Source organism: Oxyura jamaicensis, chromosome 7 (assembly GCF_011077185.1).
Source record: "Oxyura jamaicensis isolate SHBP4307 breed ruddy duck chromosome 7, BPBGC_Ojam_1.0, whole genome shotgun sequence".
Lineage (NCBI taxonomy): Eukaryota > Metazoa > Chordata > Aves > Anseriformes > Anatidae > Oxyura > Oxyura jamaicensis.
In genome coordinates, this window is record NC_048899.1 from 17,109,897 (window position 1) to 17,249,589 (window position 139,693).

Here is a 139,693-nt window from a genome sequence, read left to right on the forward strand (position 1 = left end):
CTCGTGGCAATACATCACCTTGCAGACAAATTGCTCCCTGGAGGAGGGGAGCTGCAGAGCCACCCGGGCCCCAAACCGCCTCGAAGCCAGCACTGCCTTCACCCACTTTACCACCAGCGGCCAGCATCAACTCCCCCATGCCCCGGCGGGGGGCACGCAGCATCCCCCCCCCCACAGCACGGCCAGGAGGCTGCGGCTCCTCCGCCCGACCTCCTGGGAAGCCTCAAATCATGATCACGTTCCTGGCATTCCTGCCCCAGCACCAGCAGCTGAGGGGCTCCAGCAGTCAGCAGCGCTCATGACTCCCCCCAGGATAGCGTCTTGGTGATGGGGGTATCATTTCTCACCCAGCACTGCTCCCAGGCACCTGTTTACCTGGAAATACAGAGCAGGGAGACCTCTGCAGAGGGGAGAGAAGGGCAGGGGCTTGCGAGCTGACTCGGTGCCATTGCAGCGGGCTCGTTTGCAGAAAGCAAAGCTGAGACGCCGAGGAAGAGCCACACAGGTGGGAGCTGCACGTCCGCGTGTGCCCCAGAGCTCAAAGTCTTCCAGCATCACACAGACGTGAAGGAAATGAAGCCTGAGATGTCAGGACATGGCTCCCGGGAATGCATCCCCATGCACCCACAAGGGCACCCCGGTCACCTCTCCGATGTCGCAGAGCAGCGCCAAAGGGTGCCCGACGAAAGCCACAAGCTCCCCGTCCCCAGCTGTTTTCAGGACTTCGGTGTAGAGGAGAACAGCGGCACAGCCAAGACCCCTCCGCATTGCACACAAGCGGGTTTGACACGCAAAAACCAGGAGAGCTGCCAAACGACGCCGTGCCCAGAGCTACGACAGCGGTACAGCATGGGGCATCCTCCTTCCTCCGACAAGCCGGGTGCCAGCGGGACCACACTGCTGCAAGAAATAACTGCTGCAGCTGGAGGGATATGCAGCTGCACGGAGAGGAGAACCTGCCCGAGAGCTAACTAACCACGCTTCCCAGGGCTGGCTTCACGCTCGTCCCGCAGGAAGGAAACCCAAGCTGGCCAGCCCGTCACGCAGGCAGCAAGCCTCCCCTTCCCGCTGATGGGCCAGGTGGTGAGAAGTGCTGCTTTGCTAAGCACTGGGAGGAAAAAGAAGGGCTGGGGAGGGCTTTTCTGCACCTCAGCAACCATCTTCCAATTGCCCGGCTGCCCTCTTGTATCTGCGCTGACCCCCTGCAGCGCCGGGGCTTTGTTTGTCTTGGAGCCTCCCGAAGCCCAGGACAAGAACAAGGCTCCCCGTCTGCTCTGCGGTCCTTCCACCTCTCCGCGCTCCTCAGACAATACCCGGTCTGTGCTGCTGACTTTGGCATCTTTTTCCTGATCTTTCAAAAGTTTCCGCTGCGTGAGCCGGCCGAGCTCTGACGTCGCGCCTTGGCGGCGTGTCCCCGTCCCATCCAGGGCTGCCTGCCGAGCGAGGTCACCGTGCTTCACGCCAGACCTTGGCACGGCCTCGGCACCGGCCCCGCTGGCGAGCTGGGATTCAGGCAGCTACAAGGGGTCCGATGCGGGGAGCAGCCTTGGCAGCAGCCCCTGTGAGGGGACGGGGAAAGCATCACCCGGCCCTTGAACCTGCCCCGCTGCCTACGTACATCTCAGGGCTGGACGCCTTGGAATTAATTTGTCCAGTGACAAATTGATGCCAGCCAAAGCTGAACCCCCGAACAGGGACAGAAGGGGTCCCCAGGCTGCTTGGTTTTGCTGGTGGCCGCTTCGCTGCTCCAGCTTGGCCGTGGAGGAGGGACTGGGGCAGAGGCAGAGCCTTCCTGCAGCCTACTGGCGGTCACTGCGAGGGACAGCAAGGGTTAAAACAAAACCAAAAAAAAACCCACAGCACAAACCAGCAGGCATGCCTGAAGAGGAGGATTAGAGAGAATAGGGCCATTTCTCAGCGCAGACTATGGCAACGTAAATAGAAAAGTAACATTACGCTGGAGACGGGGCCCTTTCGCCCGCTCCTGCCCCACAATGCCACCATTGTCCGGCTGACAACTGGCAATTATCCCCCTGCGGGCTCTGCATACCGCGGGTTCTCGGGGACCGCCTCCTGCTCAGCCCCCCGGGACCCCCCGGTTTGGGCTGGGGTGCCCCAGGAGGGCCGGAGGTGCCGCGGGGAGCAGCGTGGTCCCGCTCCGCAGCACGCTCCCCGAGTAGGGTCTGGGGGAGTTGCCCCCTCGTGCCCCGTGCCAGCCCACCGGGGCCAGCCCTCGGGACGGGACCTGCCCCTTCCCACCCAGCTCAGGTAAGGTGCTAAAAACCGCTGGGAAGTGCCTCAGAACCGGCATTAACATTGCCCCGGTTGAAAAATTGATTTTTTTTTTTTGGTTTGGTTGGTTTTGGAGGGAGTGGCGCGAGCCAGAGAGAGCAGGAAAAGGGCAAGAGGAGGAGGGATCACGGCGCTTCTCCCCACCGTGAGCTCCGGGCACCACGGCCAAGCACGGAGCAAGCAGAGGACAAGCACGGGAGGCGGCTACAAGCCCTGAGCACCACGAGCAGCTGCTGTGGGATTTTTCCTCCTGCATTTTAATTATACAACCACTCAAGTTTCTTCCTAACGGGAATGCTGAAAACCAGTTTTTCCTGCAGCAAGGCCAATTCCACAAATGCTAGCAGTGACCTGTGAAAAAAAAAGCCATAAATCAGCACAGCAACATTTTTTCCCCCTTGCAGCGTCACCGTGATAATTCACTGGTTTTTCCTCATTTCAACGTTTTTTCCTATCGTTTTTTTGCCTTAAAAAAAAAAATCAAACAGGTGTCCACAGCCAGAGCGAATAGATAAAACACTCTGAAACCCCACCAAAACCACCCTCAGCACGGCAGCATCCCTCAGAGCCACGGCCACATGGCTGCTGCTGGTGGGCAGGATGAGGCCCTGGTGCTGCAGCTCGGGGGCTTGGGGCCATGCCCTGCACAGCCCAGACCTCCCCTCCGGGCTGCTGCCGGGGGGCAGACGGTGGGCACCGAGGTCTGCACGGCGGGGCCGGGTGGATCAGCATCCCCCGGCGGGAGCGCGATGCTGCCAGAGCTGGAAAGGAAAAGCAGGGGGGAAAAATAAGGAGGAAAAAAATTAAAGAGGGAGGGACGGCAGGAGAAAGCCCGGAAGGGGCCACAGGAAAGGAAAGGGAGGATGTAGCAGATTACAGGGGGACAATGTCAGAGCTCCCCACTGGGGACAGCTGAGGGGCCCTGCGGATCCCATTGCCCCCCAACGAGCAGCAGGGGCTGAGCCCCGAGCACGGCACGGGGTGCGTGGGGGTCTGCAGAGCACGGCCAGAGGCTCATCGGTACAACACGACCACCGAGACACATCCAGAGCCTGTCCACTGCCCTGCGATGGAGCGGGACCCAGCCGCCGTCCTTCCTCCACGGCTGCACTAATCCTGTTGCCAGGACACCCGCGGGCGACGAAATACCGCACCGAAGGGATTAGCGTCTAGACCGGCGGCTGACCTTCCCCTCCGCTCCCCGGGTAGCACCGGGGCAAGAACTGGGGCCCCGGCGCCGCCCCGGGGGAAGGAGGCTCGTGGCTGGAGGCAGGCTGGACGGGCAGGGCAGGAGGGATGGATGGTGCTGTGCCCAGCGCGCCGGGAGCTACCTGCGGCAGGGTCGGACGCAGCCCCGCAGCCTGCTGCCAAGCCCGGGGTTTGCCCAGCAACGCGCCGACAAAAGAGCCTTTCATGAGAGGGGACATGTCCGCGCCACAATTAGCAGGGGAAGAGGGAAAAAGAGCTGAAAGAAGATTATTACCTCCAGCGGTGCCTTTGGGGGCCCCTCTCAAACGCCTGCATTAACTCTTTCGGCTGAGCTCCCAGAGGGGACAGAGCCGTGAACATCAGCCGTGTGTCCATGCCAAAAGAAGCCCCCAGCCAAGCCTGAAGATCCAGTGCCGGATCCCAGGTGGCATCACCGACTCAGAGGATGCCACCAACAGACCCCGTCCCCTTGGGCACTCGAGCAGCGAGCGGTGACACTGTCCCCAAGCCCCAGCGCTGGCCCAGACCCAGCGAGCAACAGCAAGCCAGCAGGAAGCGGGACCACCACCCTCCTGTGAGACCAGATGCTAGCTGGGCATCGGACAGGGAAAACACAGAGCTTTGGGGCAGCTTCTCGGCTCGCTGACCGGGGGGCACGGGGCTGCCCCACAGCGGGTGGTGCCGGGCACGGCAGAAACGTGGCACTCGGTGCTTATTCCAACAGACCGGGAGCGCTTCGGCTGGCAAATCCCCCCGCGGGAAGGACACCTACCATGCTGCCAACTTGGCTGGAGCCAGCTTGGAAGCAGCTGGCGATGCTGGGGACTTTCCTCCCTTGCCACCGAGCTCCCGGGGCTCCCAGCTTAACAGCTACGGCCTCTCGCCGAGCAGAGCAGGTACAGAGCCCCGAACACGGCACCGTCGGCCGTACCTCGCCTGCTTATCTGGGGTTATCGAAAAGGTGCCGTTTATCCCAAAGTCAACAAGCCCCGACTCAATTAACTTGCAGCCTAACGAGGATGGTGGGAATAAAATCTGTTTAACTACGGTGTTTACCGGAGGGGAGGCATGTGGCTTACTTGTGAGTTATAAAATCAGAGATGGCTTCAAGGGCGTTCAGGCTCACAGAGCGAGCAATACTTGGGGATTTATGCCAGCAGCAGTGCAAAGACTGCGCTCCCAGGTGCCCTGGCTGCTGTTCCCACCCCGGCCTGCTCCTGCGTGTGAGCAGCCTCCCACAGCCTGGAGACGGGGTCAGGGGAACAGCCACATCCTTCAGTCCCCTGGGCCTGGGAGGAAGAAACCAGCCGGCCGAGCTTGGGAATAAAACAGAAATACAATAAAACTCGCTAATGACAAATTTCCGCCTAAAGAGGGCCGGGATGCAATGCCAAAAAAAGCAATAAAAATTCCACAAGAGCAACCTTTTCAGCTGAAGACCGGCAGACGCGGGATGTTGCGGACCAGATGTTGCTCGCTGAGGCAGCCCCGGCGCTGGGGATGCTGCTGCCAAGTGGCCGCGCCGCTCGGGGCCGGGAGCACCGCGAGTCCCTCGGGACAGCCCCCGTGTCCCTGCTGCCCCCCTGTCCCTGGAAGCTCTGGAAGCCCCCGGTAACTGCACAGACGCCCAAACCAGTTTCTAATCCTGCTCAGCTCCTTGCTTCAATTACATCTTTGGCAACGGACTCTCTGGGTCAATCAAGCCCTATGCTGAAAGCCAAAAACACACGCGCGCTGCTACCACACACCTTCCTCCATCCACCACGCCAGGAGCTGGGATTTTCCCCTGTGCCCCGATATCCAGGGACCGTGCCAGCTTTTCTCCGTGCCACCCTCCAGCCTGCAGTGCCTCCCTGGAGCACCGGCTCTCGGTACGACCATGTGCATCTTCCCTGCGCGCAGTGCACGGGGGTGCCCGAGGGGACAAGGCAACGTGGGGAGGGCACCCCACAGGCCCAACAGATCTGCAGGGTGAAACTGGGCTGAAACCCAGCCTGGCACCCGCTGCAGAAGGTGCTGCCTCCAGGCAGACCCCAGGCTGTGCGAGCAGCCAAGAGATGCATGGGATGCTCTTGGAATCGGTTCGTTCCCAGTGCTTCCTCAAATGTCATCAGATACGGTAGAAGATCATTAAAATGCTTTATTAATCCCATACCTCTGGGCTGCTGATACACATCCGATACTTAATCCCAGATGTCTCCTTCAGCGCTTTGAACTCTGCACTGAAATGCCAGAATTAATTCTTTTCTTGGTAAACTATGGAGCTTTTGGACGAGACGCAGCACACTCGCTAGGATTGCTATGTCAGGGCTCAGACCGTCCTCCCAAACAGCGCAGAGCAGCGCGGGAGAGGAGCCTGCACCACGGGAGCCTTTGCCACCAGCCCCGTGCTGTGCAGCAAGGAAGCGCCCTGCACGGCTCCTTGCCTCCCTGGCTGTCCTGAACCGGGCTGGCTGACAAACATCATCGCATCCTCCCAGGGCTCTGCGCTCATGGATCACGCAGCTTTGGATCCCTCCTCCTCCACGCCTGTCTTCTCTAAGTGCTCGGACTCACTGTTTAAACAACGCCCAAACTGTATCGAAATAAACAGTGTAAGAAGAGGTTATTGCAGCTGAGACCAAAATAAATAATAAGCGATGCCAAAGAGGCTGCTATCCGGGGCACAAACACCACTTCTCCAGGGCTTGGAGGGCACGTGCAGAGCCTTCCAGGAGCCGTGGGGCACGTCAGCCCAGCTCTCCGTCCCACCAGGGATGCGCACCCATGGCCCTACGGGGCCACGAGGGCTCAGCTCCTTTCCCCCCTGCAGAAACCTGAAAGCCAGCTGGAGCACTGCGCAAAGGATGCTGCGGGTGGACCGAGTCCAGACACGGAGCTGCAAAACCACAGAGAAAGTTAGGATCAGGGCTTGAAAAGGTCACTTGCATCAACGGAAGCAAAGAAAACTGCTCGGGAGCGCAGCCACTCTATGGAAATGCTCATCTCTTTTTAAACAGTTTCCAGCCCCAACAAACTGAACCGCGACACTGGGGCCATCCAGTCTGGCAGCCGCTCTCTGCAGCCCTGCCAGCAGCCTGGGCAGAGAGGGATGAGAAATCGGGTGGTGACAGCACGGGGACACCAGGTCGCTGTCCTTGGGCTAACCAGGAGCCACCCCTTGGCTGGGCGAGCAGGACACCGAGGCATCGCTGACCGCGAGCGCCCGTCTGCGCGCTCACATCACCCCAGAAGAGACAGCGAGCGGGCGCGATGGTGGTCCCAGCACCACGTGCAGGATGCCAGCACCGTCCCTCGTCCCCAGCTCCTGGCACTGCCCACGGCCACCCCACCCGGCCGCCAGGGACTCGCCACGGTGCCTGACCTCCAGACGGAGGCAGGAGGCAGCTATTCTTAGCCTCGGCGTCACGCCGCTCCGTCTCTCAGGACGGAGGCAGGAGGAGGCTCCGTCCAGCGGCTGGACAGACACACCGCCCGCAGGAGAGACGTCCCCAGGCTTGGCTGCTGCCCGGGGCCCGGAGGCTCTCTCCCTCCCCACCAGCTCCCACGGCGGAGAGATAAGGTTTCGCAAACAGAAACCCTGCCAGCTGATACAGAGAGAAGAGCCCGCAGCATCCCCCGAGCACAGCAGCATCCTCCCCCGCTGATCAACCCCATCCCAGTGGCCTTGGTGCCGCCGAGGCTGAGAGGTGCTGCTCACACGTGGCACCGGCAGGTCCAAGATCCCCAGCCCTCCCCGTCAGCTCCAAGGGAGGCAGCCCCGCTTCCTGCAGCCTCAGGTGCTCAACAAGAAGTTCTCTCCAAGGTAAATCGGCGCCTGCGGGCGCTGCCCGTGGCACGTTCCCCCGGGGGAAGGAATTTTTAAAATAATGTTTGCGAAAGCTCAGATCCACCTGTCAGAAATCCCCAGGAGCTGATGCCAAAGCAGTTGTGTCACAGGCCATAAATCTCTTTGCGCAGCACCTGCTTTATCTTTGAAGGCTCGTGCTTGCAAGGCATCCGAGTCGTGGAGACCAACAAAGCACTGAAGAATGGAAATAAAACCAAGACCGAGCCTGGCAGCGCAGCTCCGACACCTGCTGCGTTGACAGCAGAGGCAGCTCAGCCTCCCAGGTGCTGTCTGCGGTCACCTGTCGCAGCGAGGGCTTCTCCCTGCCACCGACCCCAAGACCTGGATGTCCTGGCTCATCCCAGCTGCAGAACTGAGGCAGAGAAACCCAACGTGAGAGAATCCCCGGTGACCTGTCCCAGCATCTGACCCAGTGCCAGCCCTCACCACGTGCAGCCCCCTGCAGCTGCCCTGACCCCGCCACATTCCCAGGACTGGACCCGTGGTGGCATCCCCACGCCAGCCCCCTGCACGGCTACGTGCCACGCTGGGGGATGCTGTAGATCTGGTGATAAAAGCCAAGCCAAGCTCCAGGCAGCTAAGCCCCCAAATTTGCAAGGAAGGCAGATAAACAGAAAGGTTATCTCCGTGCCAGGACGGCCTTCGGAGCAAACATTCCCAAGGAGCCCATCACAAAGGAGGGCTGGCAGAACAGGCCCTGCAGTCCTTGGACATTGAACCAAAGGGAACAAAAAAAGGAAAAAAAAAAAAAAAAAAAAAAAAAAAAACAAGCTGCTTTCGAATTCTTTAAAACCCGATCCGCAGCCTCTCTGGGAGGTGGCCAAGTCAGCTGGGTGAAACGGGCACTTCCCGGCCAGTGCCGTGACCCAGGCCTGGGAGCGCCCAACCCCGCCGTGCACCCGCCGAGCCTCAGCAGCAGCGGGGGGACCTGGGGCGGGGGACGCGGCCTCGGTTCGCTTGCAGCCCCGGCCAGCCCTGCGCCAGAAGCCAGGGCGCCGGCGAGGGGTGGGCAGGGCATAAATAGCCATTTCTGCTCTGAATAACCACTGTTAAAACAGTCCTGGGCCCTCCGGCTCAGCTCGGCCGCACTGGACGTTCTCCAGGGACTTAAAATAGTTGATTTCACGACGGAATAATTTTGCCTCTCTGGAGACCTCCAAGAGGAGCTTTTTGTTCCCATGGTCCCCAGGGAGCCTATGGCAGGCACCCACGCCCCAGAAAGCGGCACCAGAAATCCAGCCCAGGGCACTCTGAGAACATCTCCAAGTGATCCCAGACAGGCTCCAGGAGCACCGGGCATCCCCGCTGCCTGCCAGGCTCCCCGGCTCTCCCCACGCTCCTGCAGCACGACCTGAGCAGGGCAGAGCACGCCGCAGCTGAAAGCAGAGGCGGCCGTTCCTAGATGGCACACGGCCGTGCTCCAGCAAATAATCCACCGATTTCACAGCCCAGCGCCTGTCTGACTTCCAGCTTGCGTGTACCTGGGCAGCCTCCTACCTACGTGGCTTGCCCAGCCTGGCGGGGAGATGAAAGAGAAGGGCATCAGCAATGCCTGCTGGAGGGGTGGTAATGCTCAACATGGGGCACAAACCTTCCCAAAGAGCCACCTTTGCCCAGTTTTGGATCACTGCTCACAGCCGTTCAGCGGCTTCTGCAAACAGCGTGCAGGCAAGCCCAGTGCCCCCGGCTGCCTTTTACCAGCTCCAGGAGCCCAGCTGAGCACCAACAAACCAGGAAACACCCCAGCTGCCTCTCTTCACCTGGATGAGCCAGCTTTGCCCCCAGCACAAAGCCCTGCGGGGAGGCAAAACCTCACAGCAGCCCTGGGTCGGGATGCTCGCACGTCCCCAGCAGCAGGGAGTTCTGGGGGGCCACCCAGGCCACCTGCACCACATCAGGGAGGTCCCTGGGCCACAGGCAGGGTCAGGGGCTCCCTTTGCCAGCCGTGGCTCTCTCCACCCGCCGCACATTCGGCATGCGTCTGGAGACCGGCTGCAACGGCAGGAGTTGGCAGCCAGGAGGGAAGCTTCCCCGCTGGGGAAGGAAAGTTCACCGTGACCACCACGGGCTGCTGGGGCAGCCCGGAACCGGCTGGTGCCCCGTGGGGAAAGCGGGGCTGGGAAGCTGACTCAGCGCCCGATTCCCTTCTCCATCTCCGAAGGCGTGAGCAGCCCGAGAGCCTCCGAGCCCCGCAGGCAGGGGAAAGCCCGCAACGCCCGGGGGGAAGGTGCAGCATCTCGGCGGCTTCCTCCGGCTCGCAACGCTTCCAAGGAGGACGCCCGTGGAAGGGGCAGGGACCACGGCCGGCACCCTGCCGACTTTCCCACGTCCCCGGCCCGGCGCGCTTCGGGCGCGCAGCCCCGCGGGATGCGCGGCCCCGCGTGCCCCCCACGGACTCCCCCCGTGTGAGGGGGTCGGGGGGGGTGGGGGGCTGCTCCCCCTTTCCCCATCCCTCCGGGCGCCGCCGGGCACGGGCGAGCGCGTGGAGCGCGCCCCACGGGGAGGGCTCCGGGTCCCCCCCCAGCTCCCCCCCTCGCCGCGCCCCGCGCACGTTACCGGGCTCCTGGGAAGCGGCGGGGAGCAGCAGGACAAAGAGCCCGAGCAGCGGCAGCCGCCGCGGGGGACACCTGCGGGGGAAGCAGAGACCCAGCCGTTACCCACGGACCCTCCGCCGGCTCCCCCCCCGCGACCCCCTCCCGGTCCCGGAGCTCACCGTGGGCGCATGGTGCCCGCTGCCCGCCGCCTGTGCGCGGCTCGGTGCGGCTCGGCTCGGCTCGGCTCGGCCCGGGGGGCGGAGCGGGGCGGGGCTGGGGCCGCCGAGGGCTCAGCCCGCCCCCAGCCCCCGGTACCGGGCCCCGGTGGCCGCTCGTGGTCCGGAGCATTCCCGGGGGGCCGCGGCGGGCAGGGTAGGGAAGGGTCCCCGCAGCGCGACCCCGCGCATCCATCCCCCTCCTGGCGCCCCCCTGCCCTGCCCCAGCGGCCCCTCTGCTGCACTGGGGCATGGGGGGCTCGGGGGTCCCCACCGGCCTCCCCTGGCGCCCTGCCTTCGCCTGGCTGTCGGCAGCAGCAGCCCCTCACCAGGCCAGGCACCCCGCTGCCCGCCGCCTCGCGCCTCGCCTCGCAGGGCTGCCGCTGCCTCCTGCTTCGCCTCCTGCCCTCGGCCCAGCTTTCTTCTTCCTCCAGCCCCAGCCTGGCGAGGGCAGGGTAATCCCCACGAAATTTAAAAAAAAAAAAAAAAAAAAGCCCGCCACACCTTGCTTTGTCTTCCGCGGCATTTTGGTGCCCCGCGGCTGCAAGCTTCTGAAATCCAAGCCCTGGAAACTTCCAGGGGATCTAGAAGTGATTCACTGATGGCAGAGGCAGTGTTTAGTCTGAACCAGGGTTTGGATCCCGCAGGACAAAGCGCGGCCTCCAGCTGCACAGCTCTTTGCACCCAGAGGTGCACGCTGCTGCTGTGCCTCTTCACACAGCCAGCATGACCCCAGTCTGGGGGCGATGAGCAGGCACCGAGGCTGCCTTTTGTTTTGGTGCAGGATGATTTCACGCAGCCGGGGCTGTTAAATTTACACTTTCCTGCTGGGATGCTGAGTGATTTACTGCTCCTTTCTCCTCCTGCAGCTGGATGCCTTTCTTCCAGGTAGACGCTGCTCTGCGCTGCCTCAGCACCTGAGCCGCACAAAAGGCGACACGTGGCAGCCCTGAGCCACGGGGCTGCCATCTCCCGCGGGGTGCTCGGGGGGGCGGGTGGGCTGCAGGAGGAGTCGCCATGCTGCTGGGCCCGGAGGACATGCAGCACGCGGGGGGAGAGTCCTGGGGCAAGGTGCTCAGAGAATCTCGTTTAAAGCAGAAAATGATCCTCCCGATAGCAGCGGCGCCTTCAAAGCAAGACGGATTTTCACGGGCTTGCTGCAGAGGGGGAGAGGCTGCGGGCAGCTCGGGGGCTGCTGCTCCAGGTGCTGCTCCGGCTCCACGGGGAGAGGCAGCGCTGGCCCTGCTGTCCTTATCAGCGCAGAGAGGGCCAGGAGCGAGCCTCGGCAGGGCTGCCCTGACCTGCGCCCGTCCCACCCCACGTGTAACGCAGCCCGAGCAGAGATGTTATCGCCCCGCGCTGCCAGTGCCTGGATGCTGGCGGTCTGCAGCCCTGAGCTCCTCCTTGCCGAACCCCTGGGCTCTGGCTGAGCATGTGCTCGTTCTCTGGGGCGGCACACAGCCGGGTTTAAGCGCACCACCTTTCACCTGTCCTCCTCTCCTTGCTGTGCCTGACGGCAGGTCCCCAGGTCCCCGCTCTCCACCACCACAGGGACATCTCCCCCGGGCAGACCTCCGTGCAACGCACCCCGCTCCAGCCGGCCTGACACCCCAGCAGTTTCCCATCATAAAATGTCCTCCTGCTGTGCTTTAAAGTTTGAAAGCCACAGAGGACAGCTAATGAGGCTCATCTTTTCCCAGGCAAACAAACCCTGCCTGCCGAGGGGGGGCGGCTGCCAGGGAGGCAGCTCTTTCGAAAGGCGACCAAATGGAAACCAGCAGTGCTCCCACGGTGCTGTGGCTGCTTGCAGCCGTGGCTTCCCAAGCCCCAGCTGCAAGGCTGTCCTGCCCTGCAGGCTTCGAGCTCTAGCAATGCTTTGGTATTTTATTTTATTTCTCTCTGTCCCGCTGTGCCTCCCTCACGGCCGCATCCCACAGCTGGTGGCCCAGTGCCGCTGGGTGGCCCTGTCCTGGGGCACCCCGGTGCTGCCGTCCAGCGCGGGGCTGGAGGAGCTGCCCCAGCTCCCAGCACGCAGCCCTCGCCAGCTCCATGTCTGGGACAGCGCGGCGGCCAAAAATTGTCACCTTGGCAACCCTGCAGGATGACTGGGCTGTTTCCCCCCCCTTTTGGTGGAGAAAGGGGGGTTTGGAAATGCCGGAGTCTCCGGCAGCCACTCCGCGCCTGCCTCCGCCTCCCCCTCCCGCTGCCTCCGCCGGCCCCACGCAGCAGCTGCCATTCGTGGCCTGTCCCCGGCCATTCGCAGCGTGTCCCCGGCCGCCCGGTGTCCCCAGCAGCCGTCACCCCGAGAACCACGGCCATTGGCACTGCCTGGAAGCGGGTGCTTGTGCGGGGCTGGGGAGGCAGCGGGAGCTGTAGGGTTGGGGCCAGGGGGTGGTGAGGGGCGAGAAGGCAAAGGGCACTGTTTGGCAAGAGGCCGTGCAGAAAAACAGAGGCTGCAGCAAGCGCAGGGAGCAGAAAGCCACCGACCAGCAGGATAGTCCTGCCTGTAATGATCTCCGAGCCTTTCCCTCGGTGCCGGGGCTGCCTTGATGTGCCATTGGTTGGGGTGAAAGCCACCTTCCTGCAGCTGCAGCGTCGGGGACGAGTGGCTCAGGGCAGCCTCACAGCCCTGTTTGATCACCACCCACCACGGCAAACCCTGCTGGTGGCTTTGCACCCTTTTCTGAGGGACTGCAAAGCCCTCACACGAAGCAGCCGGGGCCCCAACCTCCTCACTGGGGCAAACTGGGGCCCTCGCCATGCCCACAGGGGATGCCAGATGGATTTCTGGGCTGTTCTCCATGGGGCAAACAGGCAGTGTGAGCAACAGGAGCCATCCCCTGGGAGCCTTCTGCAGCTAGCATCCTACAAGGGACAATGTAACAGCATTTTACCACTGTCTGCAAAAGGCATCCCCATTCCGGAGGTGAAGCATGCAGAGCCACGAAGGTGGGCGTTTGGGAAGGACCCAAGTTGCTCAGACAGGGAGTGGGAATAATTGGAAATCCAGATTTTCCTAAAGAGGAAACCTGGCAAGCATGAGCGCTTGGCTGAGTGGGGAGCGCATTACCCACCCATGTGTGCGGGGGTGAGCTCCCCCTGGCTGGGGGAGCACAGCAGAAGCATTTCAGGAGCTGGAGCCCACCAGCACCCTTCCCATCGATGCAGAGAGGACAGGATGGTGCCTACTGTTGCAGCTCGGTGGGCAGGTGAGCCAGGGCCAGGGGACCAGCGTGCCGTACTCCCACATGCTGCACCGCAGGACATGGGTCCCCAGCATGGGGCAGGTCCCCATGGTGCTCGCACAGAGCCCGAGGCAGCAGCATGGTGCCAGTAGGAAAGCACGTGAGCAGCCAGCCAGCCAATGCACTGCATAGTTCCCCACGTCGTGAGCTCCCCTGTGCTGCTTTGCAACACCTGGAGCCCCCCGAGCGGAGCGGGGCAGGCAGAGGTCCCCAGCCCTGGCCGCCTCTCAGGGCGGCTCCTCTTGCCCTCCTGCCCACGTGCTGCAGCAAGCTTTCGTCTGGCTGAGTCACGGCATGGTGGGGATGGCCTGGCCCGTTCCCAAGCTGGAAATCGGCAGCAAGAGCTGAGCAATGCATGAGAGAGAAGGGCAAGCACGAGCACTTGCTCCTGAGCAGCAGATACGCAGCCGCTCATTCAGCAGGGGCAGAGCTGAGAGCTCACCGCAGCGTGCACAGCAACCTCCTCCCCAGGGAAGGAGGGGAGCAACCCCCCCTTCCTATCCCAGGGCTGGGGATCCCCGTGCAGCATCAGCAGGGAGAGAGGTGGCCTCAAAGGCTGGGGCCCTGTGTTGCCCAGCTCCCTGCCTGCTCCCTGGGGCAATGCCCACTCCCTCCCACTTGGCCTCCGCCAGGCATGGGCACCCGGCTCGTCCTGGCGTCCCCCTCCCACCCCGCTCCTCTGTGACTCATCCACTCCAGGGGGAAATCAATACTTCTGCACATATCAGACGAAGCACGGAGAAAAGCTTTTCATGGGAATGGGGCCGAGGCGGATGCTTCTTGCATGCCTCATCCACGCGGCTCGCCCTTAGGTCTCTGCCTCTCAGCTGGGTGTGGGAAATGGCACTTGCTTCCCGTCCGGCTGAGTGGTGGTGACAGAGAGCAGGGGCAGTCCTGAGCTTGGGCCAGGCGAGACAAGGTCTGCAGGAGAGAGCCGGGTCTGGCACGGCAACAGGCTGAGCACAGGCTACAGTTCGGGGAGAGTCCCATGAACAACGCCACCGGCTTGCTGGGCACGGTGCTGTCGGGCTGGTATTAGCACAGTGCCTGTCTCCAGCTGAGGCATGGTGGTGGCTGGCGGGGGGACTGGCGGGGCGCTGGGCTCACACAGCCCCTCTGCTGGGGGCACACCCGCAGCTGTGTGCAGGTGACACCAAGAGCAAACAACGCCAGAGCCCAAGGGCCTGGCACGTGGCAGTGCTGCTTTCTTGGAGTCTTCCAGCAGCCCTGAGGCTGTCAGCTCCCCTCTCCCAGAATACGCTCGGCATCTCCCCTGGAAAGGAATGGTCAACTTTGACTCAGGCTCAGCTGAAAAAAAAAAAAAAGAAAATAATAATAATAAAAAAAATAAATTGAAGTCCTTTGCTCCAGCAAGACTCAAAATAGGAGCCGTTTCCTCCCTGGGAAGAGGAAATTCCTAGCTCCCCACGGAGGAGCTCGTGATGGCTGGCGCTGCGGGACCACGCCGCCCTGGCCACATGCCTGCTGTCCATCAGTTTGTCCCATCCCTTTCTGCTGCTGGCCACCTCTGAGCTCCTCTGGGACTGACCAACGTTTAGCTTGTCCCTTCTGGATAACCCTGCCATAAATTTATCTTCTGATTTATGAGCCCTTCCCACCTGCCTGGGACAGAACGCGTGGGGGGCGAGGTGGGGGTGGAACGCCCCCAGGAAAAAGGCTGGCGGTATCCAGCCTGTCCGCTGTGGCCATCCTGTCCCTGCACACTCTGCTCATCTCCCAGACCCTGCAGCTCCAGCCAGCTTCCTGCGCGGCGTAGATGTGCCAAGCTGCTTAACTGCTGGCTTGAGCACGTCTGGCGAGACACACCTCGAGCCTGCTCCTAGCCCTCTTGCTTTCCCCACAGCGTTTATTCAGCTGTCCTGCTTTCCTTCTGGCAAACTTTCTGCTCTCCAGTGTCAGCCTTTACCCTGAGCTCCCCGTTCTTTCCCATCTGCCGCATGAGGTCTGTATGGGACTGTCCTCTCTGCTCTTTGTTCTTCGGTATGTGTTCCACTGTGGCTCTGAATATGGCATTTTTCTTCAGCTCTCAGGCAGCTTGGAGGCCTCTGGCTTTCTGGACCACACTGCTGAGAAATTTGGGATTGGCCTGTTTTTTTTTTATTATTATTTATTTATTTATTTTTTGTGTTTTTGTTTGTTTTTGTTTTTGTTTTGTTTTTTATGTGTTTCTTCATTCTTACACAGTCCCTCACCTTGAAGTTGAATGGCCACATGCTGGATGTCTTCTGCTTTATGCCCAAATTAAAACCAACTAGCATCACAGCTGTCCTAAACTCTCCTGAGCTAATCCCCACGTGCTGCACAAGAGCAGGTCTGGAAGAGCATCCTCTGCTGACAATTCTCAGACTACTTCTTGGGGGATGGCACCATTTATTGCATTCAAAGATTTTATCCTTACATTTTGTCCCCTGGTGCTTTGATCCAATCCATAAGTGAAGTTACTTGAAGTGTCCTCTTACTACTGCTTGCCCTAAAATCTGTCCTTGGCTTTAGGTATCCAGAATTGGTGCAGGAGCACTTGTAGGTTTGTCCTTGCACCGCTGCCCAGACCTGCCCTGGCTGCTCTCCTGGCACTGAAGGTCATCTGATTTCCCTCCTCCTTTATTGCAGTTACACTCTATTTTCCTCCTGGCATTTTCAGAGGTGCATCAAACAGTAGCTGCATTCCTCATGTCAGACTCAGCAGGCTGAACCAGGGGGTCTCCCCCAGCTGCCCACTTCGGGTTTAAATGCTCCTCTTTGGCACAGCCCGGAGTGCGAGCAGCCTGCTTCTGTGATGAAGGAACCGCTTCTCTGTCCTGTGCATGTCCCTTGCATCCCAAAATGTGCCTCATGCCCTACCGCAGCTCAGTGCTCCCTCTCTGAACCATCTTCTCATCCCCACCCTGAGGGTCCAGATCTCTGTATGTGTCCTGGGTCTCACCTGTGGGGCTGGCAGGGTTTCAGCCCTACCACAGGCAGGTCCTGGGCACCGGCATCTGGCCAAGCAGCAGGACATAGCCTGCAAGTCACCATCAGATGCTCACCTACAGCCTGACCTGGTACCATTGGCTTCTGTGCCACGATCTGAGCATCTTCCTTTTGGCAGGCAAAGGCCGCGAGCATCAGGGCACCCTGGTGGAGTTGCTGATGGCATGCAAAACAACTGCCACCAGGCACCACCTTCCCCAAAGAGCCTGACCCGCTCCCTAACCCCAGTGATGAGGAGACAGGCCATTTTCTCCCAGCACTTGTGAGCCGCCTTTGGCTCGTCTTCACTTGCTCAGCAAACACCCCTGAACAGGTCAGCACTTTCTTCACAGCAAAGCTATGTAAGGAATTTCTCCTGAGGCAGCTGGACCCTTTCCAAAGAGGGTGAGCTGCCAAATCCTGCTTCCCCCCACTCCCTGCAGCCCCTCAGCTCCTCAGCAGAGAAACAAGGTGCAAACTTGGCCCCTGAAGGCTTGCTGTGCACTTCCACTTCTGTCCTTGTGTCCACTGGGGAGAGAAGAAGTGCTCGTCTCCTTCCCCTCCTGTGCCTGGGTTGACTTACCAAGGGAAAGGGCTGGTCTCCTCTCCGTAGCTATCACAGTATTCCCCAGATGCAGCTGGCAGACACAAACTTAGGTTTGAAGCTCCCTATGCTCCCGTCCTTTCTCAAGCAGTGCTTGGCACTGGTGGGTGGTGGGCAAGGGGAGTCTCCCTGATGTGCCGGCTGACTGGGGCTGGGGAGCCCTGGGAACTCACAGGTATTGCTGCCTCATCATTGCTTTTATCTTGAGTTGCTGGAGTTGGGGGAGGCTTCTCAAAGCTCTGGCTCCTAGGTTCACATGCTCAGGTAAGACATTAAGCTTTGCAATAAAACCCATCCCTAGCACTTCCAGCATGGAGAGTCACTTGTACACGTGTCCTCACAGGCACACTTCTCTGTGATGGGTTCTCCAGACCTTTAGGATGTAGGGCATGGAGCCCTTCAGAATGTGGTGAGCACCAAACCATGGCCATGCTCTGCAGGGTACCTCCCTCCACCTGCAATGAGCCATCCACCCTGGACCTGTGCTGAACAGACAAGCTTGGCAAGCTGGATGAGGAGCATGCCCTCCAGGCATGGATACCAAACCACCCCCTGCATGGCAAAACCAGCTGGAGCTGAAGCTGCTTTTTCCAGTACCTGAAACTTGCTCGCCTGTAGGAGCATTGCTGCTGGCTGCAGGGGGAAGGCTGCTTATCTGCGTTGTGATGTGGGATCATGACTGCCCTGTCCCACTGACTCACAGCCACCCCTGCCCGGGCCCTGAGCCCCACAGCTGGCTTTTTGGCACATCACCCCAGCAGCACAGCTGGACGCTCGTCTGCTTCATTTCTCTGGTGGTGATTCATGGGTAGGAAAGTTGGCTTTTCTCTTCTGCCCGTCTGCTGTGAAGGCAAAAGAGCATCCCATGGGGATGTGGCCCACTTGCACATTCATTGCAAGGGCCCTTGAAAACCAAATGCTTGTGAGAAGTGATCAGGTCAGCCTTGGCCTCCCTGGTGAGCAGGTCATTTTGTGGCCTCCGAAGGCTTGGCAATTCAAATGCACCTAGGATTTTACTGAAGCCAAGGTACCAAGTGTTGGCACCTTCTCAGGGTTCTAATAGAGTAGCTCTGGAAACATGGTACCTGCTCTTTCCTCATTCCCTGAATGTGCAGATCAACACTGGGAAACAACCACAAGCCCCTGAAATCTCTCTCCCCTCTGCCCACACCCCTCCTCTCCCGTACAAGCACAGAAGTTGGGCACAGAGGGACCCCGGGGCTCTGGCTCACCGAGGAACCTGACAGCCTCCAGTCGCAAGGGCTGCTGCGGGCTCTGCAGGTAGGGCAGGCTCTGGCGCAGGTACTCGTCCACTCTGGAGGTCCAGAGAGCTCGATCAGGGGGGTCTTGGCCACAGCACCAAGGCCTGGGCAACCATGGAGGGGCCCAGGCTAGCCACCAGTCCTGCCTCTGCCCCCTGCCCCTCACAGGCAGCACCCGGCTGGCCCTGCCCTGCAGACCCCATGCAGCCGAGGTGCGGTCTGCTGTGGGGCAGGGAGGTCGCGTGGCGGCAGGCTCTGGGGCTGATGTTCCAGGGCTGGGAAATGGGGTGAGGGAGGGCTCAGCCCCTGCAGAGCATCCTGAAAGCTGCCATCTGTCTGGCAGCTGGCGCTGGATGGGCTTGAAAGGCTGGCGGGACCCATACCTGTTGCACAATGGGGAGCAGCGCAGCAGGGTCACCACCACATCATGGGGGTGCTCCTCGGCCAGTGACAGAAGGCTCTGGTCCAGACGGTGCTGGGCAGACTCTTCTGTGTTGGACACGAGCCACCAGTAGATGCTCTTCAAGATGTTCAGAGCCTAGAGGAGGAGAAATGTCTGAGAGTGGGGCTGCTGCCAGAGCAATCCTTTTCCTGTGGTCCACTGACAAGTGCTTCTCTTCCCACCACTCAGTGCTGGCCAAAAAGGGTGTCACATGCCCAGCAGATGGAGCTTCAAGGTGGGCACATGATCCCCTCCAGGGCATGAGTCCCACCAGCTGGGTACTTACATGTTTTGGAAGGATGACCCTGCCTACTACATGCTTATCCAGCCTGACTGCAATGGCCTCCTGCTCCTGCTTCTTGACTCTGTCCTACTCCTGCTGCTGCTGCTGCTCCTCTTCTGTCTGGTCCCAGCCTGGATTTGGTGAAGACCAAGCACAGGCAGAGCTGAGGGTCTGTGGGAGAGGCTGGAGGACACAGCCAAGACCACACTGCCCTGGCAGGGTGATCCCCGAGCCAGGAACTAGCAGGGGCACTGAGCCCAGTCTCTCTTGTGCATGCATTGGAGCCAGGTGTTCCCCAGCAGATGGGGCATGTTAAGGGGGGAGAGCCCTGCACCCCACAAGGTGCTTGCTGCCATTGGGCAGGAGAGGTCTGTACCCACAGGATGGCTGCCCATGCCCATGCCCTGCTTCGTCCTGCCTCTCCCTGCTCATCCCATGGAGTTGGACGTTTCCCCTTGCCCCTTGCCCCTGGGGATGCCACATGGGACAGCAGCTCCTGTGAGGATGGGAAGGGGCAGAGGCAGCTCGCAGCTGCCAGCCCTTCAGCCCAGCTCGGCCACTCACCTGCCTGCAGCACCTGCACCTCGGCCAACTCATCGGGCTGCTGCGCTGGGGTGGCATTACCCTTCTCCTCCTCCTCCATCCAGGCCTGCTTGGGCATGCTGCTGAGGTCTGGCCTCAAGGGCTCCCACCACAAGGATGGGAAACGCTTCCAGGAAGCACCAAAGACATGGGCAGCAGGAATGGGGTGGCTCTGCAGGGACTCCTTGCAGCTCCACTCCTTCCCATCCTGTCCTGTCTCATCCTCCAGGCAATGTGGGGAAACCATGCTGCCAGCAGCATTTATAGCAAAGAGGTCACAAAGGGCCCCGTGACCTGCTGCCACCTGCCTCGCCGCTTAGACCCCCCTGCCACCCCATCCCCTCCGGTCCTCCCACCAGCCACCCCCTCATGGCTTCCCAGTGCCCCAGCTCTTTGAACCGCCCATCAGCAGCCCCTTGTCACAGGGCCACCAAGCGGTGGGTGGGAAGGGACCTGCAAGGCTGGGTCACCAAACTTGTGGTGATAACGTCTGAGGGCCCAGACTCGTACACCTCTGTGTCTGTATTTCCAGGGCATAAGGAACTGGATGGATGGTCAACAGCAACTGTGATGCCCAGGTGGAGACCAGTGACGAGCGGTGTCCCCGAGGGGTCTGTACTGGGACCGCTATGATTTAACATCTGTCAGTGACATGGGCAGGGGGATTGAGCGCACCCTCAGCAAGAGGGCAGACAACACCAAGCTGAGTGGTGTGGTCGGCATGCCGGAGGGAAGGGATGCCATCCAGAGGGCCCTGGGCAGGCCTGAGAGGTGGGCCTGTGTGAACATCATGGAGTGCACCAAGGCCAAGCGCCAGGTCCCACACATGGGCCAGGGCAAACCCAAACATGAATCCAGGCTGAATCCACTGTTCCTGGGGTGTTTAAGGACAGGTTGGACGTAGTGGTTAAGGGCATGGTTTCATGGGTGATAGTGCTGGTAGGGGGGTGGTTGGACCAGGTGATCTTGGAGGTCTTTTCCAGCCTTAATGATTTTATGAATCTATCATTCTATAGCTACTGATTTCAGTACACCTGAGACAAAGGATACCAGATGACTAGTTGGTTGCTTGTCCATTCCATTCCTTATCTGCATTGCAAATTATGCGCTTAAGATTACCAAGCCACATCTTCCTTAAGAAGACCATGCCAGCTTCTGTGGAAGGTCCCATGCCCTCAGCATTGGGGCTGCTCAGGAAGCCATGGTGTTCCTCCTGCTGAATCAAGCAAGTGCAAGAGAAGCCTGTAAGTGAGATCAGTGTTTACTTATTTTCCAAGTTGTTACTGGGGATCATTTCCATCTGTCTCAGTTTTGAGAAGAGACCCTTCTGCCAGACACAAAGCAGCCAGTGAATTGCAGCTGTGTCTCAGCTGTAGCTGGAGGGGATGGGCTGGGGCAGATGGAAGCAAACATTTTGCCAATACTTGGTTCCTGAGACAGTGTTTAGAGCTCTCTGCTGTCACATCAAATCAGAGGAAGATGTCATGAGCTGCTCATGGAAATTCTCTTATTTCCAAGGGGGCTACATGCTATCTTCTCTCATGTTCAGTTCTTGAGGTCCTCCTCAGCTGTGTCTGTAAGAGGGGTACTGGAGCTGGAGAAAGGCCACCTACTCTTTAAAGTCACCCTAAACAGAAGAGAGAAGGGCTGTGTGTACCTTGTGCAGCTTTTGTTTTCCCTGTTAAATTGTTATCTTGATTCATGAGTTTTCCAACCTTCCTTATCCCACAACAGAGGGGAGTGAACAAGAGAAGCTGTGTGGGTGTTCAGCTGCTGGCTGGGGTCAACCTGCCACTCACGTTCTCCACTTGGTTTAGTGGAGCTTCCCCGTCTCCCAAGGAGGAAACGTGTTATTCTCCCTAGAAATGCCATATCTGCTGCTAAGCCCGTTTGTTACACAGGAGTGAAATTCATCAGTTTGAGAGATGCATTGTGTGCACTGAGTAACTCACCTTGCTAGCGACCACAGCATTACCAGTATAAACCATGAAATAAAAGGGCTTTCTAACACCCTGTGTTACTGAGTCTGAGAGCCAGGGGTGCTGCTTTAGCTTTTATGAGCTACTCAGAGGATTCAGTTCCTGGGATTCAAGTTGGCAATCTGCCTGAAGAGGCCCAGCCTACAAGGGGTGTGTGGGCAACACAGGATTTGCTCTTGATTTTATCCAGGTGTTAGTCCCCCTTCTAAAGGGAGGACTAACCTGGGTGCAAAGGGCTCTTTTAGTCAGACCTTGGTCTGCTATGTGTACCAGGATTGTTGTGGTCAGCAATTTCATGTTTTTCAACCATCTTCCAACCATAATATGTCCCCTCAAAACACCTCTGCTAAGTGAGCCAAAAAAAGCCTTCAGGAGAGAGAAACTTACTGAAACCACTGTCAGCGTGTGCAGCAGGGAGCAGTGTTATGCATGGCACATTGCTGTCAGTGCCCAGGAAGCTTAGAAAAGGAGGTGTGTTTGCCATGCAGGAAAACTTTTCATACAGCTGCCTTCTCCACAAATTGCCGATTCTCAGTGATGATACCTTAAACCTGAGGATGAACTGAAGAAGAGGAAGTAGCCCTCATCTTTGCATTGGTGGAGGTGGGAGACAGAAACAGGGTTTTTAAAAAGTAGAAGATTTTCCCTTTCAGAGAGAACTCAGGGCACCCCTGTGTCTGCTTAGCAGTGTGATACCCAAAGCATTCCTCTAATTAATCCTGTCTTGCTATGTGTGGTTAAAAGCAGCAATCTACAGACTTCAGCTCAGTCCCAAAATATAAAGAGCACAGCAGCTTGAGCCTTTTTGCTGTGTACGTATAGTGGTTATCACTTAACGAGGCACAGCACTTAATGAATTACGACATGGACAAGTTCCTTTTATCTAAACTAAACCCTGAGCAAACAGCTTTCCAGAGGCAATTACAAACTCTGTTTTTGTTTGTTTGTTTGTTTCTGAATAACCTTGTTAGCAGGCTTGTTGTTCTACTGTTTTGGGGTTTGTTGCAGTCTGTCCTGACACACAGAGATGCTGATGGCAGCTATGACAGATATTGCTCTCCAAAGAAGGATACCTTGGAAAGGGAACCCCAAGCCTGCTGTCAGGCCAGTGCAGGATGCCTACAGCCATCATGCTCCTGCCTGGCCAGGGACGTAGGAATGCCATGGGGAGTCTCCTCTTTGTGTCCCATATTGCTCCATCCTTGTACCTCTCTGTGCAATGCCTCTGGCTCAGGTCTGCTCAAGAACCACAACGAAGAAGATGGGCTGTCCAACAGCAATGAGCTACCCCATTACCAGCTCCTCTGTGGTCTTAGACCCCCTCAGGGAGCGTGGTGAGGTGGGTCAAAATTGCAAAGTCAGAATTAGATTCAGCCTGCTGAAGGTAGAGCCCAGTCTTGCAGACTATGAAGGAGAGGGAGAAAAAGCCACACGGAGGGGAAAACAGAGACGAAGCTGTAGCAGGAGGGAGCTGCAGCCCATCGGTAAAATGCACAGAGCAAGTACTTGTCTACTCACCTGAAACAGATTGTTTCACTGCAAAACATGTAGCTGAAATATGGTCCTAGGCAACCCTTTCTGGGTGGCCCTGCTTAAGCAGGGGGTTTGGACCAGATGACCTCTGGAGCTCCCTTCCAACCTCAACCATTCTGTGATTCAGTGTAAAAGAAGGCAAATGCACCCAGAGCCTACCCAAATGGACTGGGCCTTGTGGAAATTTTGCAGTGCCCTTGGTGGGGCTCTGATTTCTATTGAACACCTCTTTATTTGTATTGCCCTCCCATTGTCTAATCCCTGGGGAAACAGTAGAGCACACTGAGTGGAATGCCCATTTCTCTCAGAGAATTAGGCCTGCGTTGCTTCCTTGCTAACCTTCACTTTCCTCCAGGGAGCACATAGGTAAGTTAAACTCAGCAGCTCTCCAGACACAACTGTTTGTATGATGGAGGTATAAACACAATTGATGCTTTTTTCCTAAAGCCCACCTCACTTGAAGCTCCTGGGCAGCAGGACATATGCTGACAAGCCAGCTATCTTCTCAGACACCAGCCATATCCAGTACACACACGAAATCCAGGGTGAGCTGCTTGCATTTTTTACACTGAAGGTGTGCATGCAGGATCTGCCTTCAGGAACATCCCTAGCAATTTCAGGTGGACCTCAAAGGTCAATTCAGATGTTAACTGCCATGAGGAGCAAGGCTCCTCAAGCTCATCCATGGAATGGAGTGCCTTGCCTCAGGGCTCTTTCAGGGCATGAACCAGACATCTCCCTGGGATTGCGGTCAAATCTCCAGGGTTAGATGCCAGAAATTTGGCTTGGGTGAAAATCTCACTGAATGTCTCTCCCCCTCTCTGCCCATCTGTTTGAAAGTAGCCACATTCTCCCTGAGGTTGTTCTGGAAGATCCTTGAATACTTTGGCAAACTCATGAATAAAACAAAGCGCTCCCTGAAGCATAGGAGCTATTAGTCAAAGGCCTCATATGGGAAATAGGCTGCATGTGCCTCTGCTGGACCCCAGCCAGAAAGGGTACCTTTAAGCACCGCCAGCCAGGGCTGAACCACAGCATCTGGGCAAGCAAAGCAAACAGGGGAACTCAATTCCTACTTCTGATCGGCAGCCACTCAGTGCGATGGTTACTTGGGAAGACAAATGCTATAACCACTGATGTCCTCCCTTCCTTCTCCTTCCCTGGTCTTTTATTGCTGAATACAGTGTTGTACAGCGTGGGTTATTCCTTTGGCCAGTTTGGGTCAGCTGTCTGTGACTGAGCAGCAGTGTTCATGTTGTCCGTACGTGAATTGCTCCAAGGCCATTCTGTGTTGCACACCACCTACAGGACTGCAAAATGTTTTTCCATCTATACTCATCATCTGTTTAGGTTAGAGCACTCAGCTGGATGCGTTGCGTCCTGAAATTCAGAAGGATGCAGTCAGGAGAGATGTAAACAGGGAACGCTCCATAGGCATACTAATGAAGTTGTTATTTCATGTCGATCCCATTTATTTCATGCAGGGAGACAGCAGAACAGCACACACACACACACTGATTTTTAAGCAGCTGGACAGAAGGACCATCATCTTGCTTTTTTCTAGCTGATTACAGATAGGACCTGAAAAAAAAAAAAATCAGGAGGATTTCAGATATTCATTTTCTATTCAAAAATTAGTTTTTGTATCAAATAGGATTTTGTAGTTCTGAGAACTTTTTCTTTCTCCCATTCCTTTTTCCTTCTCCATAGATTAATAGGGTTTGTTCTCCCACTGTTTGCATGCAGGCAATGGTATGCCCAATGCTCACACAACGGCGAGCCCCTTCCTCCGAACAGGCAAGTCTCCACATGCATCCTGGGATGTCACAAACCACAGGTGCTTGAGATCATGAAGCCTAATACCTTGACTCTGTCTCAGCAGAGGAGAAGGACAGCCTGGGAGCCAGACAGGATGTGGGCGCCTTCTCTGTGCGTTGCCCTTTTGCAAACTGAGCTGCTCTGTGCCCTCTGCTCTGCTTAATTGATCCGCTGCCCATCTCCAGGAAAAACAACAACAACAACAAAACAAAATCAGACAACCACAAAAAACATTCTCCTGTCTCATTCATAATATACTTCAAATAAAATGTGCTTCTGCCTGAGCGAACGCCCTTCGGGGGTACTTTAATCTGTCACAGTGCATAAGGCTTTTCCTGAAATCTGCATTTTTGCAGTGCTGAGTCTTCACAATGGCCCCTGGAGCCACACTTAATGTATTTCAAGGGATGTAAAGACTTATCTTGCTTAAACAACTTGGCTAGAAAAGCTAAGGTTGCTTTAATCCAATTTCTTTCCATCCCTTCTCCCACAAAACAAAACACAACAAAATAAAACAGCTGAGTGTTGCTTTTTTTTTCATACTGAAAACAAAGAAGAAAGCCAAACTCCAAAAAGAACTTCTTGATCCAGCTCTGAGAACCCACCAAACCAAAGCATGACCCAGGTGAAACAGGGCAAGAGGTGTAAGGTATTAGGTCTATGTGGGATTTGAGGACCCGCAGCCCTCCCAGTTGTTTCAACCTGGTCTTGGTGCTTGAGGAACATTGCTGAGAAATCAGTGAGATTGATGTCGCTGCCAAACCATGCTTCAAGCAAGTGCCCAGGGTGCCCAGGGGATACATTCTGCAACACTGAAGTCCAGCTACAGGCTTGTAATTAACTCCAGACCTAATGACAGAACAGAAATACTGCTGAAGGAGCAGCCATTGCTGCTGATGAATGTGGAAGATCTCAGCTTCAAGCACCTTTCCCATGTATTTCCAGGACACAGGCCAAAAGCAAGGAAAGGGGCTCAAATGCTCTCCATCTGCATTACTTTAGTGATACCAGACCCCTCTGAACAGTGTGGGGGTGGAGAAACTCAGTGCAACACAGACACAAGCAGACTAAATTTTGCTCATGTTCTCAGATTTAAAAAGTGAACCAGCAATGATATACTAGCTCTGATTCATGACAGTGGAGTCAAAACCTCGGATTTTACTGCAGTGATGCTATCTCTGATGGTTTTACCAGCCTGGGGTCTGCTTCATGACCTTTCTTGGTCATTTGCAGGCAATCATTGCCTAGACCAAATTAATACTGGGACTTGAGACAGCAAAAATCTGGATGCCACCACACTGTACACGCAGAGAGATACATGTCCTGACAGCCAGGCTGATGTGGTGGTTTCACACCAGTAGGTAGCTCGGCACCACCACGCAGCCTCCTCCAGGCCACATCCACCTGCTCCACCGGGGGCTCCTCCACGGGCTGCAGCGTGGAGATCTGCTCCATGTGGGATGCAGACCTCAGAGGTCTGAGATGGACAGCGAGGCACAGACACTCACCCGGCGGCACGGAGCAGCACCTCGATTGATGCTGGCAGCTTCTCACCACGTGGTCTGCCTTGCTCAGAGCCAGCAGGAGCAGATTTGGAGCACAGGCTTGACGGGGTATTGCAAAAGCTGGGATCAGAGCTGCTTCCCAGCTGGAGTCTAAAATAACTACTAGATTACCTCCACAAGGGCACAGCCAGCACATATAATATTTGGCCGGTTCCTTTCACAGCTTGCCGCGGTCTTGCCTGGCTTCCATTCCACCTTTCTTCAAAGCCTCCTTCACTGCAGGAGCTTCATTCCTGCCGAGGGGAAAGTGAGGGCTGAGCTCCCCCTGCACCCCGTTGCCTTCCTCCTGCTCTCCCATGGGTGCTGGGTGCCACTGGTGGTGCTCTGCAGGCAGCTGCTGGAGAGCCCCATCCCTGTGCACCACCTGAACCCCACCGGGCTCCTGGGAATGCTCCTTTTCTGGAGCATTTGCTCTGGGTTGAAAAAATGTTTCAGTGAGCGCTAAACACAGTGTTGTTTTGACAGTAGCTTTCTAAAACCCATCAAGAAAAAAAAGTTTCAGTACGTAATAATTAAACAGGGGATCTGAAAACATTTCCTGTAGAAAGACTTCTTATTAGCTTCCAGGTTATATTTTGTGACACACACGTTTGTTATAAACAACACAAAAACTCTCAGCCAATCCAAATCTGACTTTCCTATTTCCAGAAAATAATAATACATAATGAGGTTGATAATGATAACATAAAAAATAATAATAATCCCATTATTAAAAAGTACCTCCTAGCTGTGAGCCGGCGATTCTTTCCAGGACGATGAGACTGATACGCTTCTTTACGTCACTGGCCAAGCTTGGTAAGTCTTTGGGCCTATCAAAAGAATACACAAATATATGTCCTTGGGGAGATGACTGGCATCTGACACATTGTACATGCAGATTGTAGGCGTAGAAGGTTGTGTAGAAAACTGACTGCTCGACTCTCTGTTGGGTGCAAAGCACAGTAAATCCCCAGTGTTCTGAGGTGCCTGCATATTAGACAAGATTTAAAACTTCCCCTAAGCTGGTGTTTTTTAGTTAGAAAGCGGGAAGCAAGGAGGACTGGAGCCAGGCATGGACGAGCGGTGCCTTCCCACTCCTGGCTTTGTCTCTAATGCACGGACCATCAGAAAGCTTTCTGCTCTACTGCCCACGGCTCCAGCCCCCATGGATAATGGATGATGCACGTAGATGGTGTGGGCAAACACCAAGCTGAGCATTTATAGAAATATTTACCTTGTTCTCCGCTGCCTTGGGACCCTGGGAGACACCTGCTCCTGGCCTCCGTGATGCCTCCTGGGGACCGATGCTTCCAGCTGCACAGCCACGTGTGGCAGCGGGCATCACCACTCGCAGGTGGCTCGAGCCACGGAGCTCCTTTTGCTGCATTCACTGCAGCTTGGGAAAACAGTGGGCACGAGGGGAAAAGATAAAGATGCAGAGGCGTGCAGGTAGTTAGAAGTGCTAAACTGGCCCCTTCCCTGGTTCAGGATGGCCCTGCTGGCGCCTCCAGAGCTCCTCTGCTGCAGCTGCCTGCAGATCGGGGTGAGCCAAGGGCACATCCTGCGCCCAAGGTCCCTCTGCTGGTGGCTGCCACACAGCCGCAAGCTGAGAGCTAAAACCAGCCTCCCTCCCATCTTGGGGCTCTTCCTGAGGATGCTCAGCTTGAAACCCTCTGTCTTCTCAATCTATAGGGAGTGGGGGCAACAGAAAGAGCAGACAAAAAAGCCCTGGGTGGGAAGCAAGCAGGCAGGAGGGGCAGGCTGGCAGCTCTGCCTGTGGCTCTGGAGAGAGCAAAGTGCCCTTTCCCTGTCCCTGCCTGCTGAAAGCCTGCAGCAGCACTAACAGGGAGTGGGCTGGATGCTGGGCCCATGGCCTGCCCCCTGCTCACCAAGAAGCAGTGACCCCGCAGGACAAGACAGTCTAGACGCTCTCGCCAAGAGAGCACCGCAGCTCGTCTTCCCCAGACAGAGCCAAGCCCACAGCTGTGTCAGTGTCCCTGAATCCGTGTTCTCTTTTCTCACACCTTCCTCGGGCTCTTCCAGCTCTTCAGGGATGAAAGCATCCCACCAAGCACAGCTCACTCGAGGTGTGAGAACAAGAGAGCAACAGCACAGCCTCCTCCTGTGCAGCTCAGGGCAGCCACAGATGCCCAGATGCCAGATAGTGGCTGCTTCTTTGCTGCAGCTCAGGAGGGAGATTTCACTCCAGCTGGGGTCTCAGGGCTTGCAAATAGGTGTCGTGAGGCTGAGGAGATGAGGAGCAGCAGCTGGCATGGGGCTGGGGATGAATTATGGATGTGCTGGCCTCCTTGGAGAGCTTGTGGTGGGCTGCAGGGCACCTCCCGCTGCAGAGATGATGGCTTTTGCTCAGCAGACCTCGCAGAAACACAGCATGGGATGACTTTGGGTAGCAGACACCTTGGTGATGTCCCTCTGTCCCATCAGGGCACCTGGTGTAGTCCACAGCCTGATCATTGGGATGAAAGAGAGAAAAAGCAGGGCGGAGCAATACACTGTAAAAATACTAATTTTCCCAGCACGTTTCCATCAAACTCAAGGAATCTTACTGTACTGCCTCATTTCGTTATGGAAAAGCAGGTGCTGGGGGAGAGTGGAAATGCTCTAAAATCTAATATACAGAAAACCAAAAACACCACTGTCTTCTAATTTGCAGATTGAAAAGATAACACAAGGAAATATGTATGTATAGAAACACATACATATCCATACACACACATAGGGCTGCATGACCGATCTCGTAGAAAACAGTATTTTCACTCAAATTTTGAGAAAAGCTCACATTTCAGACTCCTGTCTATAACAGAGATGTCCCAGCCTGGAGGAAGCTCCTGGCCTGCACATTGCCTGGTCTGGGCATTCTTCTTAAGTCAGAATATCACGCAGGAGGATAAAACAGAACAAGACTTTTGCAGAAATCTGTCATAACCACACACTTAACACTTCTCAGTCAAATTTCTAAGTTCATTTCAAAACTGTGATTTATTTTTTTTTTAATGGAAAAAAACACACAACTTATTTTGTATTAATACTACACAATAGTAGGAGCAACCACTTCACTTCACAGTGACCGACAGCCCTTCTAAAGAATTTGCTGCAGGCTATGCAAGCCTGCCTGACCCACCGGCCTCCAGTTATCCCACCTACTTCTTCTGAATTTGGGCAGAATATTTGCTTTTTCCCCAATCCTTTAAATCATCAGACACTCAGACCATCAGCTCACAGGCCCAGGTGATTAATTTTGTACTACTGGGTACCATCTCTCCAAACCTCCTGAGATTTGAATATTCAGGTCGCCAGCTGCTTTTGGCCTCCTGGCTCGTTTCCTAGAGAGCCCCACTCCCTGGCAAGGCTCATCATCCCACCCCGTTGCCTCTCTCCGTGTGCCTGCAGATTCCCAAAGGACAGAAGGGGTCATCGCCTAACAGCACTTCATTTTGAGACTCCTCCTCGGGCACACTCATGGAAGCTCAGCAACCCTTCTCTGGCCCGGTAAACCTCAGCTCTTCACCAAAGGCAGTGGGCCAAGGTCCCAGCCCGCGCCACAGGCTGGGGTCTGTCCTCTGCATGACCTGGGCATGCTTCCATGCAGAAGAAAATCCATCTCTGGACAGCAGCTGTTAGAGTACAGGAGGGATCCAGGAACAACAAAAAGCAAGTGCAAGCTGGGAAAGCTCCTTTGTAGGAGCCTTTGAGAACCTCTGTCTTCTTCTTGTGGGGGAAATATACAAGAGGCAGGGCTTTTTAACCACCTCAGCTGCACCCACTGCAACCTCATCATTTGCACCATGGTGAGCTCTGTCTTCTTCCCTCACTTGTAGCCCCAGCCCTGCGTTGTCTGTTGCAGGACCCTGACACTCTCAAAATGGAGACAGACATGCAACCAGCAAGGGAGATGCCGAAGGCTGAGGTCCAAAACCATTTATTGAAAGAAAAGGGATTGGAAGTTAACACGAAACCAAAGCTGGACACACAGGAGGGGAGGAGGGATGATGCTTTGTCAGATTTCTTAGAGTCGCAGTGTTTCTGATCTTTTGAACAGTCTATTTGTCCCATCCCACAAGATGCTACTTCAATGCTCTGGGAAGCTGGAAGCTAAGAGACTTTTTTTTTTTTCTCCACTGGAATGACATAAAAATATATCTGTCAACTCATGCTATGTACGTACATACGGGCTGCATTTCTTCTCTGTGGGAAAATATCACTATATCAGTTCTTAAAATCAAGTATCATTACACTTATTTTCTTTATTTTATTGAAAACTTTTTTTTTGTACAGTAAATCTGAAATCTTTTCCTTAGGTGACTCAGCTCCACTACTTACCTGAGATCTTTTTAGGCACAAATACAAGGGATGGCTTATATGCCAGCCGGCTCCTGGTGCTTGAGAATGAACAGGCAGAGGGTCAGACCCAGTCAGCCAGAAGAAAAACTGGTTATCAGCCAACCTGGGCATGTCACACACAATACAGCAAAAGCGTCATCCAGGGCATTCTGTACAGGACTTCTAATCTACACCCTAACACGGGAATGCCTGGCACACACAGAAATCTGGCAACGGGGAAGGACCGGTGCCACACAAAAACACAAGTCAGGCTTCAGCTTCCTTTATGAAACAGGCAATATCCATACAGCGCGGCTGCTGCCACAGGTGCCTGGCTGGGATGGCAGGAAATTTAATAGCACGGGTGAAAGCCTTTCCCATTTTTTTTTAATTTTTTTTTTTTCCCTACACACAACTCTTGCATCGTTGTTGAATGACGCATGTAACTGCAAAGCTTTGGTGAAGCTCAAGGACGACAGCCTTGCCTGGCCATCAGCATGGAGCAGGAACCCACCCGTCCTCAGAGGTGAGGGCTGCTTGCACAGACAGGGACTACTGAACCGTGACAGCCACGGAAGCAGCCTGGATTTCCAAAAGCCCAGAAAAATACACCAGAAATGCAACCTCCAGTGCACCAGCCTGGCTGCTGTTTGAAAGCAATTATTTCTCTTTATAGAGCAACAGCTAGTCTGAATGCCATTTAAAAACAACAGCAACCATAGAAGGCGAAAACATTTCAAATGTGACTCTCGGTAAGGTGTGTGGACAACACGGGCTCACCCTGCTGCAGAAACAGGAGCAGGGGGTGGGACACAAGCAAACAACCAACGTGCCTCAAAATTTGAGATCCTCCAGCTGACCAGGACTGACACTACTCTCGGATGATGCAAGATAAAGACGATGCCCCGCACGCCAGCTGACCCGCCTCACCGTGCCCTGCAGGTAACTGCCCTCCTGGCCCGCTGCCCGCCACAGCAGCCACCTCCCTTCCCAAAGCCCTGGATGCCCCCAGGGGACCAGCACCAGCACGTGGAGCCTCTGCAGGGGCAGCATGGTGGGAAGTTGATAAAACACAGGAAACAGCCAAGCCAAAGCATCAAGAGCCAGGACAGGACACACGTGGTAGGGGGAAGGTTTGCTGTCCACAGCTGGAAGGCAGCTCCATCCCCAGTGAATAACCCCACTTTGCTGGGTCTGGTCTTGCTGTCCTAGAGATAGAAGTCACTGCTGGAGGCGTGGGGGTGATCCGGCAGCACTTCTGCACGAGGGTGCAGCTTGCAGGAGGGAGCAGGGCTGCCCTTGGGCACGTCTCCGGGGAGCCCCATCCGAGCACCAGGCAAAATGCAGCTGCTGTCAGGCTACGAGAAGAGGGAGGAAAGAGAGTGCTGAGGCACTTGGCAGGGTTTTGCTGGCAGAGCTGTAAAGAAGCTACCTAAAGAATTTAGCGTAGTCTTGGTGGATCTTGTCTGGGGGCATTTAAGGCACCTGAAATCCCCTGACAGACCTCATCTCTGTGCCTGTAAAATGGGACAGCAGATCGTCATCTGACACGCACCACCCATCAAAGCTTACCAGTGCATGGCTGGAATTATGCCCTACACAGAAAGGGCAACAAAACAAATCACATGGAAACCAGACCCACAACCAGATACCTTCTAAAGGGAAGAACCCATGTCCTGATCTCTTGCTCTGCAACTCCTGGTGCAAAGAAAAGCCTCTCAAATCTTTCTGGCCATGCACTGGCAGAGCAGGGTGATTCCTGTCTACCCAACAGCCAGCACGTGGCTTTCCTGTGCTAAGACCCCCCAGGAAATCCCAGCACAGAAAACACTGAGCTTAAGAGCAGAGAGGCCCTTACCTCACGCCTGGTGTCCTGGCTCAGCATGGAGGCGTACACCCCGCAGGAATTCACGGGCGCCTCCAGTGCACTGGTGATGCTGCCAAAGCACTCTGCAGGTGAGCTCAGGAAAGGGTACTGGGGCATGGAGGGGACGGGGCTCGGCTGCTTCTCAGGAATAAGCTGGTATGAGGAAGGGGGGAAAAACCCAGAGTATGGAACCATCTCCTCCTGGCATCCCCCACTGCCCAGGGTTTCCACGCTGCACAATCCGTTTAGGTTAAAGTCCACTGCTGGCGCACCAGGACCAGGTGGTGGACCCAAGCAGCCCTGGTGCTGGGAGAAGTCTTGGCTGATACCATAAAAATCAGGCTGAGCTGGGGCTGTCAGGAGCGGGGAGACATAGTCCTGCCACGGGCTATTGCTGCTAGTGGGAAGGAAGTGTGGAAAAGAGGGGGAATGGTGGCCACACAACCTGTTCATCAGCATGCGCTGGCCAGCCTTGTATTTTGGCTGCCTTGGCAGTGCACCGCGCCCCTGGCACTGGCTGGGCAAGGAGAAGGTCTGGAGAATGTCCCCTTGGGTGGGATGCACGGCCGGGAAGTCACCCTCCGGCTGCTGAACCTCCTGCAGCGGGTACGGGGCTCCCAGGGGCGAGCCGGCAGCTTTGGCCCACGGGGTGCCCTGCGTCAGGTGGAGGAAGCGGAGCAGGTCCTCCTCCCCACCGGGCCTCCACTGCAAGCCTCCAGACGGTTCCTTCCCTACCTCCGCCGGCCTCGGGGGCAGCGGGGACGGCTGCCCTGGTGCATCAAGGAGGGGCTGTTCCCACAGCAGAGCAGCGGCCTGCCCTGGGACAACGCCAGGCTGCTGTGTTTGCTGGGACGGGTACTGCGAGTCCTCGTCCTCTGCGTGGGCTGGGTACGCAGCCGGGCCTCCAGGTGGGCTCGAGGTGGCTCCTGGCAGGGGGCAGGCCCGGTGGTCTCCCTCGGACTTGTTCACCAGCGTGGCATGGATGTAGGAGAGGATCTCGTTGTTGGTGAGGAGGTCGCTCAGGGACGGGGTGTGGTCAGGGTCCATATTGACCATCACCATTTTCTCATCCAGCAGCAGGAGCTCCAGGTCTTTGGCGTTCAGCCCCAGACTCTCCAGCACACTGAAAAACTCGTTGTTGGAGCAGCTCTCGTCGCTGTTAATTGACAGAGAGTCCAGGGTGGCCAAGAGAGGGTCCTCCTGCTGCAAATCCACCAGCTCCTTTTTGAAGCTGTCTTCCCTTGAGGAAACTGGAGCAGTGTCCATGCTCCAGGCCTCTCCTTCTGCACCCAGCGAGGACATGTCCTCAAGGTGATCCAAGAAACTGCTGCTGAACGGGTGGCTAGGCGCAGGAGATGGGTGAGAGATGTACACAGCCTTGTCCTGCTGCAGCATGGCACCCAGCAGAGAACTGGGGGCAATGCTGTCCTTCTGGGAGTGCCCTCCATTGCTGTGGGAGGGCTTCTTGGACTTGCTGCTCCTCCCTTTGCTCTGGAAAGCATCAGAGAAGCCTGGGAGAGGGTAAGCGCTTTGGTATAAGAGTGCTTCTCCAGTAGCAAAGGTAAAGGGAAGATGCATGGACCGTTTTCGAAGGTGCTCTCCTCCTTCTTCATCTCTGCAGAGCAAGAAGAAGAGACTGCGGTCTGGATGTGCATGCACTCTGTGAACTGCTCTACAGTGCAGAGTTGTGAATCCTGAAACCCACGGCCCCTTTGCTACAACCAGCCCATGTGCACTGATGGGACATATGGTCCCACGTGTACACACACACACATTTATGTGCAAATGAATGCACACATGCACACAGACACATATATTTAAATATATACATGCATAAAAACAAACATCTGTAGCAAAAACAACAGATGCATAAAATGCAAAGGGTAGTAGAGACAGACAGCAGCCAAGCCTTTGCACTGCTCCTCTGTGCTGTGGACCCCAAGGACAGGGGTGTTGTGCTGCTGCCCTACTGCAGGCACATTGGAAGTCCCTGCAGATCCCGCTCTGTCCCCACAGCAGCTGGAGAGCAGCCACCAGGGTCAGCCCAGGCTGGTGCTCAGGACACCAGAGCAGGGATATGAGCATTGCTCAACACTCTCCCCTTCTTGTGGGGGCCTTGCAGAGGGACATGTGGCTGAAGGAGCATCAGAGCACTGCATCTTATGGCTGCCCCTTTAAAAGGCAGAAGAAGCACTGACAAATAGAGCATCCTGCCCTGCGTGGGCATCTCAGAGCTCACACTGATGGGCAAAGCCAGTCTGTCCCCACCCTCGCCTGGCCGGCACTCACACGAGGGGTCTCTGTGTGACAATGATGTACTCGGGCTTGCCGTTCTTGTAGACGAGCCGCGCGTTGGCCTGCACCCACTTCCAGCGCTTGTCCTTGGTCAGCAGGCGGAACACCGTCAGGCCGCTCTCCCCCGTTCTCATCACTGCCAGGAGGAAGCACGCATGCAGGGGCCCGTCAGCACGTCACCTGAGGCAGGGCTGCCTCCAGCAACGCTGCCGTTTCCCGCAGGGATAAGCAGGAGGGTGGCAGCTGAAGGATGTCCTGGCTGGCACACACAGGGGACACCACCCTGCCCTGGCTAGATAGACCTCACTACTCACCTCCCCAAGCTCCCTACAGAGTGACAAGAGCGTCACAGCAAGGCATAAAGCAAAGCATCCTATGGACAAAGAGCTGCCTGGCTTGATACAGTGCTAAAGGAGCTGCCCATAGTCCCAGCCTCAGAGGTGGGCACCAGGGGACCAGGGAAAAAGACTCTTACTTCTGACGTGGTTCTCGGCACAGTACAGCATGTCAGCAGCATGGACAAACTGGTAGCCTGTGCCACACATCCGCAGCTCTGCCTCGGTGTAGCCCAAAACCATCTTCCCCCTGCAGAAGAGGAAGAATGCACCCGGCTGAGAGGCAGAAATCACCAGGCACAACATGAACTAACGTGCAGTAAGCACACAGCATCACCCCTCGGCTCAGCTCTGCCACTTACTTGGCATCACACGCCAAGGGGGTGAAGTCCAGCTTGTGCTTTGTCCTGAAGATCATGTTCTTGGTTCTGATCTCCAGGATGGATGGGGGCTGCAAGGGGGTGGAGATGGCAAAAAGAGCAAGCTGGGGGGGGAATGCAGACCCATCTTCAGATCTTTTGTTCTGCCCATGAAGGAATTTCAGCCTGCCTTGAAGGTTTAAAGCCTAGAAAGAGAAGAAAAGGTCAGTGCCACACAGAACTGGGTGAACTCAGTTTGGGTGAACCTCCAGACTGAGGAGGTTCACGTGTTCTGCATGGGTCTCCCACAGCCCCAGTCAGGGTAACACCACAGGTCCCAACTGGTGCTCCTGGAGCATTGTCCCTCGCAACTCTCCCACTCCCAGGTGAGCACAGACAGCACTCCCTCTAAAACAAGACGGGGTTTTGAAGGGATGCTACACTCAGCTCCCCATTGCTTTCTCCCCCAGCAGCTCCCCGCTGCTGGCCCAGGGCTCAGCGGCACAGCAGCCTGCAGTTGATCAGCACATCATGTCATGCATAGGCTGCTCTTCATTTTAAGTGAGCCATGTCACAACCCCACTGAGCACCACTGCTTCTAAGAGATGGGCAACCAGGACTCTTTCTTCATGTTGAGTTTCCAAACTGAATTGGGATGAGAGAGGGAGAGAGAAAGAGGCTCATTACACCTGTGATTATGAAGCTAAGAACCCCATTCACTTGCAGCAGAGAGGAGAGATGATCAGCATCTATTTGATCTTAAGACATGCATTTAACACAAAACCCTGGCAATCTGTGTGGAGAAAAAGCAATTTTGTTTAAGACTCAGTGCCTCTGAGAGAAGAGGAACACGTCCCTCAGGACAGGTTGTACATACAGACAAAACATAAGAAAAAACACAGAAAAAATCTCTTTCTTGAGGTAGGCAGATACTGCACATGACAGAAAAGAGTACCAGGTCTTTCAAGGCCAACTTTTAAGCTCCAACAGCATCATGAAGCCCTTAGGGGGAGCCTGCTGCAGAGTTTTCAGTGCAGCCCTGTACTCACCAGGAAGCCAGAGGAATTATCCAGCAGGCAGCGAAACCGGCACACGAAGCTCCTTTCCAGAAAGGAAGAGTTTTCTGGGGGCAGCTGATCGGGCTTGTAGGCAGCAGCAGAAGAGCCCAGACTCTTCCTCCCTGCAGGAGATAGGAGCTGAGAGAGGAGCCAGAGGCTGGTGGTCCCAGTCCCCAGCAAGGGCTGGCACCAGCAGCACCAGGGACTGAGGCATCTGCAGAGCACAGCGACAGAAGTCTCGGCAGAGCCACGGCGTGTTGGATGAGCCACAAGGACACAAACCCCACAGGTCTGGTAGCTGGTTCCACAGCGTAGAGAGGGAACAGAGCAGTTTGTGCTGTCTGTGCCTGCCTCCCAGCCTGCGCCTACCTTCAGGAGAGGGCTCCCCCTCGGGAGCGTGGGGCGGGTTGAGAGCCCAGTGGAGGTTGCGCCTGAATTCCTGCTGGTCCTCGGTGTGGATCAGCTCGAAGACGCTCTGGTGCATGACATCTGTCTAGAGGAAAAAGCAATGTGTGAGCAACGTGGCCTGCCCCCAGGTGCTGATTTTCACCTTGAAAGAGCCTGTCAGTCCCAAATCCTGCTCTCTTGGCCATATCCCACCCAGTTTCCCCAGTACATCCCCTTCACATGGTTTCCTTCAAAATCCTGGTGCTGAGTTATGAAAGCAAAGCTGCCACATCTCTACACTGTTCCTAAGAGCTCCGGGACTTGCTCCCTCTGCCTGGGTGGAGGGTTCTCATCTACCCAGCATGGGCTGGGGAAAGCCAGCTGTGTGTGAGCAACACCACAGCTACAGTAACTAAAGGCTTGACGGGAAGCCCAATTTCTGAGTAAATTGGACCACGTTGCTTCCAGGTTATTTGGGTGCTCAGATAACCACAAAGCCTTACAGGATTTACTGCAGGTCACCCAGGTGAGCAGGTGTCCAAAGGCAAACTGGGCAGGGAGCCCCAGGCATCCCACACAGCATTACGCAGCAGAGCCATGAATGTCAGCCTGTCAGCGTGGCTGGTGGAAAGCATCTCTGGGCTAACAGAGTTGCTTTGACACCTCCCCATGACCACGTCTGACAACACGGGGTCCAAATTCACAAGACCACTGTGGAAATCCCCACTGTCACTCATGTAGAGACACGAATGCAGAGGGGATGCTACACTGAGCCAACAGAGTGTTTGGTGCCTTACGTGGCAAATGCTGCCTGCTGCACAAGGGTGGAGAGGAAGTAGGGGTGAGCAGTGGCCCTAGGGAGCCGTCCTTCCAAAGGATATTGTGATGCTTCTCATCTTCCCTGACCCTACAGCGCTGGGATGGTGAGAAAGGGGAATTTTCCCTTCCCAGCCACCAGGATGTATAACTCTCAGGCTGCTGGCTTTCTGCAGCCTACTCACACAACCCTGTGCGAATGCCCAGCAAGCAAACAAGTCAGTTCCCAGCCTTTCTGCCCTGGAGGAATTACAGCCCTGTCTGTAGCCTAGCCTCTGTGCACGCTCCCAGGAGCCTGCAGTCTCTTGGGCACTGGGAAACTTCACATTTATAGAAGATAAGAAACTCCCCATTCCACTGAGATGAGGTTTTTCTTCCAGATGAAGCTCTGCTAGTGTGCCTGCTCTGTCCCCAGGGCTGGGTTGGGGCATAAAAAACAGCAAAGACCCTCTTCAGACACTTAACTCTCTCATCTCTCAAGCTCAGTGAAGGGCACTTCACATCTTCAATTCCTAAGCCACTGAACTCAAAGGGAGGGTATAGGGCTTCATATATTGCAGGTCTCAGTCCTTGCTCCCCTCGGTGATGATTTTTGAGCCCCTAGAAAGAAGGAGTAGTCTGGGGTCACAGTAACGGGTCAGGCCACCCAGCAGCCACAGACAATATCTTGCCTTCTTCCCTGTACATGCAACCCTCCGAAGACCCTGCAATCCCCACAGGGCTCCCTCCCTGCAGGGAACTTCAGGCTATTCTCCACTGCCAAGGAAAAATCCACCCTGCAAACCCATCGCTGCCAGCCAGAGGTGTTCCACCAACCTGATGAAATCCCAGATAGTCCTGGATCGTGTGAGAGGAGTAAAATATCAGCCCTTCGGACGTTACCACCAGCACGAAGCCATTGAGTGCCTAGGAGAGAGAGGAGGTCAGCAGCTATGTGCCACGCTCACATCACCCTCTTCTAGCAGGACTGCACGTTTCATTCTGCTTGGACACTGGTCGCCCCAGTCCTGGCTGGTCCACTGCCCCACGAAGGGAGAGGTGCGTGCCAGAAGACAAAGCACAAGACAAAGCACAGAAGCCCTGGAAGAAGATGAAGCCCTTCCAACCACATCTCGCTGCTGGGCCCACCAGCAGCTGTGAACATCTCAAGGTCCTGCTCGGTAGCACAGCAGCCCTGGGCAGCGCCAGCTGATCCTCTACGTTTACTTTTCCCCCTTGCAGAAACACACAGTGAGGGCAACAAGGATGCAGGAGACTCCCAACCTCTGCTACTCTCGCCCACCTGGTGAGATCCTGCTTTACCTAGCAGAGGTCAAGCCCACAGCTTATTCTTAGATTTCCTCTGTTCTGCCTCGCTTAGTTAAATCCTGCCAGCTGAAGGCTGACTGGAGAGAAGTGGGATCAATGCCAGCGGAGCTGTGCTCACTGAGGAAGCAGACAGAACCTTCTGCTGGGTTTCTCTGAGGTCACGTAGCTCTCTTCCATGCAGCTGCCCGAGCGTACCCTAATCGGAACTGATGGAAAACTTTGCTTCCATCCTCACTCAGATTCAGATTTGGACATTTATCCTCATCCTAAGCGAAGAGTGAACGCAAATCTGAGAACCACTTGCAGAATGAATCCAGACACCACCGGGAGCTGGTCTGTTCTGGTACTCTGGCGGAAAGAAGCCTTTTTGACAATCGGGAATCAAAACAGCACTTCACATGGGCTGCATTGAAGGTTAACCTGCCTCTGCCTGGGTGCTCCCAGGTTTGCATCCCTGCTGTCCTCCCCAGGTGCTGAAAGAGCGTGTGCACATCCTCCGCCCAAGGAGGCTGCAGGTGCTCGCTGAATGCTGTGGTCTGCTCGTATAAAATAAATGCTCAGGCTCCTCTGCCCCTGCAGGCTTGAAGAACTAAGCCCTCCCCACGGAAAACAGCAAATGCAGCCACCAACCCTAAGTTTGTGATGCATTTTTAATGCTACACAGCTTGGTGTGGTTTTGTTTTTGTTTTGTTTTGTAACGCATTTTACAGTTCAGTGGCCCTTCTGTCCTCTCCTCGAGCTCCAGGACCACAAAGCCAACATCCAAGGGAGCACTGCACTCCCTGTCAGGAAGGGGTGAGCCGGCCGGAGCCTCTGTCCTCCCCCAGAAAGGCTCATTCCTACCAGCCTCACAAACCTGGGTGGCAATTTGGGTGTTGCCCTGGCAGGAAGGGACATGGTAGAAGGGACCAGGGACAGTGTCCTTGGCCCCTGGAGATCCGTGAGGACTACGAGGTGCATAGGAGTTGCCCCACCAGTCTGGGAGTTGTCCCAGTTGGTTGTAGCCTCCAGAAGCCACAGAGCTTCCACAGGGCTGGCAGCACCACCTGGCCACCCCTCCTAAGGACAAGAGGTCCCTCCAGGGACACTGCTGCCAGCCCCAAGCAGGAACCCACCAGAAGGCAGGGTCCTCTTCTTCTCCCAAACCTGTGGCTGTGCACAGCTAAAACCCACCCGTACCACTAACCTGGCTGCAGCTGGGGCAGCCAGCCCTGCCTTGCTTCCCTCGCTTCGTCATGTACAGACATCAGGATTAATTAGGGTCTAGCGTGTCGTCTCAGCCAAGTCCGGCTATTGTTGCTGCCAATTCCTGCTTCATTGTCCAGGTCCGCGTTTCTCCCCCCTCTCCTTCCCTTTATCCCAGGCACAAATGCTCTCTCTATTTACTGGGTTGATCTCAGTGTGTGGGAATCTGCTGCAGAGGTTAATTAGTGCTGCCAAATGCACTTTAACCCTTTGAGCAGCTCTGGAGGCACTGTCCCGCCGCGGTGGCAGTGAGCAAGGTCTTGCAGTGCCCCGTCCTTCCTTGTCACACCAACCAACAGGCAGACTGAGCCTGCTGAAGGCAGCCTTGGTGACAAGAACAGACCAAGAACATAACACTGGAAAACCTCAGGAGCAGAAGGGGAGGAACAGGGTGGACCACAAGAGAAAGGCATATCTAGCATCTAAGGTGGCAGACAGAGCAGATGTAGGTTCTTAAACTGGAGGAGTTTTTCCCCATGGAATGGAGGCAAGTCCTGACCATGTGCCACATCCAGCATCCCACAGGAGAGCTCCTGCGAGAGCCAAACCTAAAGCCAGAGCTTTTAGCCCCTCGCTTGGTGCCTCTGCAAGGGCGGCCCCAAGCTCTGGGAGGAGTATGATGAGCAGGGCATTAACCCCTGCCCAGCCCCGCTGAGCGCGGTTTAGCTATGTCCACAGCTCTGTGCTTTGACAGCAGAAACCCCTCGCGGTTTTGGTTATTAACCAGCATTTCACTAGGCACCGAGATCCTGGCCCCCCAGCAACCAGGCAAGACAGTAATTATAATTCCTGCTGAGTGAGCTTCTGGACAGGCGCCGGGGCTGCCCAGCTCACAGAGCGAGACCTTTGGGCTCAGAGGGAGTGGAGGAGCTCCATGGGGGGACAAACCCGTTCATCCCCCTGAGCCAGCTTGCAGACAGAGAAGCACAGACGTGAGGTGCCTCCAGCATCTCCAAAGGAGCCAGCCATGTGCTTCTCACAGAGCTCCCGGGATGCTACAGTGCACTCTGTATATACGGGCACACGTGTGAGAATACCCTGAGCATAGCGGTCATCTGCACCTGTTGATGTGCTCTGTGCTATGCCTCTGCCTGAAAAACAGAGAAAGCCTCCACAACATTTCCTTCCCTGGGAAGGAACTGGAAAGGGGACAGGAGCCGGAAAGGGGATGAGAGGAAAATGCCCTTGAAGGCATCTGCCAGGGAGAGGTGGCTGGAGAGGACCACTAACCTGCAGGAGCAGCTCGCCCTCCGGTACTGCTGCCACTGCTGCGCCTGGAGCAGGGTTGCCGTCATGGTCTCCATCCCCCTCTGCTCTGTTGGCACCGTGGTTCTTCAGAGCAACTGCAGCAAAGCAGAGGGAAGGGATGTCAGTGCTGCAGTAACGCTCCCAAGTCACTGCCACGAGAGCCCGAAACACAGCCCTGGCTGCAAAGCTGGGCACTGCTGCCCAGGGAAGCTGTGAAGTTCTGCCAGCCCTTTGCTTCGCCCCTCCAGAGATGACTTTAGCAGGACATTTCCCCCCACCCCTCCATAACCTCAAAATTCCTCTTCTATCCTTTTTTTAACCTGATTCCCAGACCTTTAACAACCCCCAGGTAAAGAGCAGTTAAAGCCAGAGATCACTGAAACAGACGTGCATCAGCAGGTAACTGCGAGGTCCTGCGTCTGCCAGCAACTGCCTGCACCCCCGTACTGCAAAAGGACACGTTTAGTGAGCTCACGGGCTGGGAAAAAAAATCTCTCATCATTTGTCTCGTTAAAGAGGGTTTATGCAATCAAATTAAGACAAGCCATAGCTCACAGCAGAACATGGCAAAACGCGCACACGTACAAGAACAGAAACCACCTCTCCCAGCAAGGCTGCGCCAGCGTCCTGGGCACCAGGGGCAGCACCTTCCAGCAGCCCCGGGAAGCAGAGCCACTCGCCCTTCTGACACAGGGATTATGAATTATTGAAGGTCTTCCTCCTCCCCTGCCAGCTCCCAGACGGCTGCGCTGGAGGTGCATGATAAAAATAAACCTGCTTGATAAAAGAGTGACTAAAGGGTTGAAGAGGTCTGGTTTAATGGTTTGATATTTGCCTTCAAAAGGAAAACTTGTGAGTAATGGACTTGGATCACAAGCACTGACTAAAAATAGACTTCACTATCAGCTACGGGGCCAGAGGAGACACCAGTTAAAATCAGAGGATGACACATCATCTCCGTGCCAACATCTGCCACCAAACCCAGCCACCAAACCGCATTCCCCGTGAGGGTTTCCCTGACCTTCACCAAACAGCACGTTTTCCACCAAGCCACCCACAGAGCCCCGCATAGACCTGCTCTTGGCCGTGGACATGGTGGGCAGGCCTCCCGCTCGGCGCCCCCAGGCCTTGTCTCCCCACAAATAGCCCCGTGGGTCAGCAATTCAGCAGGGCTGTCACGGCACATCAGGCTGACGGAGCGGAGAGCCACCCCCGCATCCTGCCCCGGCTCCCTCCCCGCTACCCAGGGCGAGCAGGGCAGGAGCGGGGAAAGCTCATCCCCAGGGGAGCGCCTGCCTTCACACCAGCTGCGTCCGGCGGGGAGACAGGACGCGAGCTTCGCCCTTGCTGCATGACCCCAGAAAGGCCTTTGCAGGAAAGAAAAAAGGGAGAGAAGCGGCTTTTTCTGAGGACATCGGCTGGCACGGTGCCACTCCGGCCACCGGCATCACCTTTACTGCTGGCAGCTGAAGGAGGAGGAAGGCGAGGAAAGGCTTGCACATTTTTTCCTGCTATTTCTCCAAAGAACAAATAGCTTCTGCCAGGACCTGCAGGCTATTTTGCCGCAAAAAGCCTTTTGTTGTAGCGGGAGAAAAATCCCCCTTCCCACGGCAGGCTGGGCATTGCATTTCAACCATTTCTGCTCACAGCAAGCGGGGCCCCACCGTGCTGCTCACAACCTGGCAGGCTACCTCCATCCCAAGGGTGCTTTGGTCACCCCACAGCCCTCGGGGCTCCAGAAGCATCCCGTGACGGCCCTGCCAGGAAGGACGGTGGTCCTCATGCAGAGCTGCCACTCAGCTCCCCAAGTCTCGTGTTGTCACCCCCAGGAGCAGTAGACTGGGAGCCGGGGGTCCCAGCCTTGGGAAGCTGCTTCACGTGAGGCTGAAGGCACACCTCGCCACCTACCAGGTTTGCCGGTGAACTCCTGAACCTGCAAGGGCTTTGCGGACCTAAGGAATCTCTGCGCCAACAAGCTGGTATTAACATTTTTGAGAGGATATCTCCCAGCCCCCTTCCCTTCCTTCCACACAGGCAAAACCTTGAAGTGGGAACAGGATTTTGCATCAGCCATGGCCTGAGGAGGAAAGCAAGAAGTCTCCGAAACATAACCCAGGGGTTGGTGCAGGAGAGGCAGAAGAGAACTCAACCACTTCAGAGCTCTTCAAGAGCAGTGACAGATTCTCTCTTCCCTCCACTGTTGGAATCATTTAAACAAGGCAAGAAAATACCGAACCCACCTGCCAGCGATGGCAGGGACACCTGCATGCCAGTTATTAGTTTCAGCAGATTTTGGGAGGAGAGATGTTCTTTTAAATAAAAATGCCTTCTAGCTGCCTCTTTCCTTCTTCCTTTTGCCAATCCCCAAATGCAGGATTTTTACTCATATAGGAGTAAAACCTCATCAGGACTTACTGTTTCCCAATCTTCCTTTTATACCCACCCCTCAAGAAGCTCACGGGCAGCACGACCCACAGCTCTACTCACACACTCATGCATTAAATAACACCTCAAAATTGTTTTCCTGCACCGGCTTGCAAAGAAGAAACAGAATATTGTAAGTTAAAAACAAGCAAGCAAGCAAACAAACAAAAAAACAGAGAAACAAAAGCTCTTGAGGTTCTGTGATTTTCCAGCAGAGATGGGAGTTATTATTACCAAGTGGTGAAAGCTGAAGTGCAGCTGTAGTGCCAGGCGGAGCACCGCTACCTGCCTCTCCAGCTTCTCTCTTCGCTACACTGCCAGCACGCCTAGTCTGATCAGTGCTCTCTGATTTAATGCACACATTTTACAACAAGCTTACATGTCTCCAGCTACTTTGAGAAGCAAAGAACAGGAACATGCACTCATTAAAGTGTATCCTGTTCTGGATTATTATTATTTTTTTTTTTTATGATTTGTTGTGAACTGAGCTCTCCCTAGCCAATGCAAATTCCTCAGGCAAGGATGCCAAGTGACTTAGCAGCAGTAGGGAGCAGCTCCCCCGATGTGGAGTGTTTGAAACGCACTAGAAGGAAAGAGCACCAAGGAAATGGCAAGAGAAGCAGGCAGAGATTTGCTGACCCTGGGCAGCAGAGCCATCTCCTCCCTGGCTTGCTGACACATCACTTCATTTCTCACCATTTTGCTGCATGGAGCCCATTTTATAGCAACTGGCAAATACTTCCCAAACTTCCCCTTTCTTATTCTTAATGTATACTACAGGTTTACTTACTGTTTCATAATACCTGCCACAGCTCCCCACTGGCACAAATTTCACTAAATGGATTAATTATTTATCCCTTGTCTGAATGGTACAGACACAGCCAGTTCTGTGACAGCGCGTGGTGAATAATGAATATCCTGTTAAAAGATCTAATTGCACTTTTAAAAGCAAGGAGGCCTCAGCTACATGTCCCTGTTGCATCACTGAAGGCACATGGGTCTCAAAGGGAGAGGCACAAGCGGAGGTTTAAACAAGGACAAAGAGGACAAAGCTGTGCCAGGTTTTCCCTTCTTTTTCCAGCACTTAGGAGGATTTGAAACCTCCTAATGCTGGCAGCCACATTCCTCCATGTGATGACAGTCCTTGATGATAACCCACAAACTGTGACAGGAGAAGGGGGAATGGCTTTAAACTCGAAAAGGGCAGGTTCATACAATATGTGAGGCAGAAATTTTTCACGATGAGGGTGGTGAGGCCCTGGAACAGGCTGCCCAGAGAAGCTATGGGTGCCCCACCACTAGAGTGTTCAAAACCAGTCTGGATGGGACTTTGGGCAATCTGGCCTGGTGAAAGATGTCCCTGCCCATGGCAGGACATCGGGTGAGATGATCTTTAAGGTCCCTTTGAGCCCAAACCATGCTATGATTCCCTCCAGCAAGTTCAGGAGCTGGATTCGAAGCTGGGCTTCCAGCTGTTTCCAGGAGCGCTGATGGCTCTGCAGAACCTCTCTGCACCCTGCTGTGGGCCCTCCACCACACGTCTCCTGTCCCAGGGACCACCATGGGCCCGCACCCCAGGGCCTGGCATTCCCCCCAGCTCTCAGGGGGAGCACCAGGCCCTGCCGCACCGCAGCCTCCTGCGAGACATTCTCATGGGGCCCACGGAAAAGGATTTGGCAAGGAAAGCACGCAGCGGGGAAACGGCCTACCTAAGGAAAGTCACAAGACTCTCTCAGCACACAGTGCCCCTGGAAGCCAGCTCGTTACCTAGCAGTCAAGGGAGCCGGGTGATCACAGGACTAGGCCTTATTTTTCTTACACCATCCCCTAGGTTTTCAGGCATCGGCTGTCTGCAGTAGGTGGCTGAACCGCACGGACAGTGGAGAGCCGATGAAGTGAATGAACAAGCACACGTGGGCTGCTCTGCTCCAAAGAGCACACTGTTGATAAGAGAGGTTTCAGAGGCACCGCTAATTACCCCCAGGGGGCAAATGAGTGCTTGGGTGTGGGGGGTGCCAGCTCTTGCACCCCTGGCCGGCCGGGCTTGCCAGGCAAGAAGCACGGTGTGGACGAGCCTCCCAGCACGCAGCAGAAGCATGCTGCAAGAGACCCCACTCCAAATGACACCCCAGCATATTTTGGGGTCTACCCACCACGCTTTCAAGCGGGCCAAGCAACACACGAGACCCCATGGCTGATCCTCCCGGGGCCAGGGAGGAAGAAGTGCCACCAGGCCCCCCAGGCCAGCGGCACGTGCTGGCCCTGCGGGGAGGGATTAGGGGGAGCCAGGCACCGCCGGGCCGAGCTGCCGGCATCGCGTGCGGACCGAGGCCGTCCTGGAGCGGTGCGGCCAGGAGGGCACTGCATGGCCACACGTGGTGCCAGCAGCCGACTGGGGCTCCTTTTGGCAATATCTCCCCAAACCAATGTTCAGAACACCACCGCTCAGGTAAAAGCACAGGTGCTTCTTGCACACGGTGTCTCTGACAGCTGAACAACAGGTTGCTTCCACAGCAAAGTCACACGATCCATCCTGACCAGTGCAATACAAATGCAGGTATGTTCTTCATGAGAGCCTATGAAACCTGCTCTGCATTTTGAACAATTTGTCACATGTCCAGAAGATGACTGGGAACCAGAAACAAAATGAGAGAAATCCCCCAAATTTTACCAGTGACCGTGATTGAGAATCCATCATCTAATCCCTTGAGGCCATATAAGCTTCCCCATACACCATATACACACAGATCAATATATTCAAATAAAATTTAAAAGTCACTGATTTTCAAATAGGATGGGAGAAACAACAGCCTGGAGGCGAGAGCATTTCTTGCTTGCAATGAATTATTTAAGAAGGGGGCTGAAGAAACGGCAGCTGGCATAAACCTGCTGGGTGAATTGATTGATTCACCTCTGGGACAGGCTGGCGGCTCTCCATAAACCAGAAGAGACCCCAAAACACTTGTGTTTCCTCATTTGATCTCACACCGGACTTGTCAGCACTCAGCAGCTAAAGCCCTTTCCTCGGGACCCCCCTTTGCATTCCCAAGGATGCGGCACGGCAGTCAGAGCACGCGAGCTCGCAGGGCTCAGCACCGAGCAGACACAGACAGACCCCGGCTGTGCCAGCCCCCTCTAACTCTTTTCCCTGCCAGACCAAGGGAAAAAAATGAAACATAAGGGAGACCAAAAAGAAAAAAAAAGAATAAAAAAGAAGAAGAAGAAGAAGAAAAAAAGTCAAGGAAAGAAAAAGCAGCATATTTTGAGTGCTGTAGAAGCCTTCCTAAGGTTTTATCTCAGCTCCAGCACAGCACCTCAGAGAGTAGCATCACTCCAGCATTCACACCAAAGTGGACTAAAGTCACTAAAAATCACTTGACATTGTGGGTGGGCTTGCCCAAAGCTGTTTTTAAAGATAAACTACTTAAATCAAAAGTCTTTCTTTTAAAAAAACAGACATTATTTAAGCAGCAGAAGAGACTTACCTCAAAGCCCAAGCTCCAGTTACATCAAAAAGGATGGGGCTTTACCCCCTCCCTCTCACACCTGAATCACTGTGACCTGACTTAAACCAGAGAAGCCCGTCCCATAGCTCCAGACACGCTCACAGCTCAGCAGCTGAAGTCAAACCAACTGAGCTGGGGACACAGGGATATCAGACCCCAGGGTGCATGGCCCTGGCCAGGGGTGACCCCTCACGGGGCAGGAGGACCGTCCTCTCCCAGGGTCACCCTGTGCTTTCCCCATCCCAGCACAGCTTCCCTAGGAAGGAGTACAACCCCAAAGCACCCCACAACTTCTGGCATGACGCTTTGCAATGAGACCGTCCATTTCAAAACCGCTGTTTTAAGGAAATGCTCTGCCACCCCTCCATTTTATAAATTCTTTAGGCTTTTAAATCATTCATGTTTCAGGAGACCGGCAAGGCCCACACTGCGCCATGGACCTCCACCCCGCAGCAGCCTGCGGGAACAAGCGTGCTTCTGCAGCCCCTGGGATCGCCAGCACTGCCCTGCTGCCTCGGCCCCTTCGGAGGCACCCTCGCAGGCAGGACGAGCTCCTGGGGGTCCGAGGTGCCCCAGCAGGCACCATGCAGAGGGGTCTGGGCAGCGCCTTCAGCCTTGCAGCACAGCTCCCTGCCAGGGCACAACCAGCGCGCAGAATGCAGGCGATACGGTCAAACAAACAAATCGACCCGGTGCTGCAAGGCAAACAACTGCTCTCCCAGGCCATTAATTTTTCATTTCGCCCGCCTGCCAATCCTACAAGCAATGTTTAAAAAGAGAATGGAAAAGGGGAACTAAAAAAAAAAAAAAGACATTCAATATATTCAGTGATTTGGAGTTAAAAAAAAATGTTTCTGAGGTCACATGTGGTGTTTAAGCCACTTGTGTTTCAACAGGAAAATCCAGTGCTGCCCAAATATACCCCTCCTGTGGGCTCCTACAAATTACAACGACAGCCCAGTGGAATGCAGGAATGTCTTTAACATGACATATTTTAAAGGGTTCCCAAATAAACTGTAACCACATCACAGGTAATTCTTCATCGTCAGCACAGTGAGCATTTCTCCAGTCTGTTGCAACAGGGGAAAATTGTCACTTGCGCTGAGAAACTTCCCAAATGTGCTGCCTAACGTGCCACTACCCTCGCAGCTGTGCCTGCCAGAGCCTGAGCCCGGGATCTCGCAGAAACCCTCCAGCCTAAACTTCAATTTTCTACTTCAGTGGAACCCACAAACAAAATCAGCGTAATCTTTAGAGATCCCTCTAATTCCAAACATGCACCGGCTCTGCTTTGTCGAAGCACGAGGTGCGCGCACATCTCCTGGAGCCTTGCAGCTGACATTCTTGCAATGTCAGAGCAAGAAAATACAGTTAGGGGAATAAATAAATAAATAAATAAATAAGAAAATAAAAACGGGGAGAACGGCGGGCATTGTGCAGCGCTGCCCCTCGGGGCTACCTGCAGGGCTGCTCACCTGCAGCCGGGGTGAAGTGACAAGAACCGGCACAGATGTCCAGGGACGGACAGCCCACGGACGGACAGACGCCCACGGGCCCCGGGGATGCTCCGGCCGGGAACTCACCGCTGAAGAAGCTCCTGGCTCGGAGGAAGCCGGCGCTGAGGCGCAGGACCGACAGCTTGTCCAGGCCGGCCACCACCTCGGCGGGGAAGGGCAGCAGCGCCGCCAGCCGCTCCAGCTCCCGGTTCAGCCGCTCCCGGTGCCGCTTGGACGGGTTGGACCTGCCGCCGTCGGCCGCCGCAGCCCGCGCCCTGCCGGCACAGCCGCCCGCCGGTGTCACCGCGGGCACCGCCACCGCTCCCGCTCCCGGCCCCGTTCCCGGCCCCGACCCCAGCCCCGCTCCCCGCCCGCACTCACGCTCGGGGCGCCGGCTTCCGCCGCTTGCGCCCCGCGTACATGGCCCGGCCCGGCCCGGCTCTGCCCGGCTCTGGCGGCCCCGGAGAGCAGCGGGACCCGAAGCGACCCCGGCGGGAGCGGCCCCGCCTCTGCCCGGGGAGGGGAAGGAAAAAGGGGGGCCTGGGGGTGGGGTAAGGGGGTGCTCGGGGTCCGGGCGATCCCAAACGTGAGTGATCGCGTCCTGGGCTGCGCCCCCACGAGCGCGGGCAAGGGAGGAGATTCTCCCCTTCTGCTCTGAGACCCCCCGTAGGGCCCCAGCACCAGCAGGATGTGGGGCTGTGGGAGTGGGGCCAGAGGAGGCCAGGAGGATGGGCAGAGGCTGGAGCACCTCTCCTACAGAGCCAGGCTGAGGGAGCTGGGGGGGTCAGCCTGGGCAGGAGAAGGCTCCGGGGAGACCTTGTAGCAGCCCTTAAATGCTTGGAGGGGATACAGGAGAGCCGGGGAGGGACCCTTTATTAAGGAAGGGGATGTGGTGGCTAAAGGGGGGAAACAGGGCAGGGAGCCCTCCCACCAACGCATGTGCTAGCACTTGTGTCAGCACAGTCAGGTTGGCATGTCAGGGTTAGGGACCATCTGTGTGACTGTGTGTGCACGGTGGTGTGAGGGTACATCCGTGCATCTATGCTGGAGCATACACAGGGTGTGGGGACCATCCCCCCCTTCAGCCAAAGCCCAGAGAAACGCGACTCGCGGCCAGGCCGGCAGCAGGCTTTTTCACGTTTGCTCAGTCAAGAGGGAAATGGAGAGACACTGTTCCAGGTCAAACAAACCATGACGCTGATACAAAGCAAATTGACTTTTAATACACAACAAAATGCAGCGGGTGAGTTTCAGAACATCTTTTCTCGTCCTCCCCCTGACATCATCCGTGGGCAAATGGCATACAAAGAGATCATAGAGTGGAAAATGAGACACCACCACGAAAACAGACCGTAGATGCACACATACAAAGAATTGAGACACAAGTAACAGAGCAGCAGGGGGTCTGCGTCAGCCCCCAGCAGCAAGGTTTTGGGGCCAGTTGATGCGTAAGGCTCCCTATGGCGGCAGCTCAGCTCCCTGCCCATCCCCGGGTGCTCCTCCAGGCTGCTGGGATGGGTGCAGATGGGTGCAGCATGTGCTGAGCACTGGTGTCAGAGGCTGAGGGACAGGCAGGGAGCTAAGGGTGATGGGTGCAAGGGCAGGATCTGGAGGTCCCCAGCCCTGCTGACCTCTGCAACCAGCCCAGCTGGCCCTGCCTGGTCTCAACCTCAGTGCTCTGGTTGAGCCTGTTCTTCTGGGGGCTTTGCCTGACAAACCCAGGAGAATTTGCCCTGCGGCAGGCAGGGGGAAAAGATTCCTGCCTTGGTCTTAAAACAAACAAACAACAACAACAAAAAACCACACACAGAAAAAAGGGAATTTAACGAAGTGGTCGTGCCAGTCTCCAGAACAACAGCTTTAAGGCCACAAAATTGGCCCACAGCAGAGAGCAGTCACTCCCCTCCTTGCTGCCTTCTCCTCACTGCTCTGGCAAAGCCACACCATCCTTACCAACCACAGCAGTGCTCCACTGTCCCTGCGTCTGATGGCACTGGAGGACGGTGACAAATCCAGGGTCAGCAACAGGAGCTATTTCCCAGGGAAAATCACAGCCTCTGCCAGAGGCCAAACCCACCTCCTAGAACCCTGCCCCAGTGATGAAGAGGTCCTTCTTTGGACCCCAAGAGCCTGACAAACCTCCCTGCTGTGACAGGACTGCATTTTCCTGAAAGCCTGCTGATGCAAAAGCCACCAAACTCTTCTTCTGTGCCTGCCTGAGAGCTCTGCGAGGGCACCTCATTTCAGGCACAGGAGGTCGGAGTGCTGGGCGGGCAGGAGGCACGCAGCACCGCTCGTGGATGTGCCTGGCTGCTGGTGGCTGCTCAAAAGAATGTCCCCAAACTGTGGCTCCTAACTCACCCTGAGGCTTCAAAATGGGCTTTTCCAATCCTGTTTTACAGAGCTGGCTGGGGTCAGGGCCAGGAAAACCTTAAACCAGAAAAAACATTTGCTGCTTGGAGCCACCCCTGTGGTTTGAAGCATTTCTAGGCAGCCAGGGGGCTCAGTTGCTGTGCGTGCTGCAGGGTGGGCAGACAGTTACAGCTGCCCCCAGACAAGGCTGTGCCTCACCCCATGGCCACCGAGATGTGCCCTGTGGTGCCCCTCAGGTCCCGCAGCCCTCGCACCGCACCTTCTGCTGGACAGGGCACACACAGTGCGGCCGCCTGCCTGCCGAGGAGGCTGGGGGGAAGCTGGTGCCCAGCTCGCAGGAGGCTGCTGTCGCACCCAGCTCCCCAGGAAGAGATGCTGAGCACCTCAAACCCGATGCTGCTGGTGCCCCAGGGTGGCAAGGCACAGGCTGGGACATGGATGTTTTAGTGGCATCCTTGAGAAAAACACGCTCGTGTCTGAAGACCCCTTCACTGTTTCCGTACCCGCAGTGATGCAGCACGGTGTGGTCCATCTGAGGGGTGCCAGGACCCGGGCTGGTCCCCAGGACAAGTCCCTGGTGCTGGGACCACGCATCCTCACCGAGCACCGCCTGCTCCCCACCCCAGCAAGCACCAAGCTGTGTGGGCAGCATCACCGGGGGCTGTTTGGGGAAGCCACCACCTGCCAGCAGCTGGCTGGCTCCTGGCGGTGCTGGGAACGTGGTGTCCTCATCCTGGAGGTGCTCACACACACCCTGTGCGGGGCAAGGAGCAGGGCGGGGGGGCAGCAACCACAACCCATCCCCTGGGGAGCTCTGGGTGCTACTCGCCATTGGAGCTTGTGATTCCAGGGGCGCTCCTGCCATTTCCAGCTGTTTCGGAGCTGCAGCCACCCAAGCGTCCGAGGGGCAGCCTCCTGGGGACATGCTCTGACCCAAAGAGAGGGCTGGGTTTGCCCAGACTGGGATGTCGTGCCACCGAGTCACCAATGCGCTTGAGTCCAAGGGAGGCGGGCAGCTCGAGGCCATCAGCGCACACCTGGACTGGCTCTGGCCTTTAGGAAGAACGCTGTCTGTGGGAACAGAGGTGTTAAATCCTGCCTGAAACACTTTTCCCGAGTTTGCCAGCTGAAGTGCACCTTGGCCTTGTGCACCAGCTGCCTGGGGCTGCGGAGGGTCTTGAAATGCCAGTGGAGCTGCCAAGTTCGTTGCCCAGCAGTGCTGGAAATGAGCCACAGAATTGCCTTGCTCGCTGCAGGATGATGCACTGCAGCGCGGGAAGTCTGTGCTCCCCCCAGCACCCTCCCTAGAGAGCATCTGCTCCACGTAGGAGCCCACCTCGCTGCCCACGCTCTCACTGACATCCTGGGACGGTGACTCCTCTGCACCCAGGCTTAGCAGAGTGTCCTCCCACTGCTGCAGCTCCACATTGTCCACGTTGAGGCTCTGGAGGGTTTGGCAGATGTTTCCATCCACCTTGCCCTTCTCAAAGAGGGTTTCAATAACAACCAGGAGGGAGTTGCTGTCCTCCTTGGCATCGCTGGCTTTCTCAGCCCGACTTGGTCCATCAGGCTCAGCGTCGAGATCTGGCAGGGAGAACTGAGGGACATCAGTGTGGGAGACATATACGGATGCATCCTGCTTCATCATAGCCCCGAGAATAGAGTTGGGATCTACAGCGTGCTGCTCCATGGGGGAGTCTGCCTTTGCTTGAAACTCCTCCTTAGCCTGGAGGGAGTCCAGGAAATCAGGAAGGTCATTCCCGTATAAGACTGCTTCCCCCGTGGCAAAGCTAAAAGGCAGCTGCAGGTTCCGCTTCCGCAGATGTTCCTCCCCTTCTTCATTTCTTCAGGGTGGAGGAAAGAGAGAAAAACAGCATGAGTACCTTCTCCAGGCCAGCATCCGAACAGCAAGACGTGAGCTCACAGACCTGCCCTGGGCTGGCCACATTGCTGCTGGCAGAGCACTGGGGCTCCAGAGAGCCCAGAGGCAGCTTTGGCACAGCTCAGGGAAGGGCTGCGTGCCCACAGCTCTCCCCTGGCAGACGGGAGGCTGTGACAGCCTCCCTGGAGCCGTTTGACTCCTGCCCCCTGCTGCAGCCCCATCACCTCCTGTGCCAAGGGCGGGCGAGGGCGGCTGGGAACCCAGCCATACTCACGAGAGGGCTCGCTGCCGGGCGATGATGAAGTCGGGCTGACCCCCTTTGTACACCAGCCGGGCATTGGCCTGGACCCACACCCAGATGCCCTTCTTGGTCAGCAGCCTGAAGACCGTCAGCCCGCTCTCCCCTGTCTTCATCACTGGAGCAGGGAGAAAACAGAGGTGGCACGGAGGCAGTCAGCTGGTCGCTCCGGGGGTGCAGGGATGTCACACGTGCTGCACCACGCAGAGCATTCCCTTGCACCCATGCTACAGAGGCAGAAGGCACAGGACACAGCCAGCATGTGATGCAGTGTGGCTGTGAGGTGTCCCTGTACGGGGGGACCAGCTGCCTGTGCAGGTGTCACCCAGGAAACCTTCACCACAGCCGCTCCAGACCCCAGACAAACGTCCCAACAGTAGCAGCTCGGCCACGGCTGCACCAGCATCACCCCCATGGACACGCCACAGCCCTGATGGCCTCCTCCAGTCTGCTCCCCTTGGCACTCACTTCTCACGTGGTTCTCCGCACAGTACATCATGTCAGCCGCGTGCACAAACTGGTACCCAGACCCCCTCCTACACAGCTCCGTCTCCGTGTACCCCAGGATGACCTTCCCCCTGCAGGCAGAGCACACGGCACAGGCACCCTGTGGCACCAGGGTTGCCTGGAGGCCAGGTTTTGCCACGGTGAAGGTGGGAGATGCCATACCGGGAATCGCAGGCCGTGGGAGTGAAGTCCAGCTTGTGCTTCGTCTGGAACATCAGCGTCTTGGTCCGGAGCTCCAGGATGGAGAGTGGCTGGAGGGGAGTCGCGATGGCAAAGAGGGCGAGTGGGGGAGGCACCAGGGATGCCCTCTTCTGCTGCCCCAGAAGGAGTTTTAAGCGTCCATGGAAATTCAAGGCCTTGCAGAGGATTAGAAAACAAGGCAAATGGTGAGGAAATGGGAACTGGCTGTGCCAGACCACTGCAGCTCACACCCGCATGGGCTGTGTGGCCGCCTGCATGCGCCAAACGCATTTGCTGGGCACAGGACCTGTCCCCGTGCTGCAGCACACGGAGCACGCTACCAACTGCTGTTGCAGGTGTGACATCAGTTATCAGGGATATCTGATAACCCAGATAACACGGAGATATCTCCAGGCTGAACATCCTGACCCCTGCTGGGTCCCACCATGCTGGTGTGAGTGGAGGAGCAGTGTACCAGGCAGGCTCCATCCCACCCCATCCCTCCCCAGGAGGCCAGGCTCAGAGCCACTTCCCCTGGAGGTGACACCAGGGCCGAGGGCTGTCCTGGCATTACCAGGAATCCCGAGGAGTTGTCCAGCAGGCAGCGGAGGCGGCAGGTGAAGCTTCTCTCCACAAAGCAGAGGCGCTCAGGGCGGCAGTGCTGGGGGCTGCCCGCAGTGCTGCATCCTTCTGGAATGGCTGAGAAAACACGGGGAAAACAAAGCTGCACGCCTTGCAGGCCTGTGGGGATGCTGCAGAGCTGGAGGAAGCCACGTGCCTGGTGGTCACCAGTGGCCTGATGTGGGATTTGTAGCTGGGGGCAGCCTCTGCGGGCTCCCTGGGGCAGGCAGGGCTGGGACCCTGCTTCCCAGCTCAGCACTCACCCTCGTGCAGCTGGCAGCGGAAGGCGGCTCTGTCGTCCGTGTGGATCAGCTCGAAGATGCTCTGGTAGATGAGATCCGACTGGAATGACATAACGTGGAGGAGAGCTTGGGGCACCTAGCAGGGACCAGCCCCTGCCCTGCCTAGCAGGGATATCTGGAGAAGGACACAGCAGAGGCTTTCCTTTGTGGGTAGTAAACATACAGTGATCGAGAATACAGAAACAGGAAGAAAAAAAAAGGGGGGTGTTTGAGTGTGAAACGGAGGGCAAGAGCAGAGGCTGTCTGCTTTTGGGAGGGTGGCTCAGGAAGGAGGAAAAGGTAGCAGAGTGGGTTTGGCAGCCTCACCACACTCCCGTTGACTTGGTCCTTTGAACTTCAGGGGAATTGGAGGTAATGGGGTGGATGTGGGTAGAGCCCTGCTTTCCTTTGGCATCCCACGTAACCCGCAGTACTGCAGGGCGCTGACACCGCTCAGCACCGTGATTCCCCCTCCCACCCCACCACTGAAGGCAGACGTGCCCAGCAGCCTGATTTATTGATTTAAACCACAGGGGGGAAAGCTCACACCCTGCTCACAAAGAGGAAGGGACAAAAAGCCTGCTATTGCCCAGCTTGCATCTGTTACCAGTAAAGTCACAAGCGTATTTGTTGGCTTTCACAGCCCCCAGAAGAACATGACTCACTTGGAAACATACATCAGAAGTGACCAGAGCGTGCTGGGAGAGCAAAGCCTGGGTGCTGGCAGTCAGCACCTCCTCCCCAGGCCTCTGCAGCACCCAGGAACAAACGGCACCCACCTGGTGGAAGCCCAGGTAGTTCTGCACGGTAGGGGAGACGTAGAAGATGTAGCCATCTCCAGTCACAGTGATGACAAATCCATTGAGTGCCTGAAAGCATAAATTGAGCCCAGAGTTATTCTCCCTAGCTTCATTCCAGTTGCTGGCTGGCTGGACCATCTTCAGGTGCTTCTGAAGCATCCAGGGATGGGAAGACACCTCCGTCTTCTGTAGAGAAGCCACTAAAAGGAAAGCACCTTGTGACAACGTGAGGCTTTTAACCTCAGTTAGTTGGTGCGGGGTTCCCACTGTTAGCATAAGCAGTGGTCAAAGGCAGCCTGGCTGTCTCCGTAGAGCCATCATTCATGTTGGCTTACGGGCAGGGAAGGACTGCACACAGTCCTGAGCCACGCAAGAGCCTGGTGACTCCAGGAGGAGCCCATCTGAAACTCACATTGCTGGGTGCTCAGCCCAGCCAGATGGCTCAGCCACCACCTTCACCTGCCCTGCGAGCTGTGCTCTGCATGGCAGCCCTCGCGGAGCTCTGAAAAACCACTGTAGGGCACATGGGAACATTTCAGGAGGTTAAGTTTTCATTCAATCTATTCACCCAGGCTACAAGGCAACGGGTGAGTACCTGGGCTTTCTGGCAGAACATCAGTGATGTGAGCTCTCCTCCTGATGCTTTGCAGTGGAGCATCTCAGGTGCACCCTCCACTCTCCAAATAACTTCCAAGGATCTGCTTTCATTTGGCAGTTGAACGACTAAAAGCTCAGGACCCTATTTCTTTTTTCAAAGCAGCACCAGCTTTATTTTCTCCTCTGACCCAGTTCCCCAGCCCAACTGTGCCAGCTCACGGACTGCCTTGTAACCTGGATTATTTTAAATGCCATTGGTTGGGGCACACTGCTTGATGCTGTGCGCATGCACCTTGCAGGGGGACCGGTCCCTTCCCTGTGTGCACTGCAGCCCACCGAGGGCCCCAAGTCAGAGCTTTCTGCTAAGTACAGTGTCTGATTAAAATGTTCTTGGGGAAAAATTTGGGCAGCTCAGCCGTAGGATTTCAGTCACATTAACACCCCAAATGCTCTCCAGATGCCTTCAAACACCCACAGCTGCCAACGCCATGGCTCATCCCCCTGGAGAGCACTTGGGAGAGGCTCCATTGTGGGACTGGGGCAATCGCTGGCTCCCTTCTGGCTATTGTGTTATTGCGCCAGTCCCTCTGACTATCACGCCTGCAGCCAGCTGAGTCTGTTCTTGGGAGCAGAGCCCACCCGGGAGACTTCATGCGACCCAAGTTTCATCACCGAAGTCCCACAGAGCTCCCAGGAGCCACCATCTCACCAAAAGCCCCCACGGGGGCTCCACTGGCAGGAGCTCCCCCATCAGCCTGTTTTGTTCGTGTAAGACAAAGGCAGGTCTTTAAGAAGAGCAAAGTATCTGCTGCTTTCCTCTGGAGGGGTGGAAGGGAGAAGAGGACTCGAGGCACAAAAAGCAGACACGTGGTGTCAGTAACAAAGCCATGCAAAAGATCAAAGCTCTCCCAAAGACTTGCCCTGCATCCACAAGGAGCAGCATGCTTTAAGCTAAAACACCTAGATACTTATTCAGCCACCAGCCTTTCCATGGAGCCTCTCTGTCTCGCTTCCTTCTGGCTTACACGCACAAATTGCAGCCCAGGCTAGCAGCATTCTGGCCAGGTGAATCAGCTCCTTGTTCTCTGATGTACAGCGAGAGCTATTTCAGTAGGCATACCCTGGCCTTCTCACAAAGCAAAGCTTGCGCTGCCCATTGATTTCATCCACAACAGTTTCCCAGACCCACTTTCCCTTCTTTTTCCCCCCAGCTTCCAAACCAAGCCTGGGCTTTTTCCATCCCAGAACTCATGCTGGGGAGCCCTGGGTAGGACAAGCAGTTCCTAGTGGATGTGTCACCACGCAGCTATCACCGCTCTCCTTCTAGCGTTTATTAGAGCACAAGGAAGGCACCGCCTTGGAGACTCATTGGGACCATCCCCTGCACCGCTGCACGATGCCCCTGCTCCCTCCCCATGAGGAGGGATGAGCCCATGATCTGTGGCAGGTCCCAAGGAAAAATGCCTGGTTTGAGCTCTGTGGCCACTAACACCTGCACGCCGGGGTGCAGGCAGCAGCCAGTGCCTTTGCCAGAAGGGCACAACTGAGCCCTGTCCCTTTATGGATGCAGCGCACACATCCCATAGCTGCTGGTGCTGTTCAGTGTGCAGGGATGAGCCATCGTGCCTAGCAGATAGCAGGAGCCAAGAGAAAACCCCAAAGAGCCAAACCAGGGCACCATACCTGGAGCAGCAGGTCCCCCTCTGGAAACAGCTCCCTGTTGACCTGCAGATGCGTCCATCTGTTCCCTCCTGGGGCTCGGGGCTGATCCCGCACGCCCGTACCTGCAGCTGCAAGCAAGACAGCAAGAAATCAGTGCGGAAGGGGCAAACCTGGAGCTTCTCCCTCCTCCTCCTCACCCCAATGCTGCTGATGCACAGCTGCACCAGGATACTTGGTGCATGTGCAGCCAGCTCAGAGGGAGGAGATGAGACTGGGGGGGCTGGAGCAGAGCCCATTTACAAAGCCATCCCCGCTCACCCAACACCTCCTCTAGGATATCCTCTTCCCTGCTCAGTCCCGTCCCTGGGAAGCCTCCCAGGTTTCCTTCTGCCCAGAAGGAGATGAGAGCATCCGTGGCTGCAGCTCTCCCAGCACAGCACCGGAGCAGCCCCGGGACTCGCTGCCGTGACCTCCCCGGGCTGATTCACGGGCTGCCTCACGCTTCCTCGCTCCGTGCCTTCGAGGCAACACCCGTGGGTGCAGCCGACGTGAAACCTCCTGCCCTGCTCACAGGCCTCACGTACCGCGGGACAGGCGGAGAACTGGTTGTTCCAGGAACAGCACGGGGGCCTGGGGACATCCCCAGCGCGGCACTTCCTCTGCTGGGGAGTTATCCCTGAAAAACCACTTGGCAGCACGAGCCTGGACTCCGCTTCCAACCACAGCATCAATTTGAAGGCAGCTTTTATTTTGCAGACTCAAACACAAGCACACAAGAAGACCTCCGAGCGGGCCCTGTGTAGGAACCTCCCATCACCACGAGCTCCTGCAGCGCCCAGGGTGAGCAGCACTGATGTGCCCTGCGAGCTGGGCACCGCGGTGTTTTAGCCAAGCAGAGCTGTGGAAGGGGAGCCCAAGGCTTGCCCCAGGTCTGCAGGATGTGGCTGTGCACAGCCACCCCACACACCGCCCCTCGGTGCGAGCGCGGGGTTCCTGCGGCACCGCACAGCCTTGGCTGGAAAAGGTCTTCTTAAACAGGAGCAGGAGGAAATGAGGAAAAATCCCAAGCCATCCCAAGTCTGACTGCACTCTGAGCCCACTCCACAGCACAAGAGGTTCTGCTTTTTATCAAACCATCAACACACAAGTGCTTTCCCTGACAGACTGACATTTTTGTACAAAAAAAAAAACAAAACAGTCTGAGGTCAAAGTATTGCCCAGATCTATGCGCACACGGAGCCTGAGTGACAGCCACAAGCCACCCACACAGGCTCTCGGAAACCAGGTTAAGGATAATTAGCTGAACGTCTTGCACAAGGTGACGCAGAGGAGCCGCACCGACTGTTGCGGTCACGTAGGCTTAGTTGAAGAGGGGAGAGGATGCTCTGAGGCCGTGAAGCAGAGTTAGCCTTGGTCTCCATCGCTGACACAGCCAGGCCACGGGGTGATGCTCGGAGGTGCTCAGGCAGCTCCTGCATCTTCTGCCATCCCCACCCTGAGCCCCCGGTCTCTTGAGGGGAGCCCAGCTCGTGGTTGCTCCCATAACAAGTGCCTTCCCGTCCCCAGCAGCTCCTCTGTGGGTCACTTTAGCCCGTGCCACAGATTTGCCTTTCCCTGTGCTCACGTTTTTGTTCCCGCAGGGGGCAGCTGTCCTGTGCAGGCGCTTCCCAAACTAGTGGGAGGTTGATCAGCCAGGCCAGGGGACGTGAGCCTTCTGGGAAGGGTTAGGGAAGACGAGGTTTGAAGCCAGGTGATGCTCTGCTTGCCCAAAGAAAGGCACATCCACTGGAGCTTCAAGAGGCAGGTGCAAGGCAGCAATGAAGCAGAAGCCCAGGCCAGGCTGTGGGGGACCACAACCCCATTTTGCAAAGGCTTTCAAAAATGAACACCCTTACAAATCAGGACGAAAATCAAACCAAGCAAAAAGCCTCCTCTCATGACTGCCAAGTGATCTACAAGGAAAAATATCCAAATCCCATCTGTATTATGGGTATGGCTCCAATTTGCACACGATGGAGCGGAATAGTTTCAGAGTGAAGCACAGAGTCTTTTTTTAAAACTCTTTTGAAGGGCTGACTCCTCTCTGAAGCATTGAGCTGGGGAAGGCTGGCAGGGAAATCCAAAAAGAAACCAAGCTCTTCCAAAACAAAGCTCCAAAAGGACAGCGAGCACCCTGAGAAGATGCACATGGTCCCCAGCTTTCTCCCTACATCTACCAGCGGTGTCAGCAGGGAGAGCAGCACAGCTGTGGGCTTGCAACATCCAACACCCGCTTGTGCATTTTGTTGTTTCCAGCAAAATTAGTTCACATTAGGGCACATTAGGATGGCATGGCTTGGGGAGGAGGCCTGGGAAGCCCAAAGAGATGGGGGAAAACCTAAAGAGATGACGTTTCCAACTCCCTTGCCACCAAGCATCACTGCACCGGGGTCACAAGGTGCTACCTGCAGGGCACAGATTGTGAGCAGAGCTTCTACGTATCCGTGGTGCAGCGCAGCTGGTGTTCGCACCCAGCCCAGTCCTCACCATCCACAGCCAAAGAGATGCTGAGGCCAGTCTGCAAAAGGCATGGGGCTCTGCCACCAAAGTAATCTATTACCATGTGACGTTGGCTCTCCTTATTTCCGTCAAGAAAAAAATTGAACATAAGGTAAGTTTTTAAAGGCTAAAAACTACCAGAAAAATCTCAGCAGCCTGTGAATTTCATAGGAAGTGTCTCCAGGAAAATCTTTGCTAATTAATGAAAGAAAAAAAAAAATAGCATGACACACAATTGATCTGCAGCTACTGGATAAAACCTTGCTGGAGCCATCTGTTGATCATCCATGTTTTCAAAGCTGTGGGACAGAGACTACTGGTGTGCCATGTCTAAGAAGAGTGGAAGAAACCCAGTTCTGCCCTGAACCCACATGCCAGCCAGCCAGAGTGCTGGAGGCTTCCTGCTGCCGATGTGATCCCCGAAGACCAGAAGCTTTTCATTCCAAACACCAGGTGAGATGTCAGCCGGAATCAATAACGTTTTGAACAGCAAAATAAATAAATAAATCTGCTTTAATGGATCTGGCAAGAACAGCAGGGAAAGAAGCTCCTGGTCCCTGAGAACCAGGCGTACGCCCCCAATGGCATCCTGCTGGGTTGGTGATCTTTGCCTTCAAAAAGAGGTTCCTAAGCCCTGCAGTGGGGAGGAAGACCTCAAGCATGGGAAAAAGAAATAGGAGCGAAGCAATCTAATCCCTTCACCTTTATCTCATCACATTTGAGAAAACAAACACTGCAGTGCAACCATGGAAGCTAACACGTCCCTTGCCCCTGGCATAGTTTCGTCAATGGAAAAGAAAAAGTTATCAGCAAAAGATCCCGGGGTCAGTTCTGCTCTCACGGGCTGAGGTACACCAGTGGGAGATGACAGACTTCACCTGTAGCAAACGTTTCTCTTTGAACAGACTCCAGAGATGCTTGGCAGCATAAAACCAGGAGCTCCCAGCTCTTCCAGTAACACCACGCCGTGCGCGATTGTGTTCTTCTTGGACCCGATCCCAAACCCCATCAAATTAGCACCGACCTTTGCCTCGGCTGTTTAATGAAGGCACAGTGCCAAGCAGATCAGGCTCACGCCATCCAAGTAAAACAGCCTTCCGCAGGCAGACGCCAAACCCACAGATCACAAACCCACTGCAAGAAGTCACCCCGCGCTCTTCCAGGGAGCACAGAAACACCCAGGAGAGCGTTGGCAGCCCCAGAGCCCACGTCAGCCTCTCCGATCTGATGCTGCAAACGCTCCTGCACAATCCTGCAGGATTTTGCCCAGGGAGGGATTTCAGCCACAAACATGACTGCTGTTATTGCATCGGTTATTTCAGGTCCAGACCCCTGCAGTGCTGGGCTATGGGAATAACAAGCAACAAGGAGGTGAATAGAAAAGCTGAGTTAATGCTGACTGCAGTGAGATTACCTGCTGATGCCCCACAGCAGAGGGTCATGGAGCCAGACAACAGCAGAGGTTGGAAGGGACCTCCTGAGATCTCCTAGGCCAAGCCCCTGCTCCAGCAGGGTCAGTCCCCAGCACAAACAGGGATCTTGCATCCAACTCTCCTAACCGCACCATCTTAGAGGTCTTTTCCAACCTAAACGGCTACGACGGGACTATGGGGACCTGGCACTGAGGTGAACTCTTGCTCAGCACAGACCGAGCAGAAGTTCCCATCACAGCTGCCTGGAGAGCCCTGGGTGCCCAAGGGAAAGGCTGCATCCTTCAAGACTTTCCCTAAGTTCATCTTAATTATGTTTCAACCACGATGCGGGCGCAGCATAAAAATAAGCACAGACGTATCAATCAGTGCCAGCTGCAGCACCGACTGCTCCCCAGAGCCCATGACCTGACACCACTGGTGCACCAGCACCAGGAGCAGCCCCCAGTGCTGGTTCTACCTGGGCAGCTTCTCTCTGCCAAGCCAAGATGGCCAACAGCCTTGGAGAAGCTCATTCAGCTCCACTGACACCTCCGGGGCTCCAGCTATGCTCACACGGTGCATGAAGCCTGCTACAAGGACAGACTTACTGTGGCACTGTCACGGCCCCTGCAGGACACGATCCTGCCTCCCAGGCAGCAGCCCGGACTGAGTGCAGGCTTGGCAGGAGATGAAACAGAACAAGAGCACGCATTTGGGCCACGTGGTCTCAAAAACATGTCAGCCTGGCAGGGGGAATGCTGCTTTCCACACCGGGCCAGAGGGTTACGGGAAGGTACCCCACCATTTGTCATCTTCAGCTTTGTCAGGCTCCAGAGCGTGGTCTTATACCTGGAGAGGGCTTTCCATTGGTTCTCTGCTGCAGACGTTGCCACCTGGATGACCTTAATCCAGGAAGACTGAGGCAGGCAGCTGGCAGCGAGCAGCACACACCCTGACAAAACATTTCAAAGCCCCATTTCCTTGCTGCTCCCCCCCCGGCAGAGCCAGCTCTCTGCCACATCAGCAGCCACTGCAAGATGTTTGTCTGCCGCCCTCAGCATCTGCTTCTTATGTTACGTGAACCCTAGGAAATGAACCCCAGCACAGATCTCCAGCTCTCTGGAGGTTTTCCAAGCCGCTCGGTGCTAAATGAATCCATCCAAGCTTTTGAGAAGGTCTCACTGTTGGCAGCAAGTGGAGCTCTCGTCACACCAGGAAGAGCCCAGAGCATCCAGCAGCACTGCAGAGGCAGAGCCAAGCTTTTCTCCTTGGGCATGCACTCTTGAGAGGATGGGGATCAGCAAACTCTCTCCAGATTTATCCAGGAGACTGTTAGACACAGGTCCAAGTGGCAACCACTGTCCACCACCAACAATTTGCAGAAGTGCAAGGTCTAGCAGTGATGTTCATCTATCTTTTACAGAATTGATAAGCCCTCTAAGTGACTTTCCCTTTTGATGGTTTAACAGGCTGCTAAGGAGCTGGAACGGGCCAACTCTAAGAAGAAATTAAAGAAAAACTGGACTGCAGGTCTGCTCTGGCATCGCAGCTCCAGAGAGCAGCTCCCACCTGCAGAGCAGTGTTGGCACCACGCTTTTTGAGAACAAACCTGCCCTCGCAGCAAACCTGTCCTCACCAAGGCTCAGGACACGTCTTCCACACACCAAGCCTGAGACGGTGCTGCCGTCACCAGGGTTGGTTTTGTGCAGCCATCACGCTTCTCCTTGGAGATGAGCCTACAGACACATGGAGCTTTGAGAGCTGTCCTCTTGATGCTTGGAGCTTGTCATTTCCAGCAAGCTACATTTTTTTTTCTGGTTTGTCATTAAAGCACAGACAGAAGAAGGAGAAAACTTAAAAGCAGAGCAGATTTAAAAGACAACCCAGTGAGTCATTATCCTGCAATAGCTTCTTCTGTTTTCCAAACAGCCCCATGATCCAGAACCAGGATAAAAATCACAAAAAAAAAAACCTTTCAACTTTCAAAAATGAAATCCTTGTGAGCTTCCAGCTGCAATCCTGCTGCCTGCTTTAATCAGCTGGGATCCCAGGCAGAAGTCACGATAGCAGTCACCCTTCGCCAGGTGTGAGCAGGCAGGACGCAGAAGCACTGTGTCTGCCCCGACGTGCTCACCTTGGCTGCTCCCCTCACTGCGTACACCAGCCTCCTCTTCCTCATGCCCCGAGGAAGCTGCTGATGAGCTAAAAGCGATGTTACATGGGAGCGATGTGGGGACATCTGAGCAGGAACATGTGAGTTTGGCACGGAGTGAGAACAAGAAAGCCATGGGGATGCCAGAGCTTTGGGAGACAGTTTCCCAGAGTTTTGCTATTGATTCCTTTTCTGCTTTGAGTTTGTTGATAGAAAAGGGCAAGCGCCAGCAGGACGGGGTACCCCAGCCAATGCTAAGCACCCTATCTAGACATGCTCTAGCATGCTGCAGTACTCACCTCCGGGTCACTGAGCTTTTAACATGCACCTATCACAGATCTGTTTTGCTTTGTCCACCAGATGAAGCAACCTGACAAAAGTCACAGTGCAAACATTTACAGTAGACACACATCTGTGCAGCAAACCCAGCTCCAAGTTCAACACACAGAACAGGACCTGGGCTTGTTCCCTCAAAGTGAGGGCTGTGCTGGTCTGAGATACAACCAGCGGGACCACCAGAAAGTGGTCACTTCTTCCACATGGAGGCCAAACTCCAGGAAAACTTCCCTGGTAAATCAAGCAGGCGTTGCATGCTCCGCGGTTCAGCCTAGCCCCTCCATCTGAGAGGTACATGAATCCTTCCACCCCACCAAAAGAAACCAGCCGAAGGCCTGTCACCTCTGCATGGTCTTCCTGAGAAAGTTTCCAAACCAGAAAAAGCTGTATCAGGGTAGCAGGAGGAAGTAGAGCCGGTGCGCACACACAGATAGGACCAGAGGATTGTTCAGAGGAAGCATCATCCATCTCTTGTACCAGCCTGCCTCCAAACATTTGAACTGAGAATAAAAGGATAGGAAAGCCCCCAGCAGCAACAAAAAGCCCTACTGAGACGCTCTGAAGTACGCAAGGGCTGGGATCTCGGGCAGTGCAGGACCCCATTTTCCACAGACACACACTTACTGCAGTCATGAATGAGGAGACAAAGGGGAAGGCTGCATGTGAGATTTGACAAAGCAAGGAGGGAACTCCAGCAGAGAGACACAGGCATCAGCTAAATTCCTGTTGTATACCTGCATTCACCTGCAAGCAGGTCTGCCTCCTGCCCCCAGAGCTCTGAATGTCTGCTCCAAAGACGTGAAGCCAAGCCAGGGGGCTCAGCCCCACAGATTTTCTGGCAGCTATTGCATTCCTTGTGAGAAGCGCCTCCAGCAGTGCCTGGGGTTTTTACTTTTAACCTCTGGTGCAGCCCGTGGGGGCATGTGTTCAGGGTCACCCGCCAGCATCCGCCTCCCTGCCGAACTGGTTAATAACCCCGTACTTTGGCTCTGCACAGACTACGTTAACCCTTTGCCTAGGAGAAAGGGCAAGTGCTGGAACTAGAAGTGCTTGGAAAGAGGAGTTCCTCATCAGCATGGCACCAATTAAAGCCTGGAGACGAGGCGAGGGGCTCTGGCTGCTGAAGCAAAGGGGCCAGCAAGTGACAGGGATGCTCACCGGGTGACACCATGCTCCCCTGCCACTGCTGCAAGGGGGAGCCTGCAGGAAGGAAAGCATCCAGCAGCAAAGTGAACCACAGAGTGCAACACAAGGGGGTTTGCTGTCTTCCCCCAGAGCAGCCGATGTGATGGTCAGGCTGCCATGACTCTCACTGACACGGCTTCAGCAGGCAGGGCCAGAACTGAAGCTGACCTCGATGAATTGTTGGAATGATCTGAAGTCAAACAAGATGAATTTCAAGGCAGACATGGGCAAAGTAAGGCAGGGGGGAAAAAGAAATCAAAGGCACAGTCACCAAATGGGAGTAATTGGCCTGGCAGAAGAGGTCTCCAAGACGAGGACGAGTCTCCAGCTGGATGCGAATCCACACAATGATGGCTTTTCCAGCGCAGCACTTGCTCTGGGAATGTGTACGCCAAGTGCACCCAGCAGGAATCGCTGCTGCTTGGAGGCAGAGCCCCAGCTGGAGCAGTGCTTGGGGCAGGTCCCCGCACAGGGACAGGCATCCCCAGCTGGGGGCTGAGGGACAGGTCACAGACCTGGCATGGGGCAAGAGCTAAGGGAGCTGGGCTTATTCATTCTGGAGGAAAGATGACACAAGAAGAGCTGTTAAGTGCAGCACGATGCTGGTGGTTTTCCATCCTCCATGCTCTTTGCCTTTACGTCCCCACAGGCAGCACAACCAGAGTCCATCACCCATCCTGTGGGGCAGAAGGCTCTGGAGGCAAAACACGTGCCTGTCCCTGCCCCATATGTCCTGTCCCCACTCCATGCCGTGCACACACAAGGTCACTCCTCCCCCGGCTGCAGGATGTTTGAGCAATTCCTTTTGTAACCAGGTTATGAAAGTGATCCCTGGCAGCCTCTCAGGCTTTATTCACACTGCAGCCAGCAGTTCGTGCCCTGCCAGGGGCAGGGGCACGCGGTGATGGTGACTCACGGGTGCGTGGTGCCTGCACAGCTGCCTCACCTCCTGCATCACCCGCTGCGTGCCGGAGCCGCGGGGCCCGGCCACACCAGTAAGGAGAGCTGACTGGTGCCTTCCCTTGAACGTCAGCCAAGCAGCGTTGTGCCAGCACCACCTTGGACAGAAGGACCTGAGGCATCCCAGACCTACCAAAGCCATCACACCTTGCCGTCACGGCAGTAGGTCACATGTCAGCAAGGACCTGACCACCCAGATGGGCACAGATTGAATCCCATTCCCCAGATTTATCCTGCAAAAAGCACGCAAGAGGAAGAGACATTTGGCAAGGCTTGTTCTCAGTCCAGCATGGCCTTTGAGGAGCCCAACAGCATCCAAAACACATCTCATACTACACATCTGGAGGGCTACTGCTGCTGGGGGAGCCTGCAAGCAGGAGGCAGGGAGCTACACACATACACCAAAAAGACGCTGATGCCAAGAGCAGAAGCAAAAAAGCAGCAGTGTCCAGCCACAGTCGCTTTCCTAGTCTGGGTTTTGCATTTTACCAGGGTCTCCACAGTGGCTGGAAAGCAGCGGGGCTTCAGAGGGGCAAATGTGAGGAGATCGGCTTTCCAGGCCTATCAGCTTAACCCAGCAAAAATTGGACTGGGGTCTCTGGATGAGGCATCACGCTCAGTCTGAGAGAAGTGCTCATTACAGACCTAACAGATCCACCACAGCTGAGCCCAGCTGTGCCAGGCAGGCAAACAACAGCAAACCACCAACGTACACAAGACCCCAAGGAAGAAAGGGGAGAGAAATGAGCTAATGAGATGCTGAACTGAACAAGCGCCTTAGGATCAGCTTTGCTTAACCTGCCATCCACAGGGCGTTGATGTGACAAACAGAGCAGCCCTGCATGGCATCTCCTACCCATGCCAGCTCAGGAGAGATGCAGCAGTCCACAGATCTCAGTGGTTTAAAGGATTTTTAGAAAGCTATTTTCATGCAGATCTCCCCTTTCACCCTCCACATCCTTCCTGGAGAAGGAGGTGCCCAAGATCCTGCTAGATGTACTCACTTTCCAACGAGGTTTCTTTTCGGAGAGCTATAACTGACTGAAGAGGATTAGGTCTGGATGTGCAGCATCCAGAAGTGAAGGGGATTGCTTCCAGAGGAGACACAAAACCCATATCATGGCAGCAAAGGAAGGTCTGACGGATAGGTGTACCATGGCCGTGGCACCTCCCTGCAACCTCTGCCAGCCCCTCCACGTTTCTGGAGACGTGGCACTTTCCTTCCCTGTTTTCCAGGATGTCTTCCTGCCAGTTCCACATCTAGAGATGTAACACTGATGCACTAGCATACAAGGATCTGACAGAGTGACTAACAATCCTCCTATCTTCAGGAGATGCAACCCCCCACCCCAAAGCAAACACCACTTCAGGATGGGATGACAGAAGCACAGCAGGGACTGAGCCCAGGAGCTTTCTCACCCCACTCAACACCTACACGTGATACTTGCCTGTCAAGTAGCTCTTCACCTTCAGGTACCCCACCACCAGTCGGAGGATGGAGAGTTTATCAAGCCTGGTGCACACATCTTCGGGGAAGGGCAGCAAGCCAGTCAGCTTGTTCAGCTCCTGGTTGAGCCGGTCTCGGTGCCGCTTGGAGGGGTTGGACTTCACACCCTCAGGAGGTGGTGGTTTGGGGCTGGAAAAGGGAAAGCAGCATTTAATTAACTGAGCCTGTCTGACGGGCTCTCCCCAAGCCCAAAGTTGGTGGTACTGCAGCCACGACATTAGGTGAACTCTGTAAGGCCTTGTGGCAGCAAAAATAAGCTCCATTGAGCCCCCAAGGCAGCAGCTGGGGAAGATGGGGACATCCCCGCTGGCCACCTGGTGCAGCCCCAGTTGGATGTCCTCCAGCTGTAGCGAGCCTCAGCTGGGCACCTTAACATACAGCCTGGCTGGGACAGCTCAGCAGAGCACTACAGACTTGCTCCCATCACCGAGCCCTGGCAGGGAAAGGGACACTGAGGGCAGGGACCTATGAGCCACCAGAGTATCTGGCAACGATATTCCTAACACCAGCAAAGAGCAAGAATAGGAAGTGGAAAGGTCCAGAGAGATTTTTATTTCATTTTTTTTCAGCTAGTTTCCCGTAAGTTCTGCTCCCACAGTCACATTTATCATCTTAAACAGAAGGAAGCTTCACAACCAGACCTCTTTTCCTTACCCAGAAGTCAGAGCAAGTGTTTGGAGCCTGAATCCACTGCCTTACTCATTAACTGACGGTACAAAGAGAAGCACACGTGAAAATCAATGGCAGCACTTGGATGAAGAGATCCTACACAGGGAGGCTTAGGGCACTGCACTTAGGAAACAGACTCTTTAAAAAAAATGCTGATTTTTGTTTTGCTTTCTTCCAATCTTCCAATTTCTGATCCTTTCAGATGGGCATTTTCCACCTAAAACAACATCCGATGCCTAACGTGGGCTCTAGGAGCAAGGCTGAGCCTGCAAGAACAGCTCCCGTCTGTCAGAAGCTGGCTTGGAGACCCATCTCCACCAGCTGCACTTATTGCACACACTGCAGCTGAAGCCCCAGCCACAACAGTAAGAGGTTTGTTGATGACTAATGAGTCGGGGATGTCACCTTGTGTCTTTTGCTTTTTAATGCTGATTTGAATTTTTTGGATTGAAGAAAAGCACTTTAGACTCCACAGGGAACCCTCACCCTACCCTGTACGTGGTTAAATTGCATCCCCTAACATGCAACCCATATTGTTTTGATGTAATTTGTGTAACCACAAACTCTCTCCGCAGGCATCCCTGCTTCATAAAGCAGCTTCGGGTAACAGGATCTGCCAGTATTTAGGAGCAATTTAAGCTCTCCCCTCTAATACTGCTCTCAAATCCCATCTGGCAAGGCTGCTCACATGTGTGACAAGAGAGGAAATGAGTATTAAATGAAGTACAGCGAGGTGCCTGTTGAATTTTTATTGTGGAGAGCTACCGATGGCTCTTCTAAGCACGGACAGAAAATTGCAGCATTTCTCCAGAAAAGCGCAATCATGCTGCTTTGTAAGATAAGCATCAGGAGAGATATACCCTGCTTCTCTGAGAGATTAGGTGCAACTCATCACCAAACTTGTCCATACAAGCCATGCAAAACACATTGGCACTAGTGCTTTTATGTACTCCATTAGCCACTGGCTTAAGAAGCACTTTTGAAACCACAGTCACTCATCAGGGAGGAAAAAATAATACTGTTTTCAATCAGAGAGAATAAAGGAGGAAAAAAGTAAAATCAGAAGTGAATTAATTCCAAGTTTCTTCATGAATCCTTTAAAGTGCTCTGCACACTCAGTATCTAAATACAGCCCACAGCAGCCAGAAAGGGAAAGAAAAGGGAGATGGGCAAGAGTGCTGCCTTTATGGGAAGGGGCAAAACGCAGAGGCATAGCAGGGTCTCTTGGGCAGTCCAGCAGTGCTGACAGTGCTTGGGGATATGTGGGGTGGCACGGCCAGCACCAAAGCACTGGAGGGAATAGCAGAAATGCCACCGGGTTGCTGGGCTGCTCTTTCAGCAGCCTGCTAACACAGGCACATGCTGCACCAGGGAGCTCCCAGGGCCAGAGGCTGCATGGCTCTCCATCCTTCTGGGTGCCAGAGTGAAAAAGCTTCTGGGTGCTCTTCAGTGACAGGTTTGTTCGCTCTCTGCCATGCAGCTCATGGGCTCTGTGCAAGCCAGCAGGAACACTCTCAGCCCTCATTGTACACGCTTAGCACAGGCATGAGCACAGCCACATTATTAGCCACCAGAGAACCAGCACAGGTGAGCACTGCAGGAAACCACGCTTCCTCTGATCACAAAAACAGCAGAGCTTGGTCTGGATGTGTACTTGTGTCCTGCTAACCTGTTCAGACTCCCTGCCCTTAAAACTGGTTCTGCCCATGCTTCCTCTCTGCAGTCAAAGCCCCGGGCAGCGCTGCAACCTGAGCACAGCGCACCAAGCCCCGGCACCCAGAGACACAGCCCAGTGCCCCCCCCCCCCCCAAAAAAAGTGAGAAAAGGCATTTTGCAGGGGTCTGAGCACCTGTCCTGTCTCTGGGACACAGCCTCATGTCACGGCTCTGAGGGGGGCAAAGGCTGCAGCGCTGCCGCAGCGTATTCCTTCCCCGTCTGCCCTTTGAACAGGGAACCCAGCAGGAAGCTTCGCACTCCTGCCACCTGGCAAGGACCGGGGGACAGTAACATCAGCCGAGGTTCCTCGAGCTAATAAGCTGTCTCCAAATTTATTTACTATTTTTAAATAAGTAAAAAGCACTGAGCAAACAGCAAAGAGACTGGGGGAACGGCTAGGACCACCCTTCCCTCCCCACCTGCCCGGCTTCTGCCAGCAGGACTCTGCTGCGAGACCCCAGGGGAGCCCAAAGCCGGGGAGCCCCAGCAAGGCATCACACCAGGGCGTTACACTGCATCACTGCCCGGGCACCGAGGGGCAGGGGGCTGCTGGCGAGCAGCGACCCGCACGTAGGACTTACACCCCCGGGCACCTCGGGGCAACGAGCGCCTCAAGCTCCCCGCAGCAGCGCGGGGCTGCCTGATATTTTTTTCCAGCACGCCGGCACCTACAAAGCGCTGGCCGCAATTAACCCTAATTAGAACAAAGGGTAGCCCCGACCCCAGCCCCATCTCCCCCGGGCTCACCCCAGAGCAGCCTCTCGCCCCCTCCCCAGCCCCTCCGGGGGCACCTGCCCGGCCCCCCGCGCCCCCACCTCTTGGGCACCGGCTTCTTCCTCTTCCTCCCGGCGTACATGGTCCCGCCGGCAGCGCCCGGCACCGGCCCGGAGGAGGGGTTTAAGCCGCAGGGCGGGGGGGCGGCCCCGGCACGGCCCCGGCCCCTGCCCGGCCCCTTCCCCGCCCCGGCCCGGCCCCAGCCGGGGAGCGCCGGCAGTCGGGAACCTCAAAAAAAAAAAAAAAGTCGACCGCTTGAGAGCAGTTTCCGTGCTCTTCCCCTCCTGCAGTGCCTGCAGGACGCTGTGCCCCAGGCTCGTGTCGCTGCTCCCCACGCACCGTGCTCCTCGGCTGCCATGCCCCCCTGTCCCCACGCACCATGGCTCATGGCTGCCGTGCCCCCCGTCCCTCCTGCACACCTGGAGACCCAGCCCTGCCCGGCAGCCGGAACCGGAGGCACCTGAATTGCGGCTCTTTCAACACCGAGGTGTTTTGACGTGTGAGGAATGAAAAACTGAGCAGGAGTTGTGGCGGAATCCCCTCACGTCCCACCACATGGGGTGAAGCTGCCCGGTTGCCCAGCCCCACGGGTGTACCCGCGTGCCAGGACTCCAGGGCTTCACAAGAAAACCCTCCCCATCGCCCGGAGCCCGATCCCCGGCTGCCCCCCTCCAGGAGCAGCCACCCTGCTGCTTCTCGCTTCACGTTTCCCCGTCAGCGCTGCCCAAAGCTCTCGTTCTTCCACCCAAGAGCCACCTTCAGCGGCTGTTGTGAAAGCGGGGAAGACAGAGGCAGAGGAGAGACTGAAAGCAAACACTGGGACATCACATCTAACCACGGTTCAGTTTATTCCACACACCTCTCGAGTCCATACAGACATTTAGTGCCCTTTGCTAACTAGCTGTGCTGCCCAACCATCATGTCCTCTGATCTGGTTTTAAAGCCTGGCTTCCAGCAGGCTTGTCCTTGTCTGTCCTTCCCTGAACCTTTTCCTGTTCCACTGTCTCCTTCATTTTGTTCTCTCCACCTTTCCTCAAAGCTTTTATTTTTTGTTCTTTGCTGAGATGACTTTTTCAGGGTCGGGATGCTGCTCCTAAGTGTAAGGCCCAGCTCCGAGCAGTTTCTGTTTGCTCTGTTTCCCCGCTGGCATCACTTTTACAGTTACATACACACAGTGGCACCCGCTACTTTATTGCTCAGTCCTGTAAGACACCTTTGAACCCTTCACAGCCTCCTGCCATCCTCCCCAGGACAAGTAACTCCTGGCATCACCAAACACAGCCACCTCACCACTCACCCCCCGGTTAGGACACTGGTGACGAATGGCAGAGTTTCCAGCACCAGTCAGGCAGAATTTCACCTGCGGACACTGTGGAACAGCTCCCCTATTCCCACACGTGGACAGAGGAGCACAGGGTGGCAGTCCCCCAGAGACAGCCCTGGTCAGCGCCACTGCTGGACTGCTCACAGTCTCTGTGGAGATTTTCCTACTCTCTTGATGGAAAGATTTGCCTGACTTGCCAGCATTTTACAGGCAGAGAGTTGTTGAGGGTAGTTAGCCAGGCCCAGATTATATATATATATATAAATATATACATATATATTAAGGCCAGTTGCAAATTCCAGGGATAAATTCTTGAAATGAAGCACGATCACTTCTTGCCTAGGGGCAAAGCAGAAGTAGCTAGTGGTATCAGAAACCTCCCAGGTCAGCAGAGCTGATGTCAGTTTGATGGGAAGCATGTTAATCCATCTGTTCATGACCTTGCTAGGCCATACACAGAGACCTGATAATTTACCCAGACCACACTCTTTTTAAGAATGCAGACAAAGATCCAGCTCAGCCCTGGAAAATGCTCTTCAGAACCTTCCTCAGGTGGGGAAGGGAAGCAGCAGGGGAAGGTGGCACAGCCAGCAGCATCCTTGGCTGCCTGGCTCTTGGGTTCCTCGGTGGCAGCCAAGGCATTTGCCCAGAACCCATGGGGCAGACGCATATCTGGGAAGCCCAGACATGGTCTCTGGTGCAGTCCAACCTCTCTACCCCCTCTTTGCCCTGGTGTTCTCCTCCCAGGCTTCTCCTCCCCAGCTCCTACAAACCCCAGCACGTTTCCAAAGCAGCTCTGTGTTGCTGTCCTACACCTGCTGCCAGTTTTCCTCTGTGCAAAAACACTTGATTTACATCTTTACACCCAGTGGGGGTGGAACTGGTTCCAGAGGTGGAGTAGGACCTAGAGCAGCTTTAAGCAAACATGCTTTGTAAGGCATTTCCTGAAAGGCAGTCAGCCCTGGGGCACTACACATTTTTCAAGCCTAAAACAGCAAAAAGCCCAAAGCACAAACATTATCTGTGCTTTTCAGTGACGCCTCCAGAGCTGCTGTTTCCTCCTCACTTTCTGGCCTGGAAGAAGTTGGGAAATGGAGAGTGTGATTTCTCTGACGGCGCCTGCTCGGGTCCAAAAGGTGGGACACAGGGAATCTCCTGGACAGCAAAGTTTTAACACACACCTGCCGAGCTGTCCTGTAAAAGCCATTTGGATGGCCCTAATAGAGTTAGCATCCAATGCAGGATGTCACTGGGCTGTTCATCTGGGCTCACCTGCACCCAGGGAAGCTTTGAGATGCTGGCCAAAAAATGCATTTCTTTGGGTCCAGGATTTTACCGGTGGCCAACTGCAAAACTTGTCAGCATGGCTCTATCGAAGCAATAGGCAGAAATAAGTGTTTGTGGATTTATACCATTCCATCTGTCCTGCAAACACAGGGCTGGGAACAGGTGACGTGTGAAAGGAGAGATGCTGGTTATTATGCTCTTCTAGAATGATCATGATCTCAGGTGTCGGGACTTCCCACAGCCACTTGCACAATAGCTAGGAGGGACAAAAGTCTGTTACCAGCTCTCATCAGGGCAACGATTTTTGGCCATTCAGTGCCAGAGTATCCCTGCTACCTGAGGGTGAGGAGAGCATATCAGTGGGGCTGTCCTGGGGGGGTAGGATGAGGCAGGAGCTGCAGGTGCTTTCCCTGACAGAGCACAGCCCCACAGCATGCAAGCAAGGTGGCACTGGTGGCATAGGCAGCCTCCGCTGATAGCCCTGGACAAGGTGAGCTGAGGAGTAAGGTTCATCCTGGGGGAGCCCAGGAACAGCAGATGGAGGCTGAATGAGAGACAAGGTGGCAGCGTAGGTCCAAGGTCCATCTGGGAGACAGGACTGGGGACAAGTCTACCCACAATGTAAGTCCAAGGTCCATCCATGTGCAGTAAGTTTAGAGAGGGACAGAGAGAGACACAAAGATAAAACCAAAGACTGAGCCTGCCTGCCTGGAACTAAGCTTAAACAGAACCCCAAATGCCACAAGCAGGGGGTGGAGGTCCCAGGTGATGTTGGTCAGGGCCATTAATACCCTTTGGATCCCCCAGGGCCCTGGCAGCTAATCCCCTCACATCCCTCTCTTCTGAAGTGCTTTGGGTGCTGTGGGTCACTGTCAGGCTGTGTCAGGGTGACATGCAGCCATGGCCGGGACGTGGCATGGGCATGTGGGGCTGGGACAGAGGTAGGGAGTCAAGAAGAGGCTGGGTGGGGAGCTGGAGTGGGAGACAGTGATGAAGACTAAACAGTGATGGGGTGATGGGGTGCAGAGACCCAGACAAAGCGAGGGGATGGACCTGGGCCACGAGCCTACCGGGGCTGGACAACAGGGGATGCCAGATGTGGGGCACAGCAGTCACTCTTCCTCTCTCCCATTTCTTTGATCCTTCTTATTTCCCCCACATTTGTTTCATTGAGATCTTTCCAAGATCTCAAAGCTCAGCCAAGAGCCAAGTGTTTGAAAGCCAGTCTTCCATTTATTCAGTTTTCTGTGTAGTTTTATCTTTCTTTACCAACTCTGAAGGTCCCAATGGCTGGGCTGCCTGATCTTTTTATTTGCAAAGCAGATTTGCTCTGGATGCTTCTCAAAGTAGTGCAGATGTTCCCGTTCACAAACACGGGACACAAAACAAACCCAACCCAGATGATGCCCAGTACATCGCAGCGGTAGGGGGACAAGCCAAGGTGGCTGCTGGAGGGAAAGCTGCTTTCCTTCAGCATTACCCAGCCCCATCTTGTGGCAAGGATCAGCAAAACCTCCAAGAGCAGCAGTGGCATTCTGCCTGCTCTGCGGGCATCAGGATGGCTCTCCTGGAGCACTGAGCATGGGGTGTCCAGGGCGGGTCTTCTCCTGCCCTGTGTGCCTGCTTTGGGTGTCCTGTCTCCTCACGCAGCCCGTCCCAGCCGTGGCACTGTTGGGCACCTCCCTGCATCACGGATGCTCGGAGGGACGGAGGCTGGGACGTGCTGTGACGCCTGATGTCCCTCAGCAGGGGAAGTTTCCCTGGAGCAGGGTTGGGAAAGACCCCTAAAATCACCAAGTCCAGCCATCACCTAACGCTGCCAAGTCCCACCACCAAGCCGCGTCCATCAGTGCCACATCCACACCTCCCTTAAACACCTCAGGGACGGGGACGGGGACGCCACCGCCTCCCTCGGCGCCCCCTTCTGAGCCCGAGCTCCCCCTCCATGAAGAAACTCGTCCCGGCATCCAACCCAAACCTCCCCGGCACAACTTGATGCCGTCCCCTCGACTTTAAAACCGGGGACGGCGCCGCCAGCCCCGGGGCGGAGCCGAGGCGGAGGCCGGGCTGTGTCTCCTCACGCCTCTCCGTGACGCCATTTTGTGGCGCCCCGCGTCTGCTCGGCGCCGCCATGTCCTTGTGGCGGGCCCGCTTGGGCCCGGCCGCCGCCGCCGCCGCTGCCCGTGGCCGCCTGCGGAGCTCCGTCCTGCCGGCGGTGAGCGGGGCCGGGGCGGGGGTCCGCGGCCGCAGCGGCCTCGCCTTGCGGTGTCCCTTCGGCTGCCCCGAGGCTGCCAGAGCCAGGGCGGGCGCGCGTAGGGCTCCTAGGGCGTGTATGGCGTGTAGGGCAGGGACGCGTAGGGCATGCATGGCGCAGAGGGCAGGGGCAGCCGGGGTGCGGGTGGGGGTGAGGCAGGCGTGGGGATGGGGCCGAGGAGATGTGGCTGCGGCGTGACCCGGTGACCTTCAGCACGGCAGGGTGGCCTCGAGCGGGGAGATCCCGAGTGAAAATAAAAGCGCTGTGTGGCCGCCGTGCCCTGAGGGAGGCTTGTTTGGCTCTCACAGAGGTCTGAGGGGGGCTCGGTGTTTGGCCGCTGGCAGCTCGCGCAGGCCAGGTGCCTGTTTCTGTGCACCTTTACCTTGGGGAACCGTCCTGTGCAGCACTGAAGCTGTTTCTCCCCGAGTGACAGGGAGGTCTGATGCTGATCTCTACCCAGCAATGAACAAAAATGCAAACAAAAACCTGCTGTGGGATCTCACTTGTGAATGCAAGGCATGTCCAGTGACTGTGGCCCTCAGTAAGCCAGGGAACCTTCAGCAATTGCTTGGATTCAGACCAGAGCTCCCCTGCTTCAAGCTTTAAACACACTGGGATTTGTTTAATGTTTTCTGGCTTACCAGTATTGCATTTTGTGTAGCTTTTCAGCCTAAGAGCTGCTCCAGCTGCTGAGCTGCAGTGGCAGTGCTCAGTGCGCTGCATGAAAAGGCCTTGTGTTAGACATGTGTCCCTATCTTCCTTCCTGCACAGGTCTGAAAAATTTGCTCCTTCAGGATGCCTCGTTTGGCTAAGAGTGGCATAATCTGTTAATCTTGTTGCTGTGCTTTCTTTCAGGCAAGAATTCATGTCAGCCCTATGCGGAATTTGCAGTATGGTTGGCTGGCTTACATACTGGGAGACAGAACTTCTAAAAAGATCACTGAATATAGCAAAATCTTTACAGTGGAGGGCAGCCTATGTTCTGGGAAGGGCAAGCTCGCACAACAACTAGCGGAAAAATTAGGTACAACTTATTTTCTTTGTAATATTTAATATAATGTAGTAGTGTAGTTGTGATTCCTATGTGAAGGAATTTAGTTCACCAAAACAGCAATTCTTGACTAGGAAATTATTAGGTAATGCTGTAGTTAATGTGAAGGGTATCTAGATAAAGGCAGAATAAAATGTTGAGTTTTGAGATGAGGACAGAGCGCTTGTCATGTCTGCGGTGTGAATAGGTATTGTTTGTTGTGAATGAGGTTTTAGTTCCAATGAGGTAATTGTGTTCACCTGAGCTCCTAGGTCACTGAGCACATTAAGAGGTTTGTAGGTGGTGTTTTCTGTGTGTGTGGACTCGGAGCATCAAGTTGACTAGAGGACTGGTAGCAAAAAAAAAAAGTTGTGCTGGAAATGGTAGCTCACCTCTCATTGTGGAGGTGGAACGATAATAAAACCTAATAATTAGGTTTTGTCCCCCTTCTCAGAAGTGGTTGGCCAGAGGATTTTGAGCTTTCTTAAAGTATTTGTTAAAGCAGACATGTACTTAAATGAACTGACTAGGAGTTAAGTACTGTAAACAAACAAAATTTATGTTGTTTGGTGTTCTGTTTGGGGTTTCTTCTTTTTGTCAGGAATGAAATACTTCCCAGAAGCAGACATCTATTATCTGGACAAAATCACAGGAGACGGAACATTGCTGGATGAGAAATTTAATGGTTTCTGTAACCTTGAGAGATTTTACAACGATCCAAAATGCCCTGATGGACACTCATACAGGCTGCAGTCTTGGCTGTTTGGTAACCGTGTTTTACAGTATGCTGATGCATTGGAACATCTGCTGTCCACAGGTTAGATTTTACAGTAAATAAATGTCATTTTTATATTAACTTGAGTGGAAGCTCTGACCTTGAGATGGCTAAGTTGCTTTGAAGCATTTTGCTAGTGTCTGTATCTTTGAAATGGAGACCCTCTCAGTGAGTATGGGTTAACAGTCCATTTAGAAAAATACCTTGCATATTTTGTGTTAGAACAGCATCTTGTATCATTTCTAGTGAAGGGAATGCATATGGGTTATCAGTTACCAGTTTTATTAATTGTAACTGGGCAATCTTTGCATGCTTAAGATGGTCATTTTAATAGCCGTGAATTCTACAGCCATTTTTAAAACGAGAGTTTTAAAAGACTTAGTCGCTAGACTTTGTCGCTGATGGCATTTTTGGTTCAGTCATTTTGATTTCCATAAATACTGTTTTATAGTGGTATTGCTATAATTCCAGAATGTTTTTGGTGTGAAAAGTTCTCTCAATCAACACTGATTTACCTGTTGCTTGTGCTTTAATTAAAGTGTTTTCAAAAAAAATAAATCATAGAATTCTAAGGGTTGTAAAAGCCCTCCAAGATCATCTGGTCCAACCATCCCCTACCACCTTTAAACTATGTCCCTAAGCACCACATCCAACCTTTCCTTAAATAGCCCCAGGGACAGTGACTCTACCACCTCCCTGGGCAACCCCTTCCAATGCCTGACTGCTCTTTTTAAGAAGAAATGCCTCCTCATTTCCAACCTGAATTTCCCGTGGTACAACTTGAGGCCATTCCCTCTAGTCCTATCACTAGTGTTATCTGTGAGAAGAGGCTGACCCCCAGCTCCCCACACCTTCCTTTCAGGTAGTTGCAGAAAGCAATAAGGTCTCTGCTGAGCCCCCTCTTCTCCATAATAAACAACCCCAGTTCCCTCAGATGCTCCTTGTAGCACTTGTGTTCCAGACCCCTTGCTAGCTTCACAGCCCTTCTCTGGACACATTCCAGGGCCTCCATGTCCTTCCTGTAGTGAGGGGCCCAAAGCTGAACACTGTACTTGAGGTGCTGCCTCACCAGAGCAGAGTACAGGGGATGATCACCTCCCTGGTCCTGCTGGCTACGCTACTCCTGATACAAGCCAGGATGCTGTTGGCCTTCTTGGCCACCTGGGCACACTGCCAGCTCGTGTTCAGGAGAGCATCAATCAGCACCCCCAGGTCCTTTTCCTCTGCACAGCTTTTGAGCCACTCTGCCCCAAGCCTGTAGCACTGCATGGGGTTGTTGTGGCCAAAGTGCAGGACCCAGCACTTAGCCATGTTGAACCTCACCCCACTGGCCTCTGCCCATCGACCAATGCTGTCCAGGTCCCTCTGCAGGGCCTTCCTACCCTCCGGCAGATCAGTACTTCCCCCCAGCTTGGTGTCCTCTGCAAACATAATGAGGGTGCACTCAATTCCCTCATCCAAATCATCAATAAAGATAGTAAAGAGGAGAAAGGGTGTGAATTCTGGAAAGTGTGCCAAACACAAGTGTAACTGTGGTTTTTTCAAATATAGTAATACTTAGTTACTGCAGTGAAGGCCCAGAACAAGAATTTGTGTATTAGATAGGCATTTTTAGAATACACATGCACTGTGTTTGTACAAACAAAAAAACCCTGCTTTTTTGTTTGATATAAAATCTTTAGTCAAACTTCTGGAAGTTTTCCTGTAACAATATCACTGTCTTTAATTTTGAATGTTGCTGCCAAGAGTCTTTCTTGAGCCTTGCATGACTAAAATCTACTTTCAATCACAGGACAAGGTGTGGTGTTGGAGCGTTCTCCCTACAGTGACTTCGTGTTTTTGGATGCCATGTTTAAACAAGGGTATATCCACAAACGATGTAAGTTACTGGCATGCAAAAATGAAATTATTTTGCCATAATCTCATCAAGTGTGGTAGTTAGTATTAAAGAAAAGAAAAAATAATAACCTGCTGGGAAGATTGACCTCTTTAAATGTTTGTAGTTGTTCGTGGGGTACTTGGCATTTTGGTGTTCCTTGCATTTAAGACCAGCCTTAGTGCATGCTGCTTGCCAGTCTTCCTTCAAGGCTTCAGTTCTGCATATATGTTAAAAGAACATATATTCTTTGTATTGCTTACTTGTGTCTTGCCAGCCAGAGACTCCCTGGAAATGTGTGTGAGCATGCTTATGAAGACTAGATGTCCTTCAGGCAGACCTTGATCTTGCAGCATTAGGTGAGAGGTGAATTAAGGGTTACCAGGATTTGGTCTGCTTGCCTTAAGTGACCGGCTCCCTTTTAAATCTCAGAGAATGTAAAATGCCATTCTTGCCTTCAAGAAAGGGGAGGAGAAGGCCAGTTAGCCTCAGCTTGATCTGTAGAAAGGTGATTGAGCAATTCTTCCTATAAGCTATTTCCAAACATACTAAGGATGTAAAGGTGGCTGAGAATAATCGTTATAGCTTTATGAAAGGGAAGCTGTGTGTAACCACTGGATTGTTAGCTCCTCAAAGAAGGCTTGCTTGGTGGACAAGGGGAGAGCAATGGATGTTGTTTATCTTGACTTGAACAAGGCTTTCAATGCTCATAACCTCCTCATTGACAAACTGGTGACGTATAGACTATGTATGTGGGCAGTCCTGTGGACTGGAAAGTGGCTGAACTGCTGGACTCAAGGGTTAGTGATCAGCAGTGTGAAGTCCGGCTGGGGGCCAGTCAGTAGTGCTATATCCCAGGGAGGCCAGGCTGGGTTTAAACTGGTTTAAAAATGTACGGTGACAGGCCAGAGTATGGCCCCAGCAGACATGCAGGTGATGCAAAATTGCAGTGGGGGGAGTGGTTGACACCGTATGTATTTGGTGCTGTTCAGAGGGACCTGAACAGACAGGCTGGAGAGGTGGCTGGATGGTAACCTCGTGGAGCTAAACAAAAGGGAACGCAAAGTTCTGCTGCACCTGGGAATGGGTAACTGCAAGCACCAGTATATGCTGGGAGCAAAATGTCTGGGAAGTAGTTTTGTGGAGGAAGACCTGGGGGTCTTGTTGGACACCAAGTTGAACATAAGCCAGCAACGTGCTTTTTTGGAAGAAGGCCACCAGCATCCTGGGTGCTGCATGAAGAGGAGTGAGGTCAGCAGGTCAAGGTGGGGTGATCACCACCTTTTGAAGGTGAAGGACACAAATGGAAATACAAGAAGTTCTACTTAAAAACTTAACTAAAATCCTTTTCAGCTGTTGAGGTAGTCACACTCTGGAGCAGGTTGCATGGTCTTAAAGCTCCACAGAAGTGTGGAAGTCCATAGAGAGAAGCTGTAAAGCCGAAGCTAAAGCTGGAAACTTATTTCTGCCTGTTCTTAGCAAATCTAGCATTTAGGCTGCTGCTGAGGTAAAGGTACTTGTTTCCCTGAATGCCTTTATGTTTCTGCTGTCTTGCCTGATTTGGCTTAGATTTAGGAAGTCTAAATTTGCTTTACACCCACTGTAAGTTGTAACTTTTTGCTGAATGAGTTTGAGAGCTGGTTAAAATGAACTTTGTCTTACTGGTTTGCAAACGAAGCTCAGCAACCTACAATTTAATACAAAATTCAGTCAGCAAATAACCAGGTGCACCAAAATCCTTAACAGCAAACTCCTTGATTAGAAATGCTGACTACTGCTTTTCACTGACATGCCAAGCATAGTAGGCTTTACATTTTTCACAGACTTTGAATTTGAAAGCCTGGTGCTATCTTTCTAGCTGAAGCAAGGAGCCTTAATGAGGAAAGCTTGCACTTGAGCTTGATCAAATGGAACTACTTATAGTGCCATTCGTATCACTTAAATATTGAATAAATGCTTCCCCTGAACTTGCCTGGATTCCTAATCACCAAAGTGGTACCTAAAGAATGCTTTAAGGTGTTAATGTGGTAGAAGAATCCAGTTGCACAGAATTGTCTGGCTCCTCTCAGATGCCTTTTTCTATATGTGGAGGTCTTCCAGTCACATACGCTAAGGTGGAATCTGGCCGTTGTGGTTTTGGAGTGAAGGTCTGCTGTGGAGAATAGAGAACAGAGCTACTGGGTAGCTGCTCAGTAGTACAGAGTATGTCCCCTGAACCCAGGTTACTGATCTCCTCTAAAATGCTTGCTTTATCCCAGTGTGATCTTGTCGGTGCATCAAAGGACAGGGCAAATTCATGCCTTATCTTTGAGTTTTTGCCCTTTGTGGGACATACATCGCTTCTTGCAAAGTAGCATTACTCTTCTTGTAGCACGTGACATTTTGCAGTGCCACCTTGGCTGCACTCTGACCTTTGTGATGGGACAGGGCCGTTTATTCTGTGTGTGAGGCTGCGGCTAACAGAAGGCAGGTATGTTAAAGGTTCTTAGATCTCAGTCCTTGTAGCTCCTTAGTTTACTTTCTTTTTCCTGAAGATTTTTATTTTTCTTAATCCTGAAAACTTGCTGAATCCTATTTGAGGAAAAGCTGACTGTTCAGCTTGGTATATCAGCCAGTAAGAGGAGACTACAAATCAGGATATGATTTATTTGTAAATCAAGTGTGTTTACTAAATGGAAAGAAAAAGCACTGAAGAAATAGTTACAGACTCTTTACTTGATGTTATAATTCTAATGCTGTTACTTTGCACTTATTCATCATTTGGGTTAAGTTTTGCTGCCGTTAGCTCTCATTGCATTTGACTGTTTTTTGTACAGGTCTTGCTCACTACAAGGAGACCAAAGAGAGGAGCATCAGTGAATTCCTACCACCTCACTTGGTCATTTATTTAGATGTACCTGTCCCAGATGTGCAGAAGAGGCTTCAGGAGAAAGGAAAGGTAATTTTCTCTCCTGCCACTCTCATTGCCTGCTAGTGTCTGTTGCAGTCATGCCCTTGTGTTTGAGTCCCGTGGAATCTGCTGCTAGTCCTATTAGGTGTAAGAACGATGTGTTGGTGATAACCGCGTGGGTGTTCTGATATGCCTGCTCTTAAAACAAACAAACTTTTTCCCTGATTTCACTTCTGTAAATTCACTTCTGTAAAAATTGATCAGCTCTTAAAAATCAGCTCTGGTAGCTGCTGTTTCAGGAGTCACATTTAGGTAACATGCTTCTTGCAACATGCTCAAAGATTATCTGTGCTTCTTGAGTGCCAGAAGGCCCAGCGGGCGGCCCCCTCCTCTGGCTTCCCCAGTTGACTTGTTTTTCAGACCTGTGTTGACACTAATGTGTTGTGCCAACTCGAGAAGGATGATCAGCAAGTTCAGTTAACCTGCTGAAATTAAGAAAAAATTCTGTGTGGTGCTTTTGTGTGAACACAATGAAACTGCACATTTTAAACTTGAAACTTTTTCCTAGGTCTCCCATGGGATACAAAAGCCAGGGAGCTTTCTGGCTAGTCTGATATAAAGTTTGTAAGCAATATTTGATTCTTGTCACCAGTGCAGCTTCTGTCTGGTCCGAGGTTATGATAGATTTTTATTTACTGTAGATCCTTGACAGTTTGTTTCCAAAATCCTTTGGGGCTGTAGTAATTTGTCTTCAAGTTGTCGTTTTGAATTTATGGTATTGGGTGGAGACTACTATTGAGAAGAAAGTTAACTTCTGTTCTGTAGCATGATATTAATATATTACTCTCTTAATTACTTGTCTCATTATATCAGCATATTGGATTTCTGATCAAAGACTATTTCAGTAGTCCAGTAAAGCTGGAGAGTGTTTCTGTATACAGACTAATTTAAGCTAGGTTTTTGGTTTGGATTTTTTTCTTCACCCTCATGTGGTATTTGCACATGTGTTTGTAACTGTTCTCAGATGCGTTATGAGGATTAAATGATGTTTACCTTATCCCTTATTGAAAGGCTGTGGGAAATTATATTCAAGTGAATTATTTAACTGTGGATAGCCTGCTATATTGAAAGACAGCTTTGATTTATTAGAAAAAACGTTCTCAGATCCCTTAAATGCTTGGTGATGCCTGCTTCTTGAAGCAGGCGTGTGCATGATGGTGTGCTGGGATAAGTCAGTAGCGTTTTGTTTCCTGAGCAGCTCAGTGAAGAGGGAGGCTGGTCATTGCCAAAGGGAAGCGCCTTCAGAGCTCTAAGTGGAAGGCTGTCTTGCTGCTTCGTCATCTGCGTGGCCCAAATTGCTTAGTCTGCTGTTCAAGTGACTCCCCTTCTGCCCTCTGGCAGTTTAGGCACTGACTGAATGCTCCTCTGCCCTTTAATGAACAAGACGCTCTTGTATGGGAAAACTATAGATTTCTTTGTTTTGGTAGCTTCAGTTACAGAATTAGAAACTTCTTAATGTATTGTGGGAGCCTGTGAGTTCTTTGCCCCACGAGCAAAAACGTCAGTGGTATTTTTGAGATCTTCTGGCAGGAATTGTTGATGTAGCAGAACTTCTTGGGGCAGTGGTACTGCTGAACATTATAGGGCCTGTTTGGGGGTGATATTTTTGGGAATTCTGGGTTCTTGGTGGATGGAGTGTTTGTGATTGGTATTTGTACAGTTATTGCAGGGCGCTGGAAAAAGAAAAGCCCTCCAGTGGGTGCAGCTTTTAGAGCTGTTGATTCTTCTAACGTAATGGGCATCTTGGATGAGCATTTCCTGCTTGAATGGTGCCAGGAATTGTAATTCGATTTTAGGATTGAATTGAAGGAACACATGCTAGATAAGAGAAATTCCTTGTATATTTTGCAAATGTGATGTTAAGGTATGTTGCGTAGTAGCAGGCAGTGAACTGTTTAACAGCAGGTATGAAATCCCTGAAATCCCAAAGAAAGAGGGGAGAGGATGGTTGCCCATGCATTTATCTGAAACCATAAGTAGATTGACATTTTCTGAGTCTGCATTTCCAGTAGGAGGACCAATCTTCTCCTTTGTTCTGTGTGATTGTATAAAACTTCCTTGATTACAAAGTTTAATCATTCCTTGGAAAGTTAATTTTTTTGAGGCTGTTGATGTATGGTTCGTGCAAACTTGGGAAAAATGAGAATTCCCATAAACTAAGTTGTAAGAAAGCTTTTTGTTTTGCTTTTCCATCCTTCTTTTGAACCTTCCTTTCCCTATCTTTCTAGGTTCACTAGCAAATCAGAAGAATCATACTCAGGACTAATAATTAAAACCACGGAGATAACAGTATGGGGTAAAGCAGTGATTAATGCAGACTGCCACTTATTCTTTGGGAAACTCTAGGTGTTTCTAAACACTAAACACTCCAGATGTCATAATTCTTGAAAATCTCATTAATGCCTGTGTGGTTCACTGGATATTTCTCTTGCAAATACAAGAGCAGAGCCCATGATAGATGTAACAGCAGCTTCTGCTTAGACTGCTTCACGGGGAGGTGGGGGCCAAAACAAACTTCTCAACACTGTCCTTCTGTTTTTTTTTGTTTTTTTTTTAGCCGTATGAGAAAAAGGTGTCTCCTCTCTATCTCCAGAGCATCGAGGATGCTTACAAGAAAACCTTCTTACCAGAGATCAGGTTAGCAAACAAAACTGTTCTGTCCATTGAATCTTCAAGTAAATGTGTGCAAATCTTAAAATCTCTACTAAGAGAAGCAAATAAAACCATGTCATGTGAGAAATCCTCCTTCTAATATATAGTACAACGTAATGATTGCATCCATGGCATAATATCTGTGTATACTTGTGTGCAGTTAGTTACCTCCTGCATCTGAGAAGCTTGATGCTAATATTACAATGTTGGAGTATTATAAATGAAGTCTTTGTAGGTGTGAGCTTTATAGAAGTTTTTTTGACTCTTAAGAGATTCAGAGTGGGAGAAGTGTATGCAATGATAAATTCATTTATTTTTATTTTTAATTTAGCTAATGAGCCCTGATCTGCAGTACTGTATTTCATCCTTCTGTCTTGGGGCGTTACAGCTTCACTGTTGTGGAATCATACAGGGAAGCTTTCAGGGTGGAGTCATACAGGGAAGTTATTTCATCAGTTATCAGTTATTTATCAGTTGTGGAATCATACAGGGAAGTTATTTCTTTGCAGCAAAGCCAGGGATCTGATCTGTTTGCTCTGCAAAACCCAGTTCTGTCTCAGTCTTCTGACAATGCTCTGCATGTGATTGGCTTTGGCCCCTTTGCTGCCATTGTTAGCTCAAGACAGTGCATGGAGTGCTATCGTGGGGTGATGGTGCCCAAAGTGCCGAAGTTACAGCTCTACATGTTTGTGTTTGTATGATGTGAGGAGGGCATGCTGCAATGTAAGCTTCTCTCAGGCTTCTGTGGAGAATCTGAACTTCTCCCCTCTGACTTCTCCCCTCCTAAGACCTCCTCTCAGTTATCACAGCTTTGGCTAGTTTCTTCATAGTGATACAGAGGAAGAGGAGAAAGTTTTCAGGTAAGGGCTTGTTCTGTTTCTCTACCCTTTTAGGGTCTTTACAACTAGAAGAGGATTTGATGGACTTGTTAGCATTGTTAAATAAAGGTTGCACTGCTGCCTGCTTCTAGAGACTGAAGGTGCTCCAGGACTTTGGGCTTTCTCTAGCTGGGAAGCAAGCATGTGTGAACTTGAGACTATAATAGTTTGCCAGCTGTCCCAATTCTTACAGAAGAACTCTAGCAAAAGTCAAATTGTCTTAAAAATATAAAAGCATAGGAACATAATCTTGGTCCCTTGCAAACAAATTCCTTTCTGGAAGGAAAGCTGTTAAAGGTCAGAGGCAGGTCTACTTTATACATCAACACAATCTCTACTAGTGCAGGATTTGGTTTGTGTGTGAAGTTGACTGTTGAGTGTCACTTATTTAAGTCAGAATAGATCTTCAGGAATACTGTAGCTTGCTTGCTTCCTGCTTGCTTTCTTGCTTCAGCTCCCAAGGTGGATCAGTGTCATTATGCTGTCAGCAATTGAACTGAATGACTTAATATCGAGCGTGTTATTCATACAGGGCAGAAGTTGTCGGTGCAGTGTACGGTCAGCTGCCTCTGAGTGCATCCCCCACAGATTAGTGGCTTGCACACAGCTGTCTGAAGGAAATGGGGAGCGAGTGACAGAGAGGGAGGGTGGGAAACTGGGGGACTGTCATCCCCCTGAGGGCAGAATTGGTTTGAATTTACTGGAGAGGAGGAAAATGCTGCTTATTCTTTGGATCAGAAAATATACTGTGTTGTTCAGTGAGGCTAAATCCTAGACTAGCTGGTCCTGCTGTGATTTCAACTCTTTCCCCTTTGTCTGTACATGGTCAGTACACTTGTTAAGCAAACACCCTCTGCTTGGCATCCTCATCAGCGTGCGGGCTCACAATGGCTTGTCAGATCAATCTGCCTGCTCAGGTCTGAAGGAGAACGTCTCCATCCCCTTGATGTGGAAGAGTTCTAAATGTCTGAAACTTCAGCTTTGCACTTCTCTGGACCCCACTGAGGGCTTGCAGATGGGATAAATCTACAGAGGCTTAAACTATCTTTAACTGTTTGCTGGCTCGCAGAGTGACATGTTGAACTGTAGTCAACCCTGGCTGTTGGTCTCTAAGCACACTAAGTATTTAACTTCTGTTTCTCAAGAATGACCAATATGTGGTCCAAACAGGCTAAGAAGAATTGTTTCCATTACAGACTGTTGGATGAACTCCTGGCCTGCATCCATCCTGTGTTCAAGCTCATGTTTGCTTGTCTTCTGTTTTTCTTGAAAATGTCTTAATCTACAAGGAAAATTATCTAGTTTGTTACTTTGCAAAATTCCAGTTCTCTTGTTCTGTTTATCTAGAACAATTGTACGCTGACCTTAGTGATCTGTCTTACACTGAATATTTGGTTATCATAGAATGTGTGCTTCCTTTCTAGTCTGACGTGTTCATTAATGTCTTTGTCTCCTTCTTATTTATTTATTTTGGAAGTGATTTGTTAGCCCGTTGCTGTGTGGCAGGTACTGTTCCGTGATTGTAAACAGACCGCTTTTTGTATTTTGTTTGACTTTCTTTTCTGGCCCAAAGCATCAGATTACTAATGTTATCTTTCATATCCAATAGTGCTTCCACTGGGCAGCTGTTTTCTCTTAATGAAAGCCCTAATAATCTGCAGAGAATCAAGCAATTTGATCTGCACTGTTAATGCAATTGCTGGTGTAAGGCTCTGCTGAAGTCTGGCATCCTCCTCTGATTAGTGACAGCTGAAACTGAAGATGCACGTATGCATCCTACACTGTCTCATCAGCTCCCTTTGAAAGCAGAACGTTTCTTCTTTCTGTGACTGAATAATTGTGTGAGGCCTTCTGCTTTTTTTTTTTTTTTTTTTTTCCCCCTCCCCTTAAGTTGAGGAAAAAACTCTCTAAATAGTTCCTCTGTTGTGAGCACCAGTTGGGTGGCTGACCCTGTCAGAACTGGAGGTTCACAGGAATAAAAGGTGCTTTATAAAGGAAGTTTGTGTTTTTGTTTTTGTTTTGTTTTTTTTTGACCAGAGCTGTTGTGAATGAGCAATAATAATGCAGACTAGGAAATAGTTTGGACTGTTGCAGTTTTAAGTTATTTTGTTAATGTGTTTACTTCCAGCAGCTATGTTTAGACTTCCATTCCAGGCTTAATATTGATTAAAGTTTAAGGTGGTTGTGATAAGTAAAAATGTCTATGAAGTCTTTTCTTTGCTCTTTAGCTTTGCTGTGTATAATTTGATATGCCCTACCTATTTGGCTTCCATTTTATTTTCTCTTCAAGGAGAAATTAATTAAAGGAACAGTCATCCAGGAGGGCTGAGGCAGGTTTGGGAATGACTATCACGAAGGGTTGTGTGTATACGGTAGTGAAGTCCGTTCATAAAGGAGCTCCTGTTGTGTCCCAGCTGTGCAAGTGACTTTTCTATGAAGGTTGCTGTATAAATAGGAAAACAATCTTGTTACTAGGATGTTGTTAGCAGTTTTCATATTTTTTTTTTTCCTAATAGCAGATACTGCTACCTGTGTTGCATTGGTTCAGTTAGCTCAGAATGAATAAATAATGATAAATTAATGTATTGCTTTCTTAAAGCTTAATACATACGTTAATACTTGTGGTTATAAAATGAAACAACTACTGAAGTTTTGGGTTAACCTAAGGTTTTGAACAGACAGGGCAATTGTAATTGAGGGAACTATCCACGTTAGTAAAATGGAAACAAACTCTTAGGTGAGACACTTTCATTTTTTTTATTTAATGAACTAAAACTATGCAGTTTTTCACAGGTCACTTGCACTTTAAAAGCAATTTTGTACCAGGAAAGAAACAACTTACAGATACAATAAGAATTCTATTGTGAGGACTCTAAGTATTTGGGGGGAGGGGGGAAAGAGGAACTAGTGAATTTGCTTTTGTAATTTTTTGCCTTTGAACTTCATTTTGTTGTAGAGGTGAGAGGCCGGTAAGAGCAGTTGTGTCCTTTGAGTTCAGTTTTTTTCTTCTTTACAGTATGACCAGCGAAGTTCTGCAGTACACAGCAAGTGAGGCAGAGGATGTGGAGAAGGTAAGAGTTTGCTGCATGTTGTTTGTTGTTGTTTCTGTTTTTAAACTTCTAAGACTGAAACGTGAAGAGAATATTTTTTTTCTGGATAACCAGCTTAGTTAACTACTTAATGCAGTTAGTGTTTCTGCTATGGCAATGGTCTGGGCTGGGACTGTACTATATTATTTTGATGAATAATTGCAGTTTTGTCAGGAGAGTGACATATATCCCCATCCCTTTTGCCAAGATACCTGGCTGTCTGAGCAAGCACGATTGATGTAACTTATTGCTGGTGTTTCCAAACTTGGTTTGCTTTTCCAAGCAAATCTTGTGAGGGCAGTAGAAGCTGCATTTTCAGAGTCTGTGCTGGGCTGTGCAGTATTTGGCTGTTCAGTTATCGCTATTTGAAGTGGCTGGAAGCACGGGCAGGGATCTGCATAGCTCAGTTTGGGAACAAAAGGCATTAACCAAGAGGTAAGTCACCCCGAGCATTCAGCTGAGGCTCTTCCTACAAGCGTAAGGGCTATTTCTGTTGGCTTTTGACAGCATGCAGCTTCCTATGATCCAGGTTGATGCGCAGGTTCCCATGCAGTAACATAGCTGACTTTTTTTTTCTAAAAGTTGATAATTATTTGATTATCATAAACATCTTGATAACCAGAGCTGTTAACAGCTTTGTACCCCTGGATTATTCATCTGTATCAACTAGCATGTGGTATCTAAACTGCAATTTCTTCTCTAAAGGGTTTTGCCAGATGTGTTAACCCTGGACCAAGCCAGGTAAATTGCTATCTCACTGCTTGAAATAAGCCATCTCTTACTGTGCGACCAGATTAACCTGAGATGACTGCTTCCCCCTACTTCTTGGTGTGTTATTTTCAGAGTAGGTGAAATACACTTGCCTTATTTCAGCAAACATTCTTACTTATGGAAGATGACTAGTGGGATAACAGAAACCTATTTCTTCTTCATTTTGAACTTTTTTCTGTAGCTGCAGTCCCCTCTGAAAACTGACAGGCTTTATGTAATTCTGAACAGGCTTCTAGGGGGGTCTATTTCATTTCCAGCAATGGAAGTGAATTCCTCAAAGCTCATTTGAATTCTGTCGTAGCAATAAGTTTCTCAGCTGCACTAAAAACTTTTTTTCTGACATGTCTCACTGACTTTCAAAAAAAAAAAAAAAGAAGAGGGCAAAAATATTAAAAGTTCCAATACATTTTTCTAGAGTCCACTTAATGTTCTTCTGTCCTTTCTTAGAGGGGCAAAAGGAATATGTGGCTGGTTATATTGCTTTTTGCTTTCGGGAATAGGCCCAGGCCTTTGCATAGCAATTTGTGAATCATCCCTAAATCGGCTGGAAAGAGAATTGTCAGGGTGATTACTTCAAGATAGAAAAGTTACTAGTTTGGGGAAGGGAGGCTTTGGAAAGCATTACAGAATTATTTGCATCAATAGGATATATATTAAAAAAAAATCCTTTTAGCACACAGTAATGTATAGTATAGTATTTAGGGACCCACACGTATAATGATATTTCTGCCAAGTTCAATGTAGTAATTAGGCACCTTGTACAAAGCTTATATTTGTGTTACTCTGTGCTGATGAGAGGATGAAAACTCTTTTTAATGGAAACCCGTGACAGCTTGTCTGCCAGTGCATCCTCGCTTTCATTAGAAAGAATATAATCCTTCCTGGAGTAAGTAAGTGCATGAAGATGGCAGCCCAGCACCAATAGCAGGCTGCTTGCTGAGGCCCTGGGTGAATGGTGTTGTTGTGGTTCTCTTTAAAATGAAGCCAGTGATCTCTTTCAAAGGTGAAGCTGTATCTTTTGTTTTAAAGCAGAACTTAAGATGTGTTAGTATAGTTGCAGAGGCTCCAAGCATCTGCATCCAAGGCATCCTCCATAGCTCCTTCCTTGCTTTTTCTGTCTTCTGATGTGTTACTTGGTTTGCTGGCTCCAAGCATGTACAGATGAAAACTCTAAAGCCAACCGATTCCACTGACTACCAGTTCCTCCAAGAGCAAAGGAAAATATCAATAATCAGATGCAAAAGGGAAACGACCTTCCTTTCAGTGTATGTGCACCTGTCCACCCACCTGCAGCACGACAGGACATTCCTTCAGAAGATGGCCAGCCTGCATCTTATTGCAGAGGTTTGCTTGCAGTTTCATGAGGACACTTCTGTTTTGTCATGAGACATGCCTTAGGGCTTAGCTGAAATCTCCAAGTTGGTGCTTAACTAAAAGATCCCTGATCCCAGCTTTGGTGTTTGGGGTTGGGACTGGATGATCTTGAAGGTCGCTTCCAACCCAAGCTGTTCTGTGATTTTATGGTTTGTTCTCTTCCCCTCTCCCCTTCACGTTCTACTGCAGGGGAGTGAGCAGCTGGCTGGGGGCTGAGCTGCCAGCTGGGACCAGAGTAGCAGCGAAACCTGGAGATGCTGAAATGTTTCTTTTCAGAGAGAACTGTTCCTAGCTGAGGGTGATAGCTCCCTTTGGGCAACAAGTACGTTGCGCCACTGTGGCGAGGCAACAGTTGTGAAATTAGGAGTATATAGAGAGGCTTTTTTTAGGTCTCTACACAAGAACAAGTTGAGTTTGACTTCTGTCAAAGAGGCTAGAAGAGAGAACTTCTGTCATTGTATTCAGTTGGTAGAGCTCTGACTTTGATGCCTGCCCTGCGTTGGAGCATAGAGTTATTGTTGCTGACTTGCACTTTTGCTCCTTGAGCCAGATGGCAAAGCTTAATCCTAGGAGCTAGAAACTGGTAAATCTGTTGGATCTTTGAGTTTAGTTTGTGCTTTTGGAGATGATGAGTTTGGTTAGTTGAAGCCTGCTCTAAACATGCCTTCTTAAGGCTGATTTTGTTCAGAAGTGCAAAGTAGACTTTAGTTGGCCCAGTCTGTTAAAATAGCCTGTACCTAATATCCTCCTATTCCCATGCAAAAAGTTTGTGTAAAGCAGGACATACCGGTGAGGACTCTCCTATTCTTAAAATTTGAAGCCCCATTAGTCACGTTACCGTACATTTCTATTTCATTGCCTTTTAGTTCCCTTTATGACAGAATGGTCTTGCCCTGTTGTGACTGGATTTCCAAACTCATACGCTCGATTGTAAAGGTTAGCACTGTCAACCAGGAGACATTTGGAGCAGTTTAAGTTTATACTCAAAGAAAAAAAAAATGTTAGTGGCTTCAGGTAAATAGAAGTTCACTGTGAAAACCCTCTTCAGATAGGCAACTTCAGCATCCCAGGAAAAAAAAAAAGAGTTCAGCATGTGGATGAGAACCTTGAGCAATTATTGCTGGCTTTTCAGGATATCATAAAAGGAAGGATAAAATGATTTGAGAGCCGTGATGTTGGAAGGGGGTAGCCAGATTTGGGAGAAATAAGAGGAAGAATTGGGCTGTTTGTGTTATTTGCGTGTTTTCTTCTATTTTTTTCTCTCTGAGCATGTCTTTGAGTTGTCAGAACAAAGCCATTTGTTTCCTCCCTAGATTCTGTAGTAAAACCCATTGCTAGAGACTTTATTTTAATCCTGTAAATCAGGGTTTAAAGTCAGTCTAAAGCTCTTAGAGCTCCAGTAGAGAGTCTACCAAGCTCAACAGTCTTGTCATCATTATGCATAACCTGTGCACACTGATGACCCTCTTCTTAATTGGGTTGGACAAATCTGGACTAGAGGAAGGATTATTGTTTTGAAGTCAAAGTACAAGATGGTATCATGTTTTCATTGGTAAAATGTTAGCTACAGAAACTAGTGTTCTTTCCATGTGTAAGCATGAAGTTGTTTTCCCCTTCTCTTTGGACTCAGTTTACCTTTGAAATGAAGTGATTGATATTTGGAAATACGGGGATGCCAGGAGGGAATTGGTTTTGTTTTTTGGGGTGTTTGTGTGTGTGCAGCTGTTTCCTTATTAATAGATAGTTAAATTTAACTTAGCCAGATTCAATTTACAGCTTCTTTACTATGTGATTTGGGAGCTTATTTTTTTGACATTATAGTTTGTCTTTTTAGTTGTTTATAGCAAACATGCAACTCAGAAATGACCTGCACTTCTGCAGTGTTGCTTAAGAAGGTCAGCTGGGGTTTCATATTGTAATTAATGTTGGTTGTAATGGCTAAAGTATTTGTAAATGCTGAAGTGAGCTTTGTTAGGGTGTTGCAGACTGCTTCTACTCAAAGATAAAACCAAGAGCAAAAACTTGGCTAGTATTTTTATTAAAGAAAAAAAAAACACATTTAAAAACTCCGGAAGGTTTTTTGGCGGGAGGTTGGTTTTTTTTTCCTTTTGTGCTTTTTTGCTTTTGCTTTTTAAAGGGTGGCAGCAGAATGGTAGGAATTTGCAAACTTAACTAAAACTGTTACAATTTGTTTGTGGTTGTGAATAGTGTTTTTTATTACGTTTCTGTGTTTTGTTTTTTTTTTTTATTCACTGTCCCCATTTTATGTACATTAGAGAGGATGATGAAGACAGGAGGCTGCTGACACACCAGCTTTGTACCACATCCATTGCCAGTGTGGAAGTGAAAGGCTTCAGAACAAGCTTACATTCATTTTTTGGTTGTAGGTGCTGTGCATGGGTTGAGCTTCTTCCTACAAGCTGTAGTCTGAGCTCCTGGGGTTGTATCCTGTGTTGCTCTGTGCCCTGTCTTTTGCTTAGAAAAGAAGCCTGTGAGGAAGGAGTTTAGGAAAATTCATCTGACAGAGCAACCTATGGGGGTCTGGTGTCTTTGTCCCAATAAATGATACGAATAAGAACAGCATTGCCTTCTGATCCCCCACCTAGTTCTTTCAACAACAGAACTCACCAGATCACCGTGAAACAAGCTTAGAAATTGTAAGCTGTTTGTATTGGCTTAGTTGCACAGACTATGGAAAGGGGTCTCATTATGGAAAACAGTTTTTTTAAGTCCTACCATGCTTTGCACTATATTAAGAACTGATCTCTCTTGGACATTATTACATACTATGCTGCTTGGTCAGTTTAAATTGCTGATTTGCTGCTAATTCCCAAGAGGTGCTGGTGCATTCCTTGTGAATTAAAAAAGCTGTTCTTCTAGCCTGGTTGGAACGGTTGGGGCTGATACTATTGTTAACGAGTTGCTGGTAAAGATCTCTTCTATTATGGTAATAAGAGTGTGCAAAACTAATTTGGATACTGATTTCTCTTCTCCCCTCAACATAATCAGAGCACTATTGTTAGCAACTCTATTATTAGTTCTGTCATAAGCTGTAGCGGGGAGTTCGAAAAGCTTTGCTGTGGAGTGGGAAAGTAATTGCTTTTGTGTATTTAATGGGAAGTATGTTGGAGGTTTGACTTTTACATTAAGAAAAATGGATATTTGAACTAATTTACCATATATCTTTCCCTTTTCATTTGTAAAAAAATGGTAATCTTGCGATGTCACAGCAGTTTGGTGTGAACAAACATTTTCTTAATACAGTTTTGAATTTTTTTCTGAGTGTCTGGAGAGCTGTATTCTCCAATGTTGGTTTTTTGAGGTTTCTCCAACAGGTGAATCTTTCATCAGCTTTTTTTCTTAATGTGAAAAATAGATTTCCTATACTCTTGTCTACAGTATCTCAATTGCCACATTTGTTAGAGGTCAAAAATGGTTTCCCAGCATCTGAACTTGCTTGAAGTTTTAAATGTACTTTGCTGCCATATGTCAACCATATTTTTAAAGTATTTAATCAGTTAATTTAGTCTTCAGCAAATAAAAAGGCCTCAAGGAAAATGCTCATTCAGTTAATCATATAGCTAAGCTGCTACTTCTTACCATAAAAATGCAATCCTGGTAACAGAGTGGACCTTTCTAGTCGAGACTCCTTATAATAGCATGTTTTTATTACCCTTCGAGTGGTAATGAATGGGATTTAGTATTTGCTCTAATTGCAGGAAATAGATTACCGTGGATTTAACATACAGTGAAGAATAAAGGCATTTTTTCATTTATTATTCTATCACTTCATTACTGCTATCTGCTTGCTTGTTGTTTGTGGATAAACAATGTGTCATCAGGATTTTGGTCCTGACCTCAATAGCTTTATCCTTTCCTTCTGGAAAAGGCATCTGTGAAGTAGATTTTGGAGTTGCAGTGATCCCTTCCTTCCCAGCTTGCTTTAAGGTGTTATCCCCACCTCATATACCTTAAGTGCATCCTCCTGACACAGGTTTGGGTTTCCTTCATAGCTACTCAATCATGTGCGATGACCTCAGCCTTGTGTTAAGCAATCACCCAGTGGACCAGCAAAGATCTGTTTTCTGATGGAGCCAGCTGGTAAACGAAGCTCAAACAGGGGACTGATAAGTCTGGGTGATACTAGAGGAGGGACCGGCTGAGGTGGCGTTACCAGTTTGAATGGTTCTTGGTGCCAAGCTGTGAGTTTTTCCTTCCCTTTCTGCTCAGGGCACAAGCACGCATGGGTAGGCTTTCACGTCCCATTGAATCAGGAGCCTTTGGATTTCTGTCGTTACCACAACTTCAAGAGTGCTAGAGTATTCTAGCCTGAAACATGCCTTGATTTGTCACATGAACCACACAGCAACACCAAGGGACAACTGCCACCATGCTTTGTAGCATTGCTTCTGAGCATTTCTCTGTTAGTAGATGACTGACTTTTTGAAGGGGACTTCCTATGTAAGATCAAACCTGATGATGGCTTTTATTTGCAACTAAAAGGGTTAAATTCAGACTCATTTTCATTCCCTCCTTGTTCCGTCTTAGGAGTGGGCTTGTGCTTCTTTTTTTCCTTCCTTTCAGCCTCCTCAGCAGGCTGAGGAAAAGAGTCTTACACCATCTAGGTGTAAGAACCTGAAAACGCAGCACCTCTCAGCCTACTTACTCCTTGCCATCCTCTGCTCACCAAGGATCTTTAGAGCTGGCCCCCAAATTAAGTCCAGCACTTAATGGCAGCACTGCCACCTCCAGACATGTGACTGGGAGATCATGTGCTCAAAACATCTGTGTTAATGCAGCTTTAGCAGTGAAACCTTTTTTGCTGGGTGACTTTAGAATGTGTCTCAATCATTTAATTGACTGGGGGCTGCTTTCTTTTTTTCTTTTTTTAAATGGCGAATGGACACTTTGATCAGGCTACCTGTTAATGTAACTTTGTCCTCTAATTTCAGATAGTTGAAGACATTGAGTACCTGAAGTTTGACAAGGGGCCATGGCTGGAACAAGATGATGTTTCCTTCCATCACCTGAGACTTTAGTAAGTATGTCGACTTCCAGTAACAGAATATTGTGTAGCATTGGATCTCTGGGAGAATTGTTAAAGCCGTGGCTTTTTAAGGTATGTTTATATTTGCACTGTGATGTGTTGTTTTTTTGTCATGTCAGTAACAATGGCAGACTTTGGTAATATGGGTGCTTGCTGTTGTAATATGGGTGTGGAGTTCTGCTGCTGCTAACAATTAATCAGGTGAGAGACTCCAGACAAATAAATCCCATTCTGTTAATGAAGCATAAGAATCATAGAATCATTTAGGTTGAAAAAAATCCGTAAGATCAAGTCCAGCCATCAACCTAATACTATCAAGCCTACTACTAAACCATCCGTGTGCCTCTTAAATACCTCCAGGAATGGGGACTCCATCACTTCCCTGGGCAGCCTGTTCCAGTGCCTAATCATGCTTTTCATTAAGAAATTCTTCCTGTCATCTAATCTAAACCTCCCCTGGCACAACTTGAGGCAGTTTCCTTGTGTCCTATCCCTTTTCACCTGAGAAAAGAGACTGACACCCTCCTCTCTGCAACCTCCTTTCAGGTAGCTGTAGAGAGTGATGGGTTCTCCACCCACTTCCTTTTCTCCAGACTGAACAGCCACAGTTCCCTCGGCTGTTCCTCACAAGCCTTGTCCTCTAGTCCCTTCAGCAGCTTCCTTACTCTTCTCTACGCATGCTCGAGCAATTCAGTATCTCCTGTAGTGAAGGGCCCAAATCTGAGCACAGCATTCAAGGTGTGGTCTCACCAATGCTGTGTACAAGGGGACAGTCACTTCCCTAGCCCTGCTGGCCACACTGTTTCTGATGCAGACCAGGCTGCCGTTGGTATTCTTGGCCACCTGGGCACACTGCTGGCTCATGTTCATCCTTTTCTGCTGGGCAGCTCTCCCTGGAACCAGCGCTGCTGTTGATGTGAGTGACCCAAGCACAGGACCCGGCACTGAATGTCTTGCAGCTGGACTCATCCCATTGCTCCAGGCTATCCAGGTCCCTCTGCAAAGCCTTCCCACCCTCAAGCAGATCATCAGTCCCACCTAACTTGGTATCATCTGCAGACTTACTGAGGGTGCAGTCAAGACTGGCCACCAACCGGATTTAACTCCATTCGCAGTGACCCTTTGGGCCCAGCCAGCTTTTTGTGCAGCAAACACTACCTCCGCCCAAGCCACGATAAGCCAGTTTCTCCAGGCATTTCCAAAGTGTCATGACCTGTGGCTCTTACTTTTGGGAATGTTTTTTGTGAACATTTCTGTTCCTGGCTCATGGCAGTATACAGACAGGCATGCAATTTTAAAACAGCATTTATGCAGTTGGCATGGTGGTTTCTCTGCTGCTCTGGCAGCACGAAATCCTTTGACAAAGCTTGTTGACAGAGCAACCTTGTAGCAAGTTTTATATGTGGTGCTGTTTAGGTTGGCTGTGTTTAAAGTGTTTTTCTAAAACTAATTTCTTAGCTGTCTGCTTCTAAATATCTTCCCAGCAGTCAAGAAGCTGGCTGAACAGAGTGTAGGAGGAAAAGGAAACAGGCAAGCTTTGGATGATTGCTCAATAAGTGTGGGTTTTTTCTCCTTTTGCCAAAATCCCAGTAAATAATCCTATATTGAAGCTTTAATCCTAATTCACAAAATGAGGCATTGCAGTTTTGTCATTCATTCTCTATAACAAGGAGAATTGTTAAATGTAACGGTTAAAGGGTATTCTGTTTTTTTTGTTGTTTTTTAAGAATCCTTCTCTGTTTAATTGGATGTGAAGAGATCAAACTCAGCGGAACAAAAACAAACTTCTGATAAAAGTAATTCTTGCCAAGTACACCATGATTATTTGTATTCCAGTTCAGCTGTGGAGTGCTACTGGTGAGGTTGCATGTGTCCTGACTGCTGAAAAATTTGCCCTCCAAACTCTAAAGGATATGAAATAAAGCATTGACATGTATGTAAAGAAGTGAGATTGCAGACCTACACTTCTATACATGTGTTACAGATAAAGCATCAGGACTGCCACCGGCCGCACTGTGCCTAACGCAGCCCCGGTGCCACCAGCCCCCTTGGTGACCAGGGCACGCTGCTGGCCCGTGCTCAGCGCGGTGCCCACCAGGACCCCAGGGCCCTTCCTGCAGAGCTGCTTCCCAGCTGGGTGCCCCAGCGTGTCCCGGGGCCTGGGGCTGCTCCTCCCTGGGGGCAGGACTCTGCACCTCTCCTGGTTGGACTTCAGAATTTTAGTATTTATTGTACTAGAGGCACTGGAATAATAAGTTAAGCTTTTTTTTTTTTTTAAAAAAAACAAGCTTCTGTGGGATAGAATCCCATAAACTTTTACTTTCCTGTTCTGTTACTTCAAATGCCTTCTAATATTCGTGGTAATGTTGTGCCTTTTGTATGGCCCTTCTCTTAAAGGTTGAAGGTAGATTGTAGAAGAGCAATGTTGGGTGGCATCTAAGAGACACAACTCAGGATTTGGCAACTTTTTACTTAAGAAAAGTTTTCTATATATAGTAATTAAAAAATAGCATCTGGTGGCTTAGATCCTGCGGAACTGTGAAAATCAGACTTCTTTTGAAAGAAAAAATACAGTTAAGTTGCTGTTTTTCCTCTAGCTTCACACCGGTACAGTTATTAAGAAAGGATTATTGTTAATTGCAGAGTGTAGGAGGGAGTTAAAGTAAAGCACACAATTAAAGAGTGCTGTATTAAGATATTGTGTGAAAATTGTACTTTGTAACTGTAGAAAGGAATAAATAGCATTGCTGAGGACTTCAGCAATGGACTTTTTCATTCAACACTGGATGATGGTGAGAGGGTTTCCTTTACAAGGCTTGTCATTGCAGATAATATGAAATTATTTCTTTTAAAGGCAGTGCATGGCTATCATACTAAAATCTCACAATGCAACAAACTTAATTTAAATGCTCGAGTGCTTTGAATTTTAATGTTTCCACTTGCCTTCGGAATAGCATTGTCAAGACTCTGTTCGTATTTAGAGATTCGATCAAAGTGCTCAGTGTTTGCTTTGTTCCCTTGGTGCTGGGGTATCAGGACATTGATCAAATGCGTGACGACAGGTCCTGTGCCAGTTTTGTGCCCACACCTTGTTCAGCTGAGCAGGAAATAGCAAGCACCTTCTAACTTTACATTCAAAGCTACACTTTTTTTTCATCTTTTCTCATGCTAACTCTACAAGTGTGGGGTAGACAGGAGAGTTCCCTGTCACGGTTTGCACAGGCATCGCTCATGACGATGTGCCAGATGCAGCATTGGACAGGGGACGGATGTGTCAGGGCTGAAGAAATGCTCCTGGGAGGCTGCTGCTGCCTTCAGGGTTGGAGTTGCATCCTGGAGCATCAAATGCCAAGCTCAGGTGCTGGTTCACAAATGTTAAAGCTGATGGTTTCTTCCCTGCCCCCCCCCCCCCCCAATATCAAATAGATGAGAGCTTGTAGTACTCAGCCTTCACCAGACTTCCCGATGTCCTGTGCCTATATGAGTATTTCCCACTGCCAAGAGGCTTTTATTGCTGTGTGTCCCCGGTGGGCTGCAGGTCCTGCGTGCCGGCACATGCTGCCCTCTCGCGGGTGTTTCTGCTAGGCTGCAGCAGGGATTTGGCCGTGGTTTTGGCTGCCATTGCGAAATCAGCAATCCAGCATTTTGCACAGCCTGCTTATTCTGGCTTGGGCTGTTTCAGCCCTGGTGCTGGAGGGGTGGCTGCCAGCTTGTTCCCTGCCTCTGGGGATGCCTTCCACCTCTTCCACCTTCAGCTCGCACCACGCCTCTGGGAAAGGAAAGGGAATGACAGGCAGGTGGAGATAACTGTTCTGTTGCACGTCTATAGGGCCTAACACGTGGAAACCCCGGCAGTGCCTCGGACTGCTTTCATAATGCAAAAACTAAGCTAATCAAACCAGTGGGCCGCACCCACTCAAAATCAGGTGCGTTACAATATCATTTATCTCCTCGCCTTGCCCTCAAGTCTCTCTCCCTTGCCCTAATAGAAGCAGTTTGATCGTGGGATTGAGGCAAGTCTTGGTAAAAGGTTACAAACATATTTGCCTGTGTGTAAGCTGGAGGGTTCTCCCAGAGGATGCTCTCCACACCTCTCCTCCCTCTCCAGCCTTCGAGTCAAACAGAAATAGTTCTGCGGGCTCTTTGAAATAACTCGGTGCGTTCCCAGGTTGCTGCTGCGCTGTCTCAAGCAGGTTTTTAGCTGTGCCCTTCCCAGCAAAGCTGCGTGACTGTGTGATGCGTTGCATAATAAGTAATGTTTTGGAACAAAGACCTGTAGTTTGTGTAATGTCACCTGGGTTAATTTACCGGCAGGTGGGGGAAACATACTGCATTTGGCTTGTTTTGGTGTACGAGTCCTCAGTTAAATCTGTTGCATCGCCGCAGCTGCTTCAGTATTTGCTGTAGCAGAACGTGTCTTTTTACGGGCATGTCTTTGGCTTTTTCAGCCTCCACTGTTTTCATTTTTTTTTTTAAAAAAAAAAGGTATCAACATTTGTTGTATCCTAAAGAAAGGGGTTCTATTTTCATCTGGAAACAACCTAGCCATGAAACAGTTTGCCACTGTCATATGTTCAATTTTGTTCATAACTTACTATTAGTGTGCCACATACCCTGTACAGTAAATCATCCAATATTGTGTTTGGCAGCACATCATAATGTATTTTGAGGTTGTTACTGATGGATCTTGTATGAGCAGTAATTGGTGGATTTTTTTTAAAGTTGTGTTTCTTTAAATTCTTGTAGCTGTTGCTGAACCCGGGGCATAGCTTCTGTTCCCTTTCTGCTCATTTTGCTCTGATTAAATGAAATCTTGCAAAGCAGCAGCATGGGAGCAAATGAGGCAAAGCGACTCCTCAGCTCTATTTCACAGTTGAATCAAGCAAACGTGGCAAAGGAAAGACGTGCCCATGGTTGAACGTGTCTGATTTCAAACAGCAGGACTAGCAGTGCTCGTAAGAGGTGTATTGGACTTGTTCTTCAAACTCTTTGTCATGGAGATTCCAAAAATCTCACTAAACATCTGTTGCAAAACTTCTGGCACTACTGAAAAGTGCTTCCTTAGCACCTTTCTCCTTTCTGGCTTCCATCGAAAGAGCTCTCTTTAGTCAGTTCCTCCTCGTGGCAGCTTTTTATAGGTTTGAAGAGTTGTTTTTGCACCTTCTCACCTCTTGCAGACCTGCTTTTCTTGGAAAGCTCTTTTTTATGTTCTTGGAAAGGGCGATGAGTGTCTGTTGCTCACCAGGGGAGTGGCCACGGTTCACCTTGGGCATGGTGTGCTTGCACTGCCTAACCAAACAGTGCAGTTGGAGTCTGCTTGACTGAAGGTCTGGAATGAATGGGTAAGGAGGAAATGAGGGGCAATGGGACACCTATCATGGGGAGAACCAGCCTTTTGTTGTCCTGTGTGCCTGCTGAATGAGCGTGGAAGCGGAGGAGGTGAGTGCAGTACGAGCTGGACACAGAACCCTGATCGCAGTCTCTTTGACCTAGCTCTGTGTGCCCGTGGCATGAGTCAGGAGGGTTTCTCCTTTCCCCTGCTCTCACAAGTATGGGCAAAATCGGGAGTGTGGCTCAATCCCATGTGTTGTACCCTGCCCACTGGAGGCAGGGAAGCCAACCGCAGCAGAAGGTGAGAAGCCCTGGCTGAGGTAGTAAGGGTGTGAATAGCAAAGGAATGAATGCCACCCACTCCTTCAGATTCTTCCCAACCGCTTACTGTGTTTCAGGCTTGAAGCTAATTTCAAGGTCTGCAAGAAGACCTCTCTTTTCCAGTGGGATCCACCTGCCGTTTCTCAAGTTACTTTCACGTGTAAGCGTAGAATTTAATTTGGGATGCTTTTGCGTTCCTGGCTCTAGGCCTTCTAGGCCGGTGAATGCTTCTGGTAGGAAGTGTGGTTTTCTAATCCTGTGTATTGTCACTTCAGTTTTTGCATTCATGCCAACATCAGTCGTTGAGAGGTAATGATTCAGGCTATTTGAGACAGGTTTTTTGTTTGGTTCGTGGTGGTGTTTTTTTCTTCAGAAAATGTCTTCATGTGGTGGGCAGTCCTGGGACTTTGTTTTATACAGAGGAGGAAACAAAAAGCTAAGGTCATGGGAACAGAAATTCTAGAAAGTATACCCAGCTGACGTAAGAGCTGCATGAACTTCAGGACAGCTTGCAGCACTTTCTTGTCATCAGGTTTCTGCTAGTGCCCTGAAAAACGCGTGTATCCTTGTTGCGAGCTGCCTTTAAGGGAAATCCAACTTGGTACTCTGAAAAGAGGCAGGTGTGTCGGTCCTGATTGCTCAGGTCCTGCTCACGCATGTCGTGTTGGACATCATGTGCAAAGTAGGTGTATTGCAAGGCTTTTGGGGACAAGGAGAGAGCTACCCACTGCTGTAGCATAGCTGCAAGTGTGATTCCTATGTAGTCATGTGAAAAGCTCTGGCTAACAGGATTCCGTTAGTAACGGTGAGCTAATGTTCCTACAGTATTAGGATATTAGGGCTGTGCAGTCACTTGGGTGTTTTCAGTTACATTTGTAATGCTGCACAATCTTACGGGTGGTAAAACACACTCTGGGTAGCTTTGTTACTGCATTATGAGAGAGCTGCTTTGAGAAAATAACGGTTAAGTGCCTGCCTACAATAAATCGTGGTACTTTCGTACTGGGGGAGAGAGGAAAAAAACTCGGGAAACTTAATAGGTGCCTTTAAATGCTTCCTGCCAAGCAGTGAATTAGTTCTGGCAAGCAAGCGTGGTTTTGTGGTTAAAGACATTGCTGTGGCAGGTGTCTTTGGGTGGTGCTTTTATTTAGTATTCCAGATTATTTCTTAAGGCAGAAAGCAGAGATGAACCTGGAGAAGCCGTCTTTGGCCGCATTAGGTTTGCATTTTGTTGTTGTTGTTCAGCATTTTTTTTGGAGGCAGTGGTTATAGGAGAAGCAGGTTTTCCGTCATGGCACTAACTGAAATAAATTGTGCCTGGGAATTGTCCTCTAAAATTGCCATTTGGCTGAGATTCCTGAAGGAATGGATTAGCTGCAGACTGGTTGACTACTGGACTTGCTTTGTGTATGTCAAATTATATTTTACTTATGCCCAGACAGATTTTTATCTGCATTCTCCTACAGACTTGTCAGGCCCAGAACATCTTCTGCTACTTGGCGGAGAGCTGACTCTCCCGCTTCTGCGGGACACTGGTGTGGGAAGAAGGGACAGGGGTGTTTATTTACTGAGAAATTAGTGGATATTCCGCAGGCTGTGCTGCTAAGCCCGAGTTCAGCAAGATATTGAAACGTTCAGCAAGGTATTTAAACAAGTCATCCTCTTTGAATCAAAAACCTTAGCTCACTGTCTCGCCTGCTGCTTGTCTCTGCTCTCTGCACGATGAGTGGGGATGAAAGCTTGTAGCATCAGTACTGATTCCAGGCTCAGTTGGAGGATGGACTGCACCTAAGGAATGATGAGCCGATACCTGAAGGGCTGCTTTCCGCCAGGGTCTGTTAGTTTTACTTGGCTTAATTAGCGGTGGGTATGAGATGTGGCAGGTGCGGAGATGCTCTTTGCAGAGTGTGCTGGGATTCAGAAATAAGCTCAGCTGCATCATCACATCACTGTTCTGAGCAAGCTTTTCCAAACCAGCTCAGTTATTCAAGCCCTCCTGGAGTGGGAGGGTTGGGAGTGGTCTGCAGGAGGGCCAGCGCTCACATGGCATGAAAACAGCTCTTGTTGCCTGTGTGAGGAGCCAAAGGAGAGCTTGTTTTCCTGGCTTTCAGCATGTGAATGCTGTGGGGTTTGTCAGCTTTGGTTTTCTGGTTCAGCTGAGGGTTCCTGCTGTTTGTTTTTGACAGTAAGATTCGTCTCGCGGGTGCAGTCCCTTTGTGCAGGGCAGATTTGGGACAACTTATATTGCAAGATGAGCCTCATTGCATCTGCCATCTGACTGTGTATGTCTCACAGAGCAGGGCCACAGATCTCAAGAACGCTTATGGGCGCTGCGTGTCATTCCACAGTCTAAGTAAACTTGTAGTGCTTCTGCTTTTCTTTTTTTTGTTTCTTTCCAGATGGTTGGAAAATACCTGGGTTAGTATTTGTGAAGGCAAATGCTGTAATAGTTCATAGGAAGCATCTTTGGTGTTTATCCTGGCCTTGTAAATAGGCGTTTATCTCTGCCTTCACTCCCCTCACCTTTTACTGGATTCCCGTATTTCCTTACTGATTTGTCTGCAGTAGAGTAACTTTGCAGTGTGCATGTCAGCATATGTGAGCAGACTACTTTACTAATTGAAACTGCCACGCTGCGAGGGAAGGCCCCAAACTTTGTTATTTAGGGGGAGAAATAAAAGGTTGCTTAAAGGTAGTTAACTTGGCTTTGCTCAGAGCTTATATTTGGTATATGTCTGTGTAAATATTTGTAAAGAAAAATAATTCATTGAAAACTAACAACACTATTATTTGCATAGGTCTCAAGTGTCAGAACTTGGTCGTTGTCCACTGCAAAGGATAGCTGGTGTGTTTTTCCCCAAATACATGTAGGTGGCACTGTTGGTCTGCAAATTAGCATCAGTAGGCAGAAGGTGGCTTTCTAGCAGTTTCTCAGGCATTTTAAATTTGGGGTATTTGAAAGTGCTGGCTCCATGCAGTGTGGATTTTTGGTGGATCCTGATTTTTGCACCCCTCATCACTAAGCTCTCATTAAAGCTGCTGCAGCAAGCTTCCTCTGATTGCTGCCAGGCAGGGTGCTGGAAATGCTGCCTGCTTCCAAACCATTTGATTGCCTCAGTATCATTTAGAATGGGAATTCGGGGAAGAAGAGCAATACTTTATTTTAATCCTTATGCGGCTTCATTTGTGAAAACAAATTGGACAGGAGTTTAATTAAATTAAGTTGTTATAGTAAAATAGTGTGTGGAAATCAATAAGACCACTGTTTTTACCTTGTTTGTGTAGGAAAGCAAAAAGCTGGAGGTGCCTTAGAGAATGTTTCCAGGAATAACAAACAGAGCATCTCCAGGGAGGTAGAACCTGGGGAAGGGGTTGGAGAAGGAAGGAGATGTTGGAGCAGGAACAAGCAGGAGGCAAGGAAGAAACACAATAGCCGTGTGAGGGAAAGGACTGTGTATGCATCATAACCAGAAAAGAGCTGAAACCTGTGAGAGAACTACTTAGCAGAGAAGTTATTTAATACTTGGTCAAACTCAGAATTGATGTTGCTCTCTTTTGGGCAGGATGTGGACCAACTAATCCATTTTCTTTTTTTCTTTTCCTTCTTTCTTTCCCTTCAGTGTTCAGGACAAAAGTGGAGTGCTGGATGCTGTAGCTGCTCCTCACTTCGTTCCAGAAATCACAATTGGAGGCAATGAATATGATAAAACCTATTACGAATTTCGATTGGTAAGTAATTCTGGAAGGGGAGCACTTGTGCAATAGCCAGACAACTGTCCCTGCAAAAGTGTTAGAGCATCCACAACTGTCCCGTGCACAGCCTGAGTGTTAATCTCATGCACACACATACATATTTCTAAGAGTAAGTTCTGGATTTTGCCTAGATCCCCACCTTTTTTTTTTTTTGAAGTCTAGCTTCCAAGTAAGAGGAATAATGAAGCAAATGGTTTGTTTCGTAAGCTGATTTTCTTTTTTGATCTTTAGATGTGGACTAAAGGATAAGTGGTTCTCATTTGTTTTTGTTTCTCCTGCCCTGATTAGTCTCTGACCTCTGAAATCTAAAATAATCCTTTGAGTCAAACAAGAAAATTGGAAACCCATGGCGACTTCTATAAAGAAGACTGCTTATAAAACCCTTGGGGAGGGGGTGTTTTTCTGAAGTAGGCTGAGGAGGTATGAACATTACATTGGTTCTCAGAACTGTTGTTGCTTTAAATAGCGTGTTTCTGTAAGCCGGCACACATCCAAAGCCTGTTGTGGCCCAGCACTCTCTTACACCTCATGCAGGCTCCCACACAATGATTTAATTAGCTGCTTGCCTTTCTGGTTCTGGAGACAATGGCTTCCAATTGACTTAGCACTTTGCCCTATTGGTTATTGTTGTTTAGCTGGCATGGGGTCCTGCCTCGCTATGCAGTATTCTCCTGAGGCCCAGGTATTGTAAATTCTCCTTAGAGAAATTGTAGAATTGATGGCAACTACCACTGCTCGGACAAGCTGAAGTTGCAGGTGATGGTATGTTTCCAAGTTGTGTTGAAATCTTCTCTGCCACTGTGTTTTGTTGTTGTTTTCCAAGAAATTACTGAGGACAAAGGAAGGAATATCTGTATGAACTGTTACAAGCCATGAGTTGCGTGGTCTGAATACTGCCATTTTTCTTGTCTTGGGTCTCTGTAAGATGAATGTGAAGTTAAAATGTAAGATATGGTTTTGTGGACTCATTTAGAAACTTTGAACTTGCAGCATTTTCTTCGGAATGTTCACAGGGACTTTTGAACTGACTATTCAACATAATTTGTTCTTCCTCAGCTAACTGTGCAGTGGAGAGGCTCTTAAGTTCATGCTGTTCTGCCTCATTTGAGATGTATTCATTCCACCTTGTAAAAGGGACTAAAGCTAAGGGTTAAAGCAGCAGAAAGCTTCTCAGTGCTCCTTGAGATTGTGTCATGTGTTTGAAAAACACCTTCCTGGTTCATCTGAGAAATAGTTATCAGAATTTTGTGCTTTTTGGTATTGCATTTTAAATCCAAAGCGTCAGGCTTAGACTATGAATTTTTGGAGTCCTTCACTCCAAGAGACGTCTATGTGTGTGCAGCACATATTTCAGAATGATCTGCATGACTTGTTGCCAGCATGCAACATCCATCTGTACTGACAGTGTCTTTCTTCCCAAAGATGATAGGCTTTTTTTTTTTTTTGGCTGAAATGTCACTTAGCAGTGGAGCTGGGAATTATTGAGGCTGCCTGACACACAGCTAGGTGTGACCTGAGAGCTGCGTGCTGGGGAGCAGGGGTACTACTTCTGAAAGCCTCTTTTTCTTTTTTTTTTTTCCACCAATTGTACAACAGCACGCCCCTCTTTGTGGTGGCAAGAAACTGAGGATGTCCTGCCTCCTCAGAAAGCTGGCTTCCAGGAAAAAAAAAAGTGACTTTTCCTACAGACATAGTGAAAAGATGCTTAGGAGAAGGTTTATGAATACCTGGGAAGGAACGCTCGGATCTTGGATTGCTCTGCTCCATGCCAGTTAGTTGACAGCAGGAGCTGAGCATTTTCAGTGCAAAAAAAAAACAACCATTGCCAAAATGAAATCTCCCATCTGCAGGCTTGCTTTTAGGCCCTGATTCAGGAAAGCACTATGGAAAGTGATAATGTCATTTGGAATAAGGAGGAATCACGTGCGATCCACAGAGCATTCTGTTCAAGTCAGACAATACCATCCACTGTTTTGTTCTGGATTCTTAAACACTTGCAGTCCCTCAGGCATGGGGCTCTTTAGGGATGGTGCACAATGGGAATGATGTTGAGTTTTCCTACCTTGCCTGAGCTACTAGAAAGGCAAGCACAAAGCCAACCCTACCTGCTGTTTTACGTTCTAAGAACTGAATCCTTTGTGTCGAGACTTCTGAAGATCTGCATTTTTCCTCCAACTTGTTTAGCAAATGAAGGTGTGAATTTCTTTGAAAGGCAAGGCTTGTGTTCAGAGGTACTACAGGATGACAACAACCAGTGCCCACAGAAAAAGCAGATGAACTCGTAGACACACAAGTCTTGGCTGTGAGTTTGCCCTCTCTAACGAGAGGGGATCTCAGGCCCTAAACCCTTGCCTTGCCCATGTCTGTGTGCAGATGGTTGCAGCTCTGCTACCACTCTTAGATTTGAAGACGGATAAAAATGTTAGGCTCACGTGACTTGCAAGTAAAGGCTTAATTACAGTATAATTACAGAACTTTAACTTTTCCTTGTGGGAAATGCGTGCTTTTAAAGTTGGAGTAATGATGTTTACCACATAAACACAATGATTTGTGTAGGGGATTTTTTTTTCCTCGGCAGTCCTATAACTAGTTATACATCCCTGATCATACAAATAGGCAACTAACTGCTGTGCTTTTCAGCGTTGCATGCACACAATTCCTGCTGCCTAATAATGGTGGTTTTCAGGGATTTGCAAATTCCAGGCAGAAGCTGGGTTTTGTTCAAGATATTAATTAGTCACAAGCAACTGAGGAGGAGGAGGAAACGCTTTTCAGGGAGCAAGATTTTAGTACATTTGCCTTTGCTCGAAATCATGAGGTAGCTGCATACAGCTCTGAATACTATAAACTTGCTTTTTATGTATATCCTCTAAATTTCTTCTGTAAATGTTCTTTCCACGTGTGAGGAGGTGGCTTTCTGCCTCTCTCTTAGCATAAAGTCATCTGGCAGGGTTCAGCCGTTCTGTTCAGGCATTCATAAACTTCTAAAGATGCTTTTCTGGCAAGGGAAAAGTAACCTTTTAGTCAGGTTCTGTAGATCAGAGATAAGCGTGTTCATTCTTAAGTGAAGCAACATTATTTTAGGAACTGTCAGACTAGTAAAGACTTGACTACTCTTTTTTTTTCTTTAACAACTGCTGTATCTCTGTGCTTTCTTCCAACCGTGCACAATCCCCACAGATAATGCTCCAAACTCCATGTGCGCCCTGTGAAGCTGGAGCACTTAGGCAGATGTGTTTGCAGAGAAGATGAAAACAAATGGTTCTGTTTAATGGAATCAGTGTACTTAAATAATGTACTTATGTACTTCACACTCCCGAATGATGTTGGCAAGTCCTGCCTAAATCTCCTAGGGATGGTGAAAAAAGAATTCTTTTACGTGCATGTTCTTTTCTGTCTACATAAAAGTGCAGCTGTCTAAGACTCATTCTCAAACCATCTTTACCTACATCTTTACCTCTGAAAACAAAGCTGCAGAACTGTAAAATAACCCGTACTGCCTTTCCATTCGTTGCAGGTTGTAGGGAAATAATCGGTATTTCTTTTGCACAAACTTTGTATTTAAAAAGACAAGTAAGCAGGTTGCTGCTTATCATGAAGTGTGCTGGCGTTTGGAGTCGAGGGCTTGTTGGTGTTCACTTGGCCATTAGAGCAGAGGATTCTTTTACTATAAACAGGAAAGCTAAGTATTTAATACTTAGTCTCCTTTTTCATGTCATCAGTTCTAACAAAAAGGATGTGTATTAGCCTACTTGCTCCAACCCTGGTTCCTGTAGCCTGTTTCCTCTGTCCAGCAGCTTGCCCCAGTATCTTTAAACAAAAGTATAAGAAATCCTGGAGGAGAAAGGGGCTATTTTCAACAGAACGCTCTAAAACATGCCTTGCATCTTACAGTCTCGGATTTCTGATGGTATTTTTTTTCCATCCTTTCTTCAGGGGGGTAAGAATGTACAGTGGGAGTATCCCATCCTCTTTCGAGCTTGCTGGGATTCTTTAAGTATACGTGTGGGTGTGTATATTAAAGAAAATGAACAAATGCTTGGGCACATAGATTTTCTTCCCACAAGACAGGCCTATGCACCTAGAAGTTCCTTTTGTAATAAAGCAAATCTCATATCAAAGATATCTTTTGTTAGCCCAACTGATACAATTGGAAGGAAGTCAGGGATGTGTACCTTACCCTTGAAGCAGACAGTCTGTGAAGAATTCTTTGAAGTATTTATTCTACACTCTTGAACTACCTTCAAAGACACTTTCTATCACAATATGAGTTCCAGCTCCAGTGAGTGCATGTGCCTGTGTGTATGGCTTTCTTAGATCAGTTTTAGTTGTCATCTTTCCCTCTGAGGTGTCCTTTTGCTCTTGTACTGAATTGGTAACCCCCCCGCTTCTCTTTCTGTACCCATGTACTTTTCCCCCACCACGCACTGGATGTTTGCTGATCCTGGAGACTGACCATCAATCCCTTCAACTTCCATCCTGTGATTCCTTTCATTCTTGGCCTCTTCCATACCAAATTTTGCAGTGTCCCTTGCTGTGGTGAGATGAACTTTGCACTCAAGCCATACTCACCATGTGAGGAAAGCAGAGACATAGTGTTGATTCTTCCTCATCCATCCCATCCCTTACACGTCTAACATTATTTGTCTTGTCAGTGCAGCTCCATCGTAAGCAAAGGTGAAAATGGATGGCTTGATTTTTTTTTTCTCTATAACGTTTAACTCCTCAAGAAAGCAAATAAACGTGTCACTGAAAGGTAGGAGAAGGCTCTTATTTATTTTTGCATCCTTCTCCCTTGGTGGGATCTCCCTTTTGGAATAGGGAGATGCTAACTCCGAGACAAAGAAAGCTCGAGCAAGTCAAAGACCTCGCTACTGCTGTCAGATGCAGTCTGGCTCCCTTGAGGGAACACGATGCAGGTTTGATGTGGCCCAAATTGCTCGTGGGGTACAGGCCTGGCACATCTTGCCAGCTGTGGTTGCTTGGGGCTGCTGGTAAATGAGGGGCTAGCAGTCCCGTCAGCTTTTCTCTCCCCTGCTGGAATGCAGAGCACTGCTGGCTTGTGCACCCACCAGGCTCTGTGAAGTACTCTGAACTACAAAAGAAATGCTTTAGCTTCCAGGGTGTCAGTGTGGATGAACAACAGGGAGCGTTTGCGTCAAAAATAACGCGCTGAGCTTTAATGTGGCGGTAACTGGGCAGTAAACGTCGTAGCCTTTGGCCTCAGACTTTAGACCAAATTGCTGCAGCACTTACACTTTGCACACACATATGCACATGTATCAAAGGGTGGTTTTTTTTGTTTGTTTGTTTTTTTTTTCAGAAGCCTGTGGCTTTTCATCGTTTAGTTAGGTTACAAGAATTGTCTTCCATGGTACTCTTGCCTTTGCAGAATTAAGGAGGTTAGGATATACATTTCTTTCCTCTCCACGTTTGCAGTTATATCAAAGATGGCTACTGTGGTAACAGTCTTCTGGTTTCTCTCTCCTGTCATTTTTTTTCTTGTCTTGCCGAAGTTTTGGGTTTTTTAGGATCAAGGACTCCCGTTCCATTTCTTATTTTTATGGAGATGTTTGACAGCTCTAATGCCCAGCCCTGTCTGCTCTTGGATCCAGGAAGGAATGAAAACAGACGCACAATAAATTAGGAAAGGCTCGATTTGTTTTTGCTGCTTTATCTCTGCAAAAATATTTTTAGCTATTTCTAAAATAACAGTAAGATGTTGTCTAGCCGGGTATCTGTAAAACTACAGGAACCTGAGGAATAACTAAAAATGAGGAATTACAGCGTTGTTTCTGAAGGTTGCCTGGGAAAGGGTAGGAATAGGCCCACAATCTGCTTTTCTTCCCTTCTCCCCACTCCTCCCCTCCTCTCACCAATCTTGCGTGTGCAGGGAGAGCATGAGAGGTTTGAACAGCCTCTCTCTGCTTCAGAGAAGTGTAGCTCTGCCCTGCTTCCCTTCAAAGATAACATGGGCAATTGGCAGGGAAATCCATCCCAAATGTGGAGGGGAGGAGGACGTGAGAGACCTTGGGAGTGTCAGATCTGTCCTGTTGGCTGTGTCTGCATTGTTTTAGATGACAAACCACGCTGTCCCAGGCGCTGGGTGCCTATGTAAATCAAAAAGACAGTAAAATCCTACTGGCATTAAAAGAATCCATTTCAAACTGACAGTCTGCCATTGAGCCCTATGAAGGAAAACACTTTTCTGTGGGAGCACGTCCTCCTCCTCTAAAACCCTTCTCAGTCCCACACCACGATAGGAATGTGATCTACAAGGTAGACCTCTACTTAAGATGAAAAAGAAAGGCTTCGTTGGTGCTTAAGCAAAAGGGAGAAACAACTTGCAGCTGAACTGCTTCCACTCTTCTGCATCTCCTAGGAAACTTACTTAAAAAAAAACAAAACCTCAGAGGACAGTTTCATCTCGGTACCTTATATTGAAGATTGTGCTCCAGATCAGGAAACAGTTTTGGCAAAGCTATAAGGATACTTTATTTCTCACTCTCTTCCTATCCCTGCATTGCTCCTCAGGGTAACATCTCCAGGGGTCTTACACTGTGAAATAGCGTGAATTTGAGATGTTGAACTGTGCAGGTATGCTGGCATATTGGCTGGGACAGCATTGTGTGTGAACTTCCTTTTTTCCTGATAGCATTTCTGTGCTGAGAAGCACTTCAGAGCTTTTTAATGTAGAGCCGGCATTTCTAAGAGCTGTTGTTACTTTGGGCAACGAAGAATGGTTTGGGTTGGAAGGGGACCTTAAGGATCATCCAACTCCAGCTAGAGTGCCACACGGAGTGCTGTTGGAAGAAGTCTGCATTGTATCTGTCCAGTAAGGGTGAATCTGCAGTTAATGTAACACTGTCTGACTCGGCTAGAGGTACTTGGCTTTTTCCTGGGGTCAGTCTGCAGTCTGCAGTGGATAATTGGTGTTTCTAACATGTTCTTTCCTAAGAAAAAGCAAAGTAGACTTCATTCTGCCAGGGTGGAGAATAGTTGCTTTAGCAAGTTGACGCTGTGGAAAAAAGCTGCAACAAAATATTTAGCCATACCATGTTGCTTATTTATTCTTGGCTGTCTTGCAAAAGCAAAGCTGGAGATATGCACTAGATTGTTCATGGTGTTTGTAGCTGTTCAAATTACAAATCACAAATTCCTTTCTACAGATCAGATTCCTGCTGATACTCAGCTATGCAGCTTCAAATAAAAATACTTCAGCTTTAAAGAAATAAGCTGTGTTCTCCTTACAGACGCTTCTTTTCCAACATTAATTCTATTGACTACTCTGGTTGTTGTTTTGGTTGGTTGTTTTGATTTTGATGTTTTTTTTTTTGTTGTGTGTGTGTCTGTGGAATGAATGAAGGGTAGGACAACATTCATTGAACAATTTCAGTAAAAAGTAGTTGTTTTAACCTCAGTTCAGTAAAGCTTTTGAGTGCCGTGTTACTTGAGCTATAGTGCATGCTAATAGTTAACTCATAATTAAGAATTTTGTCCAAGAAAAGAATGTCAGGAGTTAAGCTGTAAATAAACACTTATCTATGCCAATCCTCTGGAATTCAAACTACACCTTTAATGTGTGGTTAGGGGCTTATTACCCTCACCCCTTTTTTTGTCTTTTGCTCTGGAACATGGAAATAAAACATTTCCAAGGTGCATCGCCATATATATGAACGTGAAGGTTCTTAAATTCTCTTAACTTTAGCTGTGTGACAGCACTGGCAATAACGTTCTGAAGTCAGGATTCTTACTGGAAAAAGCAGGAGTCTTCACCAACAGCGATGATGGCAGGTGCTATTATTGTGCTTATTATAAACAGTCACTAAATGAAAAGGCTTGGATATTGATGAATGAGTGTATGCTTTGCAGCTTAATGACTCTGTTTTTAAGTGCTGTTTGATCAGTGCTGCTCAAAACATGCTATTTATAGATCTATTTTAGCTGCGAAGCCCAGCCATTAGTAGAAAGCAGCATGAAGAACAGAAGGAAAAAGAATGATAATTCTTCCTCTTTTTTTTTTCTTTCTCCTGGTGTATTGAAAAAGAAGACATACTCTGAGCTGATGGATGTAGACCTTTCCAGGCTGTTAAAGCTCTCCAGAGCTCTACCCTGTACCTGTCTGGTTTAAAATTATTTTGAGGAGCTATGAAATGCAGCCACAGTGTATAGCAAACAGCTGGCTAAAGCTGTTTGTTGCTACTCCGCAGCATGTACCACTTTATAGGGCTGTTCATCATGTTTATAGTTTTGACAGACACTTCTGTGGCAGAGTTCTTAATTTAACTGATGAGATGATCTTGTTTCCGTCTTTTTACTGATGTTCTTTTAAAGTTGAGCAGTTTCATTCCTCTGAGCCGGCTCTACCTTTGCTGGGTAAAACTTATTTCATTAGTTTCATTCTTCATGTGGTGGATTTTACAGCACACTTCTTGAGTTAATCCTTGCTGCCAACTCTTAAGTCCTGCATGGTGTAACGCAGCAGACCAAGGCTTGATTCTCAGTCTCAGCTGTTTCCATGGAGTGGAAAAATCCATTATTCAGCAGTGACCCTGCAGGAGCTTGCATTTCCCTCCTGCTGCAGGGAGCCATGGGAGCTGTTGTGTCTGTCTAGAGGGATCTGTGCTGCTGCTCGCTTGTCCAGTGCTGCTTCAGCTGTGAGCTCCTGAGGGCAGAGACCCAATTCTGTGTTGCAAAGCATGCCTAGATTGCTGCAGTGATAATAACGAGGCTTTTCTTACTTCTCATGGGAAAGATGCTTCAGCTTTGTAATAGTCAACTGCTTTCTCTGACACGTGGTGTTGGGCAAACCTGTTGGTGTGCTCTGTAGGTCTGTACGGACTGATGCCAATAAAGGGTTTGAAGGGATTTGTCCCCATATGCTGTTACTCCTGCTTGCCCATGGAAATGTGTTGTTAATAACAATGCATAATAAGACACACTTATTATTAACATGGCCATCTAGTTGTACCTTTTCTGTGACCTTACTCTAGTTTCTTTTGAAGGTGAAGAGCATGGGACGGGCCTGTGAATGTGCCAGCCACTTGCAGGTGACATGGTCTTGCTGATTTCATCCCAGTTCCAACTGGGAGACTTGCTCTGAATGCAGAAGTCTCCCGGAAAATGCAAGTCTTGTCCAAGTATTTGCCTGGTCTCCCACTGAGACTGTGTCTAAATTTTTAGTGTCAGCAGGATCCTTCAGCAAGGGGGTTTTCAAGCCATTGGCTTCATTTGTTGGCACGTGTATCTTGTACTGGAAGAGGCAGTGAATATTCGGTCCCCCTGTGTTCTCCCAGCTACTGGCAAGTAAAGTAGAGCTGTGTCCTATCTCTCTTCTGAGCTGGACAGGTCACCTCTTCGGGCAGCAGCCTCAGTGCAGTCTGCTTGTTCCCGTCCCTGCCCTCGCGCTGCCTCCGCAGCCAGTGGGAAGACAGGCTGGGGACTTCAGCTGGGCCAGAGCTGAGGCTGCAGTTTGAAGCACTGCTTTAACCACTTGCTGCCACCAAAAGAAGCACAACCAACTGTCTGCCCCGCATCCCTAGATCTTCCTCCTACTGCTTTTCTCTGCAGCTGTCTGGTATGCGTCTGGCTGACCGAGCTCCCTGAGTCACCCAAAATCACCCAGCCAAAAGGAGTGGATTGCTTCTCGCTGGGAGAGGGAGGTGGCTGGGCTCATGGGACCAGCAAGCTGCAGAGCACGTTTGGACTGCACAGCAGAGAGATGAGAGGGTGGGTGCTGTGGGACCTCTCCTTTCTGTTGGCATCAAGCTGTTTGGTCCAGTCAACGTCACCAACACCATCACGATGCTTTTCGTTCGGCTGTGTTGATGCAGGCTCCTCGTGCAGCTGAGCAAATGCTTGTTCTGGCAGAAGGTGGGCCTTCAAGGAGCTGGGGGGGAGACAGAGAGCAACAAGAACAGGAACGACTCCTGTTCCAGTGTTTTTCCATGTGCTGAATATATGCTAAAAGATGAACAGCTTCCTCCCCTATGGAATAGACCAGCCTTGTTCCTAGCTGTGCACTCTTTTTTTTTTTACTGCAGACAGTTCTGCCGAACATGAGCTTTGAAGGGCCCTTTCTCAGGAAGTCATTCCTGTTACTCGCACCTGACTCTAACAGTGTGTGGAATATAAACTCAGATGATTCTGCTTGCTAGGTAAAACAGGATTTGTTTATGTGCTGTTTCCTGGCTATTTGGAAAGCTCACCAGTAGTATATCCCGAAACTTGATTGCTTTTGCCAAGGCCCACTGTGAACGATGGAGTATGCATGAATACGTAGGAAATTGCTTTGATGTATTGCATGTCTTTAACCAAAGGCACATGGGGAATTTGTTTTGGACAATGAATTTGAAATCTGTTGGGATTGATGCTGTGCCCTTTTAAGAGGGTAGAATTCCCCAGAAATGAAACTGTAAACTCCTGTATTTTCCCAGCGAGCTCCTGTTGCTTTCATAATCTTGTTATCTGGGAATCTTGAAGTATCAAAGGGCCAATTATGTGCTGCCCAGAGAGGACCAGGGAGAGCTGTTTTCGTGCTAGAATTAATAGATACGGGCTGGTCACAGCAGGTCTGATGTCCTCCCTAGCTCACCACTGCAAATTTGTAGGGCAGGGACAGTAATCATTTATTTCCATCTCTCATCTCCTCTTTGCTCAGCAGGAGTAACTCTTAACAGGACAGCATGGTTTCTTCTGATGTTTAGACAAAGCATTAAAGACAAACTTTAAATGAAAAGCCCTGGAAACACTGATCAAGAATGACTTGTAATAGCTTGCGACAAGGCGGGGTGGTGGATGCCTTGTGAAGGAGGCAGAAGTCTTCTGTTAGCTTGATGCTTTATGGAAAGAAATGTCTTACCTGCTGACCCTTAAATAAATAAAAATAATAATAATAAAAAAAAACTTCAAAACATCAGGTTTCTTCCTGGATGAAATAGCTGTTTTTGTGGCATGATGATAGATTTCATCCAGACTTGGTCTTGCTTCTCTCCGCAGGGGCAGTTCTCTTAAACAAGTCACTTTCACTGGCTTTTTTGAAAGGAGAAGTCACTGGGACACACGGAGGTCCTGTGTGAAACCAGAGTTTGAGTGGAGTTGAGCAAATGTTTTTTGCTTAATTATTTGTAAAGATTGCCAGCTGATGGGATATTTTTTTAAAGGAAAGGCTTTATTGTAGCTTCTTTGCTTGCTCCAGATTTCCTTGAAAAATGCATTTGCCTTTTCACAGTGGTTTGCTTTTGATTCCAGCGCTATGTCGATGATGGAAGTTGTCTCTTTGTCTTTTTAATGCCTAAAGATAGGAAGAGAGGTTCCGGAGCAGGACCCAAGCATTTGTGGTACTTTAGTTCATGGTCAGTACTTCCTGAAAAGGACTGCTTTAACACCTGAGATGTAAATGTTGAAATGCACCTACATCTTTTTCCTCTCCAGGATCACTCAGTTAAGAGTAATTGCCAACACAGCTATTTTATGTATTGATCCTGTTGCTGGGAGGCTTTGTATCCTGTGGCTTAGTTATCTAACGGGTACAGAGCCTGGTTTATATTTATTCAGGCAGCAAGTACGCTAAAAATTTGTGGTGTTTTTGCAGTGTGAGTTGGTAAGAGATGATTTTGATGACAGTGTTGCTGGCACGCTTGTGTAGCCTTCCATCACGTGCGCGTGCTTTTGCTGACCTGGTGATGTAGCCTGCGCTCCCCCAGCCTGCAGAGAGCACGTACGCTGCCTAAGGAGAGTTGGCTATTTTTGCTGTACTGGCAGGCTCTCTTTTGCAGTCCCACATGCTGCTTTAGTAATCCCTTAAAATGGCTGCTGCTTAAACAGCCTCTTTCCTCGGATCTTTAAAGCTGAAGGTGGAACGGCTTGGGTTAGTGTCTGTAGTGCTACCCGGTGTGGTGCTGCTGGGTGGGTCTTGTGCCTGTCCTCTCCTTCCTGAACCCCATGCGAGGCGTTGGCTGTGGGGTGTCTGCGTGAGCTCCCTGGGTTCAAATGCCAAGGCTGCTTAGGCTAGAGTTCACCTCTGTTTGGTCTCATCTCTGTTACAACTCGCTTTCCCTCTCTGCTGAGGATGCAGACCCTCCAGCTTTCCTGCTACATGTAATGTCCCTCTGCAAGTGCTCCAGTCCACCCAGCCTTTCCCTCCACAGCACGCTTCTTGACTTGCTGGGCTCAAGCTGTTTCCTGCGTCTCCTGAGACCAGTGAAACCAGCCACTACTCCTGACGTGCCGTCCAACAGACAGGCTGCCTCGGACAGTCCCCAGCCCGGAGCGGTCTTGTGTATAGCGATGGGTAACACGCTGCTAAGAGCAGAGCAGTTAAGTGATGTTGTGCAGCAGCACAGTGTCCCCCTGAGCCCTGCTTTGGGAGCCACTGGTACAGAAAAGTCCGTCAGGTTAACCAGCAAGTCTGTGAGCTGCTTAGGCAGAGGTCAGCTCCCAGAAATGTGAGGGGTCAATGCAGAAGAGCTACAGCCTGAAAGTCAGTGATGTTGAGAGGTTGAAAGTGAAGGTTTTTGCTCAGGTCCCACAGTACCTGTGAAATGTGGGGTAGGGGATTTGAGAAACTTCAGTTCTTCCATCAAGCAGTGGTTTCTGGCTTTGCTTATGAAGACAGGCAGATACTGCTTTCTGCTTTAATGAAGTTAAGTTCAGCTCTTGAAGGCTAAATATGCAATTTCATTTGAATGGTTTAATTTAATGTAGTAATTAACTCAGTATTTCATGCATGAAACTTCATGTGTTTAATAATGTGTGCCTATTTTGGCATGAGATTCTTCTGGCTAATTCCATTCCTCTACTGCACACTGATTAGAGGGGTCATCTCTTACTAAAATGGGAAACAGCGTACCAGGGAAGACATGGATGAATCCAGATGGAGCCACGCTGTTCTGTTGGTGGGATTTTGGCCTAGTTTATATGTATATACATACCATTAACATCGTGTTTTTGTGGGTCCCCCCTTACCAGCTGTACAGCTCTATTTTTTTCTAAAGGCATGAATTTTTCTGTAAGTTCTATCTTCATTTTGCAAAGACTTGCATATTATCGGCTGCGCTTTTGCAGGTAACGTAGGTCACTTTACTGAAATTGTTAGATTCTCTATAGACAATGAAAAGGAAAATGTTTCTGACTAAACTTTCTGCTTTCTCTAGCTTCCCGGTCGCTATTTTAGTAAAGGCTACAATGCTGATGTTGGTGACAAGTGGATCTGGCTGAAATGAAATCTGCCTCACTTGGGAGCCCTAACCGTGATCAGCCACAGAACTTGAATGAAGAAGAAGCTGAGTTCAGTGTGCCCGCTCTGCATCAGTTCTGTGTAGCACAAAGAAAATGCTGGGTAAATCATCTTCCAGCTACAGCATGAGAGAATAAACTCCCAGAAGGCAAATCATTTTATCCTGGTTTGTTCTTCCCTGATGAATTCGGGATGCTTTGTCTTTGAATGTTTAATAGTCCGTGTGTAATAGAAAAGTGATCTGGTATTTCAGGGGGCAGACTTAAAATCAATCCTGAACTTTTTCTTCATCAAGACTGTGGCATGTTGTTATCCAGGATTATTGTTGTTTTGCTGAATCAAGCCAAATTAAACCTGTATGCCCCTGGTTCTCACAAAGTTAATTTGTTGCTCTGTCACGCATGGTGTTTTATTAGTTCCATTAGAAGGGTGCACCTGCTCGAAAAAATAACACATCATCATGTTCTGAGAGCTCCTTACTGGACATCAGCATTTAAACAAGCAAGCATAAAGAGAAGTTTGAGAGAAGGAAATCAGCGTTCTCAGTTTGAACAGCAAAATATCTGTTAAAAGTAAAACAAAACAAAATGAAAATTGCCAGCAGTTGTACTCATAACTTCTTCCTTTGAATGGAAACCGTAGATCAAAATGTTTGTTGGGTATAAAAGACGAAAGTAATTATTATTTTTGTAAGTCCTTGAAAATCCAAGTTCTTTTTAAAGAAATGATTCATTTGGTATTAGTTAGTCACACAAATGAGGCACCTTGGCATTGGTTCAAGCATTGCTGTCCAGATTTAGTCTGCAGTAATTCTGCATTTCCAGCAAGGGGCTAAGTACTTTAGTCATTGAATAAAAGTGCTGCCAGGCATTCCTGTTCTCAGGGCAATGCCTTTGAAATAAGCAACCAAGTCTAGCCCATGCCCTTCCTGTATCAAAACTAGTATGAAGAGACTCCTTTAATAAGGGCCTTGGGGGCCCAGTTAGATACTGAAATAAATGAACAGTGGGATAGAAATGTGGCTCTTCTCCCTGATCTCTCAGTTCTCCTTCTGTGTTTTATGGCTTTAGTCACGTTGCCAGTTGCAGAAGGACTGACTGCTGTGCCACTTTGTGCTAATGCAGCTGGTGGATTCACAGAAAGAAGCAAGTGCTAGGATGTAAGACCAGTGCTGTGCCTCAGGCTTGTGTGAAATGCTGCAGACCCCCGGTGTCCTCAGTCCGCCAAGGTTTTCTGTTCTTGGGGCCTGGTCAGCAGAAGGAGCTGCTCAGCCTTGTCCTTCCACCACTGGGTCGTGCGCTCATTTGCTACCTCCTGAGTCTCATAAGGGAGCTTGTAAGGGGTTGTGCCTTGGTGCCTTGGTGCGCTTGGGCAAGTGGATCTGGCTGAAAAGAAAAGGGCCTCACTTGAGTCTTTGTGCATTTTCATCTTACAGAGGCTGGTTATCAGGCCAGTGGACCTACGTGTGTTCCAGCAAGGCCCTGTGCTTCCTTACTCCATACCTCTCCCAGGAAGGCCTAGTGGCCTCATGCCTGAGGCCCTGCCAGCATGAGCCACCAGTACCTGCTCCCATGGGGTGAGATCCTGAGCAGGCAGCGCGTTAGCTTTTCTTTACCTCTTCAGAGTACCATCCCGCAGCAGTCAGTAATGAGCGCGGAGATGAAAAGAACATCTGCTGGGGCCTTGGGTTCCCTTTGGAGTAGCCCAGCTTTGTTTTTACAGGTGTCCTCCATCTCGGCATTGCTCTGTTTTCCAGGTGTTGTAATTCACTTGGCAGTGTGCACACAACCCCGTGTCAGATCTCAGAAAGGCGTGCTGTGCTGTGCAGTGCTGGCACAGCTGCTGTGCTTAACCTTGCCGTGGTGGGGCACAGTGCGGTGCAAAGGAGTTTAATTCCAGTGTTGGCTTGTATGGCAAGCAGTGTGTGGTATGACTAAATGCGTGTTGGGCATAGTTTTTAATCCAGGCTTTAACTCTTCTTTAAGAGTGAAACTGTTTATAAACTAAATCTGTGAAGGAAATAACTTTCTTTTCCCTTGCTGTGGGAAGGAGTGTTAGCTGTGTATTTCTCTTCCCTCCTTCCCACTCCAACACCTCAGGGGAAAAAAATCTTTTAGCAAACCAGCTGTAAAGTTTTGGGCTTTTGAAGCCTATTCTATGCCAGTTAAATAATTCTGTCTCCGGTTCTGTATTAAAATGGAAAAGATAAAATGGCTCAAGTCCTCTTCACACTTCTGCGTAGGTGCGTATGTGGTAATGCAGTCTGTCCTGTTATCCTGAGTTCCCATTGCCTCTATCGATGCATGGGGAAGTTTGCCTCTTGCCTGTCACATCCCATGCTTGGTTCTGCCTGCTTTACAAAGGCAGATTCACTGGGGATGGTGCTGATTCCTTTATAACCATCTGCTCCTTTTTATGGGCAGAGCCGCTGCTTTTCCTAACATCCAGGACAGTCCCGTAGTCCCACGACTATCTCCCCCTTGGGTTTGCCATCCAGTTGCGCAAGAGGGGTGAAAAGAAATAGAGAAAGGAGGTAAGAACAGGTCCTGCCACCAAAACAAAGCCTTGGATGTGGTGGTGATGCTGCCTCTCAGCCCCGGGAACCAGTGATTTCATGCCAACACCTGTCCCACTCCAACAGTTTGGCTTACCGCATTTCAGATTTGGTCTCTTAACCACCCCCCTCTGGCTGTTGCTGTGGTTGGCTGCTGAGTGCTCGTGCTTTCCCAGCACGTCCATTAATAGCTTCCTTGTCAGCTGGGGACAGCCCTAGCTGCCCAGGGTGCGACAAGGTCAGCCTCTCCGCTGAAGGGACCTGCCTGTGCCAGCCCCTCGTGCTCCGGACCTCAGCTTGACTTATTGATTCCTCACCTGCCCCTACCCACGGTGTATTCTTCAGCAATGACATTTGGCCCAGAGCTACAATTAGAGATCCAGTGAGTTCCTCCTCCTTCCCTTTCCTCCTCCAAGGTGTAGCTTTCATGTTTTAATAGCGGTGAGGTTTGGATGTTAACCACGCTGCTTAAACTCTGTGAAAGGAAGGAGTCGCTGCTGAAATAAAACTGAAGACGCGCAGTGCTGTGCCCCCACCACAGACAGAAATTGAAATGAATCCCTTCTGTTGAAGAGCTTGCTGAGCAAGTGTAATTTAGATGCACAACAAATTCCAGCTGGCTTTGAATGCTGTTTACAAAAGACTGGGCAAAGTGAATCATTTGTGCAGAAGTTAATGGAAGCAACTGGAGCAAAGGAGAGGTGGGATAGCACACCGTCACTGGGCAGGCTGCTCCCCGGAAACACGCGTGCTCAGGCTTGGAGAAGCATTTCTGAAGAGCCTCAAAAGCCATCTGTGTTAAAGGAGGCCTTGGAGGAAAATGAGGTCTGAAGATCAATGAAAGAGGCTGTCTTCCACCCATAAGTTCCTGGCTGGCTGTTGATTTGCACGTGATCTTGGGTGAGTTTCTTGAGGGTGTGTGGCCCTGGGAGCTCCCATCCACATCAGGCAAATCTGAGCCCTTCTGATGCTGTTGCTTCCTGTGGCCCCTCTCAGCTTGTTCACATGCGAAGTGAGTGGTTTTACTGAACTCTGGCTGAAAGATGGGATGGGCATGGGTCCCTTCCAACTCGGGATATTCTCTGAACTGCGTTCTCCACGAAGGCCCTGCTTGGGTGACAGCAGCCTGGAGCAGTGCTCTCGACAGCTCTTTCTGCAGCAGAGGTTTAGTCTGGCCCAGTCCTTGCTCCCTTGATACCTTCTTCAGGGCTGAAGGGTGTCGGGGCCCAGGTTGCCCGAGAGTTGGGTGCAGCTCTGCAGCCCCAGCTTGTCCCTGGGGAGAAGGCGCCATGCCTTCCTCCTGCTGCAGTGATGAGCAAACTTTCTTGGGCCATGGCCACCCAGGAGAGCTCTGTGCTCCAGTTTTGGTGTCATGGGTTAGAGATACCTATTGTGCTAGAGAGAGGAGCTCAGGCGCCGTACTAGAGAGCTGTTCTGAGAAAGGGAAACTATTTCCCCTCGCGTTCATTCGTGATACGCACTTAATTTGATCTGACCCTTTTAACCCCGATAAGAGGGCAGCATTCTTCACATAGCTGCTGATCAGATAGCGTCACCGGGGGAGCATTGCAGGCGGCGGGATGGCATGAAACCTGCCAGTTCTGCTTCAGTTCCCAGCTTTACATTTTATTTGCCAAATACATATTCACAGCGAGATCAAAACAAAAGTGTTGCCTGCCGGTGCTGTGTAATTCCTCCGCAGCTGCTGGAGCCCAGCCTAGCGGCTTCTATCTGATGGGACCACTCCCGACTGTTTGATTCCCGCTGGTGTTCTCCACCCTCCCCTGAAACAGCTCCAGGTACAAGCGATACCCAGATCTCGAGTGCTTGAGAAAACCATGTCTCAATTAGCCTGGTGGGTACCCGGCGTCTTCAAAGATGGTTGGGCTTTCAAACCCATGGCACCCGCTGCGGTTCCCCCGGGGAGAGGCAGACAGCACACCTCCTTCCTCCACCTGCTCGGGGATCAGCATGGCCTGGAGACACGGTCCCAGACAGCGGAGCTGCACGGGGGGTGCTCAGCGAGGGCCCTCCCGGCCCTGAGCAGAGGTCTGAGGAGGAGCAAGGCGGGTGCACGGCCGGGACGGATCGCTGGTGGATCTGGCTGGGTGTGGGGTCTCGGGCGTGCCAAACGGGAGCACGTTCCTGCCAGCTGCAGGCTGAAAGCCGGGGCAGAGCACAGGTTTTGGTTCCTCTGTGTTCCTTACCTTCCGCTGCAGGCACCCTCCTTTCAGCACTCGTGCAGCTCTGGCAGAAAGCAGGGTGCCAGCTTTCTGGGGAACAGGGCTGTGCTGCGTTACAGTGCCAGAATAGCACAGCAATGCCACTCCGTGTTTCAGTAAATCATGATTTATTGAGCCGCTCATTTGTTTTCTGTTTTCTGGTTCCTCTTGTTGCTTACGAGAAGAACCAGTCCAAATGGGGATCACTGCTTAGTGTGGAAGTTTATTTCCTTTTTGGGAATCAAATTCTTGCATTTAAAATTTACCACAGTTTCTGTTGCATAAAGGGAATTGGTGCTTGCAAAAAAATTGAACATCCAAATGCTAAGATAAAAGCAGGCATGACCCGTCCAGCCCTGGCATGATCGGCCCCCAGGCTGTGCCCATTTGCTGGCCACTGCCACCATCCGCGGGTGTCTTGGGAGCCAAGGTTGGTTTTTGTCCTCGCAAGTTCTGTTTTCTGCCTGCTTACAGGGGAGTCCTGAGCATCTGCAGAACGAAGGAGGCACTTGGCAAACCCCCTTGCTGCTTTTCTCTTTGCTGGATGCGGGTGAAGCTCAGGGTCGGGTCCTCCTCAGTGCCCAAGACAGGAATGTGAAGTCAGTCCTGGCTTTGGCTTCCTGCGAGCCCTGGCTGCTGCAGAGGTGGCGTTTCCTTGCCCCAGAGCAGTCCCGCTCCCCATTGCAACACTCAGCAGTAGCTCTTCCACTCGTCTGTTCTCTGAGGATTAACACTGATACGTAGACATGTTTTCATCTTCTGTTCAGGAGCTGCCTGCTGCCGGGGTCATTGCTGGGAACCAGGAGAGAAGAGATCTCTGCAGATGATCTACAGCTGTTAGGGCATTTTTTGGGGTGTTGGCTGAGGCGGTCTGCCTTACCTGTGGTAGGACAGGGTGGGAGCGAGGCGTGCCGCTGGAGCCCACGTTAGCTGCCTTTTGGACTTGGGGCCTGTGTTGCATGTGGTAGGACCGTGGCCAAGGCGTGACACGGCTTCCTCCTAGCTCCAGCCCCGATCCGCTCGGCCCACTGCCTTGTGCAACGCTCCCCGGGGGGGCAGGTCCGTCCTGCCAGCCCCAGCGGTGCTGCAAGTCAGAACCACGCAGTATCTGAGCAGGAAGGGACCCACCAGGACCACAGAGTCCAGCTCCTGGGTCCTCAAAGGACCACCAAAAAAAATACAACTTACCAGTACGCATTTTGAGACGGGTAGCTCCCGAATCCTGCTGGCAGCCACACATCCTGCTGCCAGCCCCGTGGAGAGCCCTGTGCCACGCAGGCTGGTGGGTCTGGGGCTGCTCCTGCAAAAAAACCTTCCACCTCTGCCCGGCTGCTCCCCTGCTCTCCGGGCACATCCAGGCTATCCCTTGCCAGCTGTGCCCGTTGCACCCACGCCAGGTCCCTGCGGGGTGGCTTCCCCACGGTGCCTGTGTGCACGCAGCTCTTTGGCAAGGAGGCTCGTGTAGCTGGACAACGCATCTGCTCCTTCAAAGAGCTTAATGTTAAACACGCTCTGCTGGCAGGAGCGTTTACGAGCCATGGAGGCAGCGAGGGGAAAATGACTTTGATACCCAATAAAGCTTTTTCCTGCCTGTTCAGATCTGGGTTGCGATACCGCTGGGTCACAAGGGGTTGCCTCACGCCGGTGTGTCCTGGCACAGCGCTGAGCACACAATAACCCGTTCGCCTCCTCCCCGTCCTCTTTGCTTTGTGCCTCCTGCACCGTTTTATGTGCAGGGGACGTCCTGACCACGAACTACTAAACTAAGATCTCGGCCGGTGCGGCGCAACCGGGTAAGCACCTCCGCCTCTGGCAAAGCCTCCGGTGTTCCCGTGGTGCTGGTTTCCAGCCGGGAGCACGGCGCTTTCCCAGCACGCCCCGTTAGGTGGCAATGCAGCCTGCTCCTCCGTGCGGCGCCGGGCGGTGGAGGCAGCCGGCACGGGCCTGGGACCGGGGGCTGCAGGCTCCGAGGCTCTGAGCACACTGGTAACTCTGGTAACTCGGCTGCTGCTGCCCACGCTGTGAGCACGCCTGGGATCTCCCGTCCTCCTGGCCTCGAGGCAGCCCGTGGTGGCCTTTGGGCCAGCCCTGCCCCTTGTGTGGGGTGCAGGGGTGCTCTTGCAAGCAGGGGACTTCTCGGGCCAGGCGGCAGCGTTACTCCGGGACCACACCGAGCAGGGTCACCTCTGGAAGTGCCCGTGCAGTGGTGGCACGGGAATTCGCAAACAGCAGCGTTTCACGGCAGCCCGGCCAAGGGGAGCTAAGCAATACCAAAGCGTGATACTTGGTTGCTGTGTAATTAGCTTCAGCTGCTTTCGAGTTGAAGCAAATTACGCTCAAAGACCGTTTTTGTACCGGGGAGAACTTTGAACTGCGCTAGCAGCCCCTTTGTAGCCTGGGAGGGAGCAGCCCAGCCGGAGCAGGGAGGCTGCTCCCGTCTGCGGTGGGAGCTCCGTGTGTGGTTTCAGAGATAGCGCGGCCCAAACCAGCCCCGTTCGGGTGCGCCCGCTGCGGTGCCCAGCCTCCCCTGCAAACAAAGGCAGAGGTTGTTCACCCCGACTGCAATTAACCCTGAAAGGGAGAGCCCCAGGCGCGGGGAAACCACCGCGGCACCCCGGCAGAGCCTGCAGTTCCCCACCGGTGCTTTCTCCGCTTGGGTGCATCCCAGGGTGCCCCCAAGATGTCCGGTCGGTGGCTGTGGAAGCCACTGTGCCACATGTCCCCTGCGGGACGGGTGGTCCCGTGGCACAGACCCGAGAGCTCATGGCTGAGCCGCTGCTGGGTTTGCAGGCAGAAGGTCTGCCGGGGCTGCTGGTGCCAAGCCCTGTGCTGGAGAACGCTCCCTGTCCTGGGGAAGCTGCTCTGGGAGAGCAGGAGGACTCCAGCAGCTCGTCTGCGATGCCTCAACTGGGGGCGGCTTAATTGCCTTTGATAAATTCATGAGATCATAAAAACAAATGAAGATGGGAAGCACTTGTGCTAAGCTCTGGTTGCTGATGGGATGCAAGACAGATGCGTTTGGACCAGGCACGAGCAGATGAAGCCCAGCATCCAGGGGTGCTGCAGGGGCCCCGCGCTGGCCAAACGCAGTCAGAAGTCCCGCAGAGCAAACCTCCCGTCCTGCAGCGGCATCGGGGCTGTGACACGGGCCCTGCCTTCACCGTGTGGCACTGGCACCATCCCTCCGACTGCCTCCTGGCTCGGTCCAGGGGGCCCAAATAGCTGAGGTGAGGAGCACGAGCACCCAAAAACATCGCGGGCGTGTGAGCGGGGTGGCCGCAGCCCAGCAGGGTGAGGAAGCGGTCAGGGCAGCGCCGTGCCCACCGGGGGCCTGCTCGGCCCCCAAGGGGCTGGTGTCAGTGAGCATCCCGCCGGGGCGCCGCAGAGCCAGGCGCGTAACCTTCAGATCGGCCAAGTGTAGTAAGTTAATGATTAGATTTATCATAAAGCAATCTAATGAGGAGCAATATAGCCAAGCACTTCCCATTCAGTGACGCACATCCAAATCTTAATAGAAACTGACAGCCTGACCCTGTTACCGTGCTCTGGCCAAATAAAATCAGCCTGATAGTTCCCTGGAGAAAGCAGCCATGGCTTTAATATGTCTTCTCAAAACATTTATCTGACCGGCTTTAAAAAGAAGAAACCTGCAGTGATTCGGAGTTGGTTTACACAACCTCCCCTCGCCCCAGCTTTCCCAGCTCCTCAGCAGTGCTGCTCGGAGAGCTGTGTCCCCATCCTGCCCCGTCCTGCCCAGGACCCAGGCCCTGCCGCGCTGGCACCCGGTGGAGGTGTGAACACACCGTGAATATTAACAGGAATAACGAGGTATTTGGGGGCTTTGGGTATATGATTTTCCGCAGGTGACATTTTACTACCCGAGCTCTTGCAGGGCCGAGTCTCTGATCTAAACCTTTCGCTGTGCTGTCCCTGTGCAGTTTAAAAGGGAAACAGCATGTTTTTTACTCAGTTCCCAGTGCCAGCCTCTGTCCCTCTCACAGACTCTATTTTTATTAAAATCTGAGCATGTCTTGGGGTCTCAGAAATCATTGCATCTTGAGCAAAAGCTCAAACCCTTTATATGCAACAAGACTGGGAAGAAGAAGGGTTGGTCTTTCCAAGGTTGTTCACACCTTCAGGTGTTTCCAGACCTCTTCCAGAGCTGTTTTTGATATCCACCACTGTTGTAGACGCGGGAACTGCAGTGGAAGGAAGCACCAAGCCAGGAACCAGAGGTCCCCTCTGCAGGCCTGGCACCAGCTGCAGCCCCTCGCAGGGCCGGTGCAGGCTGGGGGCGAGGGAAATCTTCTAGGAGCAGCTTCAAGGCTTGAAGGCTTCAGTCCTTGCTCCCATCCCTGCCATGGGAGTGCCACCACTGGTGCTAAAAAAGTTTTTTTCTGACCCGCCCAGGGTAGCATCAGCTGGTACCCAAAACCTCAGGGGCAGCTGCAAGAAGTCCTGCGGCCCGTGTCCAGGCTGCTCCCCAGTTTCCCCAAAAAAGATGTTCTCCCCTTGGGAAGTCTTCTCAAGCATGGTGATTTACAGGCAAAAGAGCCAGCTTTTGGTGCTTGTGTGCAGTTACTCAGCAGTCCCTCCTCATTTGTACTGAGTGTATTTCAGGGGACGAGTAACAGAAATACCCAGGGTCAGCCCAGCAGTTGTTTGATCCCCCAAGTCCCTGCCCTTGCCCACATCATGTGACATTGAGTTCCCCAAGGCAAATTGTGTGAAAAGATGCTTTTTTTCCCATCACTTCTGAATTTACTGTCTCTTCATTTTCGCTGAATGCCCTGTTGTTTGCAGAGCGTGAATACAAGCTCTGTGCACGGAACCAGGATGGCCCCAAATGCTGGGCACCAGCGGACCTCAAAGCCGCCTTTTCTTGAATGCACTGATTTTCAGAAGAGCCCTCCAAGGCAGGGCAATTACTCCGGCTTTGTGCAACAACCTCGATCCAGGAGATGGCCCAACAGGAAGATGGGGACAGAGAGATGGAGAGACCCACTTGGAGGGGGGAGGGAAGCCAGCCAGCTCTGGTCAGAAGAGCTCTGAGCCCCCCTTTGTGTCGCAGGACTCGTGCAGCAGTGACCACGTCCTGCCTCTGCCCTTGTGTGAGCCCAGGAGCTCTGCAAGCACCCTGGGGAACTGGGCAAAGCAGGGGCTGGAGTTGGCTGTGCAGATGCTCAGAGAATTGTCCCCATGTGGTACACTGTATGTCTCCCTTCATGGTTTTGTAGTCACGGCAGGAATCGCATCTTCCTCGTGCTGCAGAACAAGCTGAACACAACCTGTTCCTCTGTGCCTCGTGCTGATCCCACAAGGACCTGCCAAGATCCCCCCCCCATGTGCCAGGAGCGGCTGTCCCCGTGCGCTGCTGGCTGCGAGCAAGTTGCCTGAAGAGCAGAACCCGCTTTGATGGCCACCAGGCTGAGGGGTGTTTCTCAGCCCCCTGAAAACAAACACGGCCAATTTGTTTCTTAATTGCTTGTCCATGGGAGCTGTGAGGCTTCATCTGCGTGGGGCGGGAGCTGGGAGCTTCACTCTGTTTGATTGCGTGCTCTGCTGCCCCAGCTTCAAAGATCTCTTTGCTTTTCCCTCCCTTTTATGTCCCATCCCTTGAAGTCTCTCTCCTGCATGAAAGCACAAACCCAGGATGGCTGAAGGGACCCAAACGCAATTACTTAGCAGAGTGTTTCAATAAATCAGCAGCTGTTCCTGTGCCAGGCAGCACTTACTTTTCAGTTGGCCTGTACCTGTGCAGCCTACGGCGTGCGATGGGCCTCTGGACCTGGGGATGTCGGCTGGGGCGGGTGGAGCTGGCATGCTTAGCCCCGATCACGTCCTCAGGCCTGGGTGTGACTCTGTGGAGGATTTTGCCCAATGAGCCAACAACCTGCAATTCCATCTCCGTTTGAAACTGCAGCCATTTGGATTTTGCAAGGTAAAGACCAGCAGTTCTTCCAGCGGGTTGTCCCTGTGAAATGGGAATGCGAAATACCAGCACCAGAGCTGCTGCTGGGGAAGGTAAATTGGCACGAGCATCTCGTGGTGTTTGTTTGTTTGTTTGTTTGTTTTTGTTTTAATAGCCTTTTATTTATTAAGCTGCTTTGGAGTCTGATTCACTTGCTTTGCTCGACATTTATTAGTACTTCACCTGCCTTGAACTGGGGAGCTGCAAGCACTTTGATAAATGGACTGCCTTTCCTGGAACGATGTCCCAACATCAGCTAATCAGGATCTTCCAGCTCCTCCGTGTGACTGCCAAAGCACCACTCCTGTAAATCAAGGATGGCAAGAAGAAAACCCCAGCAGCAGCAACGCGGGGCTTGCTGTGACCCGACACAGATCCCCCACCTCTGCTGGCTCGGTGTTTGGGGTGAGTGCGCCGTTCAATGCAGGGCTGTCTCACTGGAATGAGGTCTGCCCCTCTTCCTGCCAGCACGCCCCATGCCTGGGCAGGATCCTTGGGAGTACCTGAAGGGACACTGGGAAGAGGAAGATGGGCAAACCCAGGCCTGATCACTGCAGAAGCAGCAGCGGGGCTCAGCTGCGAGCTGGGTTTCAGTTTCGGAGGGTTTTCACCTCGTGCTGCCAGAGGACAGCTCGGGGTTTCTGGGGGAGGCCCAATGCAGTCGAAGCATCACCCTGGTGCCCCTGGGGCCTGCCTGTGGATCCCTGGCCCTCCCCTCGAGGTCCCTCTGCAGCCCTGCAGCTGCTCCGTGCCCACGCTGGCACACATCCAGCAAGCGCGCCCATCCCCAGCACCATTTCCATGCTGGCACCTGCCCGTGCTCGCTGCAGAAAGGTCCCTTACCCCTGCCTTACGGCTCTCCAGGCCCAAGGGATGGGAGTGCAGCAGGATGAGGCAGCAATCCCCTTGTATTTGTAGGAAAAAGCCTGGAAACTCCAGCTAAAGGTGGCCTGCCCTTATCATGTGAATGACCCCCGGGGGTCCGGGAGATGGGTGACATTCTGCCAGCTGCCTCGCAGGCGTGATCACAGCTTTTCTTGTGAGACCTCACTCCTGCAGGGCACCCAGCAGTGCCTGGAAAAGACTCGCCTCCTTCCTCAGTAGGGGAATCAGCCACGTCTCTGCTCCTCTGCTAATTAGCTGCTTCCCCCATCTTCTCCATTTTGGGGGTGGGCAGGGGGGATATTTCCTCACAAGGGCTGTGCCATGGCAGAGGTGGCATCCTTACAAAGGCAGCTTGGGGGATGCACCTATAAGTAACGTCTCGATGTTGCCGTGGAGAAGCTGGCTGGAGGCCACCACCAAACAGCACCTGGGTGAGAGGGGACCGTGTCCGCAGGGAGGTGGCACCGTGGGGCGTCCCGCCTGCCCAGGGTGCCCCCCGGCAGCACTGCCCCGCAGGCGGGGGCTCGGCGGTCCCGCTGCCGGCAGGCCAGTGGGGCTGTGGACGGGGTCCAAGCGCTGCCAAGGGGCTGTACCCACAGCTGGCCCCTCCACACCCAAGATTATTACTATTATTATTATTATTTTTTTTTTTTAAGAGAAATCCTCTCCTTTGTTGCTTGATGAAAACATTTCAGGCCTTTTGGGTTTTTCCCGGTGATTAAGTCTAATGAGAAGAGACAGCAGAGGATTTATTAGTGTCTGCTTGCTGATTTCAGCCTTGCCCTGTTGTGACAGAGGACCTGATGCTGTTATTCCCAAGCACCGGCTCCCCGCAAGGCGACCGCAGCCCTCTCGGCACAGCAGCCCCGCAGCCAGGCCCCTTCCCCGCTGCCCGGCGAGGCAAGCTGTGCCGCCGTGTCCAGTGGAGCCCAAGTGGGAGAAACAAAGCGGCAGCAGAAATTGGGATGGAGGAAAATGTTATCTGAACCTTGACAGCATTGCCATGGTAACGGGGGACCCGTCGCGGCGGGCAGGGCTGCGGTTTCCCCTGGGGAAGCCGGCTGGAGCCCCAGGACGATGCTTCGGGAGGTGACGGTGCAGTGAGAGGCAGCTGTGAGCACCCCAAGCCCCTTCCCCAGCCCCCTGCCACTGCACTCTGCATGGGGCAGAGCTCTGGATGCTTTTTCAGAGGCCTTTGGCTCTGCCCCAGACCATTTTGCCACCCCGCAGCCGATCTGCCCCATGGTGCAGGACGGGCACTGCACAGAGCAGCTCCCTCCTGACAGTCCTGGGTCAGTGCTGTGGGGACAGGGACACATCCAGCTGGGCCCATCTCCAGCAGTGGGGCTGCAGGCTGCCGACAAGGGATGTACTTGCTGCCCCCGAGCAGCACCTGGGGCTGGGGAGCGAGGGCCCTGCCTTGCTGCAGTGGATGTAGCGATGCTGCCCTGTAATTACCGGGAGCTCTCTTCGCAGCCGTGTGAGAGGCACTGCTGGAAAGGCTGTAAAAATAAACCAAGGTTAAAAATAGCCCCATGAGTGCCTGCTTTCTAGGGGAAATGAGGGGAATTTTGACACGAAGCAGAGCAGAATCTACCTTCTGGATGCCAGGCTGTCCCTGGTCTGTTACAGCCCCTGGAAGATGGGCAGAAGTGGCTGTCAGCGGAAGCAAGAGACTGGCCTGTGTGTGCTGACGCCATGGTGCAGAGCCACCGAGGGCAGCTCGTGAGCCCAGCCTTGGGCACGGTCTGCTCGTGTCCTGCTGCAGGCAGCTGCGGGCTGAGCTTTGAAATCCAGCAAACGCTGCTGCTCTGTCCTGAATACAGATGGAGTTACAGCTCGCCCAAATAGGGCAGGGAGAAAAACGGCTGTTAAGCTGAGAAACTGGGGTGGTTTCTTGGGAGTTTCCCATAGGAGGATGCCTAGTCTGGATTACAGATCTCACAGGATAGGGACTCCACCTCAGCCCTTGCTAATTCATAAAATATGTAAATGCACTTCTCCCCTCCACGTTGCTTCTTCCCTCTTTTGCAATTTCTCATAGCTGCTGTAACCTTCCTTTCTGCCCAGCTAGGCTGTCTGTGCTTGAGCAACACTCCTGGCCTGACCTAACTTTTTCAAATGCAAAAGGAAGCAGAAGAATTCATCCTTATTGCACCAAAAGGAAAATAAAAGCGTAATGGCATTTTAATGGAAACACAAGCCCACCTCGACCTGCACGCTGCACCAGGAGGCCAGGGCGCTGGAGACTTCACCTGGGCTGTGGGAGCGAGCATGGTGCATGGCTCCTCTCTGCCGGCTGGCACAGCACAGCACGGCACGGCACGGCACAGCACAGTCCCTATAGGTGCAGACAGGCTAGGGGTGAGATTAGGGGAAGGGCTGAGCGTCCCAAATCGCAGGTTCCCCAGTGTAGGCTGTGGAGGGGCTCCTCTTGCACTGGGTGTGATGCAGGTGCCTCCAACTTCTTCAAAGGTCCTTGATTGCCAATGAGAAATTAATGGAAGTTAATTGGTTGTGTTGGACATGGGGGAGCAGTTGATCTCTAAATGTCATGGAGTTTAAGACAATGATGTGTAAAAAGTATAGGAAGCAAAGAATACTAGAACCATAGGATGTGCCCACAGTCCAGATCCAATGGGAGGCACGGGGTCTCTCAGTATCCAGTTATCCACCACCATACCCTTCAAAGAAGAAGGCTTCCCAGTAAAGATAAGGAACAGGGAACTGCCTGGGACTTGCTGCAGAAACTGGAGGGGTTGAACAGTAAACACTGCTTGTGACCAAGCTATTGAAGTTCATCTGCACTCTGTTTCAGCAGAAACAGGGGCAGCCGTGGAAAGGCAGAGATGGACTGATTTATAAGAAATCAATTTATTACATTCCTTATCTTATCCTCCCAGATCCTCTTCATTTCCTGTGTCCAGCCAGAAAGGAAAGCAAACCAGGGAGAACAAGCTAATAGTACACAAGCAGTCCTTGCTGATGGCTTCCACAGGCTGAGGAGGCCAGAGCAGACTGCTTTTCTAATGATGGCCTTTGTCCACATGGGTCCCAGACAAATTAATGTCTGAAAGCCAAAAGGACCTGTGATTAGATCTGGTCCTTCTGGATGCCACAGCCTGCAGCTTCTCATCCCTTTACAGACCCTCTTGCGCTGGGCTGTGCTGAGCTCTGCGGAGCTATTTGAGGAACTCAGCCCACATCTCCCTCTTCATCCGTTTGAGTGCAGAACCCCAGCGGGAATCTGGGCTCTGGGGGCTAGACCCTGCACAGGTCTATGATTTTGGCAGTATGACCACACAGCTGGGCAGGCAGGGCTGTCTGCACCAGAACTGTCTGCTCTGAGTCACATTGCTCATCTGCTTTAGGAAGAGAACAAGCTGGAAGTACCGAGTTTGTGATTCTGTCATTTCTGTCCCTTGAGGGAGTCTGGGGGACTGGGGGACTAGGCAAGATGGACCTGGCCATCAGGCTCTGTGTGGGAGAGAGTCAATGCACATGAATGAGAAAAGGAAAGATGTGTCCCCAGGCCTGCCCTGCAGGCACAATGGAAAAGGCACGACAGAGTCCAGCAATACCCTAGGTATCTGCATCCATGACCACTCTTCACCTCATTCCTCTTTTGTCTCCAAATTAAACAAAAACAAAATCAAACACACAAACAAAACCACACACAAAACCCACAACTTGTCCTTTGTCCTTTGCCCCTGACCCAGCCACATAGTCACAAGAGACACTGGTGTGTAAATGTCAGTGCTTGCTTCATCTCTAGCTCTGTCTTCCACATCAGCTCCCTGGTCTACCAAAAGTGCCACCGAGCATATAGAACCAGTGATGCTTTCTAGGACACATTCAGTAGGAATGTTTGATGACTATGGGAACATTGTAATGGGACCAGAGATAGCCTAGGCTTCCCTCCCCATTTCTTGTCCCCCCCCCACCCCGCTGTTTTTTTTCCTAATAAAAAATTCAGTCTCCTAGCTGGGAACCAGCATGGCCTGTAGAAAACGGGAGAAACATTACTGAGTTACATTAGCCAGGCTTCTCGTGCATGACACACAGAGATGAAGAGAAGCTGAAGTCATGGTTGCCCTTGGCGTGGTCCACCCCTCTGAAACCTAATGGACGTTTATTCAACCTTACTGGAGTCTGAATCCAAGATTTCCTCTTCAGACCTGTTCTTTATGGGCTTGGTTATGTTTTGGGAGCTCAATAAAAACCAATCCTTTAAAATGAAGCAGAAGAAAAATGGTCATTACAACACATTCCTTTCCAGGCTGGCACATGTTAGAAATGCTCTTAATTAGTAGCGCGATGGGAAGGAAAATGAAAGGGAACTTCTGCTAGAGCAAGATCATGGACAGATGTAGAGGAGGAGCCCCGTGAAGGAAGGTGTCCCCAAAGTCTCTCCCACCACACAGCCTCCAAACTGTTCCCAGGAGAGGACTGTGGGGCCACCCCCTGGCTAGATCAGCCCCCCGCTGATCCAAGCTGTGGTGGGATGGGACGGGATGGTTCGGTGGTGCCAACGTGGGAGCGTAGGATGAGGAAAGGAAGCGGGCAGACAGCTATGATTTAAATGGAGAAGCTCTGTGGATCTGCTGGTGAATCTGCCAGGCTTGCCTGCCTAATGAAAGGCATGTTTCAGTTTTTGGCTGGAAATATCTCCTTGACTGGGTGCAATGGGATTTTGCAGAAGGAGAAGATTCAAACAGCATCTGAGAACACAGCACCCCTCAGCACACTGACCCCTCCGAGCTGTTGCTCAAGGCTCTTTGAGGACTTTTACAAGACCATCTCCCAGGGCACCCTACAAATGTAGGCTGGAAAGGTGCTCCCCGTCTCTGCTCTATCTTACATGGGCAAATGAAGGAAGAGAAATGGGGAAAAGAGCCCTTTGGCACCTTCTCATTCCCGGACTTTTATTAGCACAAACTTCCCTCCCAGTGTAAAACACTGTTTTCTGTGTGTCGTCTGTTTTGTTTGCTTGGAGAGAGCATTGGCACACGCTCCAGGAAATTAGCTCTTAACTAAAAGCATTTATGTAATTGGGGAGGGAGGGGGAGGTGTGTGTGCACTGACTTTGGGGAAGTTCAGTCTACAAAAACAAACCTTGCTAACTACACTTGGTTCTGATTAAGGGAGATAAATCTGTCAGTGAGGCTAAATTTACCGAGAGTGTAACCTCCCGCCCCTCGCCCCACCAGCGATGGTCAGGCTGCATTTATTTCTATTGGGCAAGCTCCAGAAAGCATTGGGAGGTGAAAAACAATCCCCAGAAATGTGAAAAATGTGGAATGAAGTGAGGGCGGCAGGAGGGAAAGTGTGGGGAGAGAGGACTGAGCGACCAATAGCAGCACGATGGGTACAATTTCAGCTCCTTTGCTGCTTGCACGGCTGAGGTGCAGGAGCCCAAGATGCAGATTTGTATGCTGAAAATGCAAAAATGCCATGGAGGGAATCCCTGCTCCCCATCTCCTCACATGGGGTGCCTTCCCTGCCTGCCTGCAGAGCGGACAGAGCCACGCTAAAGCTAAGATGCAGAGGGGTGCAGGCAACCAGAGCCATCTCCGTGCCAGGCTGTATGGTTGAGGTGTAACCACCTGCCACGAGGCCAAAGCTGGCCTCAGCTGAGACTGGATGGATCTGTAGCCAGGCCCCGGGTGTCACAGGGGGACAAGGAGAAGGGACGCACATGATGACGGCCATGTTAGGCTGGTCGGAGGACGTGAAGGCACATGGTGGGTCTTGGAGCTGGCTAGGCCACGGCCTGGGCCACTGGTTACATCGAGTGGGAAAGAGAGATGGCTGTTCAGTGAAAGCCGTGCCAGCTGCTTGGGAAGGTTGTTGTCAGCAGTGCTTACCTTCATCAGCATCACCTGCACCGTCTCACAGGGATGTGAAAGCTTTTGTCACATGCTGCTGGCCAGAGCAAGCCTCTTGTGGATGCACCAGCCTGCCCGCTGTCACCAGATGGCCCGAGCGGTGTGTGGCTTGAGACATGCCAAGCATGCCCTATTTACTGCTGACCTAGCTGCTCCTTTTCATTTTGGGAATACAGTTCACTTTCTTTAAAGCTTTATTTGCCTCCTGCAAGGGGGTGTTTTGGTCAGACTTGGTGTCATCTCGTGCAGCCAAAGAGAAGGATGTGTTTGGCCCTGCCAGGGAGGAGGTTTGTGAGTAGAGATTCCCAGCCACTGTAGGACAGGGGAACCCCAGTGTGGCAAGGGCACAGCTCTCCCGGATTAATGTACACCGTGATATCCCCAGCTCACACGGAGAGGAGGCTCCTGTAGACATCTTCCCATGGGCTCACAAAGGTGTCCATCCACCTGTGCCACCATGTCAACTGCCCTTTGGTAAGCTCACCAAGACATAAGATGGTTACCTCTTGGATGAAAGTATGTAAGAAGTTTTGTAACAGACTGATGAGGGACAAAGGGGAATCCATTGCACATATCTGAATATGGCACTCCAAACAATCCATTGCACATCTGAATGAGGGCCACCACCTTGACTGCTCCAGCAGGGACAGACCTGCTGAGGATAGTATCCCAAGGACTCCATCACTGATGGCCAATGGACTCCAGTCTGCTGTGTGTGGGCACTGGGAAAGACATCATGCCTCCAGAGCAATCTCTCTCTGGCATGCAAGAAATGCTTGTGTGGTTGAGTTTTGTCCAACTACTCAAATCTGTCATTGTTTACTGATTAATTGGTAAATCGCTGCCATCCAGTGACTGTGCACCACAAGACATTTGGTTCATTTTTTAGCCCTCTACATTTTTTTTTTCTTTTTTTCTTTTTTTTGTGTGTGGAAGATGTTCTGGGAGACGAGAAAAAGCTTGCTCACCTTGTCACAGGGAAATCGAGACCTCTCACCTCAGAGCTTGCTCCTGGGAGACTTCTGAACTGCCTGGGCCCTTCTGAGTTTTGGGTCTATTAGAGCTGAGAATGCTGTACTGACACGAGGAGGAAAGCCTGGCTCCTGGAGAACCCACCACGACTTGCTGAACTGCTACGGAGCGTGGCTGAGTTTGGTGATAATATGGTGGATCCCCCGGGCACCCAAAAAGCCACCTTTGTTGTAGATTAAACATCAGAAGCCCACAGGAGATATCAGAAAAAAAAAACAAACAGCGATCAGACCAAACAACAAATTGGGGCCAGATGCTCAGTTAGTGTAATGTGGTGCGGCGCCATGGGATTCGCTGAGGCTGGGTGGACCTCTGCCAGGTGAGGATTCGGCTCTGCCGTCAACTGTCAGAGCATCCCTGTGCTGCCTGGATCCAGTAGCTTTGGCTCTCTCCAATGGACTATGCAATCTATACAGCAAGGACATGTTTTTTTAACACACTTTGCAGCTGCCAAAATAAACCCTCTCTAAGATACAGACAAAAAAGGCATTAACAATATTGGCATGTGCTCTGGCTGCTGCATTTCCTCTGACTATCCGTAGCTGGACCTTGATAAGGTTGATTTCTTTGTCACTTAACTCTACCTCCTACTTAATGAGATTTCCACTGAAAGGAGCCAGGCTGGGTTCCCGGCTGTGGGAGATTGGGCAGCTGTGTTAGCTGATGTCCTCTGAGAAGTTATCCCAGGGAGACCCACTCCATCCGAGGCAGGGGGCAGAGGACCCTGCCAAAAAAAAGGGTGGCCTCCTGGAGCCCAGGAGCTTGCAGGAGCACATAATGATTTGACTTTCTTGGCGCACCCTGTGCCTGTCCCTCCGAGGCGCTTTGAGTGCAAGGAAGAGGAACTATTCATCCCCAGCAGCAAACCCAAGGGATGAGGCTTGTGATGAGCTTCTCACATGACAACAGCACTCAAGGACCAAAATCATCCTTTGGGCTTGAGGCAGAGACAGGGCTGGTTGGTGCATGTCTGGCACTCACCCATGCCTCTTGCCTAGCCCAGGTCAGAAGAGGAAGGGTGTGAGTCTACCTCCAAGTACTACCATTAATCAATGCTCAGTGTGCGATAATCCACCTATCACTGGCCTCACTCTTAAATTTTCATTTCAACAGTTTCGTCTCCTCTTTTCATGTTCCTGTTAAACTAAAAGCTTGTAAGCTGCACAGCATTTCTAAAAGTCTTCAAATAAATTCACTTGGGTTTCTGAAGTTTTTGTTTCTCACACCAAAAAAAACTTTGATGAGTTGATTTTGCTGCTGGAGATTTTAAAAAGGGTTTGGGATAGATGAATAAATACAATCAATGCTCCACAAAATGTCTTACATGCAGCAGTGCTCATCTCTTTCCAGATGGGGTATCAGCAACAAATAAACCTGAAAGGACATTACTAAAGGATTATCCATTGCATAATGTAATTTATCCATTTCACAAAAATCTTGTATTTGTTTTCTCTTCGATGGCACAGCCTTTGCTGATACACAATAAATGTTTTAGCTATGGGCTTATGTGGGGAGAGGGGTGATGGACAGTGTATCTTTTCTGCAGTTGTGTTTGCACAAATCAGCCGAGAGTAGACCTGGAGCTCGGAGATGTTCCTCCCATCAGCAAGTCGTCTCTGCAGCATGGTGAAGCTTGGAGGCAGTTTTGAAGTGGCTCAGAGAGGCCAGATTAGGAATAGAGTTCAGAGGAGCTTG

At 51.3% G+C, this 139,693-nt stretch overlaps 4 protein-coding genes and 1 long non-coding RNA gene across 8 annotated transcripts in view; 2 read left to right on the plus strand and 3 right to left on the minus strand.

Moving 5' to 3' along the window:
- The window catches only part of COL18A1 (collagen type XVIII alpha 1 chain), a 30,903-nt gene extending 20,697 nt beyond the window's left edge, over positions 1 to 10,206 (minus strand). Inside the window, exons 1-2 of the mRNA XM_035331621.1 lie at positions 10,065 to 10,206; positions 9,908 to 9,978 (exon numbers count right to left, since the gene is read on the minus strand). Coding sequence (XP_035187512.1) covers positions 9,908 to 9,978; positions 10,065 to 10,075 — 82 coding nt within the window. The 5' untranslated portion in view covers positions 10,076 to 10,206. The remainder of the gene's footprint in view (positions 1 to 9,907; positions 9,979 to 10,064) is intronic.
- Positions 10,207 to 31,706: 21,500 nt separating this feature from the next.
- On the minus strand, positions 31,707 to 49,484 carry LOC118170084 (aryl hydrocarbon receptor-like). Of its 4 annotated transcripts, XM_035332043.1 has the most exons (12): positions 43,663 to 43,789; positions 43,530 to 43,584; positions 41,604 to 41,716; positions 38,637 to 38,726; positions 36,987 to 37,110; positions 36,609 to 36,739; positions 35,563 to 35,765; positions 35,341 to 35,450; positions 34,860 to 35,001; positions 33,450 to 34,185; positions 32,562 to 33,416; positions 31,707 to 32,061 (listed from the first exon to the last, which is right to left on the minus strand). In XM_035332043.1, exons 1-12 carry the CDS (start codon positions 43,693 to 43,695, stop codon positions 31,912 to 31,914), a joined length of 2,742 nt encoding a protein of 913 aa, XP_035187934.1. In that variant the 5' UTR covers positions 43,696 to 43,789; the 3' UTR covers positions 31,707 to 31,911. The 4 variants fall into 4 exon arrangements, with proteins under 4 accessions (XP_035187934.1, XP_035187931.1, XP_035187932.1 ...); XM_035332040.1 differs by lacking the exons at positions 43,530 to 43,584; positions 43,663 to 43,789 and adding exons at positions 49,135 to 49,322; positions 49,429 to 49,484 and having other exon boundaries at positions 32,562 to 34,185; XM_035332041.1 differs by having other exon boundaries at positions 43,530 to 43,789.
- Positions 49,485 to 50,624: 1,140 nt separating this feature from the next.
- Positions 50,625 to 71,652, minus strand: LOC118170085 (aryl hydrocarbon receptor-like). The gene is made up of 10 exons (XM_035332045.1): positions 71,539 to 71,652; positions 68,280 to 68,467; positions 58,270 to 58,376; positions 55,969 to 56,058; positions 55,172 to 55,250; positions 54,862 to 54,986; positions 54,270 to 54,463; positions 54,069 to 54,178; positions 53,577 to 53,718; positions 50,625 to 53,264 (listed from the first exon to the last, which is right to left on the minus strand). Exons 1-10 carry the CDS (start codon positions 71,577 to 71,579, stop codon positions 51,653 to 51,655), a joined length of 2,688 nt encoding a protein of 895 aa, XP_035187936.1. The 5' UTR covers positions 71,580 to 71,652; the 3' UTR covers positions 50,625 to 51,652.
- Positions 71,653 to 76,170: 4,518 nt separating this feature from the next.
- On the plus strand, positions 76,171 to 120,035 carry NDUFA10 (NADH:ubiquinone oxidoreductase subunit A10). The gene is made up of 10 exons (XM_035331482.1): positions 76,171 to 76,323; positions 77,218 to 77,386; positions 77,994 to 78,209; positions 79,960 to 80,046; positions 82,860 to 82,981; positions 85,551 to 85,630; positions 89,540 to 89,594; positions 96,710 to 96,795; positions 106,077 to 106,185; positions 119,364 to 120,035. Exons 1-10 carry the CDS (start codon positions 76,240 to 76,242, stop codon positions 119,430 to 119,432), a joined length of 1,077 nt encoding a protein of 358 aa, XP_035187373.1. The 5' UTR covers positions 76,171 to 76,239; the 3' UTR covers positions 119,433 to 120,035.
- A 17,111-nt stretch (positions 120,036 to 137,146) lies between these two features.
- LOC118169808 overlaps positions 137,147 to 139,693 on the plus strand; it is a 31,670-nt gene continuing 29,123 nt past the window's right edge. Inside the window, exon 1 of the long non-coding RNA XR_004752286.1 lies at positions 137,147 to 137,440. This is a non-coding gene — a long non-coding RNA (uncharacterized LOC118169808). The remainder of the gene's footprint in view (positions 137,441 to 139,693) is intronic.

Excerpts from the sequence above, each read along its gene's own strand:
- LOC118170084 (XM_035332040.1), bottom strand. The coding sequence starts at position 49,469 with ATGTACGCGGGGCGCAAGCGGCGGAAGCCGGCGCCCCGAGC. Across the intron at positions 37,111-38,636 it reads ACTATCTGGGATTTCATCAG|ACAGATGTCATGCACCAGAG; the intron begins GTTGGTGGAACA and ends TTTTTCCTCTAG. Across the intron at positions 35,451-35,562 it reads CCCTTGGCGTGTGATGCCAA|GGGGAAGATGGTTTTGGGCT; the intron begins GTAAGTGGCAGA and ends CCTCTTCTGCAG.
- LOC118170085 (XM_035332045.1), bottom strand. The coding sequence starts at position 71,579 with ATGTACGCCGGGAGGAAGAGGAAGAAGCCGGTGCCCAAGAG. Across the intron at positions 68,468-71,538 it reads AAGAAGCCGGTGCCCAAGAG|CCCCAAACCACCACCTCCTG; the intron begins GTGGGGGCGCGG and ends TCCCTTTTCCAG. Across the intron at positions 58,377-68,279 it reads GGTGAAGAGCTACTTGACAG|CTGCAGGTACGGGCGTGCGG; the intron begins GCAAGTATCACG and ends TCTTGCTTGCAG.
- NDUFA10 (XM_035331482.1), top strand. The coding sequence starts at position 76,240 with ATGTCCTTGTGGCGGGCCCGCTTGGGCCCGGCCGCCGCCGCCGCCGCT. Across the intron at positions 77,387-77,993 it reads ACAACTAGCGGAAAAATTAG|GAATGAAATACTTCCCAGAA; the intron begins GTACAACTTATT and ends TCTTTTTGTCAG. Across the intron at positions 82,982-85,550 it reads GGCTTCAGGAGAAAGGAAAG|CCGTATGAGAAAAAGGTGTC; the intron begins GTAATTTTCTCT and ends TTTTTTTTTTAG.